This window comes from Tasmannia lanceolata, unplaced genomic scaffold (genome assembly GCF_043159265.1).
Source record: "Tasmannia lanceolata isolate RefF3 unplaced genomic scaffold, GAP_Taslan_0.1 ptg000012l, whole genome shotgun sequence".
Lineage (NCBI taxonomy): Eukaryota > Viridiplantae > Streptophyta > Magnoliopsida > Canellales > Winteraceae > Tasmannia > Tasmannia lanceolata.
This window is the reverse complement of record NW_027518689.1, coordinates 32,308,002-32,429,897: the sequence shown is the minus strand read 5'-3', so window position 1 is coordinate 32,429,897 and position 121,896 is coordinate 32,308,002. Positions and strand designations below refer to the sequence as shown.

The 121,896-nt window shown below is 39.4% G+C and overlaps 6 protein-coding genes across 7 annotated transcripts; 3 read left to right on the top strand and 3 right to left on the bottom strand.

Moving 5' to 3' along the window:
- The first annotated feature begins 1,168 nt into the window (after window positions 1-1,168).
- On the top strand, window positions 1,169-3,423 carry LOC143887197 (wall-associated receptor kinase-like 20). Its single transcript, XM_077391301.1, has 2 exons — window positions 1,169-2,057; window positions 2,969-3,423. Exons 1-2 carry the CDS (start codon window positions 1,232-1,234, stop codon window positions 3,019-3,021), a joined length of 879 nt encoding a protein of 292 aa, XP_077247416.1. The 5' UTR covers window positions 1,169-1,231; the 3' UTR covers window positions 3,022-3,423.
- Window positions 3,424-7,318: 3,895 nt separating this feature from the next.
- Window positions 7,319-24,218, bottom strand: LOC143887876 (uncharacterized). 2 transcript variants are annotated; one of them, XM_077392110.1, is made up of 5 exons: window positions 24,100-24,159; window positions 23,970-24,008; window positions 23,131-23,176; window positions 7,755-7,911; window positions 7,319-7,647 (listed from the first exon to the last, which is right to left on the bottom strand). In XM_077392110.1, coding segments are annotated over exons 3-5 (207 nt in total). In that variant the 5' UTR covers window positions 23,133-23,176; window positions 23,970-24,008; window positions 24,100-24,159; the 3' UTR covers window positions 7,319-7,599. The 2 variants fall into 2 exon arrangements, with proteins under 2 accessions (XP_077248225.1, XP_077248226.1); XM_077392111.1 differs by lacking the exon at window positions 23,131-23,176 and having other exon boundaries at window positions 24,100-24,218.
- A 5,485-nt stretch (window positions 24,219-29,703) lies between these two features.
- LOC143887875 (putative aquaporin NIP5-1) lies at window positions 29,704-35,301 on the bottom strand. Its single transcript, XM_077392109.1, has 4 exons — window positions 34,275-35,301; window positions 32,243-32,662; window positions 31,808-31,869; window positions 29,704-30,157 (listed from the first exon to the last, which is right to left on the bottom strand). The coding sequence occupies exons 1-4, from the start codon at window positions 34,488-34,490 to the stop codon at window positions 29,959-29,961; spliced, it is 897 nt and encodes a 298-aa protein (XP_077248224.1). The 5' UTR covers window positions 34,491-35,301; the 3' UTR covers window positions 29,704-29,958.
- Window positions 35,302-42,126: 6,825 nt separating this feature from the next.
- Window positions 42,127-77,164, bottom strand: LOC143887874 (ATP phosphoribosyltransferase 2, chloroplastic-like). The gene is made up of 11 exons (XM_077392108.1): window positions 76,808-77,164; window positions 76,649-76,708; window positions 63,407-63,520; window positions 53,869-53,934; window positions 53,613-53,720; window positions 53,385-53,468; window positions 44,427-44,528; window positions 44,136-44,252; window positions 43,927-44,007; window positions 42,963-43,082; window positions 42,127-42,681 (listed from the first exon to the last, which is right to left on the bottom strand). Exons 1-11 carry the CDS (start codon window positions 77,054-77,056, stop codon window positions 42,586-42,588), a joined length of 1,197 nt encoding a protein of 398 aa, XP_077248223.1. The 5' UTR covers window positions 77,057-77,164; the 3' UTR covers window positions 42,127-42,585.
- Window positions 77,165-92,834: 15,670 nt separating this feature from the next.
- Window positions 92,835-111,259, top strand: LCBK2 (Diacylglycerol kinase family protein). The gene is made up of 12 exons (XM_077392106.1): window positions 92,835-93,201; window positions 93,299-93,375; window positions 99,503-99,556; window positions 99,673-99,732; window positions 103,262-103,339; window positions 103,514-103,560; window positions 103,669-103,709; window positions 103,832-103,916; window positions 104,017-104,131; window positions 105,257-105,379; window positions 105,487-105,587; window positions 110,978-111,259. Exons 1-12 carry the CDS (start codon window positions 93,057-93,059, stop codon window positions 111,105-111,107), a joined length of 1,056 nt encoding a protein of 351 aa, XP_077248221.1. The 5' UTR covers window positions 92,835-93,056; the 3' UTR covers window positions 111,108-111,259.
- Window positions 111,260-114,547: 3,288 nt separating this feature from the next.
- Window positions 114,548-116,910, top strand: LOC143887869 (cytochrome P450 89A2-like). Its single transcript, XM_077392105.1, has 2 exons — window positions 114,548-115,596; window positions 116,228-116,910. Exons 1-2 carry the CDS (start codon window positions 114,610-114,612, stop codon window positions 116,771-116,773), a joined length of 1,533 nt encoding a protein of 510 aa, XP_077248220.1. The 5' UTR covers window positions 114,548-114,609; the 3' UTR covers window positions 116,774-116,910.
- The last annotated feature ends 4,986 nt before the right edge of the window (window positions 116,911-121,896 follow it).

The following is a 121,896-nucleotide window of genomic DNA, read 5'->3' as shown; positions in this document are numbered from 1 at the left end:
AAGAAGAGCTCAACTATTGATTTTTGTAGGCCTTAATCCTATGTATGTGTTGCCCGTTCTGCATGGGACCAGGATCATGTAGACTCTATTATTTTTAACATTATCCCCTCTATGTGGGCCTCAGCAGTATGCAACTTATTACTATATACATGGGCCCCACTGCTAAATCACTTATTAGTATAACTTGGGCTCTATTGTTTATTGACCATTATGCGCTCTACGTGGGCTTCACTAGTATGTAATTTATTATACTAGATAGATGAGCTCTATCGAATTTTTGTCATTGTTTCCTCCATCTTAGCCCAACAAATAGATTAGTGATTAGTATACATGGGGGCAATTATTTGTTTGCCATAAGCCCCTCAATGTAGGACCCCAATAGTATATAACTAAGGGAAGTACTATATTTGCCCCTTTTTCTTACTTGGATAGCCGCTCTAGTATAAAAAGAGTAGTCACAAACATGGTTTTAAATTTCGACCGAAATCCGAAATTTCGGATGGAGACCGACACCGAAACCACTAAAAACCGAAATGGTCATTTATTATTTCAGTCGAAATTTCGGTTTTTCCGAAATTTGACCCATAAAATCTGTTTTTTTATTTATTTATTTAATTTAACATTTAACCGAAATTTCGACCGAAATTAAATATTGAATAAAATAATAATTTCGATTTTTGTACCAGATTTCGGCCGAAATTTCAAAATTTCAGGGTCCGAAACCGGTACCGAAACCGAAAATTTAAACCTTGGTCACAAATACACTAGAGGGAGGTGTCCAAAGTAAGAAAAAGGGGTGAATATACACTTCCCTATAACTAATTACTGTACAGGTCAGTTTCATTTAGTTTTTGAGCAACTAAGCCTATATCTTAGGTTTGCAAGCGGATCATTCGTTAGTATGCAATCCAAACATGAGAAATACTAAGAAAGTTTTTACTTTTCATATTTTATCCACTGAAGCAATCAAAATAGTTTTCAAGGAAAGTAACAAAACGGATAAGACTTTCCTAAGAAAGTTGGAATATGTATTTCCAAGTTCCAACCATGGGCGTAAAGTACGCACCCCTCAATACCACTATATAAAATTCCAAAAATTCACATTCTGCGTAACACCTTCAAGTAGGACCCACATTTTTCACCAAAGCTAATTACACCTCTCACTCATCAACCCCTAACTCGCCCTCTCCTCTCCTCTTCCTCCCTCTCTTTCTTCTTATTCTCTTCTGCCATGGAGACACGTCCTCTCTTCACCCTCTCCATCTTCTTCTTCACTCTCTTCACCCCCACGCGCACGTTAGCCACACTCCCTGCATGCCAACCCAATTGTGGCCCCCTCCCTCTCAAATACCCACTAGGCACAGGCTATGGCTGTGGGTCCCCTCTCTTCTACCCCTCCTTATCCTGCGCCAACGACCAACTCCTCCTCACCACCCACACAGGCTCCTACCCCATCACCTCCTTATCCTACCCCACCTCCACCTTAACCGTCACCCCACCCCAAATGTCCACATGCTCCTCCATGCAATGCTCCTCCAACTTTGGCCTCGACTGGAACGGACCCTTCCAACTTGGCCCCTCTCTCTTCATTCTCTTATCCTGCGCATCCCCCCCAATTTATAAATCCACCCCCCTTTGTGACTCCTATAACACCCATCTCTGTGCTGCTCTCTATACATGTCCCTCCATAGTCTCTTTTGGGCTTCCTCTCTTTGCCAACACAAACTCATGCTGTGTCTATTCTCCGGCTAGTTTGGGTCCGAAAGGGGACCTTGACCTGCAGGGGCTAAAATGCGCCGGGTATACATCGGTGGTATCGTTGGGGGATTTTGCGACTGATCCGAGTGAGTGGCAATATGGCGTGGCTTTGAAGTATGGACAGGGAGGGATTGATAATTACAATCTTGCCACTGCTTGTGAGGTTTGTGAGAGGAGTGATGGGGTTTGTGGTTATGCCCCACCTCGTAATTATTTCCTATGCGTTTGTAAGAATGGGGCTAACACTAGTACGGATTGCTACGGGCAGTTGGATTTTTGGAACTCGGCTACCAAACAAGGTATTGGATTTTTTGTTGATAGTAAGTTCTTTCTTTTTCTTTTGGGAAATGATATTTCCACAGCTTTTTATTTGTCTTTTCTTAAAAATGAATTAAAAAACAAGCGTGGTGGGTGGAAATACAGTTATTCTTAGGAAATGACAAACAAAAATTGGTGGAAATGCTCTCATTTACTTTTCTTAGGGGTGCAACTCGGGTCGGGCAGGTCGGGTTTTGAAGAACCCTATCCTACCTGAGAAATATCTCGGGTAGGGTCGGGTTTTTCCCCGGAAAACTCACGATTACCAAACCCAGCCCCTACTCTGGTCGGGTTTTTTCACATTGACGTGTTGTAGGAAAAAAACAAATCTTCACACCAAAAATCTCTAAATTTATGTAATCAAGTGTATAAATTTACGAAGGAAACTATATTTTCACATGACAAACATGATTACCTCAATGAAAATAATTATATCATTATATTGAAAAATAATTTGCTATATTATTCGAGAGACGATTAAAAATCTCCTAGTACACCTACACAAGTTAGGTCGGGTTTTGGGTTTTTTTCTTTAAACCCGACCCTACCCAAGATTGAGCCCGACCCTACCTAAGACCCATGATTTCTAAACCCAACCCATTCTATTTTCGGGTCGGGTCGACGCGGGTCGGGGTAAAACCCGACCCAAGTTGCACCCGTAACTTTTCTTGTCCTCTCTCTCTCTCTCTCTCATTTTCTACAACCCTTTGTTTTGATAGATACACCCATTTACTTAAATTTCTTCTATTCAGCTGTCACAGAAAACATGTCCATGAGAGCCGTAGATATCAATAAGAAAATGTTTAAAATAGAGAAAATGGTGCCTTTTAAAATAAGGAGTTTGAAATTGAAAGTGTTCATTTTGTTTTTATTATTCTATGTTTTATTGCAGGGAGAGCTTGGTTCGGCTGGTTGTCGGTGATGGGTTTGTTGCTGCTAGTGTAAGATGATCAAAATTTCAGAGAAAGAGAGAACTCAGCCTTTTATTTTTCTCCTTTTTTTTTTCTTTCATGCAACTTTAGTAACACGTAGATTGTCGAAAGCTGCTATTTCTGGGTCTCTTTTGTAAGTAATTTTCATTAAAAGTGACTGTTGAAAGATAGAAACAAGAAGAGGGTTCGTGTTCTAAAGGAGAGCTGGTAAGAGAAAGGTGGGTTCTTTTTCTTTCTAGAAGAGGCTGATAGCTAAGAATCGAATGTAATGCATGAAAGGTGGACGTCCACGTGGAAGAATATAAGCAAACTGTCCCCCACCACTAACGCTCATTGCATATTGTTCTTGATCCATGTTGCAATGGCTTTTCCTTTTAGTTTATAGAGAGATACTCGCTCTATATCCCTTGTTCTATATTGGCACTTCTTTTACCATATCCTGTTTGATCGGTCTCTGGGTTGCCTTGACCGCCTGCATTAGGTCAGTGCGAGTGGTGAATGTGTGGGCTTGCCTATTTTGGAAAACAGTTCCAAATTCAATTTTGAGAGGGGACCATCCATCCCCTAGTATTGGATTTCAGGCGATTGAGAAGAGGGAAAACATTACTTCTTCCTTTGCTTTAATACCTTTTTAAACAAATTTACTTTTCAAGAACAACGTGATGCCAAGGTGGAATGTCGACACACACAGAATGTGAATGACTCGCACTAAATGTCAATCCACGCAAAACACAAATGACTTCATCGGTACAAGCAGAATGCACAGACTCAGGACCGACAAGTATTCGATTAACTCTCTAACAAAATAACACAAACAAACGGCAGTGCAAGGGATAGAGAATTAGAGAGAAATGCGCACCCGAGAAGATGAATCCAATATGTCGTGTCTTTAATTAAGCAGCAGACAAGCCATTGCAAAGGTAAAGATAAATGTAAAGATAAATGCTAAGAATGTTTGATGTTGGATCTAAGACATCTTCTATAGCACTCATTACTTTTTATAGCTGGTACCTGTAAACTGCTCACTATTGCCCCTCATTCTTTCGAGAGAAAACTTGTGATAACTGCCTATTTTAGCTTTAAACTTTACATGTTCCCTCATTTACGGATCACTTGGCTCCATCTTCTGAAAAAAAGTGATAGCTGGGATGCAACCATGGTTTTAAATTTCGACCGAAATCCGAAATTGACCGACACCGAAACCACCAATAACCAAAATGGTCATTTATTTCGGCCGAAACTTCAATTTTTCCGAAATTTGACCCAAAAAATCTGTTTTCTTTTTAATTAACTGAAATTTCGACCGAAATTTAATATTGAATAAAATATTGGTTTCGATTTTGTACCAGATTTCGACCGAAATTTTGAAATTTAGGTTGAAAATTTGAAATTTCAACATCCGAAACCGGTAACGAAATCGAAATTTTAAACCTTGGATGCAACTACTATGAAAGATAAGTCATCAAACACTAGATCGGTCTCACATGACCGATTTCAAATTCAAAATCAAGTGTAAACACCTTCTTAATTGTCTATTTGAGCCGCAACCACAGAGAAGTAACATATAATTAAAACGAGTGCCAATATCAAAACAAGAGAGTGCCAGCATCGTATCGAATAATTTCACTGGTTCGTGACGGAAATTTATCCGCCACCGCAAATGGCATATCAGGGCAGTTTTTTGTCTGTTGCTGTTTCTTAACATGTAGGGATGGATAGATACTTAGGTTAACTAGTCATCCCTTGAAATAGGAAATAATCCATTTAATCAATTTTTTATTAATTTCGTTATCAACAAAACTAGTTTTCCGTTGCTATATGTGAAATTAGCGACAGTTAAAAACAGCCCAATCACTTTTTTAACTATACCGCCATCCGTTGCCACCTACTATTTTTATTGTGGCAATGGAATAAAAAATAACAGTCACTGAAAGTATACAACAGTGAGAGGCCATTTGGATACGCGGATTTTAGAATCTTAGATTTTTTCAAAGTTGTAGATAGGAGACGAGAGAAGGAGACAATCCGTTTCGCTTCTCTTTAGAATCTTGGATTTTAAGTAAGAATTCCAGGTTTTAGAAATCTCTCCCCCATCCTGAGATTTCTAAAACATTGCTGACGGAAAGAAATGAGAGAAATCAGAAAACGACGGCCGGTTTCCTTCTCATCTCCCATCTACAATTTTGAAGAAATCCAGGATTCTAAATTCCATGTATCCAAGCGGCCCCTGACAGTTAAAACAGTTTGTTGCCATTGGATTTTTTTACTATATATACTGCCACTTGTTGACGCCCAGTATTTCATTTTAGAGATGAAATTTCTATTAGGGCCCGTTTGGATACCCCTTGGATTTGGATTTGGAGGTGAATTGGGATTTTTAAATCCAAATTCGGCGTTTGACAAGCCTTTATGACATCTGGATTTGGATTTGGATTTGAGTGAAATCCACAAGATTTACAAATTCCTCATGTTAGTGTAATTTTTTGGATTTATAAATCCTTTCTGCGAGAGGTTATTTATAAATCTAAATCTGACCCGTAAGGGGTTAAACTTAAAATGACCAAAATATACCAAAGAAGTGTTAAATGACTAAAGTACCCACATGACGTTAAAAAATGATCAAAATACGTCGTATTAGGTAAAATGACAAGAAAACCCCCAGGTCAGGCAAAATGACCGAAATACCCCAATACCAGGTAAAAATGCAAAAATACTTCCGAGTCGTGCAAAATGACTAAAATACCCTTATGACATAAAATAATCAAAATAACCTCATGTAGGATAAAATGACTAGAATACCACATGATCATGAAAAATTACTGAAATACCCCTATATCAAGTAAAAATGACCCATGGCTCATGAAAAATGACTAAAATGACTAAAAATAACCTCATGAGATAAAAATACCCCAATATTAGGTAAAACGACTAGAATACCCCATATCAGGCAAAATGACCAAAAGACCCCTATACTAAGTAAAAGTGTAAAAATACCCCCGGGTCGTGCAAAATGACTAAAATACCCTCATGACGTAAAAATGATCAAAATAATCTCATATAGGGTAAAATGACTAGAATACCCCAAGATCATGGAAAATTATTGAAATACCCTTATATCAAGTAAAAATGACCCATGGCTCATCAAAAATGACAAATGACCCTCATGAGATAAAAATGATAAAAATACACCATATTAGGTAAAATGACTAGAATACCCCCCGGGTCATGCAAAATGACTGGAATACACCTATACCGGGTGGAAATGACCAAATACCCTGAGTCATATAAAAATGACTAAAACGGCCTTATTACATAAAAATGATCAAAACAGCCTCATATAGGGTAAAATGACTAGAATATCCCTAGATCATGAAAAATGACTGAAATGCCCCTATATCAAGTATTTTAAGGCTTTTTAGTTTTGTTAGATTTCAAATTCAAATCCAAAGAGCATCCAAACAAAAAAAAAAAATTAATTTAGATTTGAAATCCGTGGTCATCGAAACGGCAATATTTATAAATTTGTGAATTTTAAAATTCTAGATTTCGAATCCATGGATTTTGAAAATCCAAATTCACCTCCAAATCCAAATCCAAGGGGTATCCAAACGGGCCCTAATTTCATTCCGGCGACAGAATTACTTCCTTCGCAGAGAGCCCATATAGGAACAACATCCTCCTTCACGTGTGTAACTCAGATGATAATACATCCGTGTAAACTGATATCCACACCTCTCGCTATCCTAAACTTCTGTGGCTTATAGACAAAGCTAGCAACGATCATTGAGAGAAGTTCAAATCTTGTAGATACGAACGAAGGGGTGGTAATTGACATTGAAAAAAAGCAAAAAAAAAAGCAGAAGGGTGATAATATCAAACAGGAAGGGGTTGCGAATATCAGTTCCATTAATATAAACAGGTGAAGGACAAGGCTCTAAATTTTAGGTAGTCGCAAAATGATGAGGGAGCACCCACTTTTAGGTTGTCCCTATCAAATCTGAAAGATTAATTTAGGCACTCTTAAGTTGATTTGAAGCTCTAAGCCACCGACCATGGTTCTCTGGGCTGCCTTCAGTTGCTTGTTTGTGGGACTGGGTTTGGTTCTGGTGGGTGTATTATGGTCAGAAAACGGAGGCATTCTCGGGTGTGGTACAGAAAGAGGCAAGTTTGCAGCTGATAGGCCAAAATGGGGAATTGCCACTCTTTTCTACACAAGAGAGTGGCTTTAGCATTCTTTCAGTTACTACCATAATACACCCACCAGAACCAAACCCAGTCCATTATCATCGACGCCAGACCTTCGCAAGAGATAAACCACATAATGCTCTGTAATCTTGAAGAACCCAAATATCACGAGCCAAGGTTGAGCAACCTCAAGTGCAAAACATACGAAGTTCAAGGTTCAAATTTCACACCAACCCATTAGAAAACAAAAATCCCAGCAGCCAAACCTTCGGGATACACCATGAAATTATTGACTAAACCATTATTTGAATTGAAACCAGGAGGAAAAGGAAAAGAAATGAAAAACTTCAAGCAAGAGCTTCACTAAAGATCTTTTGGAGTTCCTCATTGAGCTGAGAAAGCAGCTTCATTCCTTCTTTCCAATCCCATGAGACATGTTGTAGACCCCCCTTAACTGGTTCAACAGAGAAGTCCAACAAGTTACAAACTGCATGTAAGGAAGAGTACATATATTTTTTGGGGGATAAAAATTTCATTTTCTTATGAATAAACGAAACTCACGATCATGGCTCCGGTGGTAACGGCCAAAGCAAGGGGGATAGCAACCGAGGTGATCTTGTCATATCGCCCTTTCAAGTATGTGTGTTTATGAATGTTCTGGAAATGTTGCTGCTGCTTTAGAAGCCTCTCCCTAGGGACAAAAGGTGGCTCCGTCATCCTGCATTGTAAAAGTTACTCAATACGAAGCAGAATATATATTTCAACTAAAAGTTAGGACCTTTTTTTTTCCAGTGAAGGGAGACAGATCAGTCTAAGTCCAGCTAACTAATTGTGAAGCTAGCCTTAAGTTAATTACCATTAAAAAAGCACTTTAAAATTAAAAGCATACCTGCCATTCGAAAATAATAAAATAAAAAAAATAAAAAAAAATAAAAATAAAAGCATACCCTGAAAACAAATAGCATACTGCTAAAGAATGCAAGTATGCAACCAGAGTACCAGACTTTTGTCCATGGCGTATTTACTCATCAGGAATTTGAGCTATTGAAAGTTTGTTATTTTGATCATTTGCTAAAGATATTTTTAGCCACCTTGCTGATATCTAAAGTTGAATCAAAAGGCTACATCAGAGGTTTGAATCCTTGCTGCTCTTTTCAATATATTAGCCACCTTCAATTTGCTGACGACACATTTATTTTCCTTGAAGAGAATGAATCATATATCAAAAATATAAAAAGAGTTTTCAGATGGTTTGAAATTGTCTCTGGATTGAAGATCAATTTTTCTAAGAGCATCTTGGCCAGTAAAAATGTGGAGTGCCAGAAGATAAAAGAATATGCGGGTATTATTGGTTGTAGTGAAACGAAACTGCTAATCTCTCATCTTGTCCTCCCATCAGGGTTTGGAGTACCTTCTTGCTCACAATGGGATCCGGTGGTGGAGAGAATTGAGAGGAAGCTTGCAACTTGGAAGAAAAAATATATTTCCTTTGGTGGGAGGATTACTATAATCAAGACAGCCCTCGCAAATATGTCAGTGTACTTTGTCGTTGTATAAGGTGCCGACAAAAGTTGCTCAAAGAATCAAAAAGCTGCAGAGGGATTTCCTTTGGGATGTCGATGGTAAGGAGAAGAAGCTGAAGCATTGTTAAACTGGAAAAAAAGGTAACTAAATTGAAGAAGCTTGGAGGTCTGGGAATCGGCAAAATTAGAGTGAGGAATAAATCACTACTTGGGAAATGGTTGTGGAGATATGGGGCGGAACAGAACTCTCTTTGGCACGATGTGATTGGAAACAAATATGGGCGTGAATGGGGGGCGTGGAATGCTAAAATCCCAAACAATGGAAAAGGGTCGGGAGCATGGAAATCAATCTGTTAATCACGTTCGGATTTCAATCCTCTCCTCCGGTTCGAAGTCGGAAAGGGGAATGAAGTTCGATTTTGGAAGGATTTGTGGGTGGGTGATTCGACGCTTTGCTCCTCGTTCCCAAACCTGTTCCACCTTGCATGCAATGCTGATTCTAGGGTATCGGATTATCTGGTAAGAGGGATGGAATGTGGGAACAGTTTCTGGGATATTAGAACCTGGAGGGATCTGAAAGAAGAGGAAGCTGATAGTCTTGCATCACTACTTCAATTGCTACATTCATGCTATTGCTCGCCTTATGAAGAGGATGAGAAAATTTGGATTCCGAATCAGATGGAGATTTTTCGGTTAGGTCATTCTTTGCATCTATGAACAAGGGACGCAGGAATGCGTTACCGAGCACAAATTTGGAAGTCTACTGGCCCAATGAGGATAGCTGCTTTCTCGTGGACGATTGTACATAAGTGCATTAATACGTGTCACCGTCTAAAGAGGAGAAAATTTCAATTGGAAAGTAGGTGTGTTTTATGCTTTCAAATTTCATTTGGCAAGTATGTGTGTTTTATGTCTGAAAGCAGAAGGATAGCCTTGGATCACTTATTATTACACTGCCCGTTCTCTTACCAGCTTTGGACCAATGCTGTATAGCTTGGGCCTTTCCTAAAAGAATTAGTAGAGTATCGTTAAATTGGAACGGCGGTGCTTTTGGTGAAACATGGCAAGCATTATAGAAACTTCTTCCATATGCCATTGTTTGGAACATCTGGAAGGAACGTAATAATCGTATTTTTGAGGAAAGGGTACAGTCGGCGGAATGGGTGACTCTTGCAATGAAAAAAGAGCTAATTACATGGGTTAGACAAAAGAAAGGCCTCACCTATGGTATTGGTGAAATATTGCGGAATTGGAGTGATGTGATTTGGGAAACGAAATTGCTCATAAAGATAACTCCAAAATGGGTGGCACCACCAAAAGGATGGATGAATATGAACTTCGACGAGTTCGATTGGCAATCCCGGAAAAGCCAGTATCGGAGGTGCTGTTCGGGGTGCAAATGGAAACGTTATGATGTCGTTCTCAGGTCCGGTTGGTATATGCGAGGCAAATGAAGCGGAAGTAAGGGCTCTTTTGTTTAGCCTGAAATGGTATTATGTTAACAATTTGGGACCGCTAATTATAGAGGGAGACTCTACAAATGCACTCTCATGGGCAAAGGGAGAATCTCCTGGGCCTTGGAAGCTTTACAAATACATTGCAGAAATTCGTGATTTGGTACGTACGATTAGACCTCAAGTTCATCACAGAAGGAGGTCGGCTAATGAATTAGTAGATCGATTGGCGAAGGAAGGCGTTCTATTGGAATCGATATCTATCAGTACCTCCATTTCCCATGTGGAGGTTGGGAACGGATAGATATGAAGAGGCGGCTGTGTATTTGTTTTTTCATACGCTATATTTTCTGCGGGATTTTTACTTGGTGAAGGCAGGGCATTAAAGCAAACCCACATTCACATCACATTGACATGCATAGATGATCAACTACGTAGATGGCACCAAGAGAAACAACACAAATATGTGGAGGAACAGCAGTCAGGTTGTAAAGAGGAAGGTGGCAATAGTGGAATTGTGTCCAAAGGAGGAACTGATGCAGAGGAAAAGAGATAGTCAGGTCTTTCCTCAGGTCTGATGTTGCGGAGGAAAGTGAATGAGAAGGAAGGGTCCAGACCAGTCCAGATTGTGCTGATGGCAAAGAAACTGTGGAGCCTCAAACACCCCTAGGCCCTAGCTCTCCCAGGTACGCTCCATTCGCGCTCTGGGTATTTAGTTGGTTTGCATCCTCTATTTGGTTTTTTGCAGGATGCAGGATGCAGGTGCAGGTGCAGGTGCAGAAATGGTATCCGAATAGACTGCAATGCCAGAAGGAGCTATTATGGATACAAACCATCTAAAGCATAGTCTAAACCAGGCAGAGAGGGGCATCTCCGAATCAGAGGATGGTGAAAATGAAGGGGAGGAAGGGGGTCTAGAAGGGTTAAATAGACAGTTATGGAAATGTGAAAAAGGAGAGAGCAAAAAGGGACTCTAACCAGCTTGCAATTGTGGCAGAGACTGAAGAAGAGATGAGCCCAATATCGTGGCAAGTGCTGGATTGGGAATTGCACAAGCTCTTTGGGAACCATGTGATGGAAACGAGCAAGGTCCTGGGGTAATCCTATGCGGGTCTTGAAGAAAACTCGACGTGTATTTTTTTTTTTTTTTTTGAATGGTTTGACACGTATGTTCGGGCAAGCTGAGTCAACGGAGTTTCAAATGCGAGATCAGTCAGAGGTCTCAAGATTGGAGGCCTCGAGGAAGATGATTAGGGAGATGGTTCGATTACAGTCATCAGTGAATTACGAGGGGATGTCGACTAGCAAGCCAAGAGGCTGAGGCTGAGGTGGAAGGATCCTCACCCGGGAGGGGGACTCACGCCAAATGGTGTTATCATGAAGATATTTATCTTGGAATGTCCGAGGGTTGGGAACCCTCGAGCAAAAAGGCCCTGGTCAAACAATTGATGTTAAAGCACAAACCAGAATTACTATGTATCTAGCAGACCAAAATGGATTGCACGAATCGAGCAGTGTTAAAAGAGCTGGGAGCAAGTTGGGACTTTGTGACTATTGGTGCAGTGGGTGACGCAAGTGGGGTAATTGTTACCTGGGTTTCGACGATCTTTGAGATGATAGAAAATTTCATCGGAGGGTTCTCTGCCTCGATTGTGGTCAAGAAGGTAGCTGATCATTCAATGTGGTCTTTCACAGGTGTGCATGTGCCAATAAAAAGAGAGGATCACATGTTGCTATATTCAGAGTTGGACAGGATCAGGAGAAAGTAGTATAATCTGTGGTGCATTGGGAGAGACTTTAATGAAATTAGAATGGTAAAGGAAAGGGTGGATTGTAGCAGAACTATTCGGTGTATGCAGGCTTTCTCTGGTTTCATTATTAGAAATGAACTTACTGACTTATCGTTAAGCAGGGCCCGATTCACCTGGTCGAGGAACTCAAGTGGAAGCAGAATTGACAAATTCCTCATCTACCCCTGGTGGCTATCCCTACTTCTTGATGTGTGTTAGTCTGCCCTACCTCAAACAATGTTTGACCATTACCCTCTCCTTTAAGACCCTAGACTTGAGTCATGGGGATCCATGCCCTTCCATTTCGAGTAAGCATGGTTGGAAATTCCCAAGATGGAGGAGAAATTGGGAGGATGGTAAAAGGAAAATAAGATATCATGCCCAACAGATGTGGTGATCAGTGATAAACTACGCTATGTCAAAAAGAAGCTTAAGGAGTGTGTTGGAATATGTAACTTGCCTAAGGGCATTTAGGACTTTGTACATCCCTTTATGTTTTAGTATAAAGATATGAGTCAGGAGGAGATAACCCTAACTCATTCTATTTTCTCTGTCTAAACTTTCGTCTAACATGGTATCAGAGCAAATGCCTGGGTTCAAACCTCCTTGATAGCAAAATCCACATGCAATGGCTAAAACCAAAAGTGGGGTCACATGTAGGCCAACCCTATAAAGTGGGGCCACACGTGAGGGGAAGTGTTAAAGTATGCCTTTCTCCAACAACTTGAGCTATTGGAGAAGTTGGTAAGTTAACATGGTATCAAAGCCTTAGGGCTTTCCGATCCCTAGGGTTCCGTATCAGCCTCCATCTTCTCCGCCACCCCCACCCCTCTCGCTGTGAAACCCCACTCCGGGCCAAGTTTCATCCGAGGCATACAGACACGCTGTCTTTCTCCTCCTGAGAAGGAGTCGTTCCCTCCGAGCCGAAGGCACTAGGCCCTCTGTCCCCCACGAGCCACGCTTCTCCTCCCCCGCGCATAGTTCCTGCTCCTGTACCCCCGCACAGTGACCCAAGAACGAGGATTTGCACCCCCCCAAAATTTTCCAGGAAAATATTTTCCCACCAACCCGGAAATCTTTTTCCAGGACCGAGGATTTGCACCCCCCAACATTTTCCAGGAAAATATTTTCTCACCTTGGAAAATCTTTTCCAGGACCGAGGATCTGCACCCCCCCAAAATTTTCTGACCCCCCCGCCCACAAAATCACTTTCCTGGAAATAAGTTTCCAGGGCTGTGTTCTGCCTTGCACCAGATCCAGCCCCCAATTCGCAGGTCTGCTGGTAAGCCTCACACCCCAAGTTTTTCAACCCCCATCATTTTTCCTCCTCTCCCTTTCATCTCTTGGTAAACCCTACCACTATTTTTTCCCTTGTTATTATGTGTTAGATCTTCATCTCTTACCCTTACCCTACTTTGATTCTAGTTTGTCTTTGCGGCTCCCCTCTGTGCCTCATGGGCTTCCCTCTTGTCAAGCTTCGTTGATGCCCGTCATTCTTGGAGCCGCGTCTAGCTTTCTTGGCATATCCTAGTTTGCCCACCTATTTTGTTATCTCCTGTTATTCGTCTTGGTTTGGATTGTCTGTTTCTTTCTTGCTTGTTGTTATGGAGGAGGTGCTTGACAATCCTTCCACAGGAGTGGCTCCTTGTGTTCGTCCGACACCCTCTTTGGCGTCTTCTTCGTCATCATCTCTCTCTATGGATGGATCATTCCCACATATCACTACTGTTAAGTTGGATGGGGCAAACTACGTTACTTGGAAAACAGCCGTCGAGAAGTATCTTATTGCCCGTGGGAAAGCCCACGTCATTCGTCATGATCATCCTCCTACGATGGATCCCAGCTTTGATCGCTGGGAACAGGAGGATGCTCTTGTTTGTACCCTTCTGTGGCAGAGTATGGCCCCTCACGTCTCTGGGCCCTTGATGCTTCTGCCTACTGCGAAACGGATCTGGGATCAGGTTACTCTTCTTTACTCTGGCGTGGCAAACATTAGTCGGATCTGCTCTACCTATTCCGAGTGGATGTGTTTCCGCCGTGGTGATCTTCCTCTTGCCACCCATTACAGCCAATTCGTTGGCCTCTGTCAGCAACTTGATGTTTACATGCCGCTTACCACGGATCTCACAGAAGCTGCCCGTCAGAGGGATCAGATCCGTGTTGTGCAGTACCTTGAGAGTTTGGGTCCAGAGTACATGCATCTTCATCAGCAGATTATCGGTTCTGGCGCTATTCCTTCCCTTACTGAGGTATACTCCCGCGTCCACCAATGCTCTCCTGGTGATCCCATGATATATGTTCCTATTGATGGTTCTGCTCTCGCGACCTATGATGGCAGTACTCGCCCGCCTCGTCGTGGAGCCTCCTCTGGTCGTGGCCGTGGCCGTGCCGGCCGTGGTGGTGGTCGTTATGGTGTGGACGTGGCCGTTCTTTTGCACTCACTGTCAGCGCGAGGGACATTATATTGACCATAGCTATACCCTGCATCCTGAGCTTCGTCAGGCACGCTCGGCTCACATGGGTGCTACTACTGCTTCGGCTTCAGATTGCGCTCCCTCTGCTTCTGTTCCTACACCAGCTGATTCTACCTATACATTATCCCGTGCCGATTATGAGGAGTTCCAGCGTCTGCGGCTCAGTTCTCGTCCTCCCTCTGCAGGTTTCACCCAGCCAGGTAGTTCACCCACTACCCTTCTATCTAGCTCAGGGTCATGGATCATTGACTCTGGCGCATCCAATCACCTGACTGGTAACTCTTCTCAGCTTCATTCTTTTCGCTCTTTCTCGTCTCCCTCTCAGTCTATCACCCTTGTTGATGGGTCCACTACACCTATCACTGGTGTTGGTCATATCTCCCCTCATCCTGCTCTTACCTTATCTTTTGTTTTATGTGTACCAAAATCACCATTTAGTTTACTTTCAGTTAGCCAAATTACTAAATCTCTTCACTGTTCTGTCTCATTTTTCCCATCTTACTGTTTATTTCAGGATCTCTCGACTGGGAAGACGATTGGAACAAGTCGTGAGGTAGATGGACTCTATCGTCTTGACTGCCGGCCGCCTACTGTCTTACATAGCTCTGTGGATACATTTCAGTGGCATTGTCGCCTGGGGCATCCTTCACTTCAGCGGCTGCAGCAGACTTCTCTGGTTCCCGGACCTTTTTCTAGTTTTCAGTGCGAGTCTTGTGAACTCGGGAAGCACCGTCGTGTGTCGTTTTCGTCCCGGATCATTAGTCGAGTGTCTAGTCCTTTTGAATTAGTCCATTCTGATGTATGGGGACCCTCTAGGGTCGCGTCTACTACTGGCTTTCAGTATTTTATTGTGTTTATTGATGACTTCTCACGCATGACCTGGTTATATTTACTGAAGAGTCGATCCAAGGTGTTCTTTGCTTTTCGCACATTTCATTCTGAAATTAAGAATCAATATAATTGCAATATTAAATGTCTTCGTACTGACAATGCTAGAGAATATTTTTCTGATACTAATGGCTTTCAATCCTATCTCTCCCAACATGGGATTTTACATCAGTCTTCATGTGCGTACACCACTCAACAGAATGTTGTTGCTGAGAGGAAACTTAGTTATTTGCTTGAAGTAGGTCGCACTCTTCTTTTTCAGATGAGTGTTCCTAAGGCATACTGGAGTGATGCCCTTCTCACGGCGTGTTTCTTAGCAAATCGCCTTCCTTCCTCTGTCTTAGAGGGTGCCTCTTCTTTCGAGATTTTATCTCCTAATAAGGAACAGTTTCCTCTGATACCTCGTGTATTTGGATGCCTTTGTTTTGTTCATAAACTTGGACCTGGCCGTGACAAACTTGATCGCCCGTCTGAGCGTTGTGTCTTTCTGGGGTATTCCCGTAAACAGAAAGGCTATCGTTGCTATAGCCCTCGTCTGCGTCGCTGGTTTGTCTCAGCCGATATTATGTTCTTTGAGTCTGAGGCATTCTTCCAACATAACGCGGCATCTTTCACCCCTTCTCTCGAGTTCGAGGTCTCGCTTCCCTTACCAAATCTACCTGTTTCTCTTCCGTCATCTCCTATTTCCGTGCACCCAGCTTCTGCAGCTTCTACTTCTTCTGCCACGTTGGAGAAGCCAGCTCCACCTAAAATTACACAGCAGTATCAGCGGCGCCAAGTTACAGATAGGTCTCTTCTACCTCCTCTTGCACAATCATCTTCTGAGCCGATGATCCCTCTCTCCCGCTCTCAGGTATCTTCTCTTCCGCCTTCCTCTGTTATTTCTGATTCTCCTATTGCATCTCGTACGAGTTCCCGTTCCACTGCACATCCTATTTCGAGTTTTGTTTCTTATGATAAGCTCACCAGTACCTTCCAGAGCTTTGTTTCCTCCTTGTCTTCTATGTCTTTACCACAGTCAGTGGCTAAGGCTCTTGACCATCCTGGTTGGCGTGATGCTATGAACCTAGAAATGGGCGCTCTTCATAGTAATGATACATGGGATCTGGTTTCTCTACCCCCTGGTGCCAGTCATGTTGGTTGTCGGTGGGTTTTCTCCATCAAATACATCCTTGATGGTACTGTCGAGCGCTTAAAAGCACGGTTAGTCGCGAAAGGATACACTCAGACTTTTGGTGTTGACTACACTGAGACCTTCAGTCCCGTTGCGAAAATTCCCTCTGTCTGTGTGCTCCTGTCTCTTGCTGTTAATCATAGCTGGCACTTTCATCAGCTGGATGTGAAGAATGCCTTCCTCCATGGCGACCAGACTGAGGAGGTGTATATGGAGCAACCACCAGGGTTTGTTGCTCAGGTGGAGACTTCCTCCTACGTGTGTCGCCTACGCAAGTCACTCTATGGCCTCAAACAATCTCCACGTGCGTGGTTTGGGAGATTCAGTGAGGCAGTCATGCGCTTTGGCATGAAACAATGCGCAGTGGATCACTCAGTCTTTAGTTATCACTCTTCAGCTAGGTGTATTTTGTTGATAGTTTATGTGGATGACATAATCATCACAGGGAGCAATTCACAAGGTATACAACGTTTGAAAACCTTCTTGCAAAAGGAATTCTCTACTAAGGATTTGGGTCAGCTCAGGTATTTCTTGGGGATAGAGGTTGCTCGTTCTTCTAGAGGCTTGTTCCTATCACAGAGAAGGTATGTCTTGGACTTGCTAAAAGAAACAGGCAATCTTAGAGTTAAACCAGCTTCTGCACCCATGGATCCTAATGTGAAACTCGTTCCAAAAGAAGGAGAGTTGTTGGAGGATCCTGGCAGGTATCGCAGGCTTGTCGGTAAACTTATATATCTCACGGTTACTCGGCCAGATATTTCATATGTTGTTGGAGTTGTCAGTCAGTATATGAGCTCTCCACGTACTTCTCACTGGGCTGCGGTGACACAAATTCTCAAGTATTTGAAAGGGGCCCCAGGGAAGAGATTGATATTCAAAAGTAAGAAGCAGGATGTTATAGCTAAGTCCAGTGCAGAGGCTGAATACAGGGCAATGGCACAGACAAGCATGGAACTTATTTGGCTACGTTCACTTCTTTCTGAAATTGGCTTCATTTCATCTTCTCCTTCACAGCTTTATTGCGACAACAAAGCTGCAATATACATTGCCAACAATCCAGTCTTCCATGAGCGCACCAAGCATATTGAAGTTGATTGTCATTTTATCTGTCAGAGAATACAGAAAAGAGAGATTTGCACTGTGTTTACTCGGTCAGGGGACCAATTAGCTGATATGTTTACAAAGTCCTTAAATAAGTCAAAATTGAGTGATATATGTAATAAGTTAGGAATGTATGATATCTACATTCCAGCTTGAGGGGGAGTGTTGGAATATGTAATTTGCCTAAGGGCATTTAGGACTTTGTACATCCCTTTATGTTTTAGTATAAAGATATGAGTCAGGGGGAGATAACCCTAACTCATTCTATTTTCTCTGTCTAAACTTTCGTCTAACAGAGTGGAATTAAGAAAAGCAAAGATTAGGGGCTGAAAGAAAGGCGTGGTTGCTTTCTACAATCAAGGATATCTCTAAGACTGATGTTGGTGGTCTAGCTAGGGCGGAGGATTTGATGGGGTCCATAAAAGAAGAATGTATTCGTTTGGTGAAACATGAAGAAATATTTTGAAGGCAAAGATCCAGAGTTAAATGTCTCAAGCAGGGAGATAAATACACGGCGTACTTTCATGTAATTGCTAGTGCGAGGAGTGGAAATCGCATGAGCGCTTTCCAAGTTGACGGAACACTCGAGGAGGACAAGAGATAGTGAAGGAGATTGTGGAATTCTATAAGACCCTATATTCATCCGAGGCAGTCATCCACATATCCGCCCAATATCTGATACTGTGACATTTAGTTGCGCAATATCTGATACTGTGACTTTTAGACTTTTAGTCCACTGGAGGAAAGTGAGAGTGCTACTCTAGAGAAGCCCTTCGATGAAAAGGAGATTAGGAAGGGGGTCTATTCGCTTTGGGAAGAGACCGAACCCCGAGGATGGACAGCTTTTGTTTAGCATTCTTTCAAATTTGCTGTGACTTTGTCAAGCAGATATATCTAATTTCTTCAAGGAGTTCTATGACGAACTAGAGCTAGATAAAGGAGCTAGAACTATATTTATTGCTTTGATTCCCAGAGTAAAAAGAGTGATTATTAACATAGCAGACTTTCATCCAATCAGCTTAGTAGGGTGCTTATACAAGGTGTTGGCAAAAGTATTGGCTGAGCAGTTCAAAAGAGTACTACCAAACATGGTTTTAAATTTCCACCGAAACCGACACAAAATGATTGAAATGTTTCCGTTTCTATCCCCACTGAAACCGAAATGACAGAAATGCATAAACCAAAATCATAAGTGTAATAGTCGTACGCTATATTAGTATGTATTATATAATTATATTTATACAAAGTGAACACAAAATGTGGTGGTTGCATTATTTATAAATATTTATATGAATTACAAGTGAAATTTGGCAAGTACTAAATTGTTTGACATGCGCAACAATGCATGCCATTCATTTTAAACCATTATGGATGGTTGTCTTGCTTATATGATGATTTCTAAGTGTTTATTTGTGCTTATTCTAGCCTTTCTTAAGTTTCATCTTTAAATTCTATCATTTGCATATGTTTTCATACATTTCCTTGATTTTACAGGATTCCCACCGAAATTTCCAACCGAAACAGAAACGTTTCCATTTCCATGGGGTCCGAAATCGAAACCGAAACAGAAATTTAAAATCTTGCTAGCAAAGACCATTTCAAGTAATCGGTCAGCCGTCATCGAAGAAAGACAAATCCTTGATTGTGCTTTGATTGCTAACGAGGTAGTGGAATACTACATCAAGAATGGGGATAAGGGAATTGTTTCCAAGTTGGATTTGGAAAAAGCTTACGATTGAGTGGAATGAGACTGCTTGGATGACCTTTTAGGAAGAATGGGATTTGGAGACTAGTGGTGTACATGGATAAAGAGATGCGCATCCTCGGCTTGGTTCTCTGTCATTGTAAATGATTCGCTAAAGGCTGCTTCAAGTCATCCAGAAGCCTAAGGTAGGGAGATGCCCTCTCTCCTTTTTTTTGTGATTGTTGCAGAGACCCTCGTCAGAATGTTAGATAAAGGGAGATCTTAGAAACTAAATGAAGGCTTAAGGATAGGTAATCAAGGATTGGAGGTTACATCTAGAATAAACCAAATCACAAATTAAATTTCTAGAATCACTCAACTGAGACTAAAAAATCACACGATATATCAAATTTCAACCCAATTTATCGAAGCCAGCCATAGGAAAAGAGAAGAACAATAAACCCATGTCAAATAGACTAGAAATACCAAACAATCGTAAGAACAGAACCCAGCAAACCCTAAACTAAATCCTATGGCGCAGAAGGCTGAAAACCAGAATCACAAAAGACAGCATTTTAGTAAATCAATAGACAACAAATTCTTATGCAGAGAGAGAGAGAGAGAGAGAGAGTACCTAAGGCCGTTGAAGATGGAAAACGCCAAAAAAATAAAGCCGAGATTGCAGACAAGTACGCGTGTTTTTTACCCTGTATCGACTCTTACAAAGAGTAGTTTTATAAAATACCCTATAAGGGCATTGCCCCTTTTGAAAAGAAATATAAAATTGAAGGGGCAAAAGGGCAACTGTGGAAATTCTACCTATCAGATAAGATCTGTTTTTTTTTTTTTTTTTTTTTTTTCTCCGCGGCGGCAGCAACACGGGGGGGGGGGGGGGGGGGGGGGTTGCTCTGCCTCTGACTGTGCGCTAGACTTGTAGGCCTGAAGTCTTATAATTGAATTGCCCCTTCTTTCTTCAGTATGAGAGTGATGAATATGAGTAACTCCTTTTTTTATTGAATCGTCCTCTCTCATGTTACTCTTCTATGAATATGAGTAACTCCTTTTTTAGTATCTCCCGATATCTTTAGTAGAAAGCCATGGGGAATCCATTTGGGCATGACACTTTGTAGTTTTTTTTTTTTTTAGAAAATACTGCCTCGCGAACTTCGTCCTATGTGAATGCCCTCTCTAGCCATCTCCCTTTTTTAGAGTTATCTTTTTGAATACGAACCTGTCAAGTTTTGGCCTCCATTCGTACTCCCTGGAGTAGTGTTGTATCATGTTTTTTATGCTTTCTCTATCCTCAGTTAGGACATCTTCTTTGACCAAGCAGTTTATTGCATTAATTCTTCTTGATTTGCCATTCGATGAAAGAACTCGGTGTTCCTATCCCCTTCCTTTAGCCATATAGCCCGTGATTTTAATGTCAACTGATCTCCTCCCTCTGTAGAGCATTCTCCTTTTTCTTTTCTTTTTTGATCGGCAACCTGGGATCGAACCTGAGACTTCAAGCATGGTTTTCAATTTCGGCAGAAACGAAAAAAATATTTCGGTTTCGGCCGCAACTGAAACGAAATTTACATGAAGTCGTTTCTTTACAAGATTTCAGCGAAATTTTGGTGACATTTCGACGAAATTTCGGAATTTCGTCGGAATTTCAAAATTTCGTCGAAATGTCACCAAAATTTCGGTTGAAATTTCGTTTTTAGCCTTTTTTACAAAATTTCTACCGAAATTTTAAATAGCTACACCGAAATTTAAAAAAAGTCCACCGTAATGTTATAATTCCCACCGAAATTTAAGAAATATTCACCGAAATAGCCAAAATTTTCACTGAAATTGTTGAATTTACACCTAATTTTAGACATTTCGGTCAAAATTAAAAAAAAAAACGAAATCATAATCATATTTTTACATGATTTTGGCCGAAATTTTGGCCCGAAACCGAAACGTTTCAGTTTCGGTGATGACCGAAACCGAAACCAAAATTTAAAACCTTAACCTCAAGGTTGAGAAACAAAGCCTCAACCGTTAAGTTACAGGCCCAACCCCACTGTAGAGAGTCCTTCTCTTCCTTCCTGTTAATGATTTTAATTGTTTGCAATATCTCCTCTTTCTTGATTTTATGCTCTTTCAATTTCTTTCTGTCCTCCTTTAATTTTTCTTTTCAATATTCTCAGCTTCTTGTATAATATAAACTTTTCCATCCCATCACACTACTCTCACTCCACCATGCTTTAATCTTCTCAACAAACCATGGGCTTTCGCATAGTGATATATCCATTTGAAAGGTCTTGGCTCACTGTCATAGTTTTTGAGCTCCAGAAGCATCGGACAATGGGCGGAAATTGGCCGGCAGGGCCCTATGTATAATGAGGGGAACCTCTCCTCCGACTCTTTTGATATCAATCCTATCGAGCCAGCTTAAAATAGGATTATCTTGGTAATGGGTCCATGTGAACTTAAAACCCCTCCAATGGTAGATTCACCAGTTCCTAGGCCTGACAGCTACAATTATCTAAAGATGATTATTAGTAGCAAAAATTGCCTACAAATGGTTGAAAACATTTCTTTTAAAAGACAGAAAAGAGCATAATCCTTCAACTTTTTTCTAAGCAACCCTGGGCTGCGTTGAAGAAAAATTGCAGAAACAATGCTCCCCGGTTCAAGAATTAGAATACACAACTTAGATAAGCTAGTATAGCAATCTTGCAACTACACAGTAGATAGAATTACTAGGTCTTCCTGACATAGGACCAAAATATTGAATGGTTACACATGAATGGGGATTGGTACAGCTCATCTAGTGGGACCCACTACGAATGGGGAAGGTTAAAAAATCCACATAACAGATGAACCTAAGCTATTCGAGAAGAAACAGATCAATGGATTAAAAAATGAAAAGAAAAGAAGAAAATCAAGAAGAGATAGATATCCAAAAGTAACAGGATCTACGAAAACCATGAATTGATAGATGCATAACATTTAAAACCTAATTACAACAACTCATTATTTCTACCATTAAAAAAAACCTAATTCCAACATTTCAATGACAAAAATTCCTCAAAAACCCTAGATTGAAAGAGAGAGAGCTTGCACAATTTTCTTAAGACCTGGCATTGTCCACCAAGGCCCGGGGCGGACCCAAATTTTTTATTAATACTTAAAAACACACTTAGAAACCTCACTTTTTTCACTCTAAGGCTCTGAATCTAACATGTGTCGGAGAAGAGGAACTACCAAGAAGTGACCAGAGAGGAATATAGAGACTGAGACTCCACATGAGCTTAAGGTTGTTGCTCTTTGCTTTCCCCCTTCTTTCTTTTATTAATAATGAAGCCAAATTTATTAAGAAAAAGAAAAGAGGCTACAGAAGTGGTGTTTCCAATGACTGACAGATGAGTAATGCTTAAGAAATGCCCCTGGGAGGGGAACAACAACTGGAAACGACTGTGAATAGCCTGTAGGCTGAGGATCAAAGGTGGAATCCGCTTGAGGGTCTCGTGTCTGCTTAGCTAGTTCATGAGCGGTGAAATAACTTTTTGGGAGATTGCATAGACAATTCCTATTATATATATATATATATATATATATATATATATATATATTGAATGAATCTTACGATTGACGATATGATGAGACCCCTATTACGATTTACGATCTGATTATGATTTGCAAAACATTAGGTGTTACAACAAAATCTCAACCAACAAAAGCCATAATTCATATATGACGGATCAAATGGTCCATCATGTGAGTCTTATCCCAACAGGCCATCCAACAAAATGCCATCATGCTGGGAGGAAACGACATGCTCCAAACCCTATAAGCAGAATCAGAGATACTTACATCACAATGTGACTGCACCAGTTACCGGTCTCTCTCTAGAGTTCTTCTGTAAATAAGTGGATTCCAATCAGTCAATAAGAACTCCAAATCATTCTAACTCTATCAAAAACTCCCAGCGACAACAAATGGTCCAAGAAAGCCTGCCATCTCTTCTAACATAGGAGCCCGATACACTAGTGCCACTGTCAGAATAAACCCCGACAAAAACCTCCACAATTCCCTTTCTCCTTTCATCTATCACCTACTCTATCATATTTATTTTCTTAATTTCTATTTTAACCCCCCACATTTAAAATGACTGTAATACTCTAAGCCTTCTGTTCCCATTTTGCTGCTTGCTTCAATGCCAATCTTCCATTTTTTTTGCAGCATTTGATAGAGGGTGACTGCACCAAAATTAAAAATATGGTGCAGAAGGGGCTATGATTGAAAAATGCAATATTCTTATTATGTCAACTGATTTCAATATTCATCCCAGTTGATAAATAGATAACAATGATAGAAGAATCAAATAATTTTCTGGATTGCATGTTCAAACAAAAACAAACAACAGAAACATAAAACCTTAGCTGTCACCATAGCTAAACACCATCTGGATGGATCTCAGAAGAAAAACTATAACAAAATTCAGAGCTTCAAACCCTAGAAAACTATAGTTCCATTTTTCTGTAATCGAAGACTAGAAACCGTAAAACCACGAAGATCAGAATCTAAGACAGAGACAAACTTGCATAATGCCTTCAATCTCAAGACGCCACCCCCAAAAGAACACGAATCCCAAACCCTAACCCACTACTCCGAACCATTTCTCAAGAAAAAAAAAGAAGAAACGGGCATACCTAAAATAGCTGCGACGAGATTGGAAAGGAACCAGAGATCTACAATACAAAAAAGGCTTCAAATCAGCAAATAATGTAAGAAAAAGAGAGAGGAGGAAGATGAGGAAAATGGGAAAGCAAATCATCTAACCTGCGAACCCTAGATTGATTTGGTGCGTTGTAGAGTACCGAAAATCCCAAACTATTATGAGGGACAAGAACGATGTTTCTGGGCCGAAGTTTTGGGCTCACATTACGTTGATTTGGCCCATTTCAGGCCTAACATAAATTTGGGCCGGATTTACTTTGCTATTGGGCATTGGATCGACTAAGAATAGCCACACGGGCTCACTTTTTAGCCCATTTTGTCGTATTCATTTAATCCATATGAGGTGGCTCTTCTCTCCTGCAAAAGTGAGCCATGTTTATTTTAGATTTTGAGAATCCGTTGCCAGTCTAAAATTGATTAGGGATTTGCTAGCGTCCATCACATAAGGCATTTCGCGGATGGGCTGTTGCATGTGAGAGCAGCTACCTCGTGGATGAAGACAAACGCTGCTGAAAAATGAGTCTCTGTGGCTGCTCTCACGTGCAACAGCCCATCCGCAAAAATGCCTTCTGCGATGGACAATAGCAAATCTGAATTGATTATTAGACTTGAATTTTTGTTTAAGTTGGAGTAGAATAATTAGCTTTGGACTCAAATCGGTTCTCAAAATTCAAAACAAATGGGGCTTAGTTCAATCATAATCAGCTTCATATGTATGACATGTTTGGCAACCATGTATTTATTTTCCATGATGAAGATTTGGGAGATGAGCTGGCTTCGATGTTTCTTTCTATGTGTAGGCCATGTTTGGCAACCATGTATTTATTTTCCATGGAATATTAGCTTCCCCAATGGTGAGGAAGGGTGAGATGGGGGAGAAAGATTGAGTGAATTGAGGGTAAATAAATTAAGGATAAAAAGCAGAGAAAAAAAATCCACGCAAGTTACTATTTATTCTCATATCTCTCTTCCATCCTTCCCATCCCTCTCTCACTACTTGATAAATTAACATCCCATGGAAAAAAAATTCAAGGTGCCCAAATTGATGTCATGGGATGACAATCTGGCTCAATGGTTTTAGCTAACGGAATTGCTAAATCCGAGGCATTGAGATCAGGGGCAGAGGCACATATAGCATGGGGTGGCCATGGTCCCGGTCCTCCAGGTGTAAATTAGTTCCTCACCCCCCTCCCCCTCCCCCTCCCTTCCACACACACACACACACACAAAAATGTAAATTCCTGGCTCCGCCCCTGATTGAGCTCATTTTAAAGATGAAGGGTGAGGAAATTATGTTCTTGCCATTGAGGAGACTCAATCCCTCAAGTTGGGATAAGTTTTGTCATGGCTGCCTGTGGGTGTGTTTTGTTGTTTCCTTTGTTTCACTTTTTATCTTTGGGAGTTTCTGTGTTGTCTTTTTAGATTCTTTGTCTCTCTGTCTTTGTTCGCCTCTGCCTGTAGAGGGTCTAATTTTCATGCCTATCTTCTATCTTCCTTTCTTTAATAAATCCGGTAGGGGTCTTGCCGAACCCAAGCTTACCCATAAAAAAAAAAAGGAGGCTTCTTCTAGCTGGATTAACGAGTCAAAGTCTCACATGTAACGCAAAAATATGTACTCTCACCAAAAAAAAGGAAAAAAGAAGGAAGGATAAAATCAAATTAAAAAACTAGAGAAACAAGAGAAAAAGGAAATGTTTTAAGTTCTGCACAAATGTGCATGAACATATATGTCCACCCCAAAATTCAAAAGAAAAAAAGAAAAAAAGGAAAAAATAAATGTGTAGGAACACATGTATTTCAGCTTATATGGTGGTAAAGAAGGTAGGTGTGCCCACACAAATCACCATCAAAACTTTCAATCAACATCAAGACAGACTAGGATCATTCACCTGACCGGCTTAGGGTTTTTTTCTTGGTGGCTGTCCTCTCAATCAGCAATGCCTATGTTCTCAGTCACCAAAGCCTTACTCAGTTACTCTTTTGGCTTGCTGGTAGGCACTTGCATCTTTACATGCATATTGGAAGCACCAACAATTTACATTCATTCTAGCTAGAGGCACCAAGACATTTATATTTTTTCCATGAAACGCCTATAATATACATCTACCCCATGGGCACCTGTACATTCACACCCCACCTTCGAAGCACCCGCAATTCACTTTCGCCCGGGTAGATGGGGGTTCACGGTGGCGGAGCCAGGATTTATACATAAGAGGGGCAGGTTATACATAAGGGGGGCAGGCTTCAAATTTTAAAGGTGGCTGGGCCCAATTGAGTTGGGCCTATTAAGGAGTTTGGCCCAACTCAACAGGGGCAGCTCCCCCTCTTATGCTTCATGTAGCTCCACCCCTGGGTGCACCCCTATGGGTAGGCGCCTGCACCCTTATATTCACCCAAGGGCACCCGCACATTTACTTTCGTCTCGCATCACATCATGTTGCAAATATATTTTACTTTCTTGCATCTCTTCTCTCCTATTGTCTAACCCCTTCATTAGCCGTGAAAAAGAAGGGTTTCGTCCATTAACTTTATCGTTCTGTTACTCACTATTCTTTGACAATTAAGAAGGACAACTATAGACACCCCTCCACCATTTCTTTTCTTTTTTTATGGGCAAACTGGGGTTAGGCAGACCCCTACCAGAATGAATTAAGAACCAAAAAGATGAAAATTACAACCGATGGTACATTGTGCCAGAGGCATCATTACAAAGAATCACAGATAGATGCTCTCCTTTTAAGGGACAACTCCACTTAGACAAATAATCAGCTGCCCCATTTCCTTCTCTCCATATGTGGGTCATCTTCCAGTTTTCACACGTAGCTAGAAGTCTTCTGATTTTCTTCACCACCCCAGCTCTTTGCCACAGACACCCCTCCACCATTTCGTCTAGCAAGATGACCTTTTTTTTTTTAGAATAATAGCACGCATACGGATACAGGCATTGAATAAAGAAGCCCCACCGTGTTCCCACCACCAGCCACAATATAGTTTCACCAAGAATGATTGAAAAAATGGTTAGTGAGGAGCTTGGGACATGAGAAATGTAGCACCTACAGGGCCCATGAGGCACATAATTAAGCTCTCTAGAAAAGAGGAGGGAGATCATCTTTTGGGGGTTCCACGCAAAAGCAAAGATCCCACATCGGAAAAGTGAGAATGGACGTGAATGAGCTTATCAGGACTTGGCACCTTCCCCGTAATGAGGGAGAGTTCTAGCCACATCCCAAAACTGTCCCCCTTGAGGAAAGAAAAAATCCTTAAAAGCAAAGATCCCATATCAGAAAAGTGAATGGGTGTGGCTGGGCTTATAAGGCTTGGGCACTCTCCCGTAGCCTTAATGACTAGCTTTTAAGGGCGAGTTCTGCCTGGGTCCCAACATCATCAAGGGGACACAATAGGGTCCACATAAGAATTAGGTACCAATCAAGGCAATCTATCTGTAGGGACCCAGGTAGAACTCACCCTTAAAAGCTAGCTGTTAAAGGGAGGGTGCCCAAGTCCTTGTAAGCCCATCCACATCTACCCACTTTTTCGATGTGGGATCTTTTGCTTTTGAGTGGAACCCTCAACAATCTTCCCCTCCACTCGGAGGCAACGTGGACAATCTCGCCCCTCCATGTAGGAGCAACGTGGGAACTACGAGATCTTTCCCGAGGGATTTTTCGGTCCTCCGAGGCATATCAGAGTTACCGAGATCTTCCCCGAAGGACTTTTCCATCCTCGGAGACACACCATGGTTACCACGCCCCAGCTCTGATACTACTTGTAGGGACCCGGGTAGAACTTACCCTTAAAAGCTAGCCTTAAGAGGAGGGTGCCCCGTTTCTTATAAGCCCATCCACATCTATCCATTTTTCCGATGTGGGATCTTTTGCTTTTGTGTGGAACCCCAGCACTATGAACTGTTTGTTAAAGTATGAATGATAAATGACGCCTTTCTCCAACAGCTTAAGCTTTTGGAGTGATTGGTTCTTTCACATGGTATCAGAGCAAATGCATGGGTTCAAAACTCCTTGATAGCAAAATCCACATGCAATGGCCAAACCCAAAAGAGGGGCCACATGTGCCACGTGTAGGCCAATCCTAAAAAGAGGAGCCACACGTGAAGGGGAGGGTTAAAGTATAAAAGATTAAATAACACCTTCTCCAACAGTTAGAGAAGTTGGTAAGTTAACATGGTATCAGAGACAAAGGTCTCGAGTTCGAACCTCCCGGATAAACCCACGATGTGACCCTTAACTATCTATAGCATCAAAAAGTACAATTTGAGTGGTCACTAGACCTCAAGGAACATAGGGAAGCATCAAATCTCAGCGAGTGGCCTTCCACGACAAATATGATGAAGAAAAAATCTCTGAATTCCCTATATAGACTCACTATTTTTTCACGTTCCTCGGAGGATAGGGTCACTCCAACCAAAATTTAATTAGACATAGCCTCTGTGCTCATGTTTACAATTATCATTCCATCCATATTACATTGGGCAAAGCATTCCTCAGATTGATCGATCATTTTCTTCATCAAAAGTGGGCTCTTGATTTAGGATATTCATTATAAGAAACATGTTCAAGTGAGTAGGACTACTCGGACAATCCTTTTATATGGTGCGCTAATGCCCAGTTTTAGCAGTACGAGATATGTTTGTTACTAGGATCATCACAGGGTTGTAAGTGTGTGCATGTTTGTTCTAAGGTGAACTTGGGGCGTTTTCCAAAAGCTTGAAGCTTGAAAGCGAATCTGATCAGACTGGATTGGACGACGAAATCACAATGAACATTGCAATAAAGATAGGAAAACATGGCCAGTACAACTAATAATCTGTAGAAGGAACAAAAAAAAGTTCAATTTTCAATATAACTATTATTCTAGGGAAATGATAACCCCCCGGGGTGCAAAACTGATAAAATCCCCCCCTTTAACGGTTTATGTGGGAATGGTAGCTTGAGGATAAATTCACCCCCTTTAACGTTTTTCTTTGCCTTCAAAACTTAATGAATTTTTTTTTGTTGATCAGTAAGCTGAGGTTAGGCGTACCCCTACCAATATATTAAATAAAGAAAGATGATATAATAAAAGGAACAAGACCGCTCCCCAATCCTTTGAACAACGACTGAGGAAGGGAGCCGAACAACCAAGGACATTCTACCCTTGATATCAAAACTTAAAACAAGCAAGAGAAGAGATAATGAGTAACGTTAAAGGGGGGAATTTTATCCGCCAGAGGGGGGGGGGAATATCATTCCCCTTATTTTAACATAAAATATTGACAGGCTTCTAAAGCAAATTTTCATACTATCTTAATAATAATATTAACCAGGATCATGTTAAAAAAAAGAGAAGACTTTAGTTTAAGATTAAGTAATGCAGGGGTGGAACTATCAAAAGTAGGGAGCACAAATAGAAACAGCTAAAAAAGAGGGATGATAGAATGAAGGGTGCCCTTGCAAAAATCAGCTTCAAGGGCATCCCTATTGTGTGATTTCTGCGAAGTCAACACGGTTTTCACTTTTTAGGCGCAACACTGTGCAGAAATCACCCAATAGGGGCGCCTTTGAAGCTGATTTTTGTAAGGGTGCCCTTCATTCCATCATTCCTTGCTAAAAAAAACATGAAATCAAATTGCACCAACAATCCAAGAATCCCTCTAATACGCTAAAAAAACATGTATTAACAAGAAAGAGATACAGCTAGGAAAGGCTCCACTACACAAACAAATCCAATATCCAAATCCCATTATTCTCAATCCCCCACAGCCACACAAAACGACGCAATGTTTTTCCAGCGTCGCGACGCACACAGAACCTTCGGTGTATATTATATTATTATACAGAGAAAATATTCCAAACTAATAATTGATCTTACGCGTTTCCGAGTCCTATTATTAAAACAGTAGGAAAAAAAAAAAAGGGGCAAAGTAGTGGGACAGACGTTGGGTGGGGTGGGGCCCACGCGACGTGGCTAGCGACGGAAGCTTCTGACATGGCGTGGTGTGGGCTCCACTTCGTCTTCATGGAGCTTCACCGTTGTGTAGATACCCGCACCGAAAAGCGCACCCGTGATGGGGGCCACCAAGTAAATCCAGATTTTCTTATAATTACCAGCTGCAATTGCGGGCCCCAGCGTCCGTACTGGATTCATCGAACCCCCACTCCCCGGCCTGATCATCAAAATCAGTTTCATCAAATAAAAAGGGGAGAAGATATCATTTCAATACTATTTGCATGGCGGGTCAGATTTTTAACTTTCAGAACCAATTGACGAGAATACCCTTTACTAATTCTCCCTATTTGATTAGTGAAATGATTTCAGCGCTCTCATGTTTGATAAACCAGAATACTGTTACTAATTCTCCCTATCCGGCAAAATATTTTGTCGTGTAGTATTTAAAAGGTGGTCACTAGAATATTACACAGTTCTCAAAATGCTCTTTCAAGCTCTTTAAATACTACACGACAAGATGCCCCGTGCATCTTTATCAAAATATTGAGGTGCTGAAATCATTTCCATTTAATTATGGGCCATAGGTATTGAGATTATCTTCTCGTATCTTGTCAAATCTCTTTCCATAAATCTTGTGATACTAGTGTCTCTGTTTATTCTCTTGAGTGTTCTATATAAACACTCATTAGGTTTGATTGTAAGATAAGCAAAGATTAGTGAAAATCCTCAATATTTTACAGTCGGTGAAATTATATATATGAACTACTATTTTTTATAACGGCACTCTACACTTTGTTAAGCATTTTTCTACTCAGTCTATAGTGGTTTGGTAGAGAAGCATAAAGTGAAGGGAGGTGTCGCATTATCAACTATAGGAATGCAAACATCATTTCCCATTCAGTCCCATCAAGAGAATGAAAGGGTCATTGACTTGGGCCCCATGATTGACAAAGAGAAATAGAGTAGGTGCAATTATCAAGGTTAAAATCGTCATTTTGCGCATGCCATGGTCTTTGCTTTGCTTTTCCACCTGGTACAAGAGTTGAAAAATGGCAAAAGCGAAAGCTACAATCTTTTTTTAACAGAAAAAAACAATAAAATAGACGTCAGAGGATCCATAATTGCAAAGAAAAATACTTTAAAATGCAATATTTATATGACAATCGGGTTCTAAAGTCCGAATTTTTATATGATGATTCATAATTTCAGACTCGTGCACCATGCGCACGTTAGAAAACTACCGTATTATATAACTAAGAAGAAGAAATTATTATTAATGAATGTTGCCCCCAATTGATCATGTTAAGTGGATCCCACTTGCTTTTGTTTTGACTAGGGGTGTAAACGAGACCAGCCGGCTCGTTAAGCTCACAAGTGAGGCGAGGCTCGGGCTCGGGCTCGAACCAAGCTCGAGCTCGGCTCGGCTCGGTCAGGCTCGCGAGCCTTACCGAGCTCGGGTTATATTATGTTCACACCCCTCATCTTCCCTGGACAGCCCTACTAGTGTAATTTGACTACTTTTTTTACAATGTGGGGGGTGGTCCTAGTAACAAATGAGGTTCCAAAAATGAAGTGACATATTTTGCCTCCCCCCCCTTCACTCCATGGACAACCCTTTTAATGTATATATTAATATATAATATATATATATTAAATTCTTAACGAGCCGAGCCGAGCCTGGCCTAACTCGGGCTCGGCTCGGCTCGTTAAGGATTCGAGCCGAGCTCGAGCCAAAATTGACACCCTTAGTTTTGACCTTTAAAAGGGGATGATAGTAAGTGGGGCCCATTTTCCATAAGTTCCTACGGTGATAAGATTCCCCACAATGAAATCTCACTGTAGGTGAAGAAAGGGAAATAGTACTCACCCGGCAACGAGAATGTTCAGCATAACTGTAGCCCCAACTGCTATTCCCGCCAATTCTCCCACCTGAAAATCAGTTTTGCAATGTTTATTATGCCCCTTGGAATATTTTTCCATAGAATTATTTTTCTAGGTCCAAGCAGGCCCCCCGTTAGGATTGCAAGCAAGAACATTTCTGATGGAATTTTCTTTTCTTTTCAAAATTTAGAGGGGAACGACATGATTGTGGTTAATTTAGAGAGATATTATCATACATTAAAGGTCCCTCTAAGTAAAAATTGAATAGGGTTGGTTCAATTTATCTTTTCTAGTGTACAAAAATAGGCTGGAACTTTTAAAAACATTTTTCCTTTCCAAGCTTTCTTGGAATCCAAGATTTCATAAAATTTTCCCAAGATTCAAACGACCGAGAGGAGATAAGAAGAAGCAAATTCTATACCGCCCGGGTGTCAGTTGCCACGGCAGTGACAACAAACATGAGATTGAAGGAGATGAGGAACTCGAGCATGAATGCTTGGGCGGTGGCGACGTGAGGAACGGTGACCCCACCGGACATGTACGGGTGGAAAATGGCCTTGAGTGCGAATGAAGCGCATATGGAGGCGGAGACCTGGGCCACTATGTAGGCTGGGACATGGATCCATGGGAAGTGTCGAAACGATGCGAATGCGATCGTGAGCGAAGGGTTGAGGTGGGCCCCTGAAATATGGCCCGTCGAAAGGATCACGATCATTACCGCTAGGCCCGCCGAGGCCGCATTGCCGATCAGAGTCTCCACACCATTGTACTTCTGGTTTACGATCGGTGCCGCAGTGGCCGCGAAGATAAGGATGAAGGTCCCCACGAACTCAGCCCCCAGCTGCACATAGACAATTGGAAGGTGTTTAGGTCATTCAAAAATAAGAAAATAAATTCCAGGATTGAGTTAGCAGGGTTGCAATTTTCTTAATGAAAACAAAATTTTCAGTGTAAAATTTTTAACCTTGCAGCCCACAAATTTGCTCACTCTAATGGGTCAGTAAAATACAAGCTATGAAATGGGACATACATATAGAGACAATCCCTACCGTCCAATACCTATCAACTCTTACTGTCCATCCGATCGTCACCTCACGGGGGGGCTATGGAAAAAAGACAAGAACTAGCTGAATTATTGTGACCATCGTATCAATTCCTTTTCTTGGACCTTTGCCCATAAAGCATGTTTCAATTGGACGGTAGCAAGCTTTCGATCTAAGATATTTTTAAGAATATGGAACTTTCAAAAAGTGCCCCCTCACAGGGCTTTGGTGTACAATTTAGACTCAAAATTTGATCAATACACCAATTAGTCATATTATCTATAATGAAAATTCTATCATGGCTCAATAATTCTTCTCCCTAGTACCGATATTGCCATATCGGAACTCCTCCAATACCGAAATTTATCGGCTGATACATGTGGTCAATAACTCAACGGTCATGAGCGATGTACACTTGTCGACGTGAGGAGCAGCGATGGTGACGGAAGTTGCCACAAACGTTGATTTCCAAATAACGTCTCGCAGAAAAGATTTGAAAATCGGAATTTTTTGCACAGTTGTAACTGATATGGAAATTCTAAGGATCTTATCTAGTTCAAAATATCAACTAAATCCAAATCTAAATCTTGCTGGTATCCAAACATGGCCTAACTAATATCTATACCAACTAATTTTCTCTCGTTAATGAGAACTTATATGATGCGGGACCGTTCTCTTTGTTAATTACACCTCTTTTTTTTCTTATGAAGAGGGCATTTCGGTCACTGCAGTTGATAGAATATGAGCCTCTCTTATCCTTCATCAAAGGTCAAGGGATCTACGAAGGCTTGAAGTAGCCTACGTACTACACAACATAAGAAACAAAACTCATGATAAGACTCATCAATGAATAATATTAATATTGTTAATTAACAAAAATATCATCTCTTTGAATAAATCAATAAATAATAGTAGGGATTTGCCAGCGTCCATCGCAGCATTTCAACATAAAAACTAAAAGAAGTTAACAAGAATACAAGATATATTTTATTTAACTAATAAGAAAGATTACCAAACCCTTGCTTTAGCATCTTACACCCTGCGTTATGAAATTTTATATGGTGAAAAATAAAGTGGCCCACACATTGTATGGGTGATCCAAACCGCTCATCTATAGCGGAACTGCATATTATGGAAACCTCTATAGATCGGAGGGCTAATATCATCCTATGGAAATGATTTTTTGGGAACAACCTATTTCCGTCGTGCTCCATCCCATGGACGGTTTGGATCATCCTATGGTGAAAATACGGGACTATAGTCTATAAGGGCTTACACCATTTAAAAGCTCATAAATATTACCCCTCATTAATCTACATTTACCAGATTCAGTCAATTAAATGGAGTTTTATCGCTTCGAGATAGTTATGTCGGGGAAAGTAATTAGAGATAGAGAGAGAGAGAGAGTACCTTTCTAGTGAGAGAAACGTTGGGCTTGGGAAAATCGGCGAAACACGGAGTAGAGGGGATCAACGAGTTAACGGCAAAGCAGTTGTTACAGCGAGGCATAGACTTCCGATCGTAAGAGAGCGAGTCAACTCGGAGAGCTGAAAAAAGCGGAGCTCCCGGCGTGCCGGGAGTCGCCGGAGCTGATACATTCGGCGTACCGTTCTCGGATTCCGCCATCTTTACTATAAATGAACTGTTTTTTTTTTCTAAATAGAAGATTGAATTACTAGTGATAAAAGAGTAGCTAAAACATTTTTTTTTTTTATGGGGGTGTTTTAATTTTCTTTGTTTTTTTTTTTTTTTGGGTTTTTTGTTGAGGTACTATAGGGAGGAAAATATTACATGATTTGAAGGGTTTTTATAAAGATTTTGTTACGGAATAGTTGGAATTTTGGCTAGTATTGACGACTCTAGATGTTTATATCTAAAAATACATGAAAAAAGAGCTACTGAAGTACTTTTTTTTTGGGTTTTTTTTTCTGATGGGGAAAGAGATTAGACCAAAGTTACATGATTTGAAAGATTTTATAAATGATTTTCTAAGGAATAGGAAAGAGAAATGAAGCCAGATTAATCACTACAAATGCGAAAAAGGGGCAAAAAAGAGATTTTTTTTTTGTTTGTTTTGGGTGTTGGATTTTGGAAGAAGACTGAAATTACATACTTGCAAGGCTTTTTTTAGGGACCCATCAAGGAAGAAGAGAGCTCGACTTGCCCAGTTTCACAAAACCAGACTCTCTATATGGAATTTTCACAAACACAAATAGCAAAACCAAATGGGTTGCAAAGGGGGCTGGATTTTGAAATTGGAAACCTCTGTTTCTATTCAATGAGAGGACAGAGATGATAGTAAAACTAACACTAAAAACAGGGTTCTTTTGAATGGGAAATGGGCATTTGGGTCGATCGGAAAATTCGTAACTGAATCGGAAAACCACTTGAAAACAGAGACAAATTTGGTGAACGAAGAGAGTGAGATTCCAAGGGGATTGAGGCAGTATATATGTACACGAAAAGAGGTCAATGCCTTTATCACTGCTAATTAGCAATACCTGATAACAAAAAAATTAGTAAATTACTAAAACACCCTTCATTAAACATCCTCTTTCTTGGTAAATAATATTAATCCCACTTGATTTACTATTAATGTAATGAGTAAATTACTAAAATACCTTTTGGGATATTCACTTGTTTTTTCTTTGTAAATAATATTAACACCTGGCTTTGTTTCTTAACCTTGAGGTCTTAGGTTCGATCCCAGCTTACTTATCAAAAATTACCTTGGTTATTAAATTACGAAAATGCACTTATATGGTTATTAGGTCAAATACCCTATTAAAGATCACTTTTAATGATAAATCTTGGGTCCCACATGGTACATGTGGGAAGTCAAGGGCCTAGGATCATTCTATATTGAGAGGTGGCACTACCATATTTTGATAATGGCACTTCTCTCTTCATTTTACATCTTTTTTTCCGCCCTGTCAAAGGCTATTACTACTATCAGGAAGCTTTGTAGCCAATTAGGAAAGCTAGGAGAGTTTAAAGCTAAATGATTAGTGTTATTATCAAAATATCACAGTGCGGATATCAGTACTCTAGGAAATAGTCAATGGCATGTTTGGTATAAGAAAATATAAATAAATATTACAGATAATATTTTTAGGGAATTGCTAGCGCCGATCGCAGAAGGCATTTCGCGGATGGTCTGTCGCACGTCAGATGAGCCTAAGACAGTAGCTTGTGTCTCCATTCACAACATGGCTGGTCTGATGTGCCACAGACCATCCCCGAAAAGCCTTTTGTGATGGACCCTAGCACATCCCATATTTTTTTTATTTTTTTTATTTAGGTAATTTATATTTTGAACCTGAAGTCAAATCCCCACATTTCCATTGGCCGCAAGGGCCCACCCAGCCTACGTCAATTTTAAAAAAACTAATACATCGAGACGTACTTGTGTTTGACCATAGTGAGCAAAGGAAAATTATATATTCGTCCCTTTTTTAAATTGGGTCATCCACCTCTAGTGTAAAAGAGTAATCATAATTAAGGATTAAAATTTCGATTTCGGTAATGGTTTCGGACTTCCGGAAAACCGAAATTTCGACCGAAATTTTGTAACACTTATTATTATTATTATTAAATAATGTCATTAAATCTAAATTTCAGACCGAAATTTGGTAAATGGCGAAAAATTGAATTTCGGAAAATTTCGGTTTCGGTCCCCATCGAAATTTAAAACCATGATCATAATTACTCTGGAAGGGGCTGCCCCACCGAAATCCAGACAGGTTTAAAACGTTTCTTTCTCAATAAAAAAACAGAGAGAACGGCAAAAAAAATGGTTCAAAACATATCATCATATTAATAAAATGCGACGCGCAAAACTTGTTTATAATTTTCTATACATCTAAAATTCTAAGATAACTATTCATACAGATCATTAAATTCTAAATTCTAAAATAATAACCCACGATTCGCCCATTTCTCTCTATATTTTAATAATTAAATTATGTAGAAAAAATAAAAAATATATTAATGTGCTATCAAGTGTTCACATAGACAAATGAGGTCTCAATGCCAGCTTCTTATTACTACTTAAGAGAAAAAAGAATTATTTTTTTGTAGTTCCTATTACGCGCTTGGAGATTATTTAATATAATTGAGATAGATTATTTATAACCAGAGGGAGTGAGAGGGTTTAGAGAGATTATAGGGAGTGAGAGGGTTTAGAGAGATTATGGAGGAACACTTTAGGATTGATCTGGGTTTAGATTAATTAGAAAAAAATCAATGTAATCTTTTGTTCGTGTGTTACGAACCCAGATCGGATCGCAGCAGATTTGATTTTGAACCATTCCGAGGGAAGGGTCGTCCTCCTTTCTGAGCAAAACACTTCTTGAAATAATTTTTCTTCACTAATGTGAAAAATGCCACGTGGATATCTTATGAACAGTTCCTTGACTGTAGGCAATCTTGCTGAACTTTGTAAACTCATGTCCACATCGTGCCTAGTGCTTTGTTTACTATTTCTATCATGTATGAACCTTGTAGACATTAGCAGGCTCTACAAGTATTTTAAATGGGAGAGACTCTTGGGATTTGCTAGAGAGTAGCATTATATAAAGGCATTGAATAAGACAAAATCTGCTGAAAGTGAGCCTGTGTGGCTGCTCTCACATGCATGCAGTAAAATGCCTTTCTGTGAAGGTCCCTAGCAGATCCCATTAATATTTATGCTTTCTTTTTAAGTAAAGCCACTAATCACTTTACATTAGTCCTTTTTTAATGGACTCTTACAGACTTTAGAATCCCCATGAGCGATCGAAAAAGTAGAAAAACAAAGTCATGAGTGACATTATGAAAACAAGGTAGCGCAAACATCTCTCCCATATAAATATATAATGCCCTTTCCCTTTCCCTTTCCCTTTCCCTATCTTATCGTGGGATTATTCCTCTTTTCGAATTTGAAGCAAAGCTTGATTTTGATGTTTTGATCTCGGTCAAAAGCCTCTCAAATCAAATTCACGTGATTCTTTATTTCCAAGAAAAATAAGTATCTTGAGCCCACGTTTCTCGAAAGAATTCTTCACTTTTACAAAGCTACTATGATATGGCATAGATTTTAAAATTCCCTAGGCCATTCTAGTTTTACTTAGAGGGGCCTTCAATTTATAATAGTATTCCTCTAAATAAGCCATAAGCATATCATTTCCCTCTAAATTATGGAATATTTTTCTTGCAATCCAAAATTATCTCAATGTTTGGATAGCAAGAAAAATATTTCTGACAGAATTTTCTTTTCTTTTCATGATGTAAAGGGAAATGATATGCTTAAAAGGGATATGGTTCAACTTAACTTCTTTCATGTGTAAAAAAAAAAAAAGTAGGAAATTTTAGAAATATTTCTTCTGTAATAAAATTTTCCAGAAAATTCCTGCAATCCAAACAGGGACCTCAGCTTAACGATGATATCCCTCTAAATTAGCCATAATCATATAATTTCCCTCTAGATCACGTAAAGAAAATAAATCTCCGAGAAAAAAAAATTCCATCAGAAATATTTTCCTTCCAATCCAAACTGGTCCTAAATTTTATTAAATATTACTCATGTTTTCTTGATGCAATGACAAAAAACACCACTACTCTCGGGCGCATGGCAACCTTAGTGTGAAGGTTCCTGAAAAGCACAAACCAGCATTTCTAGTATCATTGCTCTTGTCTTCTGTGTATAACTATAATTGAATGCATCAAAGCTTCTTGTACCAACAACCCATTAAACTAATCAAGTGACTTTGGAGAGGGACCCCTTTTTTTTGTTAAGCCAACTAAGTAGGCAATTCTATATGTGTTGATTCCTTCTCTTGATTACAATGTTCCTTTTACTCTTGCAAAGTACTTGATTAGCAAGCATAATCACGGAATACTTAAGAGTCCAAGTTTTCAGTCACCCCCTTCCTTTTCCTCCTCTGAGAATTGGGTTGGAATGTGTGTGAACATGTTAAAAAGTAACAACATTGGAAACCATAACGAAGCATTAGGAATGTAATCACATGTTAGTTGTTTTCATGGTTGATTAAAGAATATTGTGATCTAATTAGTGATGGGTCAACACCCAATTTACATCATTGGATTTTGAATCAAAGTGCAAGAATTTTACTCAGTGGGATAGGGATCATAATGTGATCCAGATGCTTCTTTCCTTAACTTTCGTCTGCAGGATTTCAACTGCTTTTCTTTATGCAAAGCTACCCTTTCCATACTTTAGATGGAGACCAGCACTCTTCACTCTAGCCATGGACCCTTGCTAGTTTCACTCAAAGTTTCTGTTTAGTGAGGCTTTCTGACCTCACAAATTGATAGTATGGACGGCCAAAAAGCCCCAAAAAAAAGCTAGTTGAATATACACTTGAACAGAGATTTCTAGAGGGCAAAATCTTGTGGAAGTCCTCTTCAAGATGCTTCAATGATGAAACTGAGCAAAACAAGGCCCACCACTATATGCTCAACTCCTTTAGCACTAAACCTTTTCCTGAGAGCCGTCCATCCATCCATGGCAAAGACCCAATTCACCAAACAAAAGTATGTTGCAGCCATCCCCGCATGATGAGGTCCCTAGATGATTCTCCATCTCCTCATAAAATATTTGTTTCTTTAATCATCTCTCATTAAAAGAGTCATAACCCAATTTACCAAATCTTGCCATAGCATGTGTGGCAAAGCCAAAGAAGTTGACCACTAAAAATCCATTCCCTCATTTATGACACATGAACCTTCCTTTCTTTTAGATGAGTAGAAAATTCAACAAGATTCCCAACATGAATTGTCGAGGGGGTGGTCATTAATTAAAGAAGCTTTAATCATAATAGAAAATGTTCCAAGTTCCCACCCGTTCCCTCTTATAATTGTTCCACTAACTTGCATTCCTTAAATCAAACTTGTGAAATATAGTGATTTGGTCTTTCTTGTATGAAAAGCAATGGCTGTTTTCTAGGCAATGACAGCCCATAATCATGGAGCAAGCAAAAGAAGGGAAGTTCACCAGAACCTTCTATTCACTTAAATGGGAATTTAACAGAGGAAATTCAATGTTATGATATTTTAGCCCTACCAAATGAAAGGTCTTGCCACCTATATATTTATGCATTATGAATGATTTGCTTTTACATTTTTAAATAGAGGACAAAGAGACATGGGTGTCATTCCTAATTTCTAGGGAGTCTAAACCAGCCCCCCCACGTTGGAAATCCATGAGAAAATTTCAACACTATAAAGATGGAAGAATCTAGCAATAATAGAGAACTGAAAACATGGAATGGAGCTGGACAATTGATTAAATCACAAACAGGTAGGAAAGAAACCATCAACATCAATCAAAGGTGAAAATTGCTGTTGCAAGTGTTCTTTCTGAATGGAAAGTGTCACGTCCGAGTTGCTGAAATTGCACACAGGTTAGCACTGCTGCACTAGTGATGTTGATAAAACAGGTTAGTTGTAAGATAAGCTGAATGAAAATGCTGTGGAGGGGTAAAAGCCAAAGCCAGAGGGCTATTGTCTTGGTCATCTAAAACCTTTTTTTCTGCTCTTTACCTAAATTATATGAGCAGAATCTTGATAAGTGTAGAAAGAAACCAAGAAAACCACTATTTGTGCTTATAATAATTACATCAACAGAGAATTTTGCAGACCCTAAACTTCATTTCTGGCAGGGATGCAACTTGTTTCCTAAGTATCCCTTAGGATTTGGGAAGTTTGGATTGTTTCCTAAATAGTAGAAATGCTAATTCTATAAGTATGTAATCTCTTTCTTTTTAACATAAGAATGGAAAAGCAAGGACTGTTTTAGGAGATTTGGCCATCTCGAATACGCCTACGTTGTTACTTTCTCTTATTTTTACTTTTATCCAAGGGTCGTATCATCCAGCTGTTGTGCCCTAATCTTGGACATTAATGTCTGGGTGCCCAAATCTTCGGACCTAGAGAAGACACTGTCCAAAAATGATTTCGAACCTTGGGAATGGGATATGGCTCCAAAGGAGGTTTGGATCCAATTTTTTGTGCCCAAATCTTTAAAGTTCGGATCATTTGGATCCATTAGACAGTATGGGTCCATTGACAACCATTAATAGCGGTGGTTAGGACTTTCAACTTTAGGCTAGTGTGGTGCTTTTGGCATCATATTATGGTTTGGTACACATGCAATGCACAGACGGTACACCCACATTTGATTCAAACAGTTCACCAACCCAAAATCCTCTCTGATTGGAGAATTCTAAAATCGAATCAAGTGTTTATAAATGGACAACAAAAGGAAATCCACACAACGGTCCACACCAATATACACAGCAAAGAATCCTTTTGAAACTTGGCTGGCTCCCACTCATTTATTCCTTTACCCAACAATCTCAGGCATCAACAGACTGTTTCTGGACATTTGAAGGGGAAAAAATCATATGCAATCGGCCACATCTGTCCAACATTTCCTTTGTGTAAGAAAAACGTTAGTATCTGGTAATGCAACCGATGAAACTTGGCTGAGTGATCTGACAATAGTGATCTTGGAGGGCATATTTCTTAAGAAAATGAGTAAAGCAGGTGATGGGAGATACGATTTCTGATTCTAGAAACCATATAAAAGAGAATTAGTTCAAACATTCTTGGCTTTCGATTCCCATAACTTTGTTTCAAGCTCTTTTCCAATTAACAAGTTCTTCAAAAAAATGCCCCGTATGTTGAATGATTCGAAGTTTAGAAATTTACTAATATCACCCATTTTACCATTCATCTCAGGAAAAGAAATAGGAAAAACCTAAAAGATCTAAGAGCATAGACAATAGGGAATAGGAATAAATGAGATGATTCAGGAAGAATAGAGATCTGGGGTAAAAACACATTATCAGAGCACTGCAAGGACATGTTTTCAACTGGCCCTATGATAAAAATGTAGGGGCTGTTTGGATACGCGGATGTTAGAATCCGGGATTTCTTCAGAATTGTAGCTAAGAGACACGAGAAGAAGCGGAGCAGCCATCCTTTTTTACTCGTTTTTGACTTCTCGCCTTTCTTTCTGACAGCAAGAGAGTAGCAGATCCTCCCATTTTTCCAGGTTTAGAAATCTCAGGATGCAGGAGAGATTTTTAAAACCTGAATTTCTCACTTAAAATCCAAGAAACGCTGTCAGGACAGCATATAGCAGCTTGATCATGAACCCTCTTTCACACTGTTTTCAAACCAAAAACCTGGATTCTAAAATCCGCGTATCCAAACGTCCTCTTATGTTTTTCAACATAACTGTGTTACGGATATCAAATTGCAGGAGAACTAAAAACAGGAATTATATTCAATATAATAAATACCGTATCAAACTGTGTTGAAAATTGCAAAGTACATACAAATATTCTGTATTTTTAGTGTCTCACATCATGTTGTGAAAGGAAAAGGCTATGTTGACATGGAAGCAAGAAGCCCACAAAACCATTGTTTCACTACAAAGGAAAAAGCATTATATTCATTTGAAATGCAAAAAGAAACTGAAAACATCTTGTGCTAAAATGGTTAATTTTACATAAATACTACATTTTACAAATTGATGAGGTTTTTCCAAAGATTTCTTTTTTGAATGACAACTATAGTAAGGTTTTTCCAAAGATATCCCTCAGCCTAATCTAAGTAATGGAAACTCACTGAGCCGTTGAAGACATACTCTCCAAGCATTCGCTTCTACGAAAGGGATGTCTGTGAACAACATGGAAGGATATGGTCTGAAAAGTCATAGCCCAAGTTCTGCAAGTAGCGCGGACCATCTCGGAGTCTCTTCGTCGAAGATGTATGTCAACGGAGAAACCAAAACCCCACTCCCTCCAATCTGCATAAAATAATAAAGGTAACAATGGCAAGCAAGATATCATTAAAAAAAAAACTAAAAACAAAAAATGGCAAGCAAGATGGTATTCAAAATTTGAAACTCGTGGTACAGAAACATGGCACCAATAGCGAGTGTATAGCAATCCATGTCTCCAATAGCAAATATATAGCAATCCAACACAAGGTTTTCTAAATTTTGTCCTAATTCAAGACTCAACAACTTGAAGAAAAGAATAGTTATGAAAGAAGAACTAAAGAATAGTTCAAGAGAAAGTATCTTACTTGTCGGAGCTGCTGAACTGATTTATAGAGTGCCTTTTTTGGTACACATATGACAATTGCGTAATAGTCTGGTACGACCCGCTCATTGCGTTTGCAGAAGACCTTACTTATGGTAGGTCCCTGCGTAAATTAACCAAAAAGTTAGGAGGAGGAAGAACACTTGAAAAATTAAAATGAACTCCAGGGTTCAGACTTTCCCAAAGGAAAATTTGGGAGCCCCCTAATCTTCTTAAATTGAAAGGAACGCTAATAAACTTTCAACCAGGTCATGAAAATAAGCATCTTACCTTAACAAATCATGAAATTTGAAATTATTTTGAAATTTGAAATTATTGTTACAAAAAAAAAAGTTTTGCTTAGAAACATCTAGAATCACCTCGTACTAAGTTGAGAAAAGAAGCATTCTAAAAATTTGTGTTTCAAGCGAGCTTGGTGACTATGAGGTAACTAACAGCATAAAGGAAAAGCACAATCCCTATTCATTTTTCATTTTCAAGAGGTGAATTGTCAAAAACAGGAGATAAAGGATGAATTATGCCTTCCAGTCAAGAAGAGTAGAACCAGATAGCACGAAAAACCATGGAAAGCTCTCCACCAAGATTTCCCCAGATCTTCAAAGAAATGCAATTTATTATATACGCTAAAGGTAATACGGGTTTGAAGAATGCACATGGAAATAAGAGAAGACTATTATTGGAAGGTGGTAACCATTTACCTGAACACAAAAGCATGGAAAGAAACATGGTATACTTGATTAATGTCAACTTTTGGAAAAGCATGAAGGAAAAAGGTAATAAACCAATTTCATGTTAACGGCATAACACATAATTGTTTAAACAATAATCCTTACTAAGCACATTTTATATTATAATTTACATCTGGAGTTATTCACTGAATCTCAGGAGGATTCAGTCGGTCTTGCTGGGATTTGAACTATTATTTTATTTTCATTCTGAAGACTTACTTGCAACCCAGATAATGATGGCTGGCCTAGAACTTTCTTCGCTACATCCTCTTCACAGCTCCCTCGCATGTTTGCTGTCAACTGCCATCAGTATGTGCAAGCAAGACGAGTCATGGAAAAGTGGTTGGTTTTTGTTTTGGTGAAAGATAGAATCATGTAAAAGATGAATACGCAACTACCAAAGAAAGGCAAATAAGCATAAGTGATACCGTGAATTGACCAGCGGCCCTCAAGTGTGCTTCAAGCCTTTCAAGAATCTCACGCGTGGTGAGCAATAGATCACCACTATGACGGATCAGAGATTTCTTACTTGCAACAAGAACAGCCTGCAGAAAATCCCATGGGCTTCCAAATTTCGTAAAGGTGGAAAATGTCATCAATGGTAAAGGCAGAATTACATAAACCAGCTGCGATTAATATGAAATGGAGGACGCAAGTAACAATACACTATTTAAATTCATGGATTGATAAAAAAATCCAAGAAATTGCTGCTAATATACCTGACTTTCCAAGACAATGCCACCTTCAATTTCCTTCAAATTATTTTCACGTAACGTTGTTCCACTACTCACAAGATCCAAAATAGCATCTGCTATGCCCATCTGTGAAACAAAATCACAAAGAGACCAAGAAAAGTGAAAAAAGTAATCAACGGTGATGTGATTATGGTATGACAACATTAATCACGTTAGCCAAAAGTATAAATTTGTGGGTCAATATAAATAAATATCTCATAAAAAAGTAAGGAAATATATTTGGTAAGCCCATATTAAAGGCACAATACAAGCGTCTCCAAGTCTTCGCTCGCTTTTCGTACGCTCTTAAACCTTTGCTGGCTCCTGTCTTTCTCGCAGCGAAACATTAGACTTCTCACACAGTCTAGTCAGAACAGCGAATATTGAAATTAACATTGAAGTTATTGGAAATTTCTGTAATATAATAATAGATGTGGGCCGTCATGATCTTCCAATTTTACTCTTTTGTTTTAAAGGAACTGCTGGACATTTTTGCAGAAAGTAAACACCAATTGAAAAATTAACGTGAATGATAGAAAGTGAAACTGTAACACCATGTTAAATTGTTAAGTTTCCTGCTGACTTCCCTTTTTATTTTTTTTTGAAAGTTGATGGGTTGTTGCAGAAAAAGAACCCTTCTAGCGAATAAGGAATCCACAAACCACAGAAAAAGTAAATCACAAATCAAAGAGAATAAACGAATCTAAATATAACGGCTGGTTTCTAGGGCAAGATAAATGAAAATGTGTTTGCTTTATTCGAGATCTTGTGTTGTATCCAAGATGAAAAGGGAGAGGCAATTTAAGAAGGAAATATTTTTATCCAATTTTTCTGTGGTTCAACTCATTAGCTTGTGTTTGCTCAGTAAGTGACCTTGCATTCATATACCGAACCATACGTGTCACAAAGTATTGAAAAGGAAATTTGCTTCATCTTATTTCCAACTATTTTAGTCATCTAATCCACACACTCTTCAAGGTTTCATTGTAACTTTCAAGTAAGGAATCTAGCTAAAGCAATTTCAAGCATTAACATTAATTAATTGGCATCATGAGTCCCTTCAGAAGTCTAAAGTCTTTATTCCTCTTACGACTCTTGAGGCTCTGCAGATCGGAGGGAGTGGATGCCGAAGCCCACCAGCGTTTTCACCGTCCGATCTTTCTTTTACAAGTTGGCATCCTTGAACAGGGAAGAAGATCGACGTACAAACGTGTGGAAATTGTGGGCTCCTCCCGTGTAGTGGCCTTTGCGTGGATTGTGGTTAAGAGAAGAATCAAAATGTGTGGTCTCTTGTAGAGAAGGAAAATACACTTAGCAAGCTAGTGCCCTCTTTGCAAGCTAAGTGAAGAAACATTCGAGGACATTCTAGTGCATTGCCCCTTCACTCATCGTATTTGGATGAACATCATCAAAGCTTTTGGACCATCATGGTCTTTCCAAAATTCCATAAAAACATATATGTTGGAATGGAATAGAGGTAGGGGTGCAACTCGGGTCGGGTTGAACCCGAATTTGGGTTGGGTCGGGTTAAGCTTTTTTAAAAATCGGGTTGGGTTGGGTTGGGAAAAACCAACCCAAATTGGAAATCGGGTTGGGGTGTCGGGCAACCCGACCCGACCCGACAAGTATTCCCATATGTATAAAAATTTAAAAGTTAAAACGGCAAATGAGTGAATATTCCAACATAAATTTATCCTTATGAAGCTAGAAATGTGCTTAAATTTCAACATAAAGTTATCCTTCAGTTACAAAGAGTTTTTATATGGTGGATGCCTGTGTAGGAATGTGAGCCAAAAAAAAAAAAAAAGTGAGGCCCACAAAAAAAGCATGTGCATGATGGGTGGGTCAACCCGACCCAACCCAACCCGAATTGGAAATCAGGTTGGGTCGGGTTGAGCCCAGCCGGGTTGGAAATCGGGTTGGGTTGGAAAAATGGGTTCCTCGGGTTGGGTCGGGTTGGACCCAACCCGACCCAACCAGACCCGAGTTGCACCCCTAAATAGAGGGCCTTTGGTGATATCGGCCAGGCTATGTGGCAGTTGGTTCCTTCTGCAGTGATTTGGCATCTATGCAAAGAATGAAAACAGTAAATGCTGAAAAGTGAGCCTGTGTGGCTGCTTTGACATGCGACAGACCATCTGCAAAATTCCTTTTGCGACCTAGCAAATCCCACTCTAGAATTGTAACTGAACAACAACAGAGCAACAGAAGCAGATGTGTATAGATTCCCACGCCACAGACCTTTATCAAGGAGCTTGTATGAAGATCATAAAGACAAAAAGGAGTAAAAAATAGCAATTATTTAATTAAGTTGAGGAATAGAATAAGTTTCTTTTCTATATTAGGAACCGAAGAGACACCAATGACAGGAAATGAAGAAAGCTGAGAAAGGAAAGAAGCGGAACAGATAAGTGTCATAGGAAAAGAAGAACCATCACACATGATTATCCTTAGAAGAACCATCACTCCATAAGAAAGGTTTTGATGAACTGGACTGACAGACCTTTTCAGGAAGCAGGTCAGACGTTGTGGAAGTCAGTACCCTATACTCTCATTTGGCATTAATTGAGAGAGAGAGAGAGAGAGAGAGAGAGAGAGAGAGAGAGAGAGAGAGAGAGAGAGAGAGAGAGAGTCTTTAAGGAGGAAGAAAGAAGCTGGGGAGGGATATCCTTAGAAGTAAAATTGGATCTTATAATTTGGGCAAGAGATAAGCTGGATGAAAGCTACACTATGGGAGATATTTTAAGGAAATGGAACACGATAGTCACCGAAAGAAGAGAGAGAAGAAAAGCTGCACCAAGATGGAATCTGCCAAGTGCAGGTTGGTTGAAATTGAATTTTGATGGCAGCGCTAAAGGAAATCCAGGGCAAGCAGAGATTGACGATATCTTAAAGTTGATGATATTTTCAGGGCTTGAAGGCACGTGCGACACAAACGAAGCAGAGGCTAGAACTTTACATTGGGGGTTAAATGGTGGAGGGACGAGGCCCCCTAATCATTGAGCGTGATTCATCAAATGTCTTGGCTAGGGATTCAAATATAGCAAATGGCCCTTGGAAGCTAGAAGGGATTATAGCCAAAATTAGAGATCTAGCTTTAATAATTAATCCCAAATTTCAGCATATGCTGCAATTGGCAGATGACAAGGCAGATAAGCTAGCAAAGGATGAAGTGAAGATTGTTGAGTTCAAGATAGAGCTAGAATAAGGAGGAATGTAGAGCTTAAGAGGACTGAGATTTTGAGGTCGTTGTATTTTCTATTCGGGAAACCTTGTACCCATGTCACAGCTGTGTCTTTCTTTGAGTTATGAATAAAATGTTAACTTAGGAAAAAAATTGTACATGATTATGCGTGATGATTCCGAGTAAGAGACAAATGAGAAGAACATGGGTACTCAGTAATGTCATTTGTGGAACCTATATCAACCACCCAAAGAGCCCCGAAAGGAGATGGGAGCGAGATATTATTCTTCGGATGAATAAAATTCACTTGAGAATTTCATTAATAGAATAGATAGATAGATATGCGTTAACTTGAAAATGGCTGTAGCAACGTGATTTTGCTAGCCACCAATTTGACAACTAAAATTAGTATAACAAAAACCTAAAGGGCAATGAGAAACAAAACCGATTGGCATGTGAGGATAGAAGGCAGAAGGAAGCCTTGGTTGTGATTGAGTTGGTGGGATTCTGTATGTTGAGATGTGTTCCCAAGCCTAGAAGAGATACCAGGAAAAGAAAGATGTCCATATCAAAGGTCAATGTGATGCATGATGAAAGTTGGGCCACAAATATGGCAGAAAACTACTGGAATGTTTGCATTGGCCATGACCTGTACCGCGACCTCTTGACAACGACAGTCCAACACAAAACAGAAGTCAAAACAGTCAACAGATGACGGCAGGAGGTTGCTGTTTTAGTTGCGATTTAGTAATAGGCATCAGTATATCATGTTGGAGTAGTAATTGACTCGAAAAAAATGGGAAAAATCAAATGACCTGGCAAAGCAATGTTGACCAAAAGATATTTTTTGCCTATGCTACTCACTGTACATCAAACTTCATCCTTTTCATTGTGGAATGGGTGCTGTTAAAAATCAGATACAAGAGTAGAAAAAAAGGAAAGAGAAGAACATAATAAATACTGGCAGATAAGAAAATTTTGTGTAGGTTATAGCCACGCAACAAAAATCATCTTATCATCTCTATTAGTGAAGTCTAATTAACTATAAGTATGGCGTTAGTAACTTCACTAATGATGGACCCCATCCTATACAACATAAACAACAGTTAAAACTGTTGTTTATGTAGGTTATAGCCACCCAACAAAAATCATCTTATCAGCCAACATAATAAATATTGGCAGATAAGAAAATTGTGTGTAGGTTATAGCCACCCAACAAAAATCATCTTATCATCTCTATTAGTGAAGTCTAATTAACTATAAGTATGGTGTTAGTAACTTCACTAATGATGGACCCCATCCTATACAACATAAACAACAGTTAAAACAAGTGCCCCATAACCCTCCCCCTTAAGCTGGGGCATAAATGTCAGGCACACCCAGCGTTTTGACACAAGCCTCGTTTTTAAGTTGTGGGCCATAGGGTGGGCAGTGCAGTTAGGGACACAAGGGTCCTGGTACTATCCAGGTGCGAAGAACCACAGTAGTAACTGCTGCAATGAGCAGAAATCTCACTCACCGGCATAAACGATGAGCAAACAATCTAATTTACAGAAGCTTACGGATTTGGTGAACATATCAGCAAGCTGATTTTTTAACAGGTCGAATGGAGTAGACACTTCCTAACCACTCACTTTGTTTGGAATGAAATGATAATCAATCTCAATGTGTTGCCTTTCATGAAAAACTGGGTTATTTGCAGTAGCTGCCTCTTTATCACAACAAAACCCCAATGGAGCACCAACCTTGAATCCTAGTTCTTCTAAAAAGGATCGCAGCCAAATCAGCTCGTGGGAAGTGTGTGTCATAGCTCCGTACTTTGCTTCCTCTCTTAACCGTGCCGCCACATGATATTGTTCACTCTTCCATATGACAAGATTTCCATCCACAAATGTACAATACCCAATAGTGGAACTCCTATCATTCAAAAAATAGTGGAACCATTTTATCATTCAAAAAAAGTAGTGGAACTCCTATCAGAAGGTGAACCATCCCAATCCGCATCTTTGTAGCCTTCAACTTACATATATCCATTTGACTTGTATTGAAGACATTGATTTGGAATTCCCTTGGGGTCCGCATAAAGGAAAAGAACGGTAAAGAAACTGACTGGCAAAATTTAAAAGGAAAAGAAACAGTGGAAAACCAGTAAGATGGGCGTTTAGTTGCCACAAAACCCTACAGAAAGTGAACAGAAAACATAAAATGATGCATTCAGTTGCATAGAAACTCAACAGAAACTTTACTAACTTGATTCCTATAGTATATACGCCACAAATGTTCCCAAAATAAGTGGCCCCAATATATACTTTAAAATTTAAAACATCATCAACAACAACAACAAAAGAGAAAGACGTGCAAAGGATGCAGTAAGAGATAAGCCAAGAAAAACATTTTCCGCTCGTAAGCAACGGAAATCAAGCTCGAGAAAAGGCTTTTACACGTCTTTTTTGCAATTTCCACGTCAGTATTTGAAGGTTTCTGAGGAAACCAAAAAAAACAACCGCTTTTCCGTTTTGACGGAAAACTCGCCTCAGGGGGAGGGGGGCTCCTTTCTTTTCCACTTCTCAGAACCCAACTGAACACACCCTTGAGATACCTAATAATGTGAACTACTGCATTCCAATGTGGCATGCGAGGTGAGTGCATAAACTGACTAACCACACAACAAAAGAGTATTCAGTCATGTGATAATCAAATAGATTAGTTTATGAACTAGTCTTCAATACCTACCATGGTCTACATACAGTTCTTCAACATACATGTGTACATAGTTCTTAAATTCATTCGAAATTGACACCAAACGATCGATATGTTTCTATTTGCAACCCCGTCGAAACACATACCGAAATGGAAACACATAGCAAATCAAAAACCGCAAGTGTATTAATCGTATATTATAACAGTATGTGTTACATAATTATATTTATATTAATCACATGCCAGATGTGGTGTATGTACTATGTATAAATTATTTATATGAATTACATCTGAAATGTGGTATATAATGAATTATCAGACATGAGCGACATCGCACGTCACTAAATGTTCAATGTTACCAAACCATTATGCGTGGTTCTTTTGCTTATCAGGTGGTTTTTTAGTGTGTATTTGTGCTTATTCTAGCACTTTTTGTAGTTTCATCTTAAATATTCATCATTTGAGTATGTTCCCATACATTTTCAGAATTTTACAAGATTTCCACCAAAATTCCCATCCGAAACAGACATGTTTCCATATCCGTCACGAACAAAAGGCATACCAAAACCTAAAACCGTGCATGTGTAGCTTACCGAACTAACCCATAGGTGTGGCAACAGGTTTTGCTCCAAATAATCTAGTCTCCTGCAAGGTTTTAAATTTCGGTTTCAGTGTCAGTTTCGGGCCGAAATTTCAGCCGAAATAATGTAAAAATATGAATATCATTTTGTTTATTTTTTAAAATTTCGACCGAAATGTCTAAAATTTCGGTGTCAATTTTAGCAATTTCGGTTGAAATTTCAGCTATTTCGGTGGAAATTATAACATTTCGGTGTACATTTTTAAAATTTCGGTGGAAATTTTGTAAAAAAATCAAAAAATGAAATTTCGGCAAAATTTCGGCGAAATCTTGTAAAGAAACGACTTCATGTAAATTTCGTTTTGGTTTGTGCCGAAACCGAAATATTTCGGCCGAAACGATTCGTTTCGGCCGAAATTTAAAACCATGGTCTCCTGAAGTAAATCAATTGCATATTTTTCACTGAGAAAGATTAATATCGTGTTTCGATCTTCCTATCGTGATTCGTAAGAAGTACCGCAAAGGTCCTTTTGTATGGAAGTGATAATTCAAATAATCTTTTAAGTTAAAAATGCCTTTAGGGTCATTTCATGTCAGAACAATGTCATCAATGTACTCAACAATCCCATACTTTGTCTACAAAACAGTGAGGATTGATTTTGTCTACAAAACACTGAATGATTTTTCTCATTTCTTTTCATCCCATAAGAAAATCACTGCCTCGTTGAATTTCCATAGCAAAGCATGTGGAGATTTTCACAAACCACAAATTGACTTCTTCAATCTACACTCCTTATCGGAATCCTTCTGGGAAACAAACTCAAGTGGTTGTTCGATAAATACGTCTTGCAAATCTCCATAAAAAATGCATAGTTAACATCTGACTAGAAAATAGACCAATAGAGATCAAGTATGGAAACACGTGAAAGATCTTCATATTGTCTATAGCATACTTCTAGGAGTAACCATTAGCCAGAAGTCGTTCCTTGAGCCGATCAACTAAACCATCTAGAAGATACTTCATTGTGTATACCCATCTATAAACAACTCTCTTTCCTACAGGTAAATCTGACATTTCCCATGTACCATTATCATATAGCACAGACATCTCTTCTTCCATTGCCTAATGCCAGTTAGGGTGATGAATTGCCTAAATGTGAGAATCAGGAATAGGAACATGAGAAAAAGAGAAAGCAAACTTTCAATATATATGAGAATAGATGAAAAATGAGAAATAGGATGAGCAGTGCAGGAACATGCACCTTTTCAAGAAAATATGAAGATCTAAGAACCAGGAACGAGCGCAGATGGATCACTAAGGTTCAAAAGTTGATTGGTCCTGAAGGTGAAACTGGTGTCTATGAGAGAACTTTGGATCGTCTCGTGTAAAATTTTAGGGAAGGTACATGGTAAGTTTCTTGCAAAACAGGATTAATAACACTTTTCTCAATCCAAGGCACATGAATAACTAGAACTAAAAGGGTGGGTATAGGTTCAAAAACATGTTGGCTGACTGATAGACAAAAAATATGGTGTATGCTCAAAGAAATTTAAAATCAAGACATAAAATGTTTTCTTCGGGCTGAAATTTCAGGGAAAACGAAATTTCAAATGTTTCAAGTTTACCCAATTTCGATTTCGGGGTTGACCGAAACCCGAAATTTTGGATTTCGGTCGAAATTTAAAACCTTCGTTTTGACATTAGAGAGATCTACACTAGCTGTGAGATCTGATTTCTTGGGAATCCCTAGCATTCGTATCACGTAAATTTTTTGAGGAAATGTTAGCTTTTGTATCCTGAGGTAAGGGGCATGTCCTCCTCATGTACTTTTGAGATTCCTTGGGCATTCCAAAGTATTTATGGCAGGTAGGTTTTTTTATATTAGTTTTGCGGATATGAAGGTAAGGTGGAATGTCCCCCTCTTTGTACTTTTTTATCAAATCAATATAATTTATGGTGCCAGCCTGGGTTCCTAGATAAATGCCAGGTTAAAAGAGAGATTGCATTTATAAGATTTTAAATAACTCCAGTTTTCAAGTTAGAAGTATAGATAAATTCTATGAACCTTATAATTTACATGTCAGAAAGGGGAACAAATGAGAATTCAAACAAGGATAAAGCAAAACCTTATAATTTATATGTAAGAAAAGGGAACAAATGAGACAGCAAACAAGGATAAAGCATCTAAAAACTTTAAAAGACAAAAAATACAGAAATTTTGCAAGAAAATAGTGACAATAAACAGAAGAATACAAGAACAGAGAAGATTAAAAAAATTAAATATCAGGAATACAAGCGCTGTCAAGATGCAGCTTTTGTGCTAGAATATGTGACCATGCATGAAAATGGCATAACCGCAAGAGTTTACAGGATGATGCACAAATTGGTACGTCAATATGCTTCTAATCAGCACAAAAGAATAGCCACTTAAATGGATATTTTACAATAATCATTAATAGTCAAGCAGAAAGTTCTCACCGCAGGAGCTGCCTCCAGTGCTCCATCAGCAGTGGAGAAAGTGACATGCTTCAACCCTCTCTCTTTTACAAATTTCGGACCCAGCTGTGTGGGGAAAAAAAATCAAACTCATCCCATGCATGGCCATTGACACCAGCAACTATCAAAGAACATGCTTCTTTACGCAAAAGAGGGAAAAAGGGAAAAATAGCCTAGAGCATGTAACAATAACCTAAAACATGTACATACGTAGGTGAAGCCAGTTGCAATTCGAAGAGGCTTCTCGTCAGTCCATTGAGGCATTTGTGCCAACTCACTCAGGGAATTGATATTCTCGAAAATCCCATATTTGGGAATCTGATACACAAATTAAAATCGATACCAACATATAGAAGAAGCATTTCAAAAAATTAAAATTAGTACCAGTTGTAACTAAAGAAAGCCAAGAGAAATTTCAGTGTTGTTCTTTCAGCAGCACTCTGTATAAAACCTGATAAATACTTACTGCAATAGACAAATGACAATCCCCAAATGCTAGTGCATCATGAACTAAGATCAAATCCTCATCACCCTGTTGAAAAGATTAAAAAATGAAATCCGTATACATAAATGTATTCCATATGAATACTTTAACTACTAACTACCAAAAATGAGATAAATAAAATTACTTGCAAGAACACTGGACAAAACACAACATGATCAAACCTCTCCTCCTTTTGAAATACATCATCAACCACTGAAATATAATTTTTTTAGCAATCCATGACACAAACAGCATGAAATTCCCTACATCAAAGCTAATGTATTAATCAAGTCTTAGCATGCCACAGGTTAAGGGTATGGAACATGAGGCAACTTTTGTCATTGTTAAGAACTGCCACACAAATAAGTCTATTGAAATTTACATGGTAGCTGATATACTGAGGCCAATGGCAAGGGTATTTTTGAAATAAAGGAATTTATCGGGAAGCACTTGAAACGAGACCCAAAACCCATGTAGAATCTACAGTAATAAGGCTCCCTCTGACTGAATAAAAGCGTGCTTACACAAAAGGAGCTACGATCGGAAAATGGATATATGGCCAGGCAATAAAATCAACAACCAAACTGCAATCAAACAGGGTACATATCCAGTTAAGCTGCCTATCAAAGCAGAGACAAGGTTCATTAAGCAAGACCAGACACAAGTGTGTATAGGGTTTCAAAGAAAAAAAAACAATGAAAAGAAAAGAATCTGAAATTAGAAGAAAAATAAGGTAATAAAAATCAGAGAGGAGATGTCATCTTTCATCTTATTAATTTTTGGTAACAATAGGTAATGAAAAAACTGAGTTTAGCCTACAGTAAATACTCTCTTTCCAAACGACTTCTAGTTCATCCCTACTTTTTCCTTGCTTGCAAAAATCCTTTCTATTAAAACTGTAAGTCTCGTCTCTTCTACGTCTTCATTGATCATCAAGTTATATCCTTTTCCTCTGCACTCTTTCGATCATATGCTCGTCTCTTATCATCCTATTGTGTTAGTACATCCCAGTTTTTTAGTTGCCATTCAAAAAAAATTCCAAATTTGTTAGGTTTTTTCTACATTTTCCTCCTCTTCACAAATGTCACCCCTCTTCTTTGTTTCCCTTTCTTTCTCAGAGTCTGCCTCCTTTCTTTGCCATTCAAAAAAAAGACATTCTAGCAACCCTGTTGAGTTTTCCGCACAAGGTCAGCCCTTAGATTCCCATAAATCCTTCCTCTTTTTAGTAGATCTTCACCCCGAAACTACCTCTTTCTTCCCACGATTTTGCAGAGCAAACCAGTACCTCAAAACCCATCATCCCAACACTCAATAGCATCCTCACCTCCTTAATTTTAGGTCACCCAAAGCCCGGAGAGACATCACTCGAACAAGTTTTTTTTTCTATTTCATTAACAGCCGTCTAACCACCTGCGGATCACCTTACAAACATAAATGATAGCCCACAATTTCAGCTCCTATTGTTGCCGTAAAAGCCATCAGCCCTTAACTTAAACTCAGCCCAATGTCCTACCTAAACCCCCGGTGGAACCAGTCCCTTGCCCTGATTTTCAGCCACCCAAACCTGGTACTGTTTCAGCGCCTAAAACAAATCCCCCCCCCCCCAAAACAAACTCCCCGTCCTCCTCGTTAAATTTACGCATTTTTTAGACCCCACAGTATTCACCCGAAACTTCTTCGTTTCAACTATCTTCCCTACTTCAAACCGCCACTCATAATCTCCGATAGTCTTAGCTAAAGATCATTCCAAAACCCTTCCCCTTTGTTTCAGCCGAGAACCTTCCCCAATAGCTACCTTTTTCCCCAAACTGAATTAGGAATCTTTTCTTGATATCCTTGGCCGACTAACCAACTTGTCTTGAATTCTTTTGCCCTCTTAAGAATTTAACCACCTACCTTTATCTCTCATGGTTTCACTTCTTGGTCTTCTTGCAGCATTCCTTGATCTTATTTAACCGAACCATCTTGTTTACTGAAACCCAAAGAACCTTATGATTCTTGATCTTTAAGCAATCCGAACTTTCCCTTTCATCACTTATGTTATTAAGTGGCCACTAGGGCTCACATTGCAACATAAGGGAGTCCTTGTATCTATGGAACTTGAAGTGGGTTGTTTTTCATAATGAATTAGGAGTCCTAGTTTACTTGTCGATTTCATGTGATAGGAGCTTTGTTTTCAGTGAGTTAATAATTAAGTATAATGGGAGTCTAAATTAGAATATGAGTATTTTTTTGCAACCAGGATTAGAAGTTCTTATTTTTTTATTTTTGTATGACTTGCATAGCCTATAAATATGGAAGGCCTTTTTTTGAAGATTGATAAATATATTTATACTAACAAAAATACAATGGGGACCGGTAGTCCCACTGGGTGTACATAGTATGAACAACCCATCAGCATTCTCCTAGGTGAGAAGAAGATCCATTCCTTCGGAATTAAACAAACATCTTTACATTTTCCTTTACAGTTTACCAAAACACTGAACAAAATTAACCAGCACAGGAGCTTCCCACGGAAGCCCGGTCCTTCATATGGGATGGCCGCAGCATCTACAATTCCTATCGCCACAGATTATCTTCTTTTAAGCACACCCAAAGATCGACAAGCAAAAAGGCCAATTTGCTCTATTGTTTATCCTACGTTGGAGTCCCTAACCATTATCGACAGTCTAAAGATCCGTCAAAAAGAAAGGATCTCTAACTTTTGAGAGCATTAAGTTCCCTTCTACCTCTACCCAGTGTTTTTCCTTTTTTAGCCCGGAGTCCCTTTTTTCTATATCTAGGAACATTTTCTTTGTTTCGTCTATATTTTCCCGATATCCTTTTTTTTTTGAAATAGCATTTTCCCGATATCCTATTCCCCAATGATCTCCCAATTTAATTATTTTTACAAAATCCTCAGAGGATACCCTTTCCTCCGAATCAGATGAAATTCCTCTTTCCTCTTCTGAACTCTCATCCCCAGGAGATTCCAACCCTCCTACTGATATGTGCTCCCCCCTCTCAATACATGATTTAATTTTCCCTCTGAGCTCCACTTCCATCGAGTCTCTCACTGTCTTGGATCCTTCATCCGAGGAATTATCTCCTTATTCTTTTCCCTTTCTCCTGCCTAATTCGCCTCCGGCCAATCCTTACTTTGCTGCCCGTGCTTTTCATGTTGCTGATTGGGCATTTGGGCAAGAGGACACTACCTTCATTCGCCATAACAGGCAATTCTGAAGGCCCGTCTTCAAAGGCCACTACATCCTGCCTAAGTATTGAGAGCTGGAATTTCTTGAATTCTTTTGCAATTTCACTTCTCGATGGGGACCCATCGTGAGGTCTTCCATACTTTTGTCCCCGACTTCTTTTTTGATGCTCCCTTCCTCTATAGTACTTACTCATTCCTTCCTCCTCATCTGAGTACCTTGAGACACCCGACTTCTCATAGTCATTTATCATTTTAATTATATTTGAAACATAGTGTTTCCTTTTTTTGGTTTTTTCTGTTTGACGCATTTCTCCCCCACCGATTTTTGTGAAACTTGTACCCAACTTTCCAACCTTCTCTGGGAGGGTACAGGATTTTGGTTTTATCGAGACGTCTTGAAGAGGAAACTTAATTTTCACGGAAGCTATGCAATTTCCGTTCATTTTCACCTTTCCATATGAGATGTCTCTTCACAGAAGTTTTAGGGTCTCGACTGCGCGAGTTCTTTTTAAAACCAAACTTTGCCTTTTTTTAGACTATTCTAGGCTAAGATCCTTACCTCCCTTATGATTAGAGGCAGTATTTTTAGGAGAATGGCATTTTGCCAGGGACCGATTGAGACCACCACGGTTTGGGTACTCCTGACCAAGATCTACAGGGGATAACACATTTAATGCTGCCTACTTGGTAGTCTCTATCCTTGGCCTAAAGGATCCAGCTAGTAAGGTCTCAGCTACCCAGTGGTTAGGTGGAAATTTGAATTTTGAATTTTGACCCAACGGTTCTTGCCTCAACCTGCCGGATTCCCTCCCCCCAGAACTATGCCTTCCTCCGATGCCGGGGGAAGAAGGCGGGTGATATTGTTTCCTAGTTGGCCAGTTGATTGAGAGGATGTTTCCTCATTTTCCGCCTCAGGCATGCATCTCACTTGAGCTAGAAGGATTTGTTATCCACTTTTAATCTTAGAAAAGGTGGTATCGATTTCCAATGCTCTGTTAGGACTTTCACTGAGGCAAAGGCCACACAGTAGTCATAGGTGCCTGATAATTGAGCTTTGGTCACATGCCCAAAAAGCTTCCCCAAAGCTTCGACAGTTGATAACGACCATGCATGGAGAGGGATATCATAGAATCTGAGGCATACCGTTTTGGCTCCAGAATGTGTCGCTGGATTCCAAGAGAACAGGGAGGATATTTTAGGTCCAACGGCTTTCCCCCCCCCCCCCCAATTTACGAAGAATCCGCAGTGCTTGTTGCTTCGAGTCAAATCTAAATAGCACCTCCTAGTTATTAATGACGAGTGGTTTTGGTAGTAGTGGTAGGTGTCATTCTTTAATAGCCTACTGCCAAATCTCTTTTAGGTCCCATGGACCAGTTTTCATAAACCCAATCAGGAATTTTTTGAGCTCCTTTTTACGGTCTTCCATTTCTTTGCTAGCCACTTCAATTTCTGGATATTTCCCAAGGGTTTCCATGCCAATCGAAATAAAGTCTCTCTCTTATCCAGTCTTGGTCCATCTCTTTCTCACTTTTCCTTCTCCTTTTCTATGTATTTAGAGCACCTGCGACATCTAGTACATGAACCAAAGTTGTAATACTCACAGGATGCGCAGGTCCAATTGACTGGATGAGTTTCAGTCCAATTTCCTGCTTGTCGTTTGCGGTTCGGAAGAAGTTCTGGTGACCTTTCTCCTCTGCTTCATGTAGTTGATTCACATTCTCAATGACTTCTCGGCATTGTTCTGGGAGATGGTGACCTACGGCCATTGCCCCAGGAGAACTAGGTTTCTCCTACAATAATCCCTATCAATCTCTAGGCTTCGAAGACCGTATAACCAGCCTCTATTATGTCTTGATATGGGTCTTTAAGACTTTCTATTCTATAGCCACAGCTACAGGTTCCATTAGCTATATTCTTCCAAGATAAATACTTCTTCTTCTTCTTCTCCGTTAACTAGGATCGTCCCAAGATAGTGGATATTTTGGCCGCCTGGAGAGGAACTTGGGCCCTTGAGGTCAAGGGGCAACTATCTCCCCGAAGAACTTAAGATTGTTTTGCATATTTTTTTACTCTTGGAGAGGTTAACCCTGTATTTCTCAAGAAGTTGACCACAATATGAAAGGCCTATTGGCCCTGAAAACATTTGAATATGAATAAAAATTGAAGCTTTCTTATAAATAGGGTGTAATGCCTTTTATGAAGTGTGATGCTTCACAACAGGCCAATTTCTTATTCCTTAATGCCTCTTTGTCTTTCTTTTTATTCCCTCTCTCTTCTCTCCTCTCTCTCTCTCTCTCCATACCACATTTGCATTCATAAGCCGCATCCTTTTACTCCCTATCTTTGTCCTTGATTTTGATTTCTTTCTTGACCTTCATCCTTTCATGATCTTGATTTCTTTTTGGATCTTTCTCCTTTCTTGATCTCGGTTTTTTTCTCTATCTTGATTCCTTTCTTGTTCCTTTATTTTCTTCTAATCTTTTTCTTTCTCTTCCCAGAAAAGTAATATGTGAGCCCCAAATTCACATCATTATAGGAAATACTTCAATTTATCGCAAGTCAATGATTAGCTCACCTGCTAATATTGATGGGCACAAGGTGCACTTTAACATGCCAACTTGCATTTTCTTTGCTTGAGGATCTGTGGTATTAGAAATTGGCCAGTACCATAGAAGTCGTCAAGAATTTATTCACATGAAGGAGAATGTCATGAACCAGTTGAGGTATTTGAGATTCGACCGCATACAAAATGAGGTGATGGGACGCTTGTTGTGCAGGCTCAACCTGATTTACCACCTCATCTGTCTAACCTTCCTTTCTACAAGTTCCATCCCGTCATGTCTGCCATATTCCTTGGAAAACAGTTGAGTTGGTGTTTTGTTTCATTTGGGGCTTTGTATATGTTAGAAATGAGCTTAGGGTAAGAGTTTCCACTAAGGAGATCTACATACATACGATGTATATATAGGCCCAAATAGGGCAAATGAGTACAAATACTACAATACCTTCTATACCATAGGTAATGACTAAACTACCCTACAACATGTTATTCAACACTCCCCCTCGAGCTAGAGTGTATATACTAGGTAACTCCAGCTTGGTACAAAGGAGACTACAACAACAACTAAACAATAACAAAAAGTATAATAAGCTCATACACACATCCAGCTTGGTATAACACTCCTCAAGCTGATGTGGTAAATACATAATGAAAAGCATAAACAAAAGACCACGGCCACCATGAACAGCATCGAGATCAACTGCCATAAAAAAGAGCAGCTCCCCTGAAGTAACACAGCAGCGAGAGGAATCAAACTGGGCCTCCCCCTGAATGAGAGCACGGCGAACAAATCCGCACATCACGAGCAATGGAGGCATCATGGCAAGAACATCTACGATCCAGCAAGCAAAAGGGCCACACCAAAGGTGCGCACAACGAACATTGGCGAAGTAGCACAACGCCAAGTGAGGAGGATGACAACCGATGGGGAAACCATCGGAGCCAAGGTCGACGGAGAAACCGTCACCTGGAGAGAAGAAGAGATAGAAGATAACCAACCAACGATGGGAAAACCATCGTCCGGTGACAAGGTCGACGGCATGAATATCGTCACCTGAAGACAAGAAGAAAATGAGGGAAAAGATAAACCAACCAAGGATGGGGATACCATCATCTGGAGACTAGGCCGACAACATAAACATTGTCTCCTGAAAATAGCCAACCAACGATGGGGAAAACATCGCCCGGAAAAGAGACGAAGAATATAACCAACCAACAATGGGAAACCATCGTCTGGAAAGAAGGTTGACGGCATGAACATCGTCGCCTAATGAGAGGTCGACGGGGAAACTGTCGCCTCAAGATAAGAAGAAAAAGGAAGAAGATAACTGGCCAACAATGAGGAAACCATCGCTCAATGAAGATAAGGCATAAAGCATAAAGAAAGATGAATGCGTAAAACTACACCAAGAGAAGACATGAAGGAGAAGAAACATGAAGGGATAAGGCATAAAGTCAACCAACACGAAGAGACATGAAAACAAGACAACACTCCATCAAGAAGACAAAGACAACACTAACACTCCCCCTCAAGAAAAGACAACAAAGAAGACAACACTCCCCCTAAAGAAAAGACACAAAGAACTACATGACAACACCCCCCTCCTCGAGTTGAAGCCGACAGGCTCTCAACTTGCAACCACAGGATGACAAGCAAGGCGCAACACCTCTCCCGGACATTTCACCAAACACTTGGTGTGGGCCTTGAATAACAACATAAAGGACATAGAAAAACACAAAAACACAAATGACATAGAAGACAATGGAAAGAGAGAGATAAGAGATGACAAGAAGATAACCATAAGGCAATAAAAGAAAATAAACAACACCAACAACCACAAAAGAAGACTTCCAAGGCACCATACTTCTCTCGGACATTTCAGCGAACACTTGGCGTGCGCCTTGAAGAAGACAAAGAAACGAAGACAAAAAAGACACTACCTCTCTTAGACATTTTATCAAACACTTGGTGTGCTCCTTGAATGGCTTCCCCAAATGGGATGGTGGTGAGAAAGTATGGTAAAAAAAGGAGATAAGAGAAGGAAGGAAAGAGTAAGTTGAGATTGGGAGTTTTGAGTGGAGAGCCAAAGAAGCCAAAAAATATAGAAAAGAGAAAATAAGGAGATGTGGAGTGGAGATTGGAGATTCAAAAGAGAAAGAAAAGGGGAATAGATGGTGGAGGCACCCAAAAATGGGTTTAGGAAATATGAAATTTTGTGTTTTCTTACTTTTTTTATGTATTTACGGCAAAGAGGAGTGTGCCGTAAATGTGCAAATTCGCAAAACAAAGAGATAGAGAGATTACCGAGAGTGGTGAGAGATTTGAGGGATAAGGAGAGGGATTTTCGAAGAATAAGAGGAAAGAAATGGAAAAGAAAGAGAGATATAGATTGCGCTGGACAGATTATGGTTACGCCAAACCCTCTTGTGCCAAAAGATGTTACGGCAAAAGGGGTGGAGAGTAAAAGCAGGTATAGGGTTACGGCATACTACAAAAACAAACGAGAGAGAGAATCTAGGAGATATTTTAGAGATATTTTTTTTGGAGGGATTTTAGGGTTTGGGTTTTCGGCAAACCAAAGGAAACAAAAATAGCGAGAGATAAGAGAGAGAGGTTGCGCGTGAATGAGAGAAGAGAAAGAGAATGGTGTGATGGCATGAGAGAGAACTCTTCTTCTTTCCTTTTTCCTTCCCTGCGATCTTTGCTCTGATACCAGGTTAGAAATGAAATTAGGGTTAGAAGATAGGAAGAAGAACAGTAGAGATATGAAGAGTCTCCACTAGGGAGCTCTACACACATACGATGTGTGTGTGTGTGTATATATATATATGCCCAAATAGGGCAAATGAGTACAAATACTACAATACCCTCTATACCATAGGTAATGACTAAACTACCCTACAACATGTTATTCAACAGTATATTCATTTTCTAAGGAGTAGTGAGGACACTTGACATGCTAGGGCTAGTGAAGACGTTAATGAATCGGTCCTACTAATGGGTAATGACAACCATTAAGTTGTAGGGATTTTTGTTAGCCATTGAGCAATATAACAATTTAATGTAGGGCAATGAAGGAGCTCAAATAAGTAGCGACAAAGTAAATGGAAGGGGTACGAATTTGGTATAATCTTTTTTCTTTTAAAAAAATAGAAAAAAAAAAGAAGACAAACAACGAGTAACCAACCCACCCGAGCCATCAATTTATTGGGTTTTCACCCTGTACACCTAACAAAAACTTGGGCTCCCTCCAAAGAAGTTGGGGACCCACATGGATAGTAGAACTATTAGCATTGTATATAAAGGTTGATGCTTCTCTTATTACATTTATATTTTATTTAATACCATTATCTTGGTCATAAGGACTAGATATAAGTTGTCGGTGGATTTTATACTAACACTGTTTTTTTTGGGGAAATGGAAAGGTTACCTTGGCTTTTATACCTACACTATTTAGTATTCATCAGCCCAAATAATGCAACCAAGTCTATTTGATTAGTAACAGAACAGCACCCACCAATAGAGGAAATTACAACTTCATGAACCATAAGTGGGGAACAGAGTATGCACATCTAGATATGAGTAGAGAAAGATTTATATATATACATAAGCTTTATTCAAACATTTTTGAATGCATACAGAAACAACGATAAGCATAAGCCAACTTCATTAACTAAATCCCAGAAAATGTCAAATTACACCAGAATCCAATGACAGTTGAACCCTACAACTAAGCTGAATCGCTTCTAACACCATAAATACGAACCTGTCCATATTCACTGAATGTGTCCAAACCCACGATACCGAGGTCTAGATCTCCAGAAAGCAATTTACGAACAATATCTTTAGGCCGTTGAAACCAAACTTCTAGGTTTGAGAGCTACAGCAAAGCAATTAAAATTGCCAAGTCACACTCTCATGAGAACATTTCAACACATGATAGAAATGTAAAACCAGATGGCTATTATAATGCACTGTAAACGGATGACAGCAATATCCATAAAATCAAGTATCACAACATTCTGACATAAGCACATTATGGAAATTGCAAATGAAGTTTGGAGGGAAAAAAAACAGTGGAAGCAAAAGTGCAGAAAAAAGGAATCAATCTTTAATGATATGATCCTAACGAATGGCAGACCATGATAAATTTAATGTTTGATAGGTTTAATGTTCATACATTGCCTGTATGAAAATTGTACAAACTACTTTAGAAAGAAATGTGAACACAGACTACACATGGAAAAAAAGAGAAATACAGATCACCTAGCAGAATACAACCTACGCATTTTCAAGGTGAATGAAGGCTAGATGGTGTATTTCTAAGGGTGTAAAAGATTATTAAATGATTAGCATAAAAGTGACTAATATTTAAACACAATTAAGATGATTTTAGATGACAAAATTCTCTCTTCATCAAGCAATGGCACATTTGGTTTAAAGTGCATAAAAAGATTTAAGCATAATTCACACGATTCAGATGATAAAATTCTCTCCGAATCAGGAAACAGTGTTAAAGAAAGAACCCACCACTCCCAAATTTTACCAAGGATTTGAAAGCACCTCTGACAAGCCAAGAAGCAAGTAAAAGCCTAAAGAAATAATTTAAACCACCCTTCTTCCTATTGCAACAGTGGTGGTGGTATGAACTATATTGCTAGTCCATTTAACAAATTGGGATAGAGGAACTGAGGAGGTTTTTTTTTAAAGGTAACGAAACAACTGAGGAGGTATTTAAGCATCCAGAAAATGTATAAAACTCAAACAGGCAAAAGTGGATGATATTTATGCGATATAGAATACCATCTGCAACTCTGTACATTCTCATGTCAAAGTGGTGAGTGGTGACACACCTGCAATATAAGTTCTGAAAACCTATGTGCATTCCACTTTCCACTGGATAAAGGCAAAAAAAGAGAAGAATACGAACTCCGCTACCTTTATGCTTTATCTCGGTAGGCGGAGCTCGCTACCCCCATGTTAAGAAAATACCCAAAAAAGATTTGTGCTTACTGCGTTTATATAATTCAGGAAACACTAATATTACGTGTAGTGAGTAAACGTTTAATTAAGATTGCCAACCCCCATAAGGCCCTATGTTGGTTTCGCTTAGGGAAATTAGTGATTTTCGCCATTACGAAGTCACACTTTTGAGAAACAGATGAAGGGGATTGGGTATGCGGGGTAGGAGGCAGTAATGGCAAAATCGAGAAAGTGGCGGGGGGACTGGTTCTGCTCATCCTGTGACTATCGCAACTTTGAATGGCGTAGTAGATGCCAATGGTGTCAACAAAAGAAAACGAAACACAAAATCGGATTCACACCCTCTTCTCTGGTGGGGGTGCTCTAAAAGGAAGAAGTAAGGAGGAATCGAATTGGCGGCCTGGGGACTGGCTTTGCCCAACCTGTGATTACTTTAACTTTAAATGGCGGGGTAGATGCCGACTGTGTCATCTAGAAAAAAAGTAAGGTGCTCCCCCTATTGGTGTGATTCCCATCAATCCACAAGTTTCTTTGGAATGCTGATAAGGAGGTCAACCGGTGGCCTGTTTCCGGGATGATATCCTCATCTGTCGAGGGAGGGATCCCGTCCTTATCTATTTCGGGTAAGGAGGTGGAAACGAGATTAGATACCCCAAGAGCGCGTTTGGTAGGCAGGAAAAAAGATATAAATGGGACCCTAGATGAGCTTTGGCTTTGGGCTAAAAGCTTTTGGGACATCCCTTCCCTTACTTGTCCATATTCTTTGTCAAATGATGAAGTCCTATTTATGTTTGAATCGGAGGATGTGGCTTCCAAGATCCTGGCCAAGGGAGCTGAGGGGTGGGGAAACCAACTGCTTTATTTGTTTACCTAGAATCGAGACTATGTTCAGGGCACAGAAACACTTTGGGTCAACTTCTACAGCATCCACTACATGTATGGGCTACCTCAACGGTCGAAGCTTTAGGCAATCTGTTTGGTCCGGTATTGGAGGTGAAAATGAAAGGGAGCCACAACTAGTGTACGAGCTTTGTGTCAACTAAAATCCGTGCTCCTCGGTGGGAGTTTCCCTGTTCTTCTGTTAAGTTACAGATCTCAGATTATTGTTACACAGTTGGAATCGAAATCCAAGACACTTTTGGGCCTCAATCTTGCTCTGATGCTGTTAATTACGTGCCCTCCCACATCACGGGGCTACTGACCTCCCCGGTGGTGGTCCCGTTGGCTTCAATGGTGGATCGTAATCCAGATTTAGAAAAACCGCCGGTGACCAATGCTGTGAGATTCGATGATCCTTTGGGGCCCACCCTCTCGAATTCAAATTTCAAATGTCATCATTCAATTGCAACGGCAGGAAAAGTGCAGGGCTCCCTTCCCAAAAATCCCCCTCCTCTGCCTCCCCCTCCTCTGTTTCCCCCTCTGTCTGATGGATTTGTTTTGGGATCACCAAGCAAGCAACTTGGACAAGTCTGCTTCTTACCTGTTGGACGTGGAACCACAAAAGAAGGTTTTGGGCTGGAGAGTCCCTTACCCAAGCACACATCTAAGTGTGTTAGAACGCTCGACATTTGACCTCAGTGGGAAGGTCTCTGAAGTCGAGGAAGGTACTGGGAGCCATTAAACATGGGGCGTCTGGGTTATGCTTTTCTGGGTCAAATTCTGGGCTGCTGTGCCCTTCTGAGTCAAAGTTTAGGTCTCGAAAGCTTAATTTTGGCTTAACTTGGAAGTGAGGCTCTTATGCAGACCTATCCGAATTTCATTCTGGGGTACCCTTGAGGAAAATCGCCCGAAAGAAAGCCGAAAAATTCCACAAAGTTACCTTCAGAAAGGCCTAAGGATAAAAAGGAAAATGGTGTCAAGGTCTTTAATAGTCATGTTTGGCCCTCCTCTTTACCCAAGGCCTGTGCTGCCTTTGGGTGAAGGTTCATTGGGGTCCCTCTAGCTTCTGACAAGGTAGAAGCTAGATGGCGCGCGGGATTGGGGATACTATCGATAATAGTTAAAATTTAAATTTTGAGGATTCCCATCATAGGTGGTGCAGCGATGGCGCTACCTTGATAAATGTTGATGATCATTTGGAGGAAGGAAGAATTAAGAGAGTTGTCACGATCAGGATCTGAGTCCCATAAAAGTTTTTGCCCTTTGATTATAGTATTTAATTCATCACTATTTTGGAATCATTGGGAGTCGAAGAGGTCCTCTCGATTTGGGTCAGAGAGAATGAGCACTACGGCTCCATAAATGCCCATTTATTGTAAGAAGAGATTTTTCTACACGCTATAGTGGGAGTGTGAGGATGGACATTTGGTCATTAGTCACAGGTCATATTGAGGCGGTGACCCAGATATAAAAAGATAGGAGGAGATATCGGGATCCTTCAGGAGATTAGGAAGCAACTACTCTCTTGACCTTTCACTTTCTTCGTAAAAAGAGAGAAAAGAGAAAAAGAAAAAAGAGAGAAAAGTTAAGAATGGAGCATCAGAATGATATTTCGTCAGTCCCTTCCTCTTCCTCGACCGTTTCGGTCCTTGGACAAAAAAGGAAGCGGTCATTGGACCTAGTAGAGTTGGAGGAAGCTCTCTACAGAATGAAAGCCTTGGCCTATAATGAAGAATCGGCCTCCAAGTTTTCGCCAACGCCTAGAGAGATCATTAAGGACTTCTTGAAGAGACAATGGAAGCTCTTCAAGGAGGAAGCTAATTTTAACATAACAGGGAACTATAATGTCAAAGAAACTCATTCGCCAATGCATAAGCACCCCTTTTTCAACAAGTCCCTGGCGGATGAAAAGAACCAGAGTCTTCTTCGATGGGAAGCAGATAAGGCGGTGGGGATTCAGAAGCTGGAGGTTCTGATTGACCGGAAAAGGGCATCTGAAGGAAGGGAACCAAAGGAGGAGGAACTCTCGGCTATTGTGTCGGACAAGGAGATCTTTGCTTTCGAGGTTGAGCGGCTCTTATTGGAACTAGGAAAATGCTCATCTTAAAGGGGAGTTTCTTCAAGATCTTCAACGGAAGATTGCAAAGTTTTTTGATAAGTATCTATTAGGGTTTTTGAAAGGTTTTTTAGGGTTTTTTGGAAACGATGCAGACTGACTCTTGTGGTTGGCGGCAGTTTCAGGAAGTTCTAATTCAAAGGATGGGTTGATAACTTGATACTGGAATGGTACAAGCAGTTTTTTGGTTTTTTCTTGTTTCTATGGCTAAAAAGTGAAGTCATGGGCCCCATACGATGTAAAGCGAGGGGGACTCATGGTCCCTATCTTATGTAAATTCCATATGATTTATAATATAATATATCTGTCATATTTCAAAAAAAGATTGCCAACTCCCATGTTAAGCAAATACCCAAAAAAGATTTGTACTCACTGCCTTTATATAATTCAGGAAACACTAATACCATGTGTAGTGAATAACGTTTAAGTATAACCCTGCACTTAGACGATTGATTCATTTCAGTTTCCTATGTTCCATTTTTACTTAAAAGTTTTTTACTACCACAATCTCTAGCTATAACCATTTAGATCAACGTATAGATACAGAAAAAAGATAATTGTTAAAATCTCCAACGTCAGTGCCAAGGAGGACAATTGATTGATTCCAGTTTCCTATGTTCCATTACTATTTAAAAGTTAGCCATTCAAAAAAATATATATTTAAAAGTTTTTCACTACCACAGCCTCCAGCTATAACCATTTTGATCAACATATGGATACTGAAAAAATACTATAACCATCTTGATCAACATATGGATACAGAAATATAATCGTTAAAAATCTCCAATATCAATCCCAAGGATAGATCGGGTCATTCATATATAGGACATTCCTCCTGATCTCTTATTAGGGAGATCTAAAATCAACATCGATCTTAATTGCAATATGCACCATTTCAAAAGCAACAAAACCATAATACTCAACTCAACTCAACTAAGTCTTTGTCCCAAACTAGTTGGGGTCGGCTAATGAATCCTTTAGAAAATTTTCATGAAGAAGGTGAAAGGATCTGCCCAGCTCAAATTGACTGAGTCTAATCCTGACACTAGTTGGGTTTGTCTACATGGATCATTTTCTTCCATTCTATCCTATCCAAGGGAAGGTCGTGTTCTCTGTTATGTTCCTAGCCCTCAAGTCTGTCCTCAATGTTTTTTTTTTTTTTGAAATGGCTCAATGTTATTAATACTACTTTTATTAAAAGTATCACCGGATAAGAGCCGACATTCATAAAGTTTTGATTCTAGAATCAAAGTCAGTTCACTCACCTACGAATCAACATTTTTGAACTGGATTAGAGAGATTTTATTGAAGATATTTTAACTCGGCATCGTTCATTGTCCATATGGCTGACCTGACCTCAAAATCTCACAACAGGTCGAGTCCAAAAGGGATTGAATTGTTTTTATAAATAGAGAACATTGATGATTTTTAGGCCATTTTTACTACTTTCCAAGAGTAAAATATACGAAAACTGAAAACCCATAATCTGACATTTTCCTTGTTTTCTCTCTTCATATTTCAGAGTAATTCGAAGAATAGGTGGATCAGGACCATTTTTTTTCCTGAGAACTTACAGTAAACACCAAATCGGCTGGGGTATTCCTATATATATATATATATATATATATATATATAGAGCCTCATATATATATATATATATATATATAAATATTAAAGCAGATATTCAAGATATGGTTGATTCTGCCCTTCCAGGTGTTATCTTCAGCTCTCCATTGTGTTTTAGAAAGGATAAAGCTAGCACATGCAAAATATAAGAAAAGGAAAAAAGAATAAACTAACAAGATGGGCATCTCATCCCAAACCCTTAAACTCACTAAAGAGACGCCAAGAATAGCAAACAAATCGACAGAGGCATCTCATTTCCTATGAGTATCAGAAAAGGTACACTTAGTGCCTCATAAAATATCCATAGTCTCACTAAATGAGCGTGTGATCACCAAGGAGAGGACTCCACGTGTCATTAATCATACTGAGGGAGTCATTTTCCACCCAAAAGATTAGATGCGCATATCTGAGAGAGGAGCATAACATCATTCCACACTGCACGAAATCCAGCTTGATCCATCCCTCAGCTGGAGGAGTGCCCAAACCTCTCGAGGCCTTGATAAGGAGATATATATGGGGATGGGGTGCTAAGTGGTGGCAAGTTATGAATGATGAAATGCAGGCTTTAATAAAGAATAAAGCTTGAGAACTAGTGGATTTGCTAAATAGAGAGAAGCATGTGGGGCCGTGGGTGTACAAAATAGGACACAAGGTTGATAGTTCGGTTGAAAGATACAAGGCCGGCTAGTTGCAAAAAGATTCCACATGTTGAATAACATGTAAGGGTAGTTTAGGCATTAGTAGTAGGATAGAGGATATTATTGTCATTGTACATTGGATGCCCTAGTTGGGCCTATATATACATCATTTACATGAGGAGCTCCCTAGTGCAGACTCTCCATCTTCTCTAGTCCTCTTCTTCTTCCTCTCTTCTAACCCTAGCTCATTTCAAACATGGAATCAAAGCAAAGATCCTAGGGAGAAGAAGAGTCTACCCATCCGCATTTCCCATCTTATCTCTATTCCTCGTTTCTGCATTTTCTTCTCTACGAAATCTCTCCCCGTATCTCTCTTCTCTGTTTGTGTATTTATGCTTTACACATGCCTAAAATCTTCAACCCAAGCTCCATTTCTAACTTTGTTAATCACATGTTGCGATTAACTTTCTCCTGCAAAATTGCAACATGTGATTAATCATCCTGCCCCCCTTGCGATTAACTTAGAACTTCCATTAATCGCAACCTACGATTAATGCTAGCTTCTTGCGATTTATGCTTCTTGTGATTAAACCTATTCCAAGGTTTAATCGTCATACACAGGGTTGCATCTTGCATATTCATGAACAAAACTTTGGGGTCAAAGGCATGGATGAGAGTTCATACGTGTGTTTCATCTAAAATATCAGCATTACGAGCTGTCATAGTTGTAAATTCCGTTTCAGTGGCCATTCCGTTTTGACCACCGAAACGAAATTTTGGTGGGATTTCGGTCATTTCGGTGCATTTCGGTCACACAAAAAAATATTACAAAATATGAGAAAAATCTCAAAAAAGCAAAAATCAATAGAAAATGATAAAAAAACTAATAAATAGTCCAAAATATGTGTCCCAAAAGGCATATTCACTAAAAATACCCTTCCAACGGCCATAATATGGTCATAAACGGTCATAAAATGAGGGTAAAAGGGTCAAAAAGCAATCCCAACAGCTATAATGGCATTGCCGTATTTTTTTTGAAAAATTTGTGCATTTTTAGTCAATTCTGGGCGAAACAGAGCATTCCGCCTGTATCGTCCGGAATTCTGGCCAGAATGACCTGAATGGACCAGAATTCCTGCCGGAACGGAAAATATGCCCAAACCGTTCTGGATTCCGAGCCGGAATCGGAATTCCAGTCCATTCCGGTCGGAACGGAACGGAACTGATAACTATGCCAGCTGTAGCTGCTGATGTCTTATTTCCCCCTAGTTGTCTTCTTGTCTTGTTAATCGCAAGGTGTAAACCTACTCCTATCCTTTTGGTCTCAAGTTTTTTTTCCTTCTTCCCATTGTCTAGTGTTGTCTCCCATTGTCTTTGTCTTCCTATCCAAGGTGCACACCAAATGTTTGATAAAATCTCTAAAAGAGGTCTGGTGCCTTGTTTGCCTTTGTTCCTTTGTGTGCTTCTCCAAGGTGCCCACCAAGTGTTTGATGAAATGTGCGAGAGAGGTGTTGTGCCTTATTTGCGTTCGTTTTCGTTGCAAGTTAAAGGTATTCGACCTTCAACTTGAGGGGGGGTGTTGTCATGTAGTTCTTTGTGTCTTTTCTTTAAGAGGAGTAGGGGTGTAAACGAGCCGAGCCGAGCTTGGCCAGGCTCGGCTCGAGCTCTGCTCGGGCTCGAACCAGGCTCGCAAGCCTTATCGAGCTCGAATTGTATTAATTTCACACCCCTCATCTTCCCTGGACAGCCCTATCTAGTGTTTTTTACTACTCTTTTTACACTACGGGGGGTTGGTGCAAGTAACAAATGGGGTTCCAAAAAAGAAGTGACATATTTTGCCTCCCCCTTTCACTCCCTGGACAACCCTTTTAGTGTATATATTAATATATAATATATATATTTAAATATATTAAATTCTTAACGAGCCTTAACGAGCCGAGCCGAGCCGAGCCGAGCCTGGCCTAACTCGGGCTCGGCTCGTTAAGCTTAACGAGCCTGGCCAGCCGGCTCGGCTCGGCTCGTTAAGGATTCGAGCCGAGCTCGAGCGAGCTTCCGAGCCCGAGCCAAAATTGACTCCCTTAAAGAGGAGTGTTGTCCTCTTTGTTGTCTTTTCTTGCGAAGAGTGTAGTTAGTGTTGTCTTTGTCTTCTTGAGAGAGTGTTGTCTTGTTTTCATGTCTCTTCGTGCGGCTTTATGCGTTATCTCTTCGTGTTGTCTTGATATTGTCCTCCTTGTCTTGTCATCTCCGGGCTCATGTAGTCTCGCCCGAGAGAAGTGTTGCTGTTTTCTCATAATGTTTCTTCTCTATGTTCCTGGCGTAGGTTTTACGCATTGGTTTATGGCTTTATGCCTTATCTTTCCGGGTGATGGTATCCCCATCGTTGCTCAGCTCTCTTACAGGTGACAGTTTCGTTTTCTCGTCTACCTTCTTTTTCAGGCAATGGTTTCCCCATCGTTGGTTGGCTCTTTTATAGGCGACAGCTTCATTTTCCCGTCGACCTCCTTTTCCGGGCGATGGGTACCCCCATAGTTCGTAGGCTCTCTTACAGGCGACGGCTTCATTTTCCCGTCAACCTTCTTTCCGAGGGATGGTTTCCCCATCGTTGGTCGGCTCTCTTACAGGCGACAACTTCATTTTCCCGTCGATCTCTCTTTTCCGGGCAATGGTTTCCCTATCATTGGTCGGCTCTCTTACAGGCAATGGCTTCATTTTCCCATCAGCCTCTTTTTCGAACAATGGTATCCCCATCGTAGGTCGGCTCTTTTACAGGCGACGGCTTCGTTTACCTATCGACCTTCTTTTCCGGGCGATGGTTTCCCCATTGTTGGTCAGCTCTCTTATAAGTGACGACTTTGTTTTCCAGTCGACCTCTCTTTTCCGGGCGATGGTATCCCCATCGTTGGTTGACTCTTTTACAGGCAACGGCTTCGTTTCCCGTCAACCTTCTTTTCCGAGCAATGGTTTCCATATCGTTGGTCGGCTCTTTTCAGGCGATGATGTTCGTGCCGTCGACCTTGTCTCCAAACGATAATTTCCCCATCGTTGTTGGTTATCCTCTTTCCCTTCTTCTTATCTTCAAGCGACGGTTTCCCCGTCGGCCTTGTCTCTGATGGTTTTCCCATCGCGTGTTCTTCTATTGACATCATGTTACTTAGTTGGTGTTCCCGCATGTGGTGCTTTGTCGTTGCTCATGTGCGCGCCTTTGGTGTGCCCTTTTTGCTCGATGGTTCGATGTTATTTCCCTGTCGATGTGCCTCCGTCCGATCCTCATGGTTTACAGACTTATTCGTCGGGCTCTCATTCAAGTGAAGCCATGTTCTGATCGCGCTTGCCTAGCGTTGCTTCAGAAGAAGCTATTCTCTTTTGGTGGCCGCTGATCTCGACGATTGTACTCTCATGGTGGTCGTTATTTCTTTTATTATGCTTTTCATTATGTATTCACAACATCAGGTTGAGGATGAGTGTTATACCAAGATGAATGTGTGTATAAGCTTATTGAACTTTTTGTTTTTTTTTATGACATAGGGGACTTGAACTCTCGTCAATGGGGAGCATACCCATGATTTTAAGCCAAAGAGCCACACCCGTACGGGTTATTACTAAGAAGCACGGGTACTCTCCGGAGGTCCACGTACCCGTGTCGGGTGCAGGTGCTCTTGGGTACTCTTTGGGTGCATACCGGGTACGCACCCGGGTTTGTGTACGTATCGGGTGCGCACCTGGTTCAAATTAAATAAAAAATTACAGATTTACAATATATGGGTTGTCCAAAAGGGGGGTTGAATATATCAAAATATCTATAATATATATATGTCCCATAATTAAAAACCTAACAACTTAGAAGTAATATTAGACTTTGGGGAAGTAATATTAGATTTTGGTGATGTTATTGTTATTTGATTGTTTTCCAATTAAATTGTTTGAATTCTTTAACAAAATATTTTATTTTTTATTTTTATAAATATATAATAAAATATAAAAATATATTATATTCAGCGTACCTCCAACGTACCCGTATCCTATTTTTTTAAGAAATCACGTATCCACGTACCCGTAACGTGTCGTACCCGCACTCGTATCCGTGCTTCATTGGGTTATTATTGTACCTTTTGTTGTATGGTCTTTTGTTGTACTTTTTAGTTATTGTTGTAGTTTTCTTTGTACCAAGCCGGAGTTTCATAGCACATACACTCTAGCTTGAGGGGGAGTGTTGAATAACATGTAAGGTGTAGTTTAGTTGTAGGATAGAGGGTATTATTGTCATTGTACATTGGATGCCCTATTTGGGCCGATATATACATCATTTACATGAGGAGCTCCCTAGTGGAGACTCTCCATCTTCTCTACTCCTCTTCTTCTACCTCTCTTCTAACCCTTGCTCATTTCTAACAACACAAAAGGATAGAATAGATTACAAGGAAACTTTTGCTCATGTAACAAAGATGAACTCTATTAGAGTTCTTTTGTCTCTAGCTACAAATTTGGCTCGGAAGCTCCACCATCAAGATGTCAAGAATGCTTTTTCACATGGTAGTTTACAAGAAAATGTCGGCATGTTTCCTCCTCAGGGTTGAAGTTCCCGAATGCTGAGAGTAAAGTGTCCCAGTTAAATAAGTTGTCTCCTCCTCCAGGGTTGAAGCACCAAATGCTAAGAGTAAAGTTTGCAAGTTAAATAAGTTCATATATAGATTGAAGCAGTCTTCCCAAGCATGGTTTAAGGGAGTTAGCCATGCAATGAAGAGATTTGGTTACTCACAAAGTCATGCCGATGACACATTGTTTATTAAAACGAACAGTTCTCTAATCCATAGTTTTAGAACTCCCAACGTCATCGTGGACTCCCCCCAAGTAGACTCCCTTTTCCCTTGGTCGCGTATCGCATTTTGCTACTGCATTTTACCCTATAGAGTCAATAAAAATTCCATTGACTCTCCCAAGTTATGGTCGCGTCAACTGAATAATCAGCCGTGTCAACCACATTCTTGGCCGCGTCCATGCCGAGTCAACAAGGATTTTCTTGGCCGCATTCTGACCCACATCCGCATTTTTAAGCACTGCTCTAATCACAACTCTTGTAGTGTATGTTGATGATATTGCAATAGATGAAAATAATCCTTAGAAAATCTGTCAATTGAAGGCATTTTTAGCTGCTGAATTCAAGATCAAGGATATGGGTGAGCTCAAGCATTTTCTTGGAATTGAGGTGGCAAGGTCCAAGAAGTGAAGTCTTAATTCTAAGAAGAAATATGCATTGGAATTAGGGATGTTGGAACGTTGAAGTCTCAGCCAGCAGAGACACCTATTGATGTAATTCACAAGTTGACTAACTTGGATGGACGCCTTTTTCTAATGCTTGAATGTATAAGAGGTTGGTCGGTCTCCCTCCCTCCCTCTCCTTAAATCCCCCCCAATCCCCCCCCCCCCCCCCCCCCCCCTCCGTCAGTATATGCATGCTCCTAGGGTTCCTCAATCTCGAGGGAGTCGAGCAAATCCTTTGCTATTTGAAGTCGTGCAAGGAAAGGATTATTATTTGCTAACCATGGGAATTTGATGATTGAAGCCTACTACTGGATATTGTACTTTTGTTGATGTTACTTGACGCAAGAAGAAGCGGTAAGTGGTTGCCAGGTCAAGTGTAGAGGCAAAATGTTATACTGTGGCTCGTAGAGTATCTGAATTGCAGAGGTTGTAGAGTCTTCTGGGAGAGTTACAGGTGCATGTTCATATCCTATGCGACTATATTGTGGCCATCAGGCTGCTATTAATAAGAGCAAACAATCCCATCCAACAGGATTGAATGAATGACATTGAAGTGGACAGATACTTCATTCGTAAATGTGTTTTGTCATGTGAGATTTGCCTTCCCTTCGTTCCAACTAGTCAAAAGCTTCAAGATGCCTTGACTAATGGAGTTATGAAGTCTCATTTTGTTTTTATTTTATCCAAGATGGGCATGATTGGTATATATACTCAGCTTAAAGGGGAGTGTAGAAAATAACTATATTTCGGGGATGGGTGTAGGGTGCCATCAATTTGGCTCTGATTCTGCACAACTGAAGCCCCATCGCATAACCCAGAATCCCTACCCGCCCTTGGGATATAAATCCCCTCAAATCGATAATAACTCCATTGTCCTAAACATAGAGCTCCGACAACCTTCCCTCCCAACTTTACCAAAAACTATCAAATAGTACCGCTTTCACAAACACCAATCCATAGGTTCCATACAACCCATTGAAATTCAAATTTGACGGCACTATGAAACTGAAACACCATAGATCCTCCCAAAGATTTTGAGATTGATTTCTATTTCCATACAACCCATTGAAATTCAAATTTGATGGCACCATGCTTCACCATAAATTCTCCCAAAGAAATTGACTGATTCGATTTTGGGACTATTTCCCTCCTGAGTTCTGACTCTGCAACTTGCTGACCTTTTCCCTAATGACATGACTTGTGGATTTCAGTTTCCCATTTACTTGTAGCCAATTTATCTCTTATGAATAGCATAAATGTCCCTTTATCAACAGCACATTGCCACGCCATGCATTCTCAAAACCACATTGAGATTAACTTCTATTTCACAAAGAAAATATTTGATTCAAAACAATGATTCCAAAACTCTGTAACAGGTTCACTAATTCATGTTTACTACTAACATCATCTGTCATGGCAAAATGAACAAAAGAAAAACAAGAAATTAAAAAAAAAAAACGCAATTTAAGCTTTCTTAAGTAAATAGATAACAATATGCAAAATATACCTCCGGAATTTGGGCCACATATTGTCTCGGATTCACCTGCTTGACGGATAATTGGCAATCCTTTGCAGAAAATAACAACAACAATTAAGAAAAAAAAAGGAAAACATAGAAAGAAATCAGAGGATTGAATAAAAGAAAAGAGAACGAAAGAGAAAATACCCTAAGCAGGTCTAGGGTTTCGGAAGCCATTCGACCCTTACTCGGCAAACCGAGCCTAAACATGCTCCTCTCAGACGCATTTCTCTCGATCTTTCGATCTAAGATTGTGAGAGGAGTTGTCGAGGAGGAGCAAGAAATTGCCTGAGATCTTCCTAAAACTTGAGAAGATTGAGAAGATCTGGAATAGATGCAAACACTGCTGCTAGAAGGAAAAGAGTAGCATTGAAGAACAGCTTGCATTGAAGCCATGACACTCAGAGAGAGAGAGAGAGAGAGAGAGAGAGAGAGAGAGATTCTTAGGGTATATACTGAGCAGTTTCAATTCTCCGCCTTCAGTACTGTAAGACAGATTCTGAGGTCATCTCTATCATTATTTATTATAGAAAGAGAAGAAAGGACGAGTTGGAGAAGAGAAATGCTAGCGCCACTCTCTGGCCTCTTGCCAACCTGGAGCGTGACTGTAAATTTTCCACCGTTGATCTTGTTGTTACTTAATATCCGGTCCCACACCGATCATATGGTTAGGATCATCATATTTGGCGATTTGCCCCTTTTTGGAGGCACGGTCTGACTAGGATGAGGAGAGTGAAGACGAAAAATATGAATGGTTTAGATCTTCCATTTATGTGGGCCCACTGTATTGCGAATCTACATGTAACATCAACGGTTAAGCTTCTCTTAAATTGTCTTGATCTAGTGATTATGTTTCTTGTTTGTTTGCAGTGGTTCAGAATTGAACGGTCTCGATCACGCCCAGAGAGAGTATATGTCCGAGAGTGAGATTTGGAGAGTGATGCTAAAATTTGTGGCTGACATACGCACGTGTTTTTTGTGCTTTTGTACGACGGTAAAAGAAAGCTGGTTTTACCTTTCTAAGCTCACTTTACATCGAACATACCGGAGCGTTTGCAATCATCCTATGGTTGGGATTTTTTTGTGCGTAGTGGGGATTAATAAATGAATGGCTTAGATCATCCAAATAAGTGGGCCATCTTAGATCATCCAAATAAGTGGGCCATCATATAATTTAATATTGGTTGTTTGAAGATATCTCGTAAGGGGTTCATTGGATGAACTAAACAACCATGATCCATTGCGTATGTGGCATATGTGTTTGGATCCAGACCGTTGATCTAATTGGCCATCACAGGGCAACCCGGTTGGCCCACGTCTGATGCTGAATGGAGATCTCATGCCCAAGAATGAGGATCGCAAAAATCAATAGTCTAGATACACCTTTAGGATTTATTTTTCATCACGCTTGATCAAGGGAAATTTGCGTGACTTGTGATGGCGAATAATATTCATGGACCCACTCTCCGTACATATGGCAGTGGGTTCATAGTGGACAAGTCATTTGCGTGGTGACTGGCCATCCTCTGGTGCCATTTTTTATAGGCAATTGAGCAAATATGGCGCTTTATCGAGCAGGCCCAACTTTACCGAATCGACCCCAACTTTCCCGAGTCAATCCTAGTTTTTCCTTTTTATTCTTTATTTTCTTTTTTATTTTTCCAGCATTGATTCTTCTTTTTTATTTCTTCTTCTTCTTTTTTTCAATTTTTTAACGCTTCTATTGTGATCAGGATATGGAGGGCGTGTTTTGGATATGGGGATTGTTTTTTCTTAGAAAAAGTCTGTTCTCAAAAAATTGAAAATCTCAGGTTTGGTAAACTTACTTAATATGAATTTTAAACTTTTGGGATAAAACTTTCTTTAAAAAATAAGAAAAGTAAAAAACCTTCTTGAAATTAATTTTTCCTTTTATCCGGCTATACACTCTCTCTCTCTCTCTCTCTCTCTCTCTCTCTCTCTCTCTCTCTCTCAACCAAACTAGAATAGAGGTGGGGATTTCAAACTCAGAAAAATCTTAAGACTTCACAATGATGAGTTTGTGGGGTTCAAATCATTGAGTTTAGGGGTTTCATATCATGGAGTTTGAGGATTTTAGATTGAGAAAATCTCGAGATCTCGAGGTTTTGGATCGAACAGTTTGAGGGAGGATTTCATATCATGGAGTTTGAGGGTTTCAAATCATGAACAAGGCATTGTTTTCTAAGGCATCACCTTTTTTCGGAAATATGTCGTCGCTTGAGGGTTTCAAACCATGAACAAGGCATTGTTTTCTAAGGCATCACCTTGCCGAAAATATGTCGTTGCCAACTAGCCCGTTTTGAAGATCATGGCATCATCTAATCGGAAGATGGTTATTGTTTCATTGTCCGAGCCGAGCCAGTTTTGACAAGGGATTGTTGTGTCTTAGATTTGCAGTTTCAACGACCTGAAACACATTCATGGCTCGCCAACCAACGTTGTTACATGCCTAATTAGCCGTAACACAAATAAATAAACGGAAAAAAAGAAAAAGAGAGGGAAAGAGGTTGATTCAAAGCAACTGGCCCTCCTAACGGCTCAATTCAAGAGGAGCCATGAGTCTCCTAAACAAAGTCTCCTCTCCTTTGCTGTAAATTTCTCTTCTTCTTTCCATTTCATTCAAATGCAAGAACTTATGTACATGCACAAAGAGAGTGTCACATCAACAACCCATTTACCCACAAACTATACTCACTAACATGACACATACTAAAACTAACACCCACAACCTTACAAGGTAACTACATAATAACTTCTCTGCAATTACAACACATACACGGTAAAGAGGTACATATCATTCCTTCTCCCTTACAAACGACCTTGTCCCCAAGGTCGAATCGTAAAATATTTTAATCCACCAGGGTCTCAAATCGTAATGGTCACGATCATTTGAACCCTTCCCTCAAAATCCATCGTGAACGAAGTTGGAAAGAAGTGCGATTATTCCTGAAGCCGCATATAAATGGTGGAATGATTTAATGACTTGGCATGGTATTCAACTAAAGTATATTCATCCCCATCAATTCTCGCATTTTTCTCGTATTTCCTCTTTCACAGTGTAGATTTTTTTCAAACATTCCACAAATCTTCATTGTCCTTCAATCATTTTCAAAATCAATGCTTTAATCTCTTGTAGATCGACACGTACGGATTCCCAAAACTCCGACGACGCAGCCATGGTGGAAGATCGACCGCTCTGATACCACTTGTTACATGCCTGATTGGCTGTAACACAAATAAACAAACCGAAAATAGAAAAAGAGAGGGAGAGAGGTTGATTGGAGGCAACCGTACCTCCTAACGGCTCAATTCGAGAGGAGCCATGACTCTCCTAAACAAAGCCTCATTTGCTGTAAATTTCTCTTCTTTCCATGTCATTCAAATACAAGAACTTATATGCATGCACAAAGAGAGTGCCACGTACAACCCATTTACCCACAAACTATACCCACTAACATGACACATAATACAACTAACACCCACAACCTTACATAAGTAACTACCTAATTATAACTTCTTTGCAATTACAACACATACACGGTGAAGAGGTACATATCAAACGCACACCAACAACATGAAGACCAACGGTCTTATCCCTCATCGGTGATGCGGCCATGTTCTGCCACACCCCTTTCACCACCTTGCATCACCGAAAAAATAACAGCCGCTTACCGCTAGAAAAGTGCTAATCGATATTTTGATTACCGCTTACTGCTTACCTGCATCATTATTATTTATTGCTACTATGTATTGCTAGCCACCTTTGCACAAATCATAATTCTGCCAATCTTTGCAGCAAAGGGCCTCGACGAAGGTGGCTAGCAAATCTCTATACAAAAAAAAATATCTTCAAAAAAACGTCAAAATTCCGGTTGACCCGCGGGTCATCCCGGCCCGCACGGACCGGCTGCGGGGTCCAAGCCCAATGACCCATAAAATTTCCCGGGTGATTTTGACCCTAGCCGTTTGACCCGTTTCCCCATGATTTAGAGGGAAATGATGTGATTATGAGAGTTTTTATATAGTGTAAGTCCTGATAGTGAGTATTTTTTTTGAAAAAGCACTGTATGGCTTACATTGTAGGATGATACAAACTGTCCATTTCATGGGCCACAATGTAAGTAGGTTGTGTGCCAAAATTCATTTCCATAATTACAACCCTCCAACCAATAAATGTTTCCTAAATATGTCGTTCCTCTATAGACTGCAGGGCTAGGATGATCGCATGGAAATGTGTTTTTTCGGAACACCCTATTTACGATGTGGCCCATCAATTGGACGGTTTGGATCATCCTATGGTGTAAGTTATACAGTACTGTTTTTTTTAATAGGGAGTATAAGAGATATGTTTTTGGTTTGCAGGCTTTATCACAAAATTCTTGTTAGAATATATATGGTATAAGCCCATGTAGTGAAGTATTGTTTAATAAGTCGGTAGGGGTCCCCGCAAAACCCCAACTTACCTATCAAAAAAGAAAAAATTATACTCAATATTTTACGGCCTACACCATAGGATGATCCAAACCGTCCATTTAATGATCCAAACCGTCCATTTCCGGGTGATTTTGACCCTGCCTGTTTGACCCATTTCTCCATGATTTAGAGGGAAATGATGTGATTATGAGAGTTTTTATATGCTGTAAGTCCTGATAGTGAGTATTTTTTTTTTGAAAAAATACTGTATGGCTTACATCGTAGGATGATCCAAACCGTCCATTTCATGGGCCACAATGTAAGTAGGTTGTGTGCCAAAATTCATTTCCATAGCATAATTACAACCCTCCAACCAATAAATGTTTCCTAAATATGCCGTTCCTCTATAGGCTGCAGGGCTACGATCATCGCATGGAAATGTGTTTTTTGGGAACACCCTATTTACGATGTGGCCCATCAATTGGACGGTTTGGATCATCATATGGTGTAAGTTATAGTACCTGCATCATTATTATTTATTGCTACTATGTATTGCTAACCACTTTTGCACAAATCGTACTTCTGCCAATCTTTGCACAAAGGGCCTCGGCGAAGGTGGCTAGCAAATCTCTATACAAAAAAAATATATCTTAAAAAAAAGTCAAAATTCCGGTTGACCCGCGGGTCATCCCGGCCCGCACGGGCCGGCTGCGGGTCCAAGCCCAATGACCCATAAAATTTCCCGGGTGATTTTGACCCTGGCCATTTGATCCGTTTCCCCATGATTTAGAGGGAAATGATGTGATTATGAGAGTTTTTATATAGCTTAAGTCCTGATGGTGAGTATTTTTTTTGAAAAAGCACTGTATGGCTTACATTGTAGGATGATACAAACCGTCCATTTCATGGGCCACAATGTAAGTAGGTTGTGTGCCAAAATTCATTTCCATAGGATAATTACAACCCTCCAACCAATAAATGTTTCCTAAATATGTCGTTCCTCTATAGACTGCAGGGCTAGGATGATCGCATGGAAATGTGTGTTTTCGGAACACCCTATGTACGATGTGGCCCATCAATTGGACGGTTTGGATCATCCTATGGTGTAAGTTATACAGTACTGTTTTTTTTTAATAGGGAGTATAAGAAATATGTTTTTGGTTTGCAGGCTTTATCACAAAATTCTTGTTAGAATATATATGGTATAAGCCCATGTAGTGAAGTATTTTTTTAATAAGTCGGTAGGGGTCCCCGCAAAACCCCAACTTACCTATCAAAAAAGAAAAAATTATACTTAATATTTTACGGCCTACACCATAGGATGATCCAAACCGTCCATTTCCGAGTGATTTTGACCTGGCCTGTTTGACCCATTTCCCCATGATTTAGAGGGAAATGATGTGATTATGAGAGTTTTTATATACTGTAAGTCCTGATAGTGAGTATTTTTTTTTGAAAAAATACTGTATGGCTTACATCGTAGGATGATCCAAACCGTCCATTTCATGGGCCACAATGTAAGTAGGTTGTGTGCCAAAATTCATTTCCATAGCATAATTACAACCCTCCAACCAATAAATGTTTCCTAAATATGCCGTTCCTCTATAGACTGCAGGGCTACGATCATCGCATGGAAATGTGTTTTTTGGGAACACCCTATTTACGATGTGGCCCATCAATTGGACGGTTTGGATCATCCTATGGTGTAAGTTATACAGTACAGTTTTTTTAAATAGGGAGTGTAAGAAATATGTTTTTGGTTTGCAGGCTTTGTCACACAATTCTTCTTAGAATATATATGGTGTAAGCCCATGTCGTGAAGTATTTTTTAATAAGCCGGTGGAGGTCCCCTCAAAACCCCAACTTACCTATCAAAAAATTAAAAAAATTTACTGAATATTTTACGGCCTACACCATAGGATGATCCAAACCGTCCATTTAATGGACCACAATATAAATTGATTGTTCCCCAAAAATAATTTACAGATGATAATCCTTCGTTCACGCATGTGCAACGCACGTGCGTTTTTACTAGTTACTAAAGTAGGAAGAATTTCATTGTTTTTGGAATGTGGTGGAGGGGTAATTTTGTCATTTGAATAGACACTTGCCTAATAACATGCAGAATATGTTTGGCTAGTAAGTAATAATGAATGAATGGCTTGCCCATGATAACTCTGAGTAGAGACTTTCTAATTAAGATACCTAGATCCCTAAAACTCTCTATTTTCACAAATCCGATTGAGTCTTCTTTTATACTTTTCAAAACAAAAGAGGAAAGGAAACGTCAATTCTGATTTTATGAGGTTTTTTATAGGCAACGTCTATTAAATTTAAGAGAATCCAATAATAGGAGGTTTGTTATTGATTTTAACGTGACAGATCTGGAATTTTAATATTGTAGGAAACAATCCATACCCAAATCCTAATATTGTAGGAAACAATCTATAGTAGCAATCTGATTTTAAGGTGCGATAATAGGAGATTTAGTGTTTATTTTTTATTTTTTGCGTTAAATCAAAAGAGGATGCCACGTTGGATTGAGGTTGGATGGGTGGATTGTCCACTTGTGCGTGAACATTGAAACCCCCATCCTGCTATATTATAATAGATTATGGGAGCTTCGTAGTCTATAAGTACACTTTTGGTCTCTCTTCCTCTCACCATTAAGTGTTCATTCCCTTTCTTGAGAAAACACATCAAAGGAGAGGTTTCCCATAAGCCTAGTGATGGGGATCAGGAAGAGAAGATCAAGGGGTGTTTACGAGTCATAATTGTGCTCGGAAAAGTATAAAGGCTTCGTCTGATTTCAAGCTTCAAGGCGGCGGCATTGTGAAAGGTACTTCTAACCCATCTTGTTAATACTTGAGGTTTTCTTTGATTTGAATGTCCAACATCCAAAGGGATCATCAAGTTGATGTTTAGAATAACAACCTATCCATATTACCATAGAACGTCTCTCTCTCTCTCTCTCTCAAATAAGCATGGTTAGTTTATCAGAAAACTAGAATAACCTTTTTAGAAAGGGAGATGAAATTTAGACTCCATTGTTTTGATAATGACGCTCACTTTATTTAGGCCCAGTTTGTTTATAGAACCGATTGTGAGTCCAAAACCAATAATTGGACTCAAAACCTAACAGTAATTTAATTGATTATGCTTTTAGAATTCGTAACATACTTCAACAATTAATAAAGTAGTACAAAATGAAGAACAAAGTCTTGTTATCAAAACAAGGGTGCAAATATCATTTTCCTTTTTAAAAATTATTCATAACAACAATAAGTTTTTTCTTCTTTTGGTAAGCGGGGGTAGGGGTTAGGCAGACCCCTAACGGTATATTAATTAAAGAAAGATGATACAATAAAAGAAACAAGACCACTCCCCAATCCTTTGAACAATGATTAAGTTAGGGGGAAGAACAACAAAGGACATGATGCCCTAGATATCAAAATTTAAAACAAGCAAGAGAAGACAAAATACACGTGAACTCTAGAGCTAGTCCCCATACTCATGTGATTGAGCCCCTAATGATCTAAGACTTCTTTCATCTTCCGGCTAAATTTCCTTGCTCTCATGCTCTTCCTCAATTTCTGAACCTTTGGGGGTTCAGTTTTCCTCTGATGGAGGATTTCTTTTTTCTTCTGTTGGGGGTGATCTTCTTCCCTAGCTTCCTGTTCTAACTCTTCTTTGGAGGAGTGCTCTGTTTCACTGGTAGGAGTATATTATACTTTGTTTTAGCTGCCAACAACTACCAAATAAAAGAAACATTTTTAGCATTCACAAGATAACCAACATTTCTATCTAGCCGTTTGGATACATGGATTTTATAATCCAGGATGGTAATTTCTTAGATTTTACAACCTAAAGCCTGGATTTTACAAACTAAAGCCAGTAATTTATTAGCTAAAACCTGGATTTTACAATCCTAGATTATAAAATCTAAGCTTTAGCTAAAACTCAGATTGTAAAATCCCAAGTTTTTGCTAATAAATTCCCGGTTTTAGGTCATAAAATCCAAGATTTTACAATCTTGGATTACAAAATCCATGTATCCAAACAGCCCCTTTGTGTATGATGATTTGTGCAAAAAATTATGTTTTCATGACTAAGTCTTATAAGATAAAAATAGAGATAGTAGGAATGGAGAACTTATATTCGTGAATTTAGTATCCAAAGGATCATTGCTAAGACATGATCTTAATGATCAACCTTAGGTCCCAAATAGTATGCAGGTGATCCTACTCCCATGCCTCTTGCACTCATATAGGTAGGCCGTTTTGTTCTGACAAATCTAATATCAGTCATTTGCGCCAATGATAACTATATATAGTTAATGAAGGGATACTCTATTTTAAATGCCGAAGAAATTGAGTTTTAGTAAAGATCTTAGAATTTCAATCTATTCATAATAATGAGTTAGTGGGAAAACTATGTTTACAAAGTCTTAAATGAAGGGAAAATCTCCTCTCTTTGCTTCGCTCTTACAAGTTCAGTCTTTTATGTTATATGGCATCAATATTTATATGGTGTTAATATCAATGTGGAACTAAATTCTCTCTCACTCTGTGGTTATCTGAAAATAAAACAAAGCTAACAGCGAGGCCGGGAGTTTTTTCCCTAATCACCAGTAAACCAATTTCCTGAGTAAAACCTTTAGTAAACTTTTTCATCGTAAAGTTTTCTTTTTTCCTTGATCCATTGCATCCGGTAAAACGAGCCGTAAAATAAATACAATGATCAAATGAGCATTGGTTTTATGGCGGAAAAATCAATCTTCTTTGAGCAGTTTATTTTATGATAATTAAATTGGTGGGATGCTCTAGAAGATTTTTGGGGCTTGACCTATCCACAATGATGATCACTTAATGAATGGTTAAGATCATTCTTATGAGTGGGCCCAAGTATACTTTTAGGACGTGAATGATTTTAAATCTTTGAATAGCATTATGAAAAAAAGTTGTTGATATGAGTCATTCATTTTATGAGAAGTTTTGAAATAGACAGGTTTAAAGACAATGATATCTCAGTCAGAATGTTAGATTACTCTTGGAACGATGGCCAACTTTACCACACTTGAAACAAGCATTTGAATTGTTGGGACGATTGGGCTAATTTCCAACTTGATGTGTAGGGGATGATTTTGTAGAAGTCTCGTTGTAATGTTCGGGTTTTGAATTTGCACCTTTACCATATGAAGATTCATCGTCGGAAGAAGGATAGAGGCTACGAACATCAACAAACTTCTTGATACCACGACGACCAAGTTTAGCCTCCACCTTCAAGGCCAGTTGATATGCATCATTGACACTCAATGATAGGTGCATTTCTACCTCATCACGAATAGAAAACTTCAAACCATCAACATACCTTGCCACAAGTTGATCTTCACACTCTTGAATATCATTACGAGCCATGAGTTTGTAGAATTCTTCGGTGTAGTCCAACACACTCTTGGATTCTTGGCGTAGGTTGTTGAATTAAGAAAAGATAATTTGGAAAAAATCCAACGGAAGAAATTTCTCCTTAAGCCTTGACTTCATTTTGTCCCAAGAAGAAATCTTATAATTCCCTTTGCGGATTCTCATTTCTTGAACTTTATCCCACCATGTTGAAGCGTAGCCACGAAGCCTTGTAGCCACAAGCTTCACACGTTATCCTTCGGGTGTCTCCTTATAATCAAAGAACTTATCAATGACACTAAGATATTCAAGAAACTCTTCGGGTTGTAGACGACCATGAAACCCCGGCAAATCAATCTTGACGGTGTTGAAATCACGATAGAACATTCCCAACCTAGCCTCCTCAGGAGTATTGGCGAAAGGCTTCACATCGGATTCATCACTAGAACCTCCAGGGCTTGATCCACCACGCTCACTACGAGCCTCTTGGCGTTCAAGTCGTATGGTAAGTTGCTCAACTTGTCTTCGAAGTGCTTGAAGTTCATCATCTCTTTCATCTCTCAAATCTTTCATCATTTGGTTACCACGTCTTCCTCTACCTCTTTGTGCCGTCATGAAAATCAAATCGAAGCTAGCCTAAGAGAGTAACGTTGGCCCTGATACAAGATAATGCGGGTACTTAAGAGGGAAAAAAAAGATAAATAAGAACACAAGATCACATCCAAGAGAATGAGAAGAAAATGTGAGCAATGCTCAACCTAATTGATATTCCATCAATTACATAAGTTTATCAACATCCAAAATCCCCTTTAAAGATGGTTTCTAACCCTTTAAATAAAAGAAAACAACAGAAAATTCGTTCAACCTCCTCCGCTAGCTAACTTAGGGACTAACATAACATTAATTGCATATTTGCATTGGAACTCACTAACTTTGACTGGTTTGGGAACCTACAGACACAATCCACTAAAACTGCCACAACTTTCTAACCATTTGTCCAATTTTCGAGCACAAATACTTGTTGGAAAGATATAAAAAAACCTAAAACCCTGTAGTTTACCACTTTCCATAATTCTGCCATTCAGAGGTCCAAAAATCAGGTTAAAAACAGTCAGAAGCTTTAATGCGGGAATGCACCTTGGAACTCCACAAAAAACACCGAGGTATGACATGGCTGCTATGTTGGCACTGCATCACATAACCCTTTTTTTTTTTTTTTTTTTTTTTGCATTTAGTGAATTTCACTTCCTTGCCTTCTTGGGCATGTGTCAAGACGGCAAACCAATGTTTCTTGCTGCTGGCTGGAGAGGGGGTATAATCGAGCGATCCAGATGAATTAATTCTGATCCCCCGAAGCAAGAAATATCCGTAATTTTTATTCCTAGGAGCGAAAAAAGAGAGAATATATTCCAAAAATACATGAACACAACCTTAAAAACGTAACATTATCTTCATTTGGGATATCCTAAAGACGCCTTATTTGATCAAGGTTCCAAGATCATCCAATATGCGGATGAATGTATTCAATTAAGTATGTGTAACATGTATAATTGGAATTTCTGATTATAGACATATGGCACATGGGTATGACGGTCAGAATTTCTGAGAGGGAAGTCATATATTCGCCCCACTTTCTTCTTTGGGCCACCCCTTCTACTGTAAATGAATAGTCACAACATAACTCATAAGTCATAGGAGTGGCCCAGGAAAGAGAAGGTGGTGAATATATCATTTCAGTTTTTGATAACGCAATCCTTATACTATATATAAAGCGTGAATAAGGGGTTAAAGTCATCCTCACTTTTTTATTATTTCCGTTCATGTCCCACAGCCCAGCACACATTTCTGATTTTCTTCAGGGGTATTCTCGGCATTCATGTTGGGCAATAAATACCTAGCCGGCAAACGTCCAAAAATAATGCCCTTAACCTTTTCTTTTACCATTAACCCCTTCGCTGATATCTAACATCTATCTATATGAGAAATTATTTGAGGGTAAAAACGTAATCTACATACAAAAAGTATGGACACAGGGTACCTGTCTATGACAATTACGGCAAAAACTACCAAGAAGAAGTTAAGTCATATGACAATGACAAAAGAACTACTTTTAATTACTCATGAAGGACACTTACAAAATATTAACGGATTCCGGGCACCTGAAGAGGAACAATAATTATGGAAACCTCTATCGATTGGAGGGCTAGGATCAGCCTATATCAATTGGAGGGCTACAATCAACCTATGGAAATGATTTTACGGGCACAACCGATTGATGTTGTGTTCCATCCATGGTTTAAAATTTTGGTTTCGGTAATCGTTTCGGTAATCGTTTCGGACCCCACTAAAAACCGAAATTTCGGCATTTCGGCGAAATCCAGAATTTCGGTCCGAAATTTGGTAATTTGGTTTGAAATTCCGGACCGAATTTTTGAAATTTCGAACCAAACTGAAATTCCGAATTCTGAAATTTAGGCCGAAATTTTGTAATACTTTTTTTTAATAAATAATGGCATTTAATCGAAATTTCGGACCGAAATTACCGAAATTTAAAATCAAAATTTAAAACCATGGTTCCATCACATGGACGGTTTGGATCAACCTATAACCCTCTATAGATCGGAGGGTTCGGATCAACCTATGAAAATTATTTTTGGGGCACAACCTATGTAGGCAGTGGCCCATCTAATGGACGGTTTGGATCATCCTATGGTACGGGCCATACCATACATTTGACTCCGCCCTGCTCAATTGTGCAGGGGTATATTTGTCATCCCGGTCACTTACTTTGCCCCTGGAGAACATGCAAAAGTTATCGCTTTCGTTCTCAACTTTTGGTTAAATTCTTTCTACATCCTATTGTATTTTAGGAAAAGTTCCTTGTGTATCCAATTTCTGATGGCTATTTTTGTCAATTCTAATGCCAATGACCTTTACATGTCCGTCCAAAAACTCCAAATGAAACCCTATTATATGCCCGTTTGGCATTCGCTAGATTCCCTTCCTGAAAACTCCACTGCCCTGTGTATCGTTTTCTCTTTGAACATAAATATATTTTATTTTTATTTTTCATTCATTAATGAAGGAGATTGGTAAGAACTATATATGGATTCCGAACCGAGCTATTCTCCCTCCAGCAAACGAACCAAAGATGAGTTTTCTTGCTTCCTTTTGTTTTCCATTTTTTCCTTTAAATGGATGGATTTTAATAGGGATCCTGAGTTTTGTTTTGGTTTTTAGGATGACCAAATTTTAGGGGATATCTTCAAACAGGGATTATTAATTCTTTTTTTGTAGGAGGATTTTGATTGTGCGTTTTTCTCTTCTAAAAGAGGATTTCGATTTTTCGGTTCTTTTTAGCTTTTTCCTATCACAAATTTTGGTTCTAGATGTTCTTTTCTTCAGTTTCCCCAAACAAGGTATTTTATTTAAATAGATCTCTAGAGTCTTTCATCAATTCCTTCGTTATGCCCTACCAGTTGTCACCAAGCAAAACCTAAAAAAACATATTACAATCAGTGTTTTATGAAATCTCTCATTGGAATGTAAACACTTGGACAACGATGATTTCAGGTTATACATCGAATCCACAGGTTGATTTTCACGAAAGCTCATTGTTAGGGATTTTGGATTATTGAAATTTTTTTGGAAATGAAAAATATTTATAAAAGTTATGACTTCTTTGTATGCACAGAAAAGATAACTCGAATCGATCCTAATTTTTAATTAGAAAGAGTTTCAATGTATGATGATTTCCTCTAGACCAACTATAATCATATCATTTTCCTAAAAGTTGTGGGAAGAAAAAAGTTCTAAAAAAAAAATCCCGTCGATAATGTCTTTCTTGTGATCAAAACAGGGCCAAAATTCTCTAAGATTGACTAGCCGCTGATCATTATGCGTGCTGATATGCTTGGCCGAACTGATTATATCCGTGAGACAGTGGATTTAATGCTATGTTTTCTTCTCTTATGAAATTCAATATTAATGCGTCTCACATCAAAATTAGTTGAAAGTTTCGATATGAAAACTAAGTGTTTGAACAAAATTTATCATTTTATAGAGTGCTTAAATGATACGTTTATTCTTTTCTTTTATTATACCTTATGCTTTCGTAGTAGCATTTATGAATTAACTTACTGGAAATAATTTTCAATAATTAAAGGGCGTGTTCGCAACCATAATTTAAATAGCTTCTGCCAATTTTGTAGGTGCTCGAATGCAACATAATAAAATCCAAAAAAAGGTAGTTCTGCAATCTGCAAACTAGACCCGCCAAGCCCATTTCTCCAAACTCTACGTTTAACATGTATAAAGGATGACATTCAAGCTATTTTTTTTCCAAAAAGGATGAGAATCTGAGGCACGACTAGGAGTCACTTACTTCGATTATCATAGATCAATTTCTACCCTATTCTATAGGGGAGGATGACAAGTGTTGCCGTACACACCCAAAATCCTTTTAGCAAAGGTGATTCTTCAAAAAATGGGTGGGAAAAAGACCCCAATACCCTTCTGACATGATGACAGCAGCGTCAATCATTATCTTAAAGTTAGATTTAATGCATTTGATCTTAGCTGTCATCATTTTCGTTCGTTTGAACATATGTTTGAACCCAAACAATCGTTGGGTTCGTTTTAATCGTTGTCGTCTACAATAAGCAGAGACTATTAGATCCTTGACAAGTGAAAGTATTTTTATGTACTTAAGATTCCGGCGGCGTACTCCAGAATCCGGCGGCATACTTGATATGTTTGGAACACATATTTGAACCTAAAAAATTCGACAGTGTACTTGATATTCCGATGTCGTTCTCGATATTCCGTCGGCTTACTCAATACGTTTGGAACACATGTTTGAACCCAGAACCTCCGACAGCGTACTCGATACATTTGGAACACATGTTTGAACTCAGAAAATTCGACAGCGTACTTGATATTCTGACGGCGTTCTCAGCTAAAAGAGACGTGAGAAATAATAAAATATTCAATAACATAGCCGTTCAGAGTCAAAAGAGATGTGAGAAATAATAAAATATTCAATAACGCCGTCGTTGCATAAACTTGTCTTTTTGTGACTAATTACTCTGTCTATTTCTTTTACATGAGGACTTATTTTTGTTCTTAAAATATTTCATCACCTAGACTTAGCTTACATTTTACTCTTTCTTATTTTTTGAATGCACATATTTTAGATGTAGGCTTTAATAGCACTATCTTATGTTTGTTTTGTTTGTTATCACAGTAAGCTTTATTTCACTTATCTGGAAAAGATCAAAGAGGAATGCTTGCGTCAAGCGGAAGCTTATCTGAAAGGCGTTTTAAGTGCAGTTTTCTCGATGGGCTTATTTCATCAATGACACTGCAGAAATCAGAAGCTTTGACGACAGACAGTGATGCTTCATGAGTAGGAAAAACTCGCAATAATGAAAATGGTTGATTCTCAGACCAATTTCAAACAAATATAAAGATTCTGTAATAAATCTTCAATTCTCCTTAAAAACGTAAATCCTATTAGGGCCCGTTTGGATGCTGAGAAGATTTTGATTTGAATTTCTCACATTTGCAGCCCTTTTTGCATTGTAATTTGGATTTCTCACATTTCTAATTCAGCATTTGATAGTGAAAAAAATCAGATTTCTTTGCAGTGGAAATAAGAAATTAGAAATATATTGTTTTAAAAAAAAAACACATTGTCCAATAAAATTCATAGGGCTGCCTTAATAAACTCTTTTTTTGCTGAACACCTGAAGCAGTGAATATATTGTTTTTTAAAAAGCACATTGTCCAATAAAATTCTGACCGTTTTGAAGCGGCTCACAACCAATTGACTTACCATTCCTCAAACTTGATATATTTATACGGAAATGAAATAACTGTTGCAATATTTTGATATTCCGCGAAAGCTTGTTCTCTTTTAGTATTTACTATTTAAATGGCTGTCAAAAGGTTATTACAGTTCCCAAAAAGCTCTAACAAGCCCTTTAAATACTAAAGGACAGTCGATGCACTTGCAGTTTTACTAGTCTATTAAACTGTAGGAAAGTGATATATTCAGACACCTTTTCTTCCCCGGGCCAGCTCCGTCTAGTGTTTTCCCTTTTGTAACAAGTGGTCCCGCTTCAAAAAGATCAGTCCAAAAACCCCATGAGAATTCTAGCCACTTTCCTAAAAATTCAACCGATGATATTCGCAGGACACAAGATCAGCACACATTTCCATACAGTCCTATTGTGACCCCACAAGATCAGCGGTCACGATTACAACACCAACTCATCACATGTACGGTGGCCCCACATTGTCTTTTTATTCCGTAACGTATTAAAAGATACCTAGTTGGTCAAGCAGAGGAGAAAAAATAATAAAGAAATAGGCAGCAGAGCTGAGCACAGTTTTCAAACTTATCGAAGAGTTGGTGTCGGAGATAATGATGAAGGAGAAACCCCAACTCATGCCTTTTATATGCTCTTCTCATCTCTGTGTAGTTTTAGATTTGAAGGAAATCTAAGGGATCCCTTTTCTTAGATTATTAGAGGAAGAACATAAAAAGAGTTGAATAGATGGTTTATGGAATAGCTTCGGTAATGCCGAGGACTGCTTTTCTTAGGGCAGAGAAATCTGCTGCCCTAGATCTCTATGCCGATCGTACTAGAGACAGAGACTCTCCTCGCAGAGGTGATTTTGTGTTCGTTGTCAATCCAAAAGGTACGTTTTTATTTTATTTTTTTTTTATTTTTGAGTTTTTTTATTTTTTTTTCCAAGTGATTTTGGTTTTGGAGGTTTATATATTGTTATGATTTAGGTGCGAATGGTCGGACTGGGAAGGAATGGAAGAAATTGCTGCCATATCTGAAGGCGCGTCTTGGCAGGGAATGCAATGTAAGTTCCCCCCATTTCCCCTCCCCTTTTCTATTATTTTGTTATTTTTTAATGTCATGGGATTGTGAAAAAACGCCTGCAAGTTTGGTTCAAGAATGATAAAATCATAGATTTTCTATTAATCTTGGATGAATTATAAAGTGAATCAATCAGGGCTTATCTATAGACTATAGAGCAGATATATGATAAGAAGCATAGAAAGTTGTTATGATAAATATGAATTGAGATAAGAATATATATAATATTCTAATCTAACCTAATTACTAATTGCATCTAGCTGCCTAATCTAGCTAGTTACCTCATTTAATCTACTTGCCTAATCTACCACTAGGATGATCCAACGGTTTTTTTTCTACCCGATCCAATGGTGAAATCTCACATATTCTAACATGCCTCCTTAAACGTATTTGGATTGGAAAATCGACATACTTTTGATATTACAATAAAATTTCTCAAAAAAATAAAAATAAAATCCCAATGTACTAAATATTGATGTCTGATATCTGCTGAAGATGTTGATTGCCACTTGTTGCTGAAGAATGTGTCGCATGAAAGATGAGCCGCATAGAGCTTCAATTAGTTTGATGGGACTCTAGCCTCGATGGGTGAGTCTTAATATATCTGTTTTGGATACTGATCCCTCTAAAAATGAGTCACTATGGACCAAAGCCATAATTGGCGAGAAAGGGCCTCGATGGGCAAAAGTAAGCCTCAATGGGCAGACATCATGGGCCATTTTTGAATACCAATCCCCATGGGATTTGAAATTCTCTTTCAGGCACGCACTTCAAAAGAATTGAAGCACCTAAACTAAAAGGAGTTAATATTTCAGGCACGCACCTCAATAAGATACATCAACTGAAATATATCAAAAAAGAAGGATATGTTTTGAATAGAAAGAAGGAAGATGAGAAAAAGCAACATTCTAGGACGACGATGATAAATATCGACGATAGTACCAAACATTGAAATATTTGGACATGACATGAAAAAAAGAGAGTGGAAATATCAAATATGGAGAGGGTTATATGTCGTGATAAGGCATTGAGGATTCGACTATGATGGGAAACACACATTGCAGGAGGTAGGGTGACGGAGACATGAGTACCGGGGAAGCCAGTGATGCCTGTGGCGAGAACAAAGAGATTGCAGTAGGAGAGAATACAAGCAGAGAAGCTGATGACTCTCTACGGAATTGGTCGAGATAGACTTGCATAGAGAATGATGAAAGTAGTGAGAGGATTGAGATTTGCCCGGGTGGCCGGGCGGACTGCTATATCTGCCGTCCGTCAGGAAACTTTTAATATTTTATTTTCCTAGTTTTTCCCTGTATAAACCCAAAATTAACAAAAAAATTTAAAATATGCCAAGATACACCCTGAGAAATTCCCGAGACAAATATTTGTGACTATGATCTTATGTCTCTTCCCTGTTTCCTTTAATCCTATCGGTCAATAAATTACTTCCAGACCCAAACCAGATATTCCAATTCAATATTATTCAGTTTGATCAATAAAAGCCTTTGATAATTTTTTCAAAATAATTATCTGACTTTATAATACATTTGAAAATATCTATGCTTGGGAAAACAACTGTTGGGCCAGCATATAGTGGTCAAATAAATTAAAACACACTGACTACATAAATAAGGGAGTTAAATAATCAAATATTCAAAAATTGATTGTGGTTAATATTAAAAAAAAGGGGAATTAAATAATCAATTGAAAAGATCTCATGTCAACCGTTTATGTTTTTTTTTTTTTTTTGAATGGCGAATAATTTATTAAGCGAAGAGAAGCAAAATCCTAAGACTGAGATGGTCTAATGGTTTAGTACAAATGAATAGAGAAAAATGTTGAAAATGAAAGGACAAGAGGAAAAATAAAAGAAAACGGATATGCACACTAAAAGTGAATCAACCACCAAACTATAAACTCTTGAGTTGGTAGGTGATCTGATTGCATAAGTTCCTCTCTACCAACTCTTGATCACGCTAAATAGTCTACCTTCGTGTTAGTCGATTGCCGGGCATTTCGTATCTCTGTATCAAGTCCTCTAGAGAATCTTGAATCTCTTCTCTGACATTCGCACAATGCAATAGGAAGCAAATCCTTTCTGTCACACATAGCAAATCCTTTCTGTCACACATCTTACCACATTGAGGGAATCTCCCCCAATGATTGTATGCTGAATCTGATCCCAAGTAGCGAATGAAATTCCATTAAGAAACACCTTGACCTCTATCTCGACAACATCCTTTTAATCAATTGGGCCCGAGAAAGCCCACAACCTCTTTGTCTGCATTTCTCAGTAGTTCCCTAATGCCCCTTGGGCCACCAAAACTCGAACCATCAGAGTTACGCTTCAACCTCTCAGGAGTTGAGGTGTCCATTCGGGTTCAGGGCCCTTTCAGTGAATGCTCCCAATTCAATTGAAAGGATGCTACCGAAATTCAACTAAACATAGAGAGGACCGAAGTCCGCAGAACAACTTCCAAGAAGATTTAACTATGTATACTTAGCACACCTTTGGATGCACCTTTAAAAGCTCTCATATTTCTTGCCTTCCATACGAGCCACATCATGGCGGTCAGAATAGGGTCCACATAGTCCTACCTCTTGAGGGCTACGGGGCGAAACTTCACAACTCAATGTAATCAACGATGTCTTGGAGAACCCAACAAACTCCAAAGAGACCAAAGACAATGTACCACAAATCATGAGTAAATTGGCAATGAAGAAGATGATCAATGGACTTGGCATCAACAATACGTAGAACACAATGGTTAACTATAATCTTCCATCTATTGCGAAGTGATCCGCAATGAGGGTTTTGTCATGACAAGTCGACCAGTAAAAACTGTTAATCCTCAGAGGGGATTTACTTTTTTAAACTAAGCGGGTTGGAGAGGAATTATGCATTGGGACTAACTGTTCATAGAAAGATTTGAGTCATTTGACGTTGAAATGCCCATCGGAGTCCCCCTTTTTTTTTTTTTTTTTTGAATGATTGCCCATCGGAGTCCATTTTTTTTGAATGATTGCCCATCGAACTCCATTTTCAAATTTTTTGTCCTTTCCCCTCCTTTTGATGTTGGTTGAATTGATTCTAGATAGAAAGATGTGATGACTTCCAATTCCCACTCAAAGAAATTTCTCCTGAATCTGAAATCCCAATCTACTAAATCGTTTACTCTGTGAAAAGATTCAGCCACAGAAACGCCTTTGTGAGATGCTGCATTAAATATTGCAGCAAAATCATCTTTTAATGTTATATGTCTGCACACCAGTTATCCAACCAGAACCTATTCGTCTCCTCATCGCCTAGTTTGAAGCATATCCCTTTTTGAAAGAGTCACGAATTTCATGGTGTCTCGTCAAACTGTAGTCATTTGAGTTCTATATTCATCTACAGGGGTCCACTTTCTGGGGCCAGAGCCATATTTGATATTAACTACCTTTCTCCATAGGAGATCTCTATCCTCGCTATATTTCCAGAGCTATTTCCCAAGTAGAAAGCAGTCATTTTTTCCACGAGAAGAGTCTCCTTTCCATATAAATTTAATCATGGGTTCTCATTGACTTTTTGTTGGTCTTCCGATTCGTAGAGGAAGGCCTTATGTATTGGGGAAAGAACCTATTTTTCAATCCAATATTTTGACCTAATCCTCCAGCTCGGAAATCCCCAACCCTAAATGGGCACCCAAAAAACCTTGATGTTTGCCTCATTGGATTTGCATTTGAATAAAAGGGTTTGTTAGTGTTAATGAAAGAGACACAAAGAATCAATTAATCTTCGTTGATGAGATCAAACCCTATATGAAAGTAGTGCAATTATGATTTCATCTAAACGTGACTGTATCAATGTTCTCCGGACCTACTTCTGTAACTATGGAATCAAAAATGGAAAATAAAGCATCAAAATTCTTCACTATGTTAGACGCATCTACAAATTTAATGTTTTTTGCCATTTTTTCTGAGATTTTTTTTGATTCAATCATTTTAGACCATGATGAGGAAGCTAACATTGAATTCCAATGAAAGACCTGGTGTCTCAGAGGTTGTTATTTCTAACCCGATAAAATGCATTGCGAGAATGGAAGAAATATAAACGAAATCCTTTCAAAATTTCTTTGGACCTTGTTCGAGATATCCGCCCATCATTAACGCATAGGAGACGAACAACAAATTCAATGGCGGACGTCTTAGCAAAGGCGGGTGCAATCCGATCAGACACGGAAATATCTTTTAACGATATCACGGGGATTACATAAGATTATAGTCTTGCTTTTTTTGTACAGTCACAGGGACAGCTTGTCCCGTGTGTCATTTTGTAAATTTTTACAGATGAAATGAAATAGTTACCTTCTCAAAAAAAATAAAATTTCTTTGGACCTTATTTTTTTTTACAACGGCCCAAAAGAAGCTCCAAAAAGACAAATATATTGCAGATGCAAGAAAACCAACAACCTAAATTCAATGTTTGGAAAAGCAAGAAAAGAAAAGCAAAAGAAAAAAAAAAAGGGTGATTGAAGACAAACGTGAAAAGAAATAATAGAATAAATTAGGAGTTTTTTTTTTTTTTTGGCGGGGGGGGGGGGGTGTGTGGGGGTGTTAACTGCTTGCAACCCCTATCAATTCATAGGGGTCGGAGAGGGAAAAGTAAGGGACGAATTTATCATCCCTCAAAGTAAAAAAGCAAATTGTGGATGCCAAATCTTGTTGAGAAAAGAAATGAGGTGTGATTGGGCAGGCAAAAAGGTGAGCTTGTGAGAGCCAAAGAGAAAGCTTGGGTTGAGATTAAAAATGCACTCAAACATTTGAGTTTTGGTGTGGTAAGAAGTTCATGCACTCCCCAAGAGTTCTCCACTGGCAAACAATTTGTCTCAGCTTACAGTATCTTTCATGTGCTAAAAGTAAAAGAATTATATTTTAGCCCAACAATTACTTGGATTTTGAGAGTTATGTTAATGATGATTGGCAGGATCTTCTTCTGATAGAAGGTCAATTACCGTGTATTATACCTTTTTGGATTGAAGCTAACTTGGTGACTTAGAAAGGCAAAGAGCAGTGTGTTGTTGCCATGTCCAATGTAGAGGTAGAATACAGGGAAGTGTCTCATAGTACTTGTGAGTTGATGTGGCTGAAAACTCTGATGCTCTAGATGGTTTTTCAGGTCGAGGAGCCAATGGAGGTGTATCTTGACAACCAAATAACCACTCATGTAGCAAGCAATTCCATATTGCTTGAGAGGATTAGACATATCAATGTAGATTGTCGTTTTATTAGAGAAAATGTCTATATTAAACAGATGTCTACACCATATGTGAAGTCCAAAGGTAAGTTAGCCGACATTTTTGCCTAGGCTCTTGGTTGTGACCAGTTCCAGAAGATCTGTTCCAAGCTGTTCATATGAAATATTTATGCTTCAGCTTGGGAGTAGAATTAAAGTTTATTTCTACTATAATTGGGGTAGATTAATCCTTTTATCTATTTTCACTTGTCTGTGGTGTTTCTGTAATATTCATCAATTGAAATTGAATAAGGGCGATGATATTTTCACCCCCCTCTGCATTACGCATGCGCCCCCCTTATAATGTGATTTGATGTAAAAAAGCGTTATAAGGGGAACACTTATAAGTGCTCATTTTTCACGTCAAATCACGTTATAAGGGGAGCACATGCGTAGGGCGGGCGGGCGCCGGGGGGGGGGGGGGGGGGGGGTTCTCTCAGCAGTCTAAATTATCTGCCACAAAATGTTCTGGTCCTTTGTGACATATTGGATCTGTTTGTTTAATTCTATGTTTTTTTGCAATGCATCAACATCTTTAATTTCTAATGCTATGTTTTTGTATGTATCAACATCCTTGATTTCTCAGAACCTGTTCTAAAACCTTAGAGCTAATTTTCTTTAAAAAATTAGATAATTTGAGTGAAGACATGAAAGGTCGAGCCGTTGAGAGGTATAGTATTGCAGATAAACCTTAATGAGTTTCCAAGTATTAACTGCTTGACAGCTCCAGTATATTTCATATTTCTGTTTAGTCAGTCTCATGGAACTTATTATGCATTTGTATAGGGGTCTGACATTTTGTGTGATTCTAAAGTACTTGTTGATACTGTACCAGATATGTGAATCTTTGACTTCAGGTCCTTCTCATGCTATTGACATAACAAGGGAGGTATACATTTTCCTTGAAAGTATGATACTCGAGTCTGTTTTGCTATGTTTCCTTTTTTTGTTACCATGGTTAGGTAAGATGGTTTAATATCAGCTGAATATTGATCAATTATTTAGGCCATAAGGGAGGGGGCTGATGCTGTAATAGCAGTTGGAGGTGATGGTACTCTTCATGAGGTGTGAATCTACTTTCACTTCTTCATTAAGTCTAGCATTGCTTTTTTATTGGATGCTAATTGTTCTGTTCACTAAAATTGCAATCACTGTTTACTTATGTGAAGATCTTGTGAAACAATTGTATAGTTTATTTCCTCTGTTAAAAGTGTACAGTAGGTCACTGGAAAATTAATGGATGCAAAGTCCAGATTTTCCACGTTGAAAAGAGTAATGGACATCGATATGAGAGGGTGTGAGTATAGTTGGACAAGTTGGTGAAAGAGTATTCAATTAAATTTTCCTTTACGGCTAAAAAAAAGATATGAGCAATTAATATGGTTTTCAAACATGGGGATCTCGCAAAGAAAGCCTCTCTTGACTATCTTTTCAATTTAGCTTTTCTATTGATATCCATAGCAAAAGAAAGAGGCCCCATGATCGAGGATATTGAAAGCCTCATCGTATATTTCCTACCTCCTGTAAAGGAAAAGTCTTCATTCTGACTCGTCTAATAACATTGAGGGTGCCCCTTTGTGTAAATGTGCCATGAGGTAGTTAATGTGAATACCTTAGCCTCCTTAATTGCTATAAAAGAATCTGTTATGGCTTAAGACATGAGTTACCTAAGCAGTGTTGTAATAAAGAAGAAAGAAGAAAAGGAAAAGAAGAAGAGATAAGGAGAAGACTCTTATATTCACTATGTTCACTATTTACAATAGTGTCATTTATGAAATCATTTCAAAAAAAATAAAAATAAATAGTGTCATTAATGAAATAACTTTCACCACAAATTGCAAAAATAACCCTAACTTAATACAACACTCCCCCCCTCAACCGGGTGAATGGATGTCTATAGTTTTCAGCTTGCTAGTGATCGTCTCGTGCTGGCTTATTTGTAATGCTTTGATAAACACTTCTTCTAGCTGATCAGCCATGCAGAGATATACGGAGTAGTAATCTATTTTGCCTCCACTTTCTCACGAACAAAGTGATAGTTCACCTCAACGTGTTTTGTTCTCTTGTGAAAGACAACATTGGATACAGTATGGATGGCAACTTGATTATCATATAACGTGTGCATAAGAGAACTACTTGCAAACCCCAACTTCTGTGTACTTATCTGATGCAGGATCATCCCCTTATCATTCTATACATCAGCCTTTAGTGCTCATTAGCATAGTATTACTTGCTTTTCCTTTGCTAATCTTGTAGGGTAGTCTAGACAGTGTTTTATGTCCCTTTTATTCATTTGCGTAAGTATGCTGCCTATAAAAGGCCCCTTTTCCTCTTCTTTGAGTTTTAGTTTTTGAATTGGATTTTGAGTGTTGTAACTAGATCTGAGATCTAGGTTTGGAAGGAACTATTGGCAAGCAGGAGAAATTTTCGTACAAATTTCATTTGGGAGGATTTAGGGACCATTGTTACAGTTTTCTCTTCCATTCATTGAATTTCCTCCTTGTAAATCAAGGAGCTGCTTGTGTAACCTCCAGGCATCTCTTTGCCTAGAAAGATCATTGAGTTTTGCAAGAAATTTCAAGGATTTGAAGCAGATTTCCATGACTGGACTGTTCGTGTAAGAGTGTTAATGAAGCTGACAAGTTCTTCTATTTTTCTGCATCCAAATTCGATTCTCTGCTCTGTTGTAAGTAAACTTTCTGATTCATCTTCATTTCTCCCTGTAATTGGTTTGATTGTTACCTATAAGGATACATAATTATTCAGCTCAGATCTATCTTGGTTTGATCTGTTGCCATTCAAAAAAATTTATGTGAGATTTATGCGCAGATCTGGTTGCCATTGTTAACTGACAATGCCTTGAAATGAAATCCTTGAAGTTTGTATATGAAGGAGAGTTTTACCCTTGTATCTGGATGGATCTGTGGACAATGAATGTTCTAAAACCAAATTTTTCCATAGAGATTTGCTAATTACGTTTTTCTCTGATCTTTCATTTCTTCAAGGAAATTCTTTGAGTAGTTCGGCCATTTGATACTAAACTCTTCCTGGATCTAGAATTCAATTGTAAAAAAGCAATATTCTTTCTTAGAGTGTAGGATCTATGGTGCAACTCGGGTTGGGTTCAACCCGAACCCGTTGAGTTCAAATGTCGGGTCATGTTGGGTATCCTTTGGGTTCGGGTTGAGTTTTCCCAACCCGGGTTGAGTTCGGGTGGGTTCGAGTTGAGGGCTTGGGCAACCTGACCCCGGTGAAACTTGGCATTTTTTTTATCATTTTTTTTAGAAAGCTTAAAATCTCGGGTTGGGTTGGGTTGAACTCGGGTCAGTTCGGGTTCGGGATGGAAAAAAGGGTTCCTCGGGTCAGGTCGGGTTGAGATCATAGAGTGCTGGAAATTGCAACAAGAATTCTCGTTTTGAACCTGATCAGTTCAGGCAAGGTTTCAAATTTCGGTTTTGTAATGCGTTTCGGTCTCACCGAAACCAAAATTTCGGTCGAAATTTGACGAAATCTATTCGACGGCTATTCTTTCTCCGACTTTATTTCAAACGAAATTTCAGCCTAAAAATTTGAAATTTCAGTAATTTCGGCTGAAATTTCGGGAAAATATTAAATAGTTATCAAGAATTCAGATTTTTGGGTGAAACTTTTTCGTTCGTATTAAATTCTATCCGCATGAAATAGAAATATTCCTTCTGTGCCCCATCTTCAGTTTTTCCGATTTTTTTATACTCCAGCGAAATTCCCTCGGTCTTCCACGTATCCTCACAAGACTCCACGTATCCTCTTCACAGGCAACATGTCTCTCTTCCTGCATCCCCCTAAACGTGTCGTCTCTCTACTCTCTCTCTCTCTCTCTACCCTCAAAATCACTCTCTCTGGCCAGGACGAGACTCTGCTCGACCCTAAAACATCGCCCCAAAATATAGCCTACTTCCACCCCTCCCTCTCTCTCTCGACCCTAAAACATCGCCCCAAAATATAATTGGTTGAGAAATTCCAGTTCGAGGTCTTGTAATTCCAGGAATTCCATCATTTGATGACCGAATATGTGCTAAACTGAGAGCAGAACTCCTCTCTTATTATTCAACGACGATCACCTATATAATTTCAATGTTGCTGATCCCTGGAAAGAACACTTATCTAAGTCTTCATTCTCAAAGAACACTTGTCTAAGTCTTCATTCTCAAAGAACACTTGGAATATGGGAAACAGCCAGATCCATATGACCTAATATTTTCATAAGGACTTGGTGGGTGTTCCTTAGTATTACAAAATGTTGAAGATAGGGTTGGGTTGTTCACTTATCAGGATTTGAATGAAATTACAAGAAACGATTCCAGAGAATTTTGGTCTGAATTTGGAAAGTGGAAGTATTCTCAGCTCACTTGAGAGAGAGGGCTCTGCTAGCCACTACTAGTTAATTTTAGAAACATGGATTTGTCAAATAAATCTCTGCTACCAGCTAATATATTTAGTTGATCTTGACCCACACAAAGGTCACTTTGTCACCGAAAGGTCACTTTGTGATTTTCAAGCTGACGAGATACAGAAGTCAATATGTGGAACCTTATTGGGTGCTTGTAATTTGCAGGTAGTAAATGGCTTTTTTTGGTCTGGAAAACCTGTCACTGCTCGTGAACAGAAGGCTGCACATACAACCTCACTTGGTGTAAGTGGGTACAAGTTCTGTTAGATTACTATATTTCTACTGGTGTCATGATTTCTTTCATAGTCTGTTGCATACAGTATCCAAGTAATACTCTAGTGTGATGTGTACACTACTTGATCTTACACTACTTGATGTTGATTCTCAAAATGTGATTATAATGCCCCTTCTTCACAGCTAATTCCGCTTGGGACTGGATCTGATTTTGCCAGAACATTGGGCTGGTTGGTTGTTTCTATTCTCATCTGGCTTCATTTGTTGTGGGGTTTGAATTATTAGTTTCTTACCCTTGTTCAGTGAATGAAATTATCCTGTTTGGTCTGTTTTTCCAGGAAAAATGATCCTCATGAAGCCATTGAACGTTTTGTTAAAGGTTCTTCATTTAGATATAGAGAACTCTGCTTCGATTCTTGGCTAAATATTATCTGTAGCTTTCTATACTTGATATGTGTTTTGTTTAGCTTTTGTAACATATAACATGAAGGTGTTAAGCAGGTGACAAGTGTAAAGTAGATGTTGGCGTTATTGGTGGAGGAAGTGGTCAACCTCATTACTTTATAAATGTTGCTGATATTCATTTGTAAGGATCCTATTTATCAAGAGATTTTACAATTGAGCTTGATCAAACACCATATGTTGCTTAGGAACTACTCACTGTTATATACTGTGGAAGCCTGCAGGAGCGCAAAGGCAGGCTATTACGCTTCTAGATACAAAAGATTTGGAAACCTATGTTATGTTATTGGTGCTTTGAGAGCTTTTATTGGACACAGTAATCAGGATCTTAAGATCAAGGTTAGCTGTATTTTGATGCAATCAGTGTACTAAATCAGACCATTATTATTCGTTAATCAGCCCAAAATAGTCAAAACTGTAGTTGCTAAATTGTCTAACATGGTTCGAACAATGTGAATCGAATTAGTCTGCAGTATATTGTGAACAAGTCATTTCTCTCTTCCAATGAATTTTTGTTTTCTAAATTTGTTCTTATTTCCATATATTAATGTGCTATGAAAAGTGGATATTAAAACTAGAGATAAAAAGTTATGAAGCCAATACTTTCACATAATTTAAAAGCATCTTTACTAACTTCATCGCAACCAAAATTTAAAATTTTGTCTTAAGTTTTTGTAAACATTAGCATCATATTACATATACTCATTGTAACCAACTGATGGCAAGTAAATGAAACAGGGCTCACTACAGACCCCATGAATTACAAAACTCGACCCAAACCTGAGCCAAACTGAACTGCGAATCTTACAACTAAGATCAAAACTACGTATATTAACCTCCCCAAATCCTAGTATAATACTAATCATTAGTTTAGGATTAATTTCAGCCCCAATATCAACCTAAAAAATTATAATTCCCATTTTTCCTACATACAATTAGAAATTTTGACATGTTTCCCAGAAACATAATCAGCAATTTTTCATCTAGTTGAAAATTTCCAAAACTCCCATTCTCCTTACATTTACTTTCTAAACTTTCCTGAACCTAATTAGGATGTTAAATCTGAAATAGAAAGAAGATAAATCCAACACTTCTTCTCAAGACTTGTGCAGAAAGGCACATCCTAAAATCCTCTGAAAATTAATTTCAATAATTAACTGAAAGTCATCACAATTTTGTCACTGAACTTAGGGCTACCTTTTGAGACTTGCAATGACGAAATCTTGTAAAATCTATAGAAATAGCTATTTTGATTCTTGAGAAGGTCATTGAAATTAGATACACTACTTAAAACAGATGCTCAGGGTGCAAAAATATGTCCCATGGACTTTTCTGTATTAAGATGAAGACCCTGCTTTTGACTGTGTTCAAACTGGGTTTGCACATGAATTTTGCTTACATTATAGTTACATCCCTTGGCTATAAGATTTTGATGTATACACTTTACAATGTGATATACTCTAGGTCAATGGGGGAGAGTGGGAAATACTTCACGATGTTACAGCCCTTTGCATAGGAAATGCCAAATTCTTTGGTGGTGGCATGAAGATTACTCCAACGGCTGACCCTTATGATGGGAACTTTGAGGTGGTCTAATTTGGTATCACTTTTTCAGTGGCTGTACCAATTGTTTATGTGACGCTGCAATGCTTTTATATTTGATTTGAATTTTGTATTTGTACTGTATGTGTCAGGTCGTGATTCTTCAGAACTTTAGATGGTATGATTTTGTTTTTAAGCTGCACAAGCTGTACAGAGGGACACATCTATCAGAGAAAAATGTGTATTCAAGAAGGTAATTTTTTTTGGCTTTAGAGATGAGCATTTATTCTTGTTCTATAGTATGTTTTCTACTACTTGGCAGTTCTGATATGCTTTTCCTGTTATTGGATGGTAATTACTTGTTTCGTGAAAATATGAAAATATAAGGAAAAACATGACAACCCTTGATTCAACGGTAATGAAGATTCAGACATTTATTAACTGTCACCCCACTACAAGTTGTCAAAAGTTGCTATAACCTTTTGTCATGAACTGATTTTCTACAGCTTCCAAGGATTCAACTACCAGTAATCAGACTAAATATCATCCGAGGGTAGCTGAACATCAAATTTTATCCTAGACATTCTCCGTGACAGTCTCAAAGGGTTAATGTAACTTGTTGGGTTTTGTACTGACAAACGTTTACCATGGCTATTTCCATGGATACTGTCCTTGCTGCCTAAACTGAGATGGATGGTCATTCTAAGCGTGACCCCTCTGTTAGGACATACTTTAAGCTTGAGGAGTGCGTACTCTTCTGATAAAATGTAATTCTATTTCAGATGGATTTGGGTGGATAATTTTTGGAATTTATGGCCCGAATGATACGCTACTGAGAGGAAGTCTGCGTTGTAGTAGACAAACTTTAATAGGTGGAATGGGCCATGGTGTGTAAGAAGGATATTTTGATGTCATTTGAATGGCTAAAGAAAAGGAGTCGGAGTTATAATGTGCAAGAGAGGTTTGTTAAAATTTGTTAGAAAAAATTCACTGGGCTATCCTTCCTTTGGGAGGGTGATGAAGTGCAACCTCGCATTGAGGTTGAAGAGGATATAGAACAATATGTGTAGAGAATGGAGCATCCTAAAGTTGTAAAAGATATGCTAGAAGAAGTAGCGAAGAAGTGCAAGATCCAAGGGAAGAGCAAGGCATGAAAACAAAGGAGGTGCAAACAATGAAAGGGAAGAGAGGCTTCAATCCCACGAAAATGGGCTCCATGTGTTTTATCCATAGGTGATGTTTTATTTGAAGGTTTATTTAAATAGAGGGCCCAGTCATTGTTTTGTTTAAATTTTCTTTTAATTTAGGTGTGATAAGGTCCATTGGGTTTGTTTTAAGTTAATGGGCCCTGCCTTTGATTATAAGTCACTTAAGTTAAAAGGTGGGGCCTACTTTAGTTAGTCGTAAGGTTAAAAAGGGTAGGAAGTTGAGAGGTTGGAATAGACTAAAATCTATTTATTTTTTAGGAGATTTTGTGGATGAAAAGGGAGAATAAAAGTCGTGGGATTTTGGGAGAAAGGCAGGTCCTTTTGTTTGTAGGTTTATAGGGTTTTGTTAAGGAGTGTGTGTAAAGTCTGTATTTAAAGGGGACAAACTGTTTTGGAGAGATAGACTATCTTTAGATTCATTTTTTTTCTGCATTTTTCTTTCTTGTATGCAAAATTTTCGAACTTGGAGATTGAAGATTTGGGGTTTGAAAGAGCGATCTTCGGTTATTGGATTTCATTAAGCGAAAGGTACTATCCTACGATTGTAATCGTTGTTCCCGTCCATATGTCAAAGAGCACTGCCAAAGATAATTCTGATCACAGCCCAATTGTCTTGATCTTATCTGAAAATTCTGTTGGTCCTCGACCGTTTAAATTGGATATGGCTCTATGCGAAGAGGCTGATTTGAATTCGAGCATTCCATTATGGTGGAATGCAGTTGCACAGCATGGATGGAGGGGTTTTGTTTTCTGCCAGAAACTGAAATCTCTAAAGCTGAAGATCAAAGACTGGTCTAAACATGCCCTTGTGGCTAGGGCGCAAAGGAAAGTGGAAGTTGAGGGTACCCTGCATCATCTGGAAACCTTGGAAGCCGATGGGCCACTGGAGGAGGACATGATACAATTGAGATGTGATCTTAAGTGGAATACGATGAGATCATTTGCCGGGAAGAGATTACTTGGCGGCAGAAATCTCGGGCCATATGGCTCAAGGAAGGTGATTGCAACACAAAGTTTTTCCATGCAATGGCCTCTTCCCGTCGACGTATAAATGCTATAAATTGCCTACTGATTGGAGGAAATCCAGTGGAGGACAAGGTGCAAATTAGAAACTAGATCATTGACTTCTACAGGAAAATATTCAAAGCAATATAATTAGTGGCCGAAATTATCGAGGTTGCATTTCAAAAGAATATCTTCTGAAAAGATGTTATGGCTCGAGAGGGAATTCACTATGGACGAAATTGAAAATGCTTTGGCCTCACTCAAGAAAGACAAAGCTCCGGGCCCTGACGGTTTTCCAATGGCGTTATATCATAAGTATTGGGAGATCATTAAGGACGACATCATGGCCATTTTTAATGAATTCCATCAAAGAGGGATCATCAATAGGGCTGCAAATTCGACTTTCATCACACTCATCCCTAAAATTGAAGGTGCGGTGCAGCTAAAGGATTTCCGACCAATTAGTCTCACTCACAGTTTATATTAAACTCATTGCAAAAACCCTGGCTATTAGGCTGAGCACAGTAATGGTGGGGATTATATCGAAATACCAGGGTGCTTTCGTCTCGTGTCGGTAGATCCTTGATGGTATACTCATTGCCAATGAGACTCTTCTTATGTGAAACACATGGGTGATCGCGGTATCATTGCGCGGGTTGCTTTAGAGAAGGCATAAGATCATGTGGATTGGTCTGTTCTTGAATATATCACGGACCATATGGGTTTTGGGGGGAAATGGTGCGGGTGGATCATGGCATGCATCTCTACTGCTTCTTTTTCCATTCTTGTCAATGGTGTAGCAGAAGGGTACTTCTCCAGTTCCAGGGGTTTGCAACAAGGGGACCCTCTGTTGCTTTATTCATTATGGTGACTGAAGCCCTAAGCTTGCTTTTGTCCAAGGCTGAATCTATGGGTTAGTTTGTTGGCCTTCGACATAGCCGGGGTTCTCCTGCTATTTCCCACCTTCAATTTGCGGATGATACTCTGATTCTATTACAAGAAGGCACGAAGCAACTGAAAATTTTGAAAAGGGTCTTTTTTTGGTGGTTCGAGACTTGGACCCCTACGTTTGGTATCTGTATTACTAATGAGGCAGAAGCGCGTGCTCTTTTATTCGGTCTTTGATGGTTAGTTAATCATAACTTAGGTCCCTTGGTGGTGGAAGGGGATTCTGCTAATGTCATCTCTTGGGCTTTGAACCGGTGCCTGGGTCTGTGGCGTCTTCACCATATTCTTGATGAAATCTGGGACCTGGTGCGTTTCCTCCATTCATCTATTAGACACATGAGGCGGTCAGCCAACTCCATGGCGGATGGGTTAGCTAAAGAAGGTGCTCGAGCGTCTGTCACGCATATTGTCTTCGAAAGAGAAATGGAGAACTTAGCTGAGCCTGCTTTGCTTTTAGTGCTTGTATGCCTGTACATTTCTGGGCTTTTCCGATCTGTAGATCTAAGGGTGGGGACAACTAGTCCCCCTCTCCTTTATTTGTATGATCACCTTTATTGGAATAAAAGTTGATGTTTTCAAAAAAAAATAATGTTGTTAGATAGGGCTTTCATCAGATTCGTTGTGACTGATTTTGGTGTACACCAAGATATCTTGATTAGATTAGAGAGCACTGCATGGCTCCTAGAAGCTCCACTAGTCCTGAGGTTAGTGAGGAAGGTCCAGAAAATACAACTCCTGCTGTTATTAGACACTTTATTCAGCAACAAGGGGAATTGAATCGATGACATGATGACATTTTTTTGGCAACTTGGAGAGTTAGTCCAGCAGCAAGGAGAGAGACATAACAGGGATACAAGAGAGATGAAGGAACAACTAGCACAGTTTGGGACTGCAATTACACAATTATTGTGTAATGAAGAATTAACACATGCTCTAGAGTGTTTGAACATTTAGAGATTAACCTGTCACCATTAGATGAAGTAGTAAATCCCATGCAACATGTACCATATAATAGGCAACCCCCTCGACCATAATTTCAGCCCTCAATCTGTTTTTAGAAGAAATGATAGATGCGAAGCGGGCATCAATATTGAAATTCCAGAGTTTTCAGGCAGATTGGAAGCAGACGAGTACTTGGATTGGGTGACAGCCATTGAAGAGATTCTTGATTAAAAGGAGGTGCCTATGCACAACCATTCAAAAAAAGAAAAAGAAAAAAAAAGAGGTGCATATGCACAAAAGGGTATCCCTAGTGGCCTTGAGACTTAGAGGCCAAACAACGATGTGGTGGCAATTTGTCAAGATGCAAAAGGTACAACTGCAAATTGCAGTTATTACTTTGGAAGAGATGAAGAGGTTAATGGGAGAAGAATTCCTGCCGTTTAACTACAAGCAGATATTATATGCGTGGCGTCAGAGGCTCATCATAAGACTTAGAGGCCAAACAACGATGTGGTGGCAATTTGTCAAGATGCAAAAGGTACAACTGCAATTGCAGTTATTACTTTGGAAGAGATGAAGAGGTTAATGGGAGAAGAATTCCTGCCGTTTAACTACAAACAGATATTATATGTGTGGCGTCAGAGGCTCACCCAGGGAGCAAAGATTGTGGCTCAATAAACGGAGGAGCTCTACAAGCTATCAAAAGATGATGGATGAACATCGGTGCAAGTCTCAATTGTGACATTGCAATGAATTAGAAGGTTATACATAGGTTAGAGTCTCAAATGTGACCTTGCAATGAATTAGAAGATGATGGATGGACTGCTCACCCCTGCAAAACATGTGACACCTGTTGATGATGACAGTTGCGATAAAAGGCTTTAAATTTCAGTTTCAGTCACCATGGAAATGGAAACGTTTCGGTATCAGTTGGGAATTTCGATTGAAATCCTGTAAAATCACGGAAACATATGGAGACATGTATAGGTGATCGTATTTAAAGACAAAACTTCAGGAAATGCTAGAATAAGTACAAATATACACCTAGACACGATCACACAAGCAAGACAACCATCCATGATGGTTTAAAAACATTGACATGCACTATCGCGCATGTCTGATAATTTAGTACATACCAGATTTCACATGTAATTCATATAAGTATTTATACATAATGTTAGATACTGTCATTTCAACTTGTCCTTGGAAAGGCTAGCGGGGGAGGTAGATTCGCTAGCTAGGGGGTGGTAATTCACAATACAATTTCCTTTTTTTAATCCCTTTTTAACTTTGTTGTCTTTTATGTTTCTTTTCCTATATAGGCTGTTGTGGCCATCTCTGTTAATCTGTGTGCTTCTATTTGTCCTAAGCCAAAAATGAGTACATTTATATATGCTGATCGGAACTGGGTATTTATTTCAAGGCTTGTGTTCTTTTGCCTATTTTCTGAACTTGCCTTCACACAATTAATTCTAGCTATATGGTTCTGGTATTTGATTTGGAAGTACGTCTTATTTACATGAAGCAGTTTCTGCTGCAGTGTGCATTCCATCGAAGTGGAGGAAATTGTGTGCAGCAATAGCATTTATGTTCAGTCGGACGGGGAACATGTAGGGTTTCTTCCCAGAAAATTTTGTATTTTGCCCGCTTCAATAGAGATGTTGACCTAATTTCATCGTTAATGCTATTTCTTTATGCATTATTTCTTATTTTTCCATTGTTGGACTTGCGGAAACTCCAATAATTCACAGGGTTATGTACACTTTCATAGGCATGAAGGTAATCCATCTTACAGGGAACAATGTGTTCTCCATTGTTGCTAGCTTGGCCTAACTTATGGCTGTTGATTGTTTGATACCAAAATTCATAACAAAGGAGCATTGAAAGAATACTAGAACACCTCATTTTTCGTTCCATCAGTTGAGCACCATCCTCGACCTTTCCCTTCATGTTGTAGATGGTGATGCAAACATGGAAGTTTGGCCAAAGGAAATTACAAATTTGTCTGAATTATTTGCCAGTTTCCATATCTGTGGTAAACTAGTCTTGACTCCCCATTCAAATGATAGCTGGTAAGATCTTTGATAGTTTGATTGCCTTGCAAAGGAAACAATTGATATGTCTGTTCTGAATGGGGAGAGATTAACAATGCTTAAATTATGGCATGTCCTGGACAAGGTTTTAAATTTCGGTTTTGGATGAAATTTTGGTCCTCACCGAAACCGAAATTTTGGCCGTAATCACGAAATTTCAGCCGAAATCTGGTAAAAACTCTCAAAATGTCGTTTTTTAAGTCGATTTTTGGCAGAAATTACCAAAATTTCAGTAATTTCGGTTGAAATTTGTTTAAGGATTAAAATAATATTATTTTATCAGAATTTCTGAAATTTCGACTGAAATTTGGTACATTTCGGGAATTTCGGTTTCGGTGCTATTTCGTTTCGGCCCCGACCGAAATTTAAAACCATGGTACTGAATATGCTACAGTTCAAAAATTGGCTTATTAGACAATCTTGACTAGGGCTGCAACTCGGGTCGGGTTTTGGAGAACCCAACCCTACCCGAGAAATATCTCGGGTCGGGTTTTGGAGAACCCAACCCTACCCGAGAAATATCTCGGGTCGGGTCGGGTTTTTTTTCGGAAAACTCATGATTCCCAAACCCGGCCCTACCCATGATAAATCTCGGGTCGGGTCGGTTCGGGTTTTTTCACGTTGACGCAATTTTTTAAGGAAAATTCTTGTTTGGCAAGGCAACTCAACTCATAGAAGTAGAAATTACACTCACAATACACTTGATCAAACAATGATGTAATTACACTCACATTACACTTGAATCAAACAATGCTGTAATCAAACAATGTTGTAATTACAATAATGTTGAATCAAACACTTGAATCAACTCAACTCATAGAAGCATAAATTACACTCACACACAATAATAGTGGGTGCGTGGTTTTCACTTTTAACTTTTAACTAACAATACAAAAAAATGTACATACTATAACTTATGTAACTCGGGTCGGGTCGGGCCCCTTCAAACCCGGCTCGACCCGAGATTCTTGCGGGCTTTTGAATGCTCAACCCGGCTCGACCCGAAACCCATGAAACCTGAACCCAACCCAGGCTATTTTCGGGTCGGGTCGATGCGGGTCGGGTAAAACCCGGCTCGAGTTGCAGCCCTAATCTTGACAGAGATATTATATTTTCACCCCCATTTCTAGCATTCCACCCCACTTTTGCTTGTCCCTGAAGTGAAACAAGTGATGTAAATGCATTCATTTTCAGGAAAGATGCACAAAAGAGGGTGCGATGTCATTTTCCTTGTCATTTTCCTTCAATAAATTGTTGTTCCTGTTTTAGGAACCGGGATTTATAATTGATGCCATCAAGCAAGTTTGTTCTTTAGAACACGGGATGATCTCCTACTCTTTCTCTCGGCTTGACGAAAAGAGGGGTGAGAAATCAGAAAATGATTTCTTGTCTCCCATCCAAGATTATGAGAAAATTCAAGATTTTAAAATATTGACATCTAAACGGCCAAAAAAATAAAATTGAACTTCTTTTCATGTAAAACATGTAGAAACCCATGGTCAGATTTTGATGAGATGAAGTTTCTTAATTCTTGCTGTTGCAGCTTTATGATTTACGATTTTTCCCTTTCTCTCTTCTCTCTCTACTGATAATGATACCCCTCCTTGTTTTTGGTAATGACACTTCTCAACAGGAAACTACTTAAGTTGAGAAGCAAACATTACTTACCACCTCTCCACTAGGAGACTCTACTCGGCTTGTCTCCTGTAACTCCCCTTTAATTGCGTGCAACCAACTCGACTCTTATATTTTGTCTGGTTTATTTTTGGCATTTATGAATTTTGTCTTATTTGACAAAAAAAAAGAAAAAAAGAAAAAAAGAAAAAAAAATTGGCAAATTTGGGTGTACATCCACCCAAAGGTATATTCTTAATTGGTTTTAGCGGAAAAAAAATTTCTAGTAACTTTTTCCTCTTGGATGTTGTCATTACCATATTTTGATACTTGCCCAAATTCAGCTTGTCTCTTCATTTTTAATAGCTTCTAAGGCTTGCACACATTGTGTTGGGAAAGTTGCCTTACTTCCCAATCACGGTCAGTTGCTTGGGTGGGAAGGCAAGAGGCAAAAAGGAAAGCTGCCTTGTTAGGTTTTAGGGATAACCCAAATACCAAAAAAGAAACAGTGCCTTGAGGAAAGGACGGCAAGAGAGGAAGAGCAGGAGGCCTGGGTGTGACGGCTACCCTAAGGGAGAAAGAGAAAAAAGAGAGATAAGAAGGAAGAAAAGGGTTTTTCTTAGTTTTCTTCTTGGGTTTTCTTGGGTTTCTTTTGTGTACGATCTTGGGTTCGAGAAGCAAGGAAAGGGTTGTGGGTTTGTGCTTGATCCATTATAATCCTTATATTTTGTTTTTTTCATAGTGGAAGATCGTCTCATGTTTCTCGTCCGTGGAGTAGGCTTGGCCGAACCACGTAAAATCTCGGTGTCCATCTCGTGGCTTGATTTATTTATTTTACTTTTCCGTTTAATTTGTGCACGATCTGATTGGATTTGTAATAACCTTTTGACATCTGTTTAAATAACAAATGACAAGCTTACTTTGTTCAGTTAGATGATAAATTCAAACCGCTTGTAGGATAATTCGCTCCACAATTGACGTGAATTGTGTGGCAGACTTCAGCGCTTTTTGAAGCTTAGAGGGGTGAGAATTATCAAAACAACATTTTATCTTGGGCAGTGATATTCGCTACAGTCAGAACAACAACTCCAAACCGGTCTTTCAATTGGTGGGCCCAACAATTAATATTTTGAAATCTTTAATCAAGGCACACCATAGGATGATCCAAACCGTTCATTTGTTAGGCCAGAAGGTAAATAGGCCGCGCCCCAATAACTCATTTCCATAGGATGATCCTAGCCCTCCGATCTAAAGAGAGACTTCATAGAAACCTCTATAGAGTGGAGTGCTGTGATAATTCCATTGAAATGATTTTACTATGGCCCATCAAATAGATGGTTTGGATCGGATATGGTGAACTCAGCTTGACTCTATACATGAAACGCCTATAAATAAGGACACACTTGATCCACTGAGCTACGCGTCTCCCCTCTCTGTTACAACTTACAACTTCTCTTTCTCTGCCATGGAGATTTGGTTCCTCCTCATCCTCTCCCTCTCTTTCTGCATTCTCCTCAAATTTCTCATCCCCACCCTAACCCCAAGAAACAAAAAACTCCCACCTGGCCCACCCACACTCCCCTTCTTAGGCAACCTTCTATGGCTCCCCAAATCCCTATTAGACCTCGAACCTGTTCTCCGTCAACTCCGTAAAAAATACGGTCCCATCATAACCCTCTACATCGGATCTCGGCCCTCCATCTTCATCTTCGACCGCTCCCTCGCCCATCAAACCCTAATCCAACACGGCGCAACTTTCGCCGACCGCCCTCCGGCGAATGTCGTCGGCCGGATCACCTCCACCAATCAACACAACATCAATTCCTCCCACTACGGCCCTCTCTGGCGCCTCCTCCGCCGCAATCTCATCTCCGAAATTCTCAACCCTAATCGCGTTAAATCTTATTCTACCGGCCGGGAATGGGTCCTCGGACTGTTAATCCAAAAGTTCAGATCGGAATCGGAATCGGAATCAGGTGATGGAACGATCTCTGTTCTTGAGGGTTTCCAATACGCGATGTTCTGTTTGCTCTTATTGATGTGCTTTGGGCAGAAACTAGATGAAGATGTGGTGAGGAAAATCAAAGAAGGGCAACAGAGATTCCTCTTACGTTTTCGTAGATTTAATGTGTTGGTTTTCTTTCCTAAGTTGGGGAAATTCCTATTCCGGAAGAGGTGGAATGAGCTTCTAGAAATCCGTAGGAATCAGGAAGAACAACTCATTCCTCTGATAAGAGCGCGTAGAGAAAATCAAAAGAAACAAAAGCTGGACGATGACAAAGAGGGTGACTTTTTCTGCTTCTCGTATGTTGATTCTCTTCTGGAGCTGGAGCTCCCGGACGATGGGGGAAGAAAGCTCAAGGAGGAAGAGATCGTAACCCTCTGTTCGGAGTTTCTAAATGCGGGGACTGATACAACGTCGACTGCGTTAGAGTGGATTATGGCCAATCTGGTAGTGTGAAACAACCCATTACTCCAAAAGCTTAATTAGAGTTGTGTTATTTAATCATTTAGGGGCACGATTAAGATGAGGTGGGAAATGGCAAAAAAAATCAGGAGAAGGGTTTTGAGTATAGTTTTCTTTAACCAAAATAGGGAAAAGTCGATCCTGTTTTGATTTCAGTTTTCTTGCTTCATGATTTGTGATTTGAGGCTACACTAGTATCTGATTTTTAGCCTACCCCTCCCTCTCCACTTGGAGACACTGGTTTATGATGAAAAAATAAAAATAAAAAAATTCAATGTGAAATGAGGGCTCAAGTGGTGAATGTTGGGAGAGGGGGAAAGGGCGGTAAAGCGCTACTTCTCACTCTCTCACTCTCTCACTCTATCTCAATGCTGCCCCCGTGGATTTTTAATATCAAAGAGTTACTGGGTTTTGAACCCTATGCATCAGCTAAGTATCTACAATAATTTTTTTCCCAGTTTATTTGATAAAGAGGGAGATGTTTTTTTACATGGAAACAATAGGCCATACCTAACCATCCCTAACTCGGATAGACGAACACTGAACCAATTACTCCAAAAGCTTAAAGCTTAAGCTGTTAAGGGTTTGTGGTATTTAATTATTTATATTTCAACAGGTGAAGAATCAGGAGATACAAGCCAAACTGTTTGAAGAAATAAAAGGGGTTGTGAAGGAAGGAGACACAATTAAAGAAGAGGATTTGTTAATGATGAAGTATTTGAAGGCGGTGGTCATCGAAGGCCTCCGGCGGCACCCGCCAGGGCACTTCGTGTTGCCGCACGCAGTCTCAGAAGAGATATCTATAAATGGGTATGTTATACCGAAGAAAGCTACTGTTAATTTCACGGTGGCAGAGATGGGGTGGGATGGGGAGGTGTGGAAGGATCCGATGGAGTTCAAGCCCGAGAGGTTTTTGGAAGGAGAAGAGGTGGATATTACAGGGAGTAGGGAGATAAAAATGATGCCTTTTGGGGCTGGGAGGAGGATTTGCCCCGGGATGGGTCTTGCCATGCTTCATCTTGAATACTTTATCGTGAATTTGGTGAGGGAGTTTGAGTGGAAGGCAAAGGAAGGAGAAGAGGTTGATTTGACTGAGAAACCGGCCTTTACGATTGTGATGAAGAATCCCTTGAGAGCGGCCATTGTTCCGAGGAGAAAGTAGAAAAGGAGTGGAAATATCATTTCTTCATCTTTGTAAAATTAGTAAAATTAGTTGAAGAATGTGATGTTTCTTTATGTTTGTTAAAAAAGGGTTGAAGATATGATGTTTGAAATAAAATATGGAAACTTTTATAGCCACTCCTTGTCTGTTGACATGACCCCTAGGTTACTTACAAGTTACAACCTTATAAATATGAAGTTTCTTTTAATTTTTAAATACCTTATTAATATAAGGACAAATTGTTAGAAAAATGCAACGTTTTCATTATATTGTAAAAAAAGGGTAGTCATTTCAAAATTATAAAAAGGGGCTGTCAGGGTACGAAAATAGGCCTTTAGGACAAATATACCCCTTGGTTTTTCCCACCAACTTTATAAGCTCGTTTCCCTAAGCTATTTGACCTACCACCTTCTCTTTTTCTTTGTTCTTCCCCAACCAACTTCCAACGTGAAAAATACCATTGTTGGATACCTTGGTAGCGCATCCAACGTGAATAACAACCATAGTCTTTTGGGAAAAAAACACCATTACTTGTTTATTCTTGGTTGATAAACATAGCTCCAAGTATGGCCATTCTCCTCTACTTGAATAGGGTTTACATATTCTTTTCATGTTTTCATGATTTCTTGGGTTTTCATGTTTTTCATGTTATTTGTGCGTTGTTTTCATGTTTTCATGGTCTACCAGCCTCTTTGTTTGGATATTACTATGTTTATCTTGACCTCTCTCTCTCTCTCTCTCTCTCTATCCTCTCTCTCTGTGTGTGTATAGAGAGAAGCCTGATTGGACATCGTATGTATACTTGGACTCTTGGAACTATTAGTCAGGCTTCGGAACCACAATTTAGTGGTTCCTCGGAGGTTAAATAGTGGTTTCATGACTGTAAATGATGCTTCCCAAGTGGTTGGTACATTGTAATACTACTTTATTGGTTGTGAAAGGGATCATGAGTGTATCATTAGTGTTTGGAACATATTGGAACCATTACGTAGGCTTCGGAACCACAATTTAGTGGTTCCTCGGAGGTTAAATAGTGGTTTCATGACTATAAATGATGGTTCCCAAGTGGTTGGTACATTGTAATAATACTTTATTGGTTGTGAAAGGGATCATGAGTGTATCATTAGTGTTTGGAACATATTGGAACTATTACGTAGGCCTTGGAACCATAATTTAGTGGTTTCGAGAGGTTACATAGTGGTTCCAAGACTCAAAATTGTAGTTCGAAGAGTCCAACTAGTGTTTGGTATATTACAACAGTATTTTAGTGGTTTTAAAAGTCATCATAGACGTATCATTGGTGTTTAAAACCTATTGGAACCATTACTTAGGCCTCGGAAACACAATTTAGTGGTTCGAAGACATTTTTGACTGCTGAACATGTGGTTCCCTAGTGGTGCCGGGGTACAAAAAGTGGTTCCGTAGTGGTTCTGAGGTATAAAATGTGGTTCCCTAGTGGTTCCGGGGTATAAAATGTAGAAAATGTGGTTCCGTAGTGGTCTAGGGTAGAAAATGTGGTTCCCTAGTGGTTCCAAGGTATAACATGCGGTTCCCTAGTGGTTCCGGGGTATAAATGGTGGTTCCCTAGTGGTTCCGGGGTATAAAATGTGGTTCCCTAGTGGTTCCGAGGTATAAAATGTGGTTCCCTAGTGGTTCCGGGGTATAAATGGTGGTTCCCTAGTGGTTCCGGGGTAAAAAATGTGGTTCCCTAGTGGTTCCGAGCTATAAAATGTGGTTCCCTAGTGGTTCCGTGGTAGAAAATGTGGTTCCCTAGTGGTTCCGGGGTGAAAATTGTGGTTCCCTAATGGTTTCGAGCTATAAAATGTGGTTCCGTAATGGTTCCGCGGTAGAAAATGTGGTTCCGTAGTGGTTTCGACTTATAAAATGTGGTTCCGTAGTGGTTCCGGGGTAAAAAATATGGTTCCTTAGTGGTTCGGAGGTATAAAATGTGGTTCCCTAGTGGTTCCGGTGTATAGAATGTGGTTCCGTAGTGGTTCTGAGGTATAAAATCTGGTTCTCTATTGGTTCCGGGGTATAAAATTTTGTTCCGTAGTGGTTCCGGGGTAGAAAATGTGGTTCCGTAGTGGTTCCGGGGTGAAAATTGTGGTTCCCTAATGGTTTCGAGCTATAAAATGTGGTTCCGTAATGGTTCCGCGGTAGAAAATGTGGTTCCGTAGTGGTTTTGACTTATAAAATGTTGTTCCCTAGTGGTTCCGGAGTAGAAAATATGGTTCCCTAGTGGTTCCGAGGTATAAAATGTGGTTCCCTAGTGGTTCCGGGTATAAAATGTGGTTCCCTAGTGGTTCCGAAGTATAGAATGTTTTTCCCGAGTGGTTCCGGTGTATAGAATGTGGTTCCGTAGTGGTTCTGAGGTATAAAATGTGGTTCCGTAGTGGTTCCGGGGTATAAAATTTTGTTCCGTAGTAGTTCCGGGGTAGAAAATGTGGTTCCATAGTGGTTCCGGGGTAAAAATTGTGGTTCCGTAATGGTTCCGAACTATAAAATGTGGTTCCCTAATGGTTCCTTGGTAGAAAATGTGGTTCCGTAGTGGTTTGGACTTTTAAAATGTGGTTCCGTAGTGGTTTGGACTTATAAAATGTGGTTCCATAGTGGTTCCGGGATAAAAAATGTGGTTCCCTAGTGGGTCTGAGGTATAAAATGTGGTTCCCTAGTGGTTCCGGGGATGAAAATGTGGTTCCCTAGCGGTTCCGGGGTGGAAATTGTGGTTCCCTAATGGTTTCGAGCTATAAAATGTGGTTCCGTAATGGTTCCGAGGTATAAAATGTGGTTCCCTAGTGGTTCCGGGGATGAAAATGTGGTTCCCTAGTGGTTCCGGAGTAGAAAATATGGTTCCCTAGTGGTTCCGGAGTAGAAAATATGGTTCCCTAGTGGTTCCGAGGTATTAAATGTGGTTCCTTAGTGGTTCCGGGGTATAAAATGTGGTTCCCTAGTGGTTCCGAAGTATAGAATGTTGTTCCCGAGTGGTTCCGGTGTATAGAATGTGGTTCCGTAGTGGTTCTGAGGTATAAAATGTAGTTCCGTAGTGGTTCCGGGGTATAAAATTTTGTTCCGTAGTGGTTCCGGGGTATAAAATTTTGTTCCGTAGTGGTTTCGGGGTAGAAAATGTGGTTCCGTAGTGGTTCCAGGGTAAAAATTATGGTTCCGTAATGGTTCCGAACAATAAAATGTGGTTGCCTAATGGTTCCTTGGTAGAAAATGTGGTTCCGTAGTGGTTTGGACTTATAAAATGTGGTTCCCTAGTGGTTCCGGGATAAAAAATGTGGTTCCCTAGCAGTTCTGAGGTATAAAATGTGGTTCCCTAGTGGTTCTGGGGATGAAAATGTGGTTCCCTAGTGGTTCCGGGGTGGAAATTGTGGTTCCCTAGTGGTTCCGAGCTATAAAATGTGGTTCCCTAGTGGTTCCGTGGTAGAAAATGTAGTTCCCTAGTGGTTCCGGGGTGAAAATTGTGGTTCCCTAATGGTTTCGAGCTATAAAATGTGGTTCCGCGGTAAAAAATGTGGTTCCGTAGTGGTTTTGACTTATAAAATATGGTTCCCTAGTGGTTCCGGAGTAGAAAATATTGTTCTCTAGTGGTTCCGGGGTGGAAATTGTGGTTTCCTAGTGGTTCCGAGCTATAAAATGTGGTTCCGTAGTGGTTCCAAGGTATAAAATGTGGTTCCCTAGTGGTTCCGGGGATGAAAATGTGGTTCCCTAGTGGTTCCGGGGTGAAAATTGTGGTTCCCTAGTGGTTCCGAGCTATAAAATGTGGTTCGCTAGTGGTTTCGGGGTCAAAATTGTGGTTCCCTAATGGTTCCGAGCTATAAAATGTGGTTTAATACATTGGGAACCATTATTTAGACCTTGGAACCACAACTTAGTGGTTCTAAGAGTGTTAGTGGTTCCAAGAGTGTAAATAGACTTTCATGCACTTTATAAGTGATCATGAGTGTATTGATAGTGATTAAGGTACTCATACTCAGTATGTATATAATCAGACCATTATGAACACCTTCGAACCATAATTTAGTGGTTCCAAAAGTGTAATAGTATTGTTTTGGTCCAAAAGTGATCATAAGTGTATTAATAATGGTTATTATCGAAACAGGGTGTGCAAAAATGGTGGAAAAAAGGGCTTCTTTTATGTTACACGTTGATGGGTACTTGAAGGATGAAGTATCATTCCAATATATTGGCGGGACGAAAATGTGTTTAACTGTGAATCGCCATATAAAATTTTTGGAATTTCAGTCTCTAATTCACCAAAGGATTGGGACCACAGGAATCAGCGTGTCATTATCTATAAAATGTCGATATGTCATGGATCCATATTGTGGACCCCGATCCCAAGGACGATGGGCGAGGGACACGAGATCCTGCGTCGGTCCTCTAAGATCTCCACAATGTGAAGGAGAGCTCTACCAAGGAACTCTCGAAATGATGCCACTCACAGTATGGGTGGCGATATAAATGAGATACCTCTCGATTCAAGGACTAACCCGGAACCAAGGTGTATCTATAACAAAGAAGAGTCACCATCCAAGGAAGTAGGCCTTGGATCCCATGAAATACTCTGTTGCAACGGATAACCAGAGATACAAAAGTCCGTGCCTGATGACGAATGGGGAAGGTGTTAAGCGCCCCCAATTCGCCCAAGTGCAAGCACCTGGTCTCTTGTGCCATTTTTAATTAATTTTGAAGAGTTTTGGGCTAAAATCATGTGAAATGGGAACGAGTATCCTCGAGAAAACGTCTATCTCAGCATGCATGACCCGGGGATGGGCAAAAGAAAATAAACATCCAAATTCTAACTCACCGCATCTAATCCTAACCCATCACATCTAGGAAAGCAGTAACATCCACACGCACAGCTACAGCTAAGCAGATAATTAAGATAAGATGAAAAAATGCTACAACTAAGCAGGTGAGATGACAGATAAGCACAGCAGTAAACTACCAAAGTAATAGAATAAACACACTAGCATGCGAGCCTATGTAAGAGGTAATGCTAAGAAAATAATAATCAATCTCATGCTAGGAAATTAAGTAAGCTAACAGTAGCACATAAGAAGTCAAAGATAAACACACAATCAGCTAAAAGATGCGAGAAAAGAAAGGGATCAGAA

Coding starts and splice junctions, on each gene's coding strand:
- LOC143887869 (XM_077392105.1), top strand. CDS start 114,610: ATGGAGATTTGGTTCCTCCTCATCCTCTCCCTCTCTTTCTGCATTCTC. Junction 115,597..116,227: donor AGTGGATTATGGCCAATCTG/GTAGTGTGAAAC, acceptor ATATTTCAACAG/GTGAAGAATCAGGAGATACA.
- LCBK2 (XM_077392106.1), top strand. CDS start 93,057: ATGGTTTATGGAATAGCTTCGGTAATGCCGAGGACTGCTTTTCTTAGG. Junction 104,132..105,256: donor ATCAGGATCTTAAGATCAAG/GTTAGCTGTATT, acceptor GATATACTCTAG/GTCAATGGGGGAGAGTGGGA. Junction 105,380..105,486: donor CTTATGATGGGAACTTTGAG/GTGGTCTAATTT, acceptor TGTATGTGTCAG/GTCGTGATTCTTCAGAACTT.
- LOC143887876 (XM_077392110.1), bottom strand. Junction 7,648..7,754: donor TTACCACCGGAGCCATGATC/GTGAGTTTCGTT, acceptor CTGTTGAACCAG/TTAAGGGGGGTCTACAACAT.
- LOC143887875 (XM_077392109.1), bottom strand. CDS start 34,490: ATGGCGGAATCCGAGAACGGTACGCCGAATGTATCAGCTCCGGCGACT. Junction 31,870..32,242: donor TGGCAACTGACACCCGGGCG/GTATAGAATTTG, acceptor ACTGATTTTCAG/GTGGGAGAATTGGCGGGAAT. Junction 30,158..31,807: donor CTGAACATTCTCGTTGCCGG/GTGAGTACTATT, acceptor TTTGATGATCAG/GCCGGGGAGTGGGGGTTCGA.
- LOC143887197 (XM_077391301.1), top strand. CDS start 1,232: ATGGAGACACGTCCTCTCTTCACCCTCTCCATCTTCTTCTTCACTCTC. Junction 2,058..2,968: donor GAACTCGGCTACCAAACAAG/GTATTGGATTTT, acceptor GTTTTATTGCAG/GGAGAGCTTGGTTCGGCTGG.
- LOC143887874 (XM_077392108.1), bottom strand. CDS start 77,056: ATGGCTTCAATGCAAGCTGTTCTTCAATGCTACTCTTTTCCTTCTAGC. Junction 53,469..53,612: donor TTGCAACTGGCTTCACCTAC/GTATGTACATGT, acceptor TTCCCCACACAG/CTGGGTCCGAAATTTGTAAA. Junction 43,083..43,926: donor CATCATTATCTGGGTTGCAA/GTAAGTCTTCAG, acceptor TAATTTACGCAG/GGACCTACCATAAGTAAGGT.